Below are 144,179 nucleotides of genomic sequence, written 5' to 3' on the forward strand. Positions count from 1 at the left end.
ACCTGCAGTGGGAACAGTTTGGGATATGGGGGAATGTGTTCAGTTTTGAAGACACTGAACTGGAGGTCTCCATGGCTCTCTCCAGTGAAGAGGTCTATGGGCTGTTAGAGAAACACAGCTCAAGCTAAGGAGCTATATCACAGCTATGATAAGACACTCATCATATAGTCTACAGAAAAACTGCAAAATTTCAAGAATCCGAGAATGTCTACAAATTCTGCATAGTTAAAAGTATAGAGATCCTAGAGTAATGTATGCATATCTTTTTTTGTTTTGCCCTGAGCTATCATCTGTGCCAACCTTCCTCTATTTTGTATGTGGTCAGCACTGTAGCATGGCTGTCAATGAGTGGTGTAATTCCGCGCCTGGAACTGAACTCGGGCTGCTAAATCATAGTTCTCAGAACTTAACTACTAGGCCATTGGGCCGACCCCAATGCATACATTTTTGAGACAGATAGGACAAGAGGGTTAAGGGAGTTTTAGACAGATGCATCTAAAATGTGGTGTAAAGTCAGAATTGTGTTGACCAGTAAGCCAACGCAAAGCTGTGTTCCAGAACATCACAGGGGCCAGCCCGGTGCCACAGCAGTTAAGTTCATGTGCTCCACTTTGGTGCCCCAGGGTTTGCTGGTGTGGATCCTGGGCGAGGACCTACCCACCGCTTATTAAGCCACGCTGTGGCAGGTGTCCCACATATAAAATAGAGGAAGATGGGCACAGGTGTTAGCTCAGGACCAATCCTCCTGAGCAAAAAGAGGAAGATTAGTGCTGGTTGTTAGCTCAGGGCTAATCTTCCTCAAAAACAAAACAAAACAAAAAACCAGAAAGTCACAAATTGGGAGAGAAGAGAAGAATATGAGTCCTCCCTGTTAGCATTAGACAGGTCCTGGAGACTGAGAAGATGGCTAGCATGGTTGATGACGGGGCAAGCTGAAAGACGGGCTGGGGTTTTGCTGCTGTGCAGGAGAGAGTGTGGAATTTGAAAACTTGGGATCCAATGGTGATGGAGCCTTATAGCCCTAGGATGCTGAGGTGTAGAGATCTCAGATCGGGTGTAAAATGAGGTCTGTTAAAGGCCTCTGACAATGCCCCAGCTTCCATATTTTACATTCACTCACCATTTCCTTTGATGAACCATCCAAAATATTCCTCCATTGACTGTGGTTTCTTAGAAAAAGTTGAAGCCCCAAAGAAAAAATAACCAGACATGAGAACATCTCTGGGATTTCTGGTGAGATAAATCACCTGAAAGAGAAAAACGGAATAACAAAAAATTAATACAGCCATTTCCCATCCTTCTTGATCTTCACAAAAATGGAGAAATATCAATTCTTAGAAAATCCCTAAGTATCAATGCATTCCTTTAACAAGTTGGTTATTGCATTCATTAACCAACTGCATATTTTTAATTTCCTATGAATCAGTCACTGGAGTAATGCTAAGAATATAGCAGCGGAAGAGGAAAGCATTGTCGTTTCTCTGTTGGATATCATAGTCTACTCAGAATGGGAAGCAACTGAAGGTTTTAAAAGGTGAGTGCTATTATATTTCTGGAGTATGATTGTAAGATCACTCCTAGGGGACGGATTAATAAACTGAGCTACATTCATAGATACATAGGAGACGGATTAATAAACTGAGCTACATTCATAGATACACAGGAGATGGATGAATAAACTGAGCTACATTAGATACATAGGAGATGGATTAATAAACTGAGCTATATTCATAGATACACAGCAGGCCTTCTTAGGGTATAAGTCTATTTTTATGAAATACAAGAACTAGCAAAACTCATCTATAGAGTTAGAAGTCAGAGGAGCGGTCACTTCTGTGGGTGGGCATTGACTGGAAAGGCGCATGAGGGAATTTTCCGGGGGAGTGGAAATGTTCTAAATCTGGATCTGGAAGGTAGTTACCTGCTTAGCAGATATTTGGTCCCATGCAAAGTGTCCATAAGACATGGGGTCCACAACAAAGTGCTTGATATTTGGTCATATCTGATGCTGTTGAAAATGTCCATGGAGACATTGGGTCCCCACACCCAAAGGTCCTTGATATTTGGTCTATGCCCAAAAGAATTGGGCAGAGACCGAATATGCTCATGGATGTCTTGAACAGGAATAAATGGCAAGCACTTTGGGCATGGACTAAATGTCTTATGGACCAAATATTTTATGCACATTTTTGACAAGAACAAATGTCCTGCAAGGAGTTAACCCAGTTGTGTACACATGTAAAGATCAACAAGCTAACACTTACAATTAGTGCACGGACACGGACACACACACGCAAGAGCACATGACATTTGAACATCTGACTTACACTCTGGATTCTTCACCAACTTTCTTAGTGACAGTATTCTGGGCCCCAGCTCTCTCTAGGCCTCAGTTTCCCCATGCAGGGATTTAACAAACACCAATAAGACACAGATAAATGAGTGTATTATAAACAAGCTTGGGAAGTGATGGGTTAAAAAACAAACTTCACTGTGCTGCAATACATTGGGAAATTTGCAAGAAAGGAGACAATTATTCTAAGCTTTACAATCTAATTTAGGCATAAAACTTAAAAAAAAAATCACAAACCAATGAGCAGCTTCCAGGAACATCTGTTTCTAAAAACAGTCTGAGATATGCTAGATCCTGGATGTACATGGTCCCTCCTGGGTACCATCTGTCAGCGCCATGAGAGGTTCGTGTGGCTGCCGAGCTCAATAGTTAGTTGTATATGGGGAGACATAGTGGTTAGAAAAACCAGACACGGTGCCAGAACAATCTCCCTGGATTTAGGCATTGATTTATGAATGGGCTGCTTCCCACCTGGGCAACTCGATGTCTGGTGCTTCTACCCAAGTGGTGGAAGCCATTTACTTAATGAAGATTGGCTAATCATTTTTAGAGCCACAGAGTGGGGTTATCTTGTATACACCACAGTTATAAATTAAGGTTGGGTGTAAAACGTGGTTTTCTAAGATTCTGGCATTATCATTTCACTTTGCCTCTGGTTTAAATCTGGGTGGTATAACCTGCGGAGGGGTCTATACCCTTGTACTCAAGTATGGACCCTGGAACACCCACTGCAAGATCTCAGGCCCATCCCAGATCTACTGGATCAGGCTGCCTTTCAACCGAATCTCCAGGGGATTCCCAGGCACATTAGTGTTTGGAAAGCATTCATCAAACTTATCTTGACCATTGAACACTGACCTTGGCCTTGGAATTGAAGAGAGACTTGGGGATGAGCTGGATGGGGAGGTGGGAGCTGATGAGGCGGGGGCCTTCCTTATCCTTAAGTAAATTATACCCATGCTCAGTCTCTACCCAGGGTGAGCGTTCCAAAATGGGCACAGATTGGATCCACTTGGGATCCCCCTTGGAGTAAATCAGGCAGACAATTTCAATCAACCAGTTTGTTCCTGGATAAAGAAGGAAAAATGATGGTCACTCATTTTAATCTGACTTTTTAAAACTTGAGATAAAACATACACAACATAAAGTGCACCATCTTAACCATTTTCAAGTGCACAGTTCAGCAGTGTGAAGTAAATTCCCGTTGTGGTGCAACAATCTTGAAGAACTGAAACTCTGTCCCCACTCAGCAACAACTCTCCAGTTTCCCCTCCCTCTAGTCCTTGGCTACCACCATTCTACTTTCTAATTTGATAAGCTGATTTCTCTGGACACCTCACTGAAGTGAAACCATGCCATATTTGTCCTTCTGTGCCTTGCTTATTTCACTCATCACAATGTCCTCACAGTTCACCACATTGTAGCGTGTGTCAGGACTTCATTTTTAAGGCTGAAAAATATTCCATTATGTGTATATACTTCATGTTGTTTATCCATTCATCTGTCAATGGTGTTTCGGTTGCTTCTAAATTTTGGCTATTTGCTTAAATCCTTTTAACCTACTCCCACTGCCCTTGACTTTTCACCACCAGGACACTTCCAATGACTTCAGCCTCAGTGCTTGCCCCATTTTCAGTCCCTCACCCCATCTCCCCTCATATAAATATGATCCACATCCTTTCAGCCCCTTGAATTTTCCAGGCTCTTTTCCACTTCCTGACCATTGTCCATGCTGATATCTTTACCTGAAAATACCCCTTTTCACTAAATAGTTTCACATTCATTGTTTCATCTCAATTTAGACGCTTTTTCTTCTACTTTTTTTTGGCGGTGACAGTTGCTTTATTCGTCCGTCCCCAGTTTTATTGAGGTATAACTCGCAAAGAAAAACTGCATATACATTGTGAAATGATGACTACAATCAAGCTAATTAACGTATCTATTATCTCATAATTACATTTTTTTTTCCTATTTCTTCACTTGTCATCCTCCTCCACTCCTCCGTACAAACACCAGACTTTGCCTTAGGAGTCTCTCCGGTTGGTTCCCCTGATACCTGAGATTACCCTTCTGGACACTCATCTTACTGTGTAACTGCCTGGAGGAAGCCTTTTGTCTGAATGTAAATGGCGTCAGGGCCCAGCTCTATTCCCCCAGAGCATCACTCATTGTCTGACATACGAAAATCACTCCACTGGTCTACTGAGTGAATGAGGCACATGGCCAGACCCTGTCGCAGCATCTGACCCAGCTTCCTTACCTGATTTGGGGTAAGTCAGTAGTCAAGACATCTTCATCCTTAAACGCAAAACTCTCCCGTGCTTCTCTCAGGACTTCAGGTGTGTAACCCGTCGTAGGGAAAGGTATCCCTTCAAACCACATATACCCGTCTGACATTGTGATGAGCTCTTTGTTCCAGGGGCTTGAGTTTCAGCTGTAGCCGCTGTTGGAGGTTGTGGCAGCTTCTGGGAGATCAGCTTTTATACTAAAGCTGAAACAATTCTTAATCTCTCCCAGTTTATTGAGGAGGTGCCTGCTGATAAAGAAAAGTGGATCTTGATAGAGAGTCCCAAGGTCGATCGTATTGAGCAACCATGAAGTTATTCCCAGAACATTCTGGCGTAACCTGAGTTTGAATTCGTGAAAGGGCACCAGGAATTCAATAACAAGCCCAATCATGTAGAAATGTGGGCAAATTTTAAAGTATATTTTTCATAAGCTTTAATTTTTAGAACAGTTTTAGAATTTTAGAGAAATTGCAAAGACAGTAGAGAGAGTTCCCATAGTCCATGTTTATCAGGATTTCCTTCATTTTTCCCTAATGTCCTTTCTTTGTTCCAGGATCCCATCCAGAGGCCACGTCACACTGAGTCATCATGTCTCCTCAGGCTCCTCTTGGCTGTGACAGTTTCTCAGACTTTTGTTTTTGATGACAACAGTTTCGAGGAGCACTGGTCAGGTATTTCGGCGAAGTTTCTCTTTTGGGGTTTGATGGGGTTTTTTTCATGATTAGACTGGGCTTATGGGTTTTGAGGAGGAAGATCATAGAGATAAAACACCATTTTCAGCACAACATTTCAGGGGTACTTGCAGTCCACATGACTATCACTGTTGATGTTGACCTTGATCACGTGGCTGAGGCAACTTTTGTCAGATTTCTTTCCTGTATGTTTACTGTCCCCCCTTTCTATGTGGCATATTTACAACATGAATTCTTGGTCTTTTTATTTTGTTTTATTACTTTTATATATTTTTATTGCAGTAACATTGGTTTATAACATCATATAAATTTCAGGTGTACACCATCATATAATTTGATTTAGTGTAGATTAAACATTTCACCACCCAAAGACTCAGTACAATCCATCACCACACACATGTACCCTGTCACCCCTTTTGCCTTCCTCCCTCCCCACTTCCTCTGGTAACCACCAAACCAATGTTTGTTTCCATGTGTTTGTTGTTGTTGTTTTTATCTTCTACTTGTGAATGAGATCATACAGTATTTGACTTTCTCCCTCTGACCTAGTTCACTAGCATAACACCCTCGAGGTCTCATCCTGTTGTCGCAAATGGCTAGATTTCATTGTTTCTTATGGCTGAGTAATATTCCATCGTGTATCTATATCACATCTTCTTTATCCATTTGTCCCTGGCTGGGCACCTAGGTTGCTTCCAAGTCTTGGCTATTGTGAATAATGCTGTGATGAACCAGGGGTCAGGGGTGGGGCGAATGTATCTCTATCCATTTATGTTTTCAAGTTCTTTGGAAAAATACCCAGCAGTGGAATAGCTGGATCATATGATAGATCTACTCTTAATTTTTTAGAATCTCCACACTATTTTCCATAATGGCTGCACCACTTTGCACTCCCACCAGCAGTGTATGACGTGTTCCCTTCTTTCCACATCGTCTCCAACACTTATTGTTTCCTGTTTTAATTGTAGCCATTCGGACTGGAGTGAGATGATATATCACTCCCGTTGCTGAGATCATTGTAGTTTTGATTTGCATTTCCCTGATCGTTAATGATGTTGACACATCTTTTCATGTGCCTGTTGGCCATCTGCATATCTTCTTTGGAGAAATGTCTGTTCAGATCTTTTGCCCATTTTTTAATTGGGTTGTTCATTTTCTTGTTGTTTAGATGTATGAGTTCTTTGTATATTTTGGATATTAACCTCTTGTCAGATATATGGTTTGTAAATATCTTCTCTCAATTGTTAGGTTGTCTTTTCATATTGTTGATGGTTTCCTTTGCTGTCAGAAGAGTTTTAATTTGATGTAGTCCCATTTCTTTATTTTTTCTATTGTTTCCCTTGCCCTGTCATAGATGGTACTTGAAAATATGCTGCTAAGACCGATGTTGAAGAGTGTACTGCCTATATTTTCTTCTAGAAGTTTTATGGTTTCAGTTCTTACATGCAAATCTTACATTCAATCCATTTTGAGTTAATTTTTGTGTATGGTGTAAGACAATGGTCTACTTTCATTCTTTTGCATGTGGCTGTCTAGTTTTCCCAACACCATTTATTGAAGAGACTTTCCTTTCTCCGTTGTGTGTTCTTGGCTCTCTTTTCAAAGACTAGCTGTCTGTAGATATGTGGTTTATTTCTGGGCTCTCGATTCTGTTCCATCGATCTGTGTGTCTGTTTTTGTGTCAGTATCGTGCTGTTTTGGTTACTGCAACTGTGTAGTATATTTTGAAATCTGGGAGTGTGATACCTCCAGCTGTGTTGTTTTTTCTCAGGATTCCTTTGGCTATTCCGGGTCTTTTGTTGTTCCATATAAATTTTAGGATTCGTTGTTCTATTTCTTTGAAAAATGTTGTTGGAACTTTGATAAGGATTGCATTGAATCTGTAGATTGCTTTAGGAAGTATGGACATTTTGACTATGTTAATTCTTCCAATCCAAAAGCATCGAATATCTTTCCATTTCTTTGTGTATTCCTCAATTTCTTTCAGCAATGTTTTATAGTTTTCAGTGTACAGATCTTTCACCTCTTTGATTAAGTTTATTCCTAGATATTTTATTCTTTTGTTCCAATTGTAAACGGCATTGTATTCTTAATTTTTCTTTCTGGTAATTCATTGTTAGTGTATAGAAACACAACTGATTTTTGTATGTTGATTTTGTATCCTGCAACTTGCCTTATTCATTTATTATTTCTAAAACATTTTTTGGTGAATTCTTTAGGATTTTCTATTATATAAAATGATGTCATCGGCAAATAGTGACAGTTTCACTTCTTCCTTTACAATTTGGATCCCTCTTCTTTCTTTTTCTTGCCTGATTGCTCTGGCTAAGACTTTGAATACTATGTTAAATAAGAGTGGTGAAAGTGGGCATCCTTGTCTGGTTACTGTTCTTAGAGGGATAGCTTTCAGTTTTTCTCCATTGAGAATGATATTAGCTGTGGGTTTGTCATATACGACCTTTTTTATGTTGAGGTATTTTCCTTCTATACCCATTTTATTTAGAGTTTTTATCATAAATGGATGCTGTATCTTGTCAAATGCTTTCTCTGCATCAGTTGAAATGATCATGTGATTTTTATTCTTCATTTTGTTAATGTGGTGTATCACGTTGATTGATTTGCGGATGTTGAACCATCCCTGCATCCCTGGAATAAGTCCCACTTGTTCATGCTGTATGATCTTAATGTATTGTTGTATTCGATTTGCGAGTATTTTGTTCAGGATTTTTGCATTGATGTTCATCAGTGATATTGGCCTGTAATTTTCTTTTCTTTTTTTGTGATGTCCTTGTCTGGTTTTGGTATCAGGGTAATGTTGGCCTAATAGACTGAGTTAGGAAGCTGCCTCCTCCTCTTCAATTTTTTGGAAAAGTTTGAGAAGGATAGGTATTAACTCTTTGAATCTTTGTTAGAATTCACCAAGGAAGCCATCAGGTCCTGGACTTTTATTTTTTGGGAGGTTTTTGATTTCTGTTATCGATTTCCTTACTGATGATTGGCCTATTCCATTTCTCTATTTCTTCTTGACTTAGTTTTAGAAGGTTGTATGAGTCTAAGACTTTATCCATTTCTTCTAGATTATCCAATTTGTTGGCGTATAGCTTATCATAGTATTCTCTTATAATCTTTTGTACTTCTGAGATGTCCACTGGAATTTCTCCTCTTTCATTTCTGATTTTATTTACTTGAGCCTTTTCTCTTTTTTTCTTGGTGAGTGTAGCTAAAGGTTTGTCAATTTTGTTTATCTTTGCAAAGAACCAGCTCTTGCTTTCTTGTATTTTTTCTATTGTTGTTTTAGTCTCTATTTCATTGATTTCTGCTCTGATTTTCCTTCCTTCTACTGATTTTGGGCTTTGTTTGTTCTTCTCTTCAGTTCCTTTAGCTGCACTGTTAGATCTTTTGTTTGGGATTTTTCTTGTTTGTTGAGTTAGGCCTGAGTTAGTATAAACTTGCCGCAGAAACACTTTTGCTGAATCCCATAGATTTTGGCATGTCGTACTTTCATTTTCTTTTGTCTCCAGGTATCTTTTGCTTTCTCCTTGATTTGTTCATTGATCCAATTGTTGTTCAGTAGCATTCTGTTTAATCTTCACATATTTGTGGTTTTCTGATTTTCTTCCTGTAGTTGACTTCTAGTTTCACACCTTCATGGTCTGAAAAGATTCTTGTTATTATTTCAATCTTCCTAAAATTTATTGAGAGTTGTTTTGTGGCCTAATATGTGATCAGCCTTGGAGAATTTTCCGTGTGTATTTGAAAAGAATGTGTATTCTGTGGTTTTTGGATGGAATGTTGTATGTACATCTACTAAATCCATCTGGTCTATTGCATCATTTAAGGCCAATGTTTCCTTATTGATCTTCTGTTTGGATGATCTATCCATTGGTGTGAGTGGAGTGTTAAATCCCCTACTATTATTGTGTTACTTTCTATTTCTCCTTTTATGTCTGTTAATAATTGCTTCTATATTTAGAGGCTCCTATGTTGGGTACATAGATATTTACAAGTGTTATATCCTGTTGTTGGATTGTTCCCTTTCTCATTATGTAGTGTCCTTCTTTGTGTCTTGTTACAATTTTTGTTTTAAAGTCTATTTTGCCTGATGTAAATATTGCTACCCCAGCTTTCTATTCTTTGCCAATTGCTTGGAGTATCTTTTCCCATCCCTTTACTGTCAGTTTTTGAGTGTCCTTAGTTCTGAAGTGTGAAGTATATGCAGCATATATATGAGTCTTGTTTGTTTATCCAATCGGCCACTGTATGTCTTTTGATTGGAGCCTTTAGTCCAATGACATTTAAAGTAGCTATTGATAAGGATGTACTTATTGCCACTTTGTTATTTTTTTCTGGTTGTTTTAGTAGTTCTTCTCTGTTCCTTTCTTCTTCTCTTGCTGTCTTCCCTTGTGGTTTGATGGCTTCTTTTAGTATGATGTTTGGGTTCCTTTCTCTTAAGTACTTGTGTATTTATTGTAGGTTTCTGGTTTGTGATTACCGTGAGGTTCATATATAATAATCTAGGCATATAGCAATCTGTATTGAGTCGATGGTCCCTTTAGTTTGACCTCTGTCTAAATGCTCTACTCTTTGCTCCCCTCCTCCCACACTTTATGTTTTTGAGATCATATCAAACCTCTTATTTTGCATGTATGTATCCCTTATTGTCTTATCATTGAAATAGGTAATGTTAACACTTTTTCTTTTGACCTCCATCTTATCTTCATAAGTGGTTGATATGCTATCTTTACTGTATTTTTGCCTTTGCAAGTGATTTTCTTGCCTCTTTTTTGGATAATTTTCTTATTCCTATTTGTGGTCTTCTCTTTCCCACTTAATAATTCCCTTTAGCATTTCTTCTAAAACTGGTTTCTTGGTGATCAATTCCTTTCATTTTTGCTTGTCTGGGCTTTATCTCTCCTTCCATTCTAAGTGATAACCTTTCCAGGTAGAGCATTCTTAGCTGCAAGTTTTTTCCTTTTGGCACTTTAAATATTTCATGCCGTTGTCTCCAGCCTGTAAAGTTTCGCTCAGAAGTCAGCTGATAGCCTTATGGTGTTTCCTTTGTATGTCACATGTTGCCTTTCACTTGTAGCTTTTAGGATTCTCTTTTTATCTTTAATTTTAGACGTTTTAATTATAAGGTGTCATGGTGTGGGCCTCTTTGGGTTTGTCTTATTTGGTCTTCTCTGTGCTTCCTGTACTTGGATGTCTGTTTCCTTCTTTAGGTTAGGAAAGTTTTCAGTTATTATTTCTTCAAATAGGTTCTCTTCCCCTTTGTCTCTCTCTTCTCCTTCTGGGACACCTATATTACGAATGTTAGTGGACTTGATGTTGTCCCAGAGTTTCCTTAGACGATTCTCATTCTTTTTAGTTCTTTTTTTCCTTTATCTGTTCAGCTTGGGTGATTTTCTCTAGTCTTTTGTCCAGCTCACCGATCCATTCTTCTGTATCCGCTACTCTGCTGTTGAGTCCCTTGAGTGAATTTTTCCTTTTCAGTGTTGCATTCTTCATTTGTGATTGATTCTTTTGTATATTTTCCAATCTTTCATTGATGTTCTCAGTGTGTTCATCCAGTCTTATCCCAAGATCAGAGAGCATCATTATGACTTTTTGTTTGAATTCTTTATTAGGTAGATTTTAAATTTTTGTTTCATTTAGTTCTTGTTCTGCAGTTTTGTCCTGTTCCCTTGCTTGGAATGTCTTCCTTTATCTCCTTGTTTTGCCTATTTCTCTGTTCTTCTATCTATGTATTAGGTGGGTCAGCTACGTCTTCTGGTCTTGGAGAATTGGCCTTATATAAGAGATGTCTTTTGAGGCCCTGCAGTGTACTCCCTCTTGTCACCAGTTCCAAATGTTCTAGGAGAGACCCCTGTGTGGGCTACATGTGTCCTTCTGTTGTGTCAAGTTTGGTCTTGCTGCAGGTGCCCTGGGAGTGTGGGCTGTCCACCTGAGTGGCTGGTTGTGGAGTTCAGCTGTGCGTGGCTTCTGTGGACCCGTCAGTCACTTTACTGGGCCTGGGACGCCCCAGCAGGATTGGCTGCAAGGTCTAGTAGCACATTCCTGTTGCAGTTTCTCTGTTAAGCGAGTAGGCCCCCAGCATGACTGGTTGCTGGGTTCAGGGGCTTATAACTGCTGTAAACCCACAGCCTGCAAAGCTGTTTTCATGTCTCTCAGGATTGCAGCTGAGTGGGGCTGGCCCCAGGCATGGGAGCACCCAGTTGTCTCAGGCTTTGGAAGGTGGGGTGGGATGTAGCTAGTCTTCTGTCTCTGATAAGCCCCACAGCCCACAGGTCCATATACACCACCAACACAGCCCTGGCCCATGCACATGTCCCAATCCCCTGGAGCACACCCACTCACCCTGCTGCAGAGGCCCCCACCCACTCCACCAGTGCCGCACCCACTTCACCCACCTCTCATGCATGCCCTGCCCCACAAAGGCAGACCCACTGCCTCCCTGCAGAGGATCCAGGTACCCAGTCTGTGCAGGCTGACAAGCTGCCCGAGGGCTTGCTGTTGGGTGGGGCTAGAACCTAGGGCAGGTTGCCTACACTGGCTGAGCTGGATTAAATCAGTGCTCTACTGGGCAGGGTTGTCCCTGGGCTAACAGGCCAGGGAAGAACTCCAACGGTGTCTGCCAACATCTGCGTCAGTACAGCTGTATTAGGCCACAATAACGGCTGCCGCCAATGTCTCAGTCCCTGGTGAGGTCTCACCTCTCACCAAGATGCACCCATAGCCTATCAAGTGAGTCTCTTTTCACCAAAGGACTGTTCACCTTTCTTTCTGGTCATTTTAGGTTGCTTTCTGAAATGGGTGATTTTGTGTGTGACCCCTTTAGGAGCTGGGCTTTTTCTGCTAATGTGCAATAGCTTTTCTGGGTTTATTCCCTATTATATTTAATAGCCAGCAAAGCCGGATATTATGACACTCCTCTCAATTGTGCTGAGTCTAAAGGATGCCTATAGTGGTAACGTTGTCCTGCTCAGCTCCCCCGCTCCTCCAGGAATGTCTGCATACCTTAGTGTTGCTTCTTCCAGGCCATGAAGGGAAGCAGCTCATGAAGGTGGCTTTTTTCTCTCCAGTATAAATTTTCCCTCTTCCACCTCAGTCAGGACTGTCCCTTATTGCAGGTGTTCTTTTTATCCAGTTTTCAGTTCTCTCTCAGGGGTAATTGTTCCAAGACTAGTTGTAGCTTGGTTGTGTTCATGGGAGGAGGTGAGTTCAGAGTCCGCCTACACCGCCATCTTGACACCAACTCTTCACTCTTGGTCCTTTGTATTCCTGAGTGCACATTGTATAAGCTCCAATGGAAGGATATTCTACAAAATAATGGGCTGATACTCTTCAAATTGTGAAATTCTTATGAACAGAAAGAAAAGTTGAGGCTAAGTTCCAGATTAAAGGAACATGTGTACTAAATCCTGGAGTGGATCCTGAACCACAAAAACGCTGTCGTTATATTGTTAGGACCATTGGCCACATTTGAATATACAATTTGGCTTAGATAATAATATTAAATTCATGCTAAATTTCCTGATTTCTATAATTTTACTGTGGTTATATAGGAAATATCTTTCCTCTTGGGAAATATACACAGAATAATCTCTCTTAAACTTTTTTATTTTATTTTATTTTATATTTAAAGATTGGCACCTGGGCTAACAACTGTTGCCAATCTTCCTTTTTTTTTTTTTAGTGGATTGGCAACTGGGCTAACAACTGTTGCCAATCTTTTTTTCTTTTTTTTTTTCTGCTTTTTCTCCACAAACCCCCCTGTACAAAGTTGTATATCTTAGTTGCAGGTCCTTCTAGTTGTGGGATGTGGGACACCACCTCAACGTGGCCTGACGAGCAGTGCCATGTCCGCGCCCAGGATCCGAACCCTGGGCCGCCACAGCAGAGTGTGTGAACTTAACCACTTGGCCACGGAGCCGGCCCCCTCTCTTAAACTTTAAATTCCCACAGAGGTTGGGTTGAATTCATACTAAACGATAAGTGGACTACAGGATCCAGTTCTCACTTGCCATTTAATCATCAACGTTCTGAGAATTTATTAAGTCCTTTCAAGTTTTAGGGACTTGGCTAAGAGAATTCTCGTATCCCCCACTCAGAAAATCCAGAACACTCTTCGTTATTTCATTGGCCCCACCCTTCTATTTCCCAGTGAGACTCTAAGGGTCATGGCTTCACATGTTCACGCAACAAACAAAAGGGAGGTGCCTACCAAATATATAGACTCTTTACTGGAGGAGAACTTAGAGAAACATCTAGGATTGTGTCATGTCCCTGTGGGCTTCAGTCAGCTCACATTAAGACCATCTAATGAAGTACCTAAAACCCAGATTACAAAGCAGCAGTGTTGAGACTGCACCCCTCCTCCCTGTCCCCTGTGTGTCTTCCTCCCTGTTTCCTCCTGGGGAGGTGTGGTTGAAGAACCTTGGGAAAGGCTCTAGTCTGCAATGACTGCTCCGGTGGCCATGCTGGGGAGCACATGCTGTGCCCATGAGCTCTGGAGCCCTAGCCCCTGCCCCTGCCCCTGTGGGCCCTGCGCTCTCTGAGCAGCCCTACTCAGTCCCGTGTTGCCAAGCAAGGGCATGCTACCTGATGCACCCCAAACGCCAGCAATTATGGCACTGGGATTTAAGAAAAGAAAAGGCTTGATTGTGAGGTCAAGAGGCAAGGAGACAAGAGGCAAGGCCGTCAAATCCGTCTGCCTGATTCAGGCTTGGGGTCAAATTTGAGATGTTAGGGAGAAGAGGCTGGTGTGCAGAAATGCTGGTGGGGCAGGTTCTGATTGGGGGTCTTTGAACATTTATGGTCATGTGTGGAAAGGGCTTTACCTGGATCTTCCCATGCGATGGACCCTCATTTCTGATGAGAGTCTGGCTTTCCAGTGCTAGTCGTGTTCCTGTCCTTTGGTTCTGTAGGGGGAGACTCTTTGGTTCCAGGTGCTATTTCAGGTCACAATTTTCTCTCTGGGCATGCTCTGGCCACATGACTTGCAGCTTTTTGGCTCACTGCTCCTGGAAAACAGCATTCTGTTGATAAGATGGGGTCAGTTGAAACTGGTCCCATGGTTACACTAGTGCTGTAGGAATGTTCCCAGCAGCAGGACCCAGTGGCGTGCAGCCCTGGCCAGGCTTGGTGACCTTGTGCAGGGTGCCCAGGTCATGGTCTCAGCTGCTCTAGCCCTCGGCCCTGCTCAGCCTCCTGAGTGCTATCCCTCAGACTTGTCTTCAGACCGTGTTGTAATCCTTGATTTCATAATGCTCCTCTCACTCCAAGACCCCTTCAAGGACCGTTCCCATGCTCCATGAGTGGGTCCCAAGAGAGAGATGACTTTGACGATGAGAACAACTTGGACACTGAGCGGTTCCATAATTTATGGAGGATTCTGTCCCTGAAAAGTCCTGCAGAAGCCCCAGGGCTCGAAAGGGACTAGGTTGTCACCAGTCTGCACAGGCCCCCACGTGGGTGTGGGAAGCGGGGGCGGGTTGGTCTTCACAGCTGTCTACTCCTCTGCAGCATGGATACACCTCCATTTATCCAACTTGAAGAGGGGCGTTAGCTGTTCACTGTGCAGCCATCACGTGTCAGGGTGCTGTGAGTGTCCCCACCCCATTACTTAGGACATGTGGGCATTTCTGTGCGATGCGAGGTCTAGCAGTGGAATTGCTGCTCGTGGTGTGTGTTTTGCTTTGGTGGAAGCTGCCTGAGAGCTTTCTAAAGGGCCTGCCTCATTAGCAATTTAATTGGGATCTCATTAAATCCATAAGTGGTTTGGGATTAATTGATATCTTTACAACACTGAGCTTTCCAACGTAAGTCTACTACTTACTTATTCATTCATTTGTCTGTTTACAAGGCTCTCTAGGAAGTGTTACTATTGAACCACGGAAGTCTTCTGTACATCTTTCCGTAGGCTTCTGTCTAGTACCTCACCTTTATTATTGCTTGATATTTTAGATGGTATTGCTAATTTTGTTTTAAAATTTGTCTATGCTATATAAAGAATTCAGTTCATATATTAATTTTGTATCTAGGGACCTGGCTCCATTTTTTAAATTCTAGTAATTTATGTGGACATTGGGCTTGACGATTTGAACATTAGCAAAGTTCACGGTCATCTCGTAAGCACTGTTTCCTGCAGAGACAGCGAGTGTGTTCCCTCCTTTGGTATCCACAGAGCCCAACACTGTAGGGGACCCCTCCCCCCTTCTCACTGCCCCTCTGTCTCCAGTCTCCCACTTCCTCTGCTGCCCTCTGGTGGCCGTCCTGTCACCTTGGTGTCCCCACAGCAGGTTTCTGATCGCGTCCTGGTCCCATTTAGCAAATGCTCTGATCCTTTTAGCCAGGCCAGTCTCAGCAGACCAGAGAGAATTCGATCATATGTGGGAGGGGGTCACTCAAGTCACAGGCTGTGGGGGGGAATGCTGGGGGGAAGGAGGAGACGGACAGCCAGGATATAATGAAAGCCCCTCCTGCTTATCTGACAGACCCTGGTAAGGATGGACACACACCAAGCACTGGAACCCCACCCCACTCAGACCCTGACACTGTGGCGGGGGGGGGGGGGTGTGCAGGGAGGAGTCTAATATTCCATCTATCTCAGGAGAGGGAGCTGAGGTGGAGGAGTCCCTCTGGGCATCCTGCGGACATTCTGGAGCTACGATTCAGACTCAGACCCTGAGAAGGGGTCAAGAGGATGGTACCCCTGAGGACCTCCAGGTACCAAAGGGCCACCAGTGAACTGTAAATGGGTTAATTTGCTGACTGAATGGACACGGGGTTTGCATTTGCCTGACTGTCTGAATAGAAAGTGATGGATTAAGGAGCACAGGATTCCTCCCTCCTCATCTTCTCAATTCCATCTCACCTCTTACCCAGGCAGTGTCAGCACCCCCACCTCCTTCTGAATCGAGAATCTTTACCATCGCCTAGGAAGCTCTGCCTCACCTCTCCCCACAATCCCAGGCTGTGTCCTGATCATCCCCAGTGGAGGCATCTGGACTTCTGCTCAGCTCAGGAAGGAGGGAGGTGGCGACTTCCTGAGGGCAGGTCTTGGAACTTCCCCATGTCTGTGTCCCCCAGGATAGCACCAGAGCAAGACTCTCTCCTTATTTGTTTAGCTATGGCAAAGAAACGAACAAAACTGTTGCACCATCAATTGTATGACTATGGTTAACACCGGTGATCTGTTGGGACCCATGGCGATCCCTGTGATCCAGTGTGAGCCATCCTTGGTGGTTTCCATGGTGACCCTTGTGGGTCCATTGGTACCCATGGCATTGTGGTAAAGATAAGAATCTACTGTGTGTTTTACTCTGGAGATGGTGAAGCTTTTAGACTCAGTCACAGCACATTCAGGAAAAGGACTCAGGGTGTATGTGAAGGGAGTTCACTGTTTTACCTTCAACAAATGGGTGAAGCTCAAGCTTAATTCTGTCCTGGGTGCTCTGGGACGCAGATGGAGGTGGTGAGGGTGGAAGTGTCTTTGCCTTGTGAGGATTGGAGAGAGGGGAGAAGGAAGACCAACAGAAGTCTGGAGAGACCTGGACTGAGGGGCCATTTGCCAAAACAAACAGATGGGGTCCCTGAATCAATAGGTCAAGAAGAAACCCTTTTTGAGATTTCCAGAAAATAGCTTGGGATATATTCGGGCCCACAGATACAGCATCTTCCATTGTCCAGGATGAACAAGGCGTGGAAGAAAAGATACAAAGAATAGAACCATTGTCCAGGGGTCTGGAGAGAAGGGCAGAGAGTGGTCACAGTTTTTGGTTTTAGTTTCTATGGAGTTCTGTTTCTAGGATGAAAACATGGCATTGGAGAAAATAGAAGAGGTGACCCATGTTTCCAGCAGTGACAAACTGAGTCTCTGAGCAGGGAAATGGAGGCAGCACTATTTGAATCAGGCAGAATCATCACCTGAGACCCAGGTGTGCTGGCTCCTCAGCCTGGCTAGAGGGAAGGTGGGGTGTGTGACACCTCACCTGTCTTAACGGGGAGTCTGCTCACAGGACACCTCCATCCAACCAGATGAGTTCCCTGGCTCCCCAAACTCCCATTCCACTAGGGCCTAATCAGTTCCCTGCAGGATGCTCACCTCAGGGAGGCCTCTGGGTGTCCACACCCTGCGTCATCGCAGGTTCCTGGGTTCTGATTCAGCACATCTGAGTGGGGCCTGAGATTTCACATTTCTCAGTTCCAAAAGGATGCTGATGCTGCTGGTCTGCGAACCACACTTTGAAAACCACGGCTCTAGGTCACGGTTCTCAGACTTTGCCACCCATTACAGCCCCTGGGAGTTTTCACATTCCTATTCACCAGTCCATTTAAGCCGTGTCTGTGGGGGTGACACCCTGGCACCCGTATGTCTTAAAGCTCCCAGGAGATTCCAAAGGGCAAAGCTGGAGAACCGCTCTCACTCACATCTACGCTGAGGAGTAGAAGCATTCAGAGAGGTAATAGATGCTGTCATTATTAAGACCACAGCAGGCTTTTATTTCACTAAAAGAAAATTCAAAATTACTGTATCTGACTGTCCTTTTCACAGAAATCCATCTAAACAAGTTAAGTACCATAAAAACAAAGATTTTTAATGGTGGTTGTTTTTAGACTAAATGAATACAGTATCTGCCCGTAATTTTGCTAGTGAAAAAATGATTTTTGTGTGACTTTTTACCTGAAAGTCCTCTAAATAAAATGCATGCAAGGAAATAACCTTAAACTAGTGCAGTTTTCAATTGTTGTTACAGCAAACAGCGTGCCTAGAGAGACAGTTGGGTCTGATGGAAGATGTGGTTCATTCAAGGGCACCCGTGAGACTGGGAGAGACGGGGTGTCCACATACCTGTTGTGATGCATCTCAGCCACCAGGGGGCACCAACACAGCTCCGCTCAAGAGCTGGGGCCCCTGGGTGGGTGGGAGAGATGCTCCACCTTCAGAGGCAGAAAAGCAGGGACAAGACATGGAGGTAACAATGCAATTACTCGAGTCATACACGTGTACAAGGACAGGAAACAAAGATCAAATTCATATAAGATTTAGAAGTTTCTGAACATTATTGCCACGGGAACAACTCTCGAGGAAGATCTGCCATTTTGTCCTGAAATATTTTATCAAAAGCTTCAGCTTGGGCCACCGTGAAGTGATTTTTCCAGTCCCCGGAAGTGCCTACAAACATGAAATAGAGACTCAGATCAGATCTGGGACTAGGTCTCAGGTGCCCAACACATCTCCTCCTGGATCTATTCCCTCTGTCCATTTGACATGGAAATTGTAGCTAGTCGAGCATTATGAGCAATGGCTCATCAGCAGGCTTTTATACTCCCTGCCAATCATACCCATTTACACTTCCACCTGCCTCGGAAAGGTTTTCTCTGTCCTCCTCTCTCCCAACGCACCCTGTATACAATCACCAGCAATCCTGTGCCTCTGATACATCCAGAATCTGGCCAGTCCTCACCACCTCTCTTTCTACCGCCTTGGCCCAAGCCAAAATCTCATCTCATCTGGGTTATTGTATTAGCTTTATCACTAGTCTCTCTGTTTTTGATCTTTCTCCTCTATAAATTAATCTCAGCATGGCAGCCATCTTTGTTCCTTGAGAACCTAATCCAGGTCATGTCCCTTCCAGCTGAGATTCTCTGAGGACTTCCGGATTCACTCAGTGAAAGGGCTCATGGCTTCAGGTGGTTTGCTCCCGCCATTTCTCTGACTCCATCTCCTATGACCACCCACTTGCTCACTCTACCCCCTCACATTGAGTTTTCGGATTCTGTCTCAGACATTCCTCTTCCTGAGACTATTTGCATTTCCTGCTCCTTCTTCCTGGAAGGCTGTTCTCTCAGACACATTCATGGTCTTCTTGTTTCCTTCTTTGACATCTTTACTCCAATGCATCTTGTCAGTGAGGTTCTCTCCCACCACCCAGTTTAAATCTGTAAGCCCCATCCTTGCTGTATTTTACTTATAACACTTATCGTGTATGATTTCCTCTATGTATTTCCCTTGTGTGTGTGGCATGTATTTCCAATATATGCAAGCTTTAGAAAGTCACAGGCTTTTCTTTTTAAATTGCCAAAGACTTAGTGTTTCAAAGAGTCATAGACACATAGTATGTACTCAAATATTTGTTGAAAGGATGACTAGAAGAATGAGGCATGTGCTATTATTATCTCCATTTTACAAATGAGGAAAAAAAGACTCAGAGAGTTACCCAGTCAGAAAGTGCAGGATGTGGATTTGAAGCCAAAGATTTTATCAGTAGAAGCCATCCCATTAATGGTACAATCATATTATTTCTATGTCATAGAAATTAACACTTGTGTTATATTACGATATTAAACAAATAATACATTCATTAAATTATGATCTATGAGAATAATATATAATTATGTATAAATTAATCCCTAAAAATATAAATTATATACTGGTAACTTATAAGCATAGAAATGATATAGTAGAATGTCTAATGAATAGTTAGTACCCTATAGACATCCACTGTTACTGTCATGCTCATCATTATCTTCATATTTAGACCAATTTTTATGGTTATTGATTTCTTAGGCTCCTGAATCATCCGTAACACATCTGACTTTGAGAAGCCAGAAAGAGCTCTGGAGGCAGCAGAGTCCCTATAAATTCAATATGGCGGCCCCCTATTCAACATCAGTCCAGATGAGAGAACTGAATGATTCTATGAAGGGTCCTCAAGTTCTACATTCCACTCATTTTCAAAATGCTAGAAAACTTTTTGATGTCAATTTCTGTTTATGTCTCTCCTTAGTCCTCGTCTCTTAAGAATCCACCCAAACTCTTGTGTGTCAGTTTTGGGGGGCTACTGTAACCAGGTAACATAGATTGGGAGGCTGTGACACCAGAAATGTATTTTCTCACCATTCTGGGGACCAGAAGTAAGAGCAAGGTTATGACAGAGTTGGTTTCTTCTGAGGCTGTGAGGAAAGAACTGTTCCACGCCTCTCTCCTCGGCTTATAAATGGGGATCTTCTTTTATGTGTTCACATCGTCATTCCTCTGCATGTGTCCATGTCCAAATTTCCTCTTCTTTTAAAGATCCCGGTCCTGTTGGATTCTGGTCCACTCTAATGACGTCATTTTAACTTAACTATTTCGGTAAAGACCCTCGGTCCAAATATACTCGCCTTCTGAGTTACTAGACGTTAGTGCTTCACATATGGATTTTGGGGGGACACAATTTGGCCCATAACATCTTGGGTATGAAGACATCTTTAACTAAATTCTGTGAGGCTCCAAGGTATTAATAATGGCTGAACGAGGTCAAGTTTTGAGTAAAGTCCATTAGAGCTCCAGGTTATCCTTAGGATGCTCACTGTTCTAGCGCTGACAGCTCTACTTCAATGATTCTCATATTCGGACACATAATATGTTTAGATATGTCATAACAGGGAGGCCAAAGTGTCAGCAGCTTGTTGCTTATTACACTTTATACCACACTTCTTTAATTAATTATTATATTGTTTTTAAAATTAATTCTTCATTCTATTTATTCATCAAAAGTTATAGAACGTCTAATCCATGCCAGTCATCATCCTTTAGAAAAAAAATCATCAAGGATAATAATAACCACAGTCGATTAGGGAAAACTATTGCTTTTACCTGAAAATCTAGTGGGTCTCTGCTAACAGCGACTTCAACATCCAGGACTCTCCTAAGTGTTGTCCTTGAGGGACAATAAAAATCTTTTTCTTGTGTCCTGAGCAGGAAAGTGCCTCAAACATCATGAAAGGAGGTGGAACAGAATAGCCCTCCACCAAAAACAGCCAATATTTTATATGTTTTTTCATTATGTCATAATTTATATAAAAATTATTGAATTATAATTGATATTATTAATTTTAAGATTACTCTTTGACCTGTAGATGCCTTTCTGATGAAAGAAAGGACACAGATCAGATGTGGGACACAGAAGCAGGATATTATCCCTTTTCATCCCTTTCTTTCTTGCTTTCTTTTTCTTTCTTTCACCCACTCAACTATTCTTAGTCTACTCGGTCCTAGAATATTAAAGTCATAAACCATGGCGGTTATGCTTAGTCTCCAGCATCAGAGATCAGCTATCAAAGGGATTTGTGTCTTCCTAGCTGCATCATTTATTATACTTTTCTGAGGAAAATAATCCCTCATGAGATTGTCATGATGATTCAGTTATAAGCGACGTGTAGAGTCAGACCACCAGCTTAGCAATAATAATCACACTGTAGCTTTAACTGTTCTTATCATTACTGTATCGATCCCTCCCAAATCTCTATGCCATATAACAAATCCATGAGTAACTGGAAAATGTTGAAATCCAATATGATTGCCTTCAGAGGAGTCATCCTAGACTAGAAGAAATGGAAGGTGTAGTCATTGAATTATGCACCAAATTTGATTGCATCCGCTCTATTTTATCCCTGCCAAAAACCTGGGTTATTAATTTCCACTGCCTTTCTCTCTTAAATAACCATCTTTTGTCCTTTTAGCCATTTCTCACGAGCATTGTACATAAATATAAAATTTAAAATCCGCCAAACCCTGATGCATAAAAGGAAACCTAAGAATAGACAATCTCTCTATGCCAGGTATTCAATTTACTTCAAGTTTAGTAAAGTGTCAAAGACGGGGATTGCTAGAGGTATTTTTTAAATGACAGAAATGTATCTTCTCACAATCTGGAGCTTAGAACTCCAGGATCCAGGTGTCAGCAGCGTCGGTTTCTTCTGCAGGCTCCTCTCCTTGGCATGTAGATGGCTGTCTTCACAGGATCTTCTCTGTGTGTGAGCATGTTCCTGTGTCCCAATTTTCCCTTCTTACAAAGACACCAGTCTTATGGATTAGGAGGAACCTATAGACCTCGTTTTGACTTAATTACCTTGTTAAAGACCTTATTCCCAAATACAGTTACATTCTGAGGTACTAGGCGTTAGGAAATCAAGATTTGAATTTCGAGGAGGCATAATTCAGGCCATCATACTTCTTCTTTTGTCCCCCCCAACCCCAATTCATGTCCTTTTCACACGCAAAATGCATCCACCTGTCCGAACTGCCCGGAGTCTAAACTCATTCCAACGTCGACTTTAAGTCCAAAAGTCAGCAAAATATCATGTAAATCAGGCATGGGTCAGATTTGAGGTAGGATTCATCCTGAGGCAAGATTCTTCTCCAGCTGTGAACCTGGGAAGCAAACAGATTACCTGCTTCCAAAATACAGTGGTAGGAAAGGCATAGGATAAATATTCCAATTCCAATAGGGAGAACTCAGAAAGCAGAAAGAGATCACAGGTGCCAAGCAATTCCAAACCCTAGCAGGACAACTTCCAAGAGATTGTAAGATCAACAATGAGCCTCTTGGTCTTGATGGTCTGATCTCCTGGCCTACTGGGGTGGTGGGCCACCACCCCCCCTGCCCTGGGTGGCAACTGCCTCCTGATTGAGGTCTTTTGAATCATTTAATTTCTTCCATCCATGAATCACCATCCTGGATGTATCTGAACTGTGGAGTTCTGGGAAATTAAGCTCCTATTCCATTCAGTAGACACTCTTCATTCATCTTGTGCCCAAGGATACGGACACCATTAATCTTTCCTCACAGAGGGTCTGATATTGTCTGATAGCAAGACAGGCTCTCAGCTAAGTGAAAGGTCTCTCCTCTCCTTTTCTCGGTTAACTCATTCTTTCCATATTTCTTTATTCAGCATAGTTCTCTGTGCTAAATCACCAGTGCGGTAGCACCAACATGACCATCTCCAATCCTGCCCTCTCTTCCCAGGTCAATCCCAGCTGGCAAGTTGGCAGGAGTAGTGAATTAGCCTGGTCAGTGTTTGTGGAACGAATATTCCCCATGTCAAATTCTGAGGAGAGAGAATCTGAATGACCTCTCAAAAGTCAGATGACCACTGGAGCCTAGTCAACGTCCTCCAAGTGCCTGAAGCCCACATCAATGCTGTGAAAAGAGACTTTGTGATAAGGGCACATGAGGAGTTCTCTGACAACTAGACTTGAGGAATTCAAACACTGCCTAGTCCCACCTGTTAGTGCCCTGCTGTTATCACCAGTATGTCCTCCACGTATCCCGATATATTTTGAAGGCAGAGCATTTTCTTTTACCTTTTCTCAGTAGTATTCCATTCTCATCTAAAAACTGACCACGCAGGAGGGACAAATTGGACATCTTGTTTTCTTTCATGACCTGAAAGGAGCTATTCTTGAGGAGTGAGTTCAGTTCTTCTGGTTCTAATTTCCTGCCTAGGAATTGGCAGATCTTGTCTACAGTGCTTCTTGTGTCCTAGAAGAAGAAAAAACAAGAGAGAGGATATGAAACAGAAAGAACATAGGTAAGGAGGTGAGAATGAGGAAACAACAATGTGAGGAGAAGGAGGAGAGGAGGGAGGAAGAGAAGAACAACGTGAGAAGCAGGAAGCGATTGGTTGTGAGTAGGAGGAAGGAAGGGAAAACGTAAAGAGGAAGGAGCACCAAGGATACAAAGGTGCCAGATCCATATGGATTTCCCAGTAGAATTGAGTTCAGGATGCCCTAACACAAAATACAGGGCCAGGGTTTTCTAAAGAGACTTGTAGGAAGGCTTCTAGACAATTATGATGAGGATTAATTGAGGAGAGGTTCAGGGAGAACCTGACAAAGATCAAAGAGATTGACTTCAAATCCTGGCCGTGCCATTGATTCACGTTGTTTTACATAATTAAGATTTGAATAACACAGATTTTCACAATATCTTCTTCTACATCATCTCAGTAATTAGTACTTGACTCATGATCCTGGGAGATTACCAAAAACAATGAGCTAAACCAGAAAAACTTTGCTTTGTATCATAGACTTTCCTCATAGAGCTGTAATGCTTTAAAATGTTTCTTTATCCCATGAGCCCCCATAAGGATCTAAGCAGAAGACACACAACTGTAGAAATTACTCCAATACAAGTTGACTTTGTGGCTTGAAAGCATAATCACTGGAAGGTAATGTAGCTGAGGGAGTAAAACTTATTACAAAAGGCTTCTTTGTAAAAACTGAAATTCATGTGGGGGTCACAGAGAATTGGACAGAGAAAGAGGATGGGAAATGATTTGTTTCTCAAAGGGAAAAGCTTGCATTTACATTATTTCTTCTTTTCTCTGGGATACCATTAATAGGCCAAGTTCTCCTTCCAATGGTTTAATTCTCCTTCCTGGCTTAGAGCATCAACTGACCACTTCTCCTGCCCATCACTGTTCAGTCTAGACTTGGCCTGTGAGAGTAATTACACAGACTGATTTCCTGGCTTTATCTTTCTTCTATCAGTCAATCTGGGATTTCAGGCAGTTGGACACACCTCTGGAACCTGACTTTTTTCTTTTAGTCCCATCTTCTTCCTCACTCCCCTCCCACCCTAGGTTATCAGCAGCATCATGTGTCCTACTCCTAGAAATTTTAGAACCATTCCCAGTGTGAGCAAAAGCAATTGTACTTATGAAGAAACACCTTTAGATGTTGTAAGATGAAACAAAGATGAACACATGGAAAAAGGGCATGGAGCTTGGGCAGTGTCAACCAGATGTAGGGCAATGAAGACAGGGAGCTGTTCTCACTCCTGATGACCCTACACAAGTCTAAACTTTGACTGAGAAGGTGGAATAGAGATGCAGAGGAATGGAGGGAAGTCATAGGAGTGAAGATGATGGTGAGAGGTTGTGTGCTAACCACAAGGACCATAGTTACCCGTTTCAGCTCTTCATAACTCAGTATCAGGAAGTTCTCCTTCCCTCTCATGGACATCCAGCCATGAATGTGGTCAAACCAGGATCCATATATCACTGCATATTGGGGAGGTAGAAAGAACAGGTGTTTACAAACTCTATGAAAGGAAAAATCCACCTATGATGTTCACTCTTTTGTGCACAGTTAATAACACAATGTCTGGCACATTTAGGCCTGTCCTAACTGTTTGCTGAATGAATGAGAGTAAAGATGTAAAACTATTCTCCAACTTCATGCATTTACCCTGTAATGAGCCTTGTTCCTTTGGAGCAGGCTCTGTACCAGTTTTCAAGGGTCTCTAAGAAGATCCTATCTAGAGAGCCATGTGGCCTTAAGAATGGTATTCTTGCTGCCTCTAATCTGTTCCGTGTTTAGAATTTTTGCTTGATATGTCTTTCCCACAGCCCTTGAAGTTATTTTTCTGTCTTCTTCCCTTCCTCTTGCTATTGTAATTATTGTTCCATTGGATATCATCTGTCTTTCCTCTGATTTCAGACTTTCTTTCCCTTTTTCTAGTACAACTCTCCCAGAGACTAGGCAAAGATTTAGTTGTAATAATTCTTTGTGAGGCTAATTGTGACTCTTTAAACTGAGATTTCATCAATTCAGGAAATTCTCAGGCATGTTTCCTTGAAAACTGCCTTTTTTCTATATGTTACATTATATTCTAGTGAGACCAGTCTTCTCACTCTATCCTCCACATACTAACTATTTTATAATCTTCAATGTCTGTCTACCATGCCTGAGCCATTCTTAACTCCAAAGTCTGGTGGAAAATTAATTATCAACTGAGAATTCTACTTAGTTATAGCATCTTTCAAGAATGAATTTCAAGGAAAGACATTTTCAGGCAAAATAATGGGGTAACTTACCACTTTTGTAATGATAGATCTAGTCTAAGTTATACTTTATGAATAAAAATGTAAATCCAGGAGAAAGGAAAAAGCAATGAATCAAAGAAGAAATTAAAAAGGAAGTTAGAAAACCATGAAACAAAGAAAAATGGAAGCACAACATATCAAAACTTATGGGTTGCAGCAAAAGTAGTTTTAAGAGGGAATATTATAGATATACATGTGTACATTAAGGAAAAAAGATCTCAGATACAAAATTCAAATTCACATCTCAAGGAACAAGAATGAGAAGAACATACTAAGCTCAAATTTAGCAGAAGGAAGGAAATAGCAAAGATCACAAAGAGAAAAAAATGAAATGGACACAAGAAGCAACAGGAGAGATTAACAAAATTAAGAGGTAGTTTTTTAAAAAGATAAAATCGACCAAACTTTAGCTAGACTAAGAAAAAACAGAACAGTCTCCAATAAATAAAAGATTACAGGATAGTCAATGCAGCTGTTGCCACAGAAATACAAAGGATCATAAAAGACTACTATGAAAAATTATACAGTAACAATTTGGATAACCTACAAGAAATGGATAAATTCCTAGAAACGTACAACCAGAAAGACTGAATCATGAAGGAATAGGAAATCTGAATAGTCAATAACAGGTAATGAGATTGAATCAGAAATCAAAAATCTCCCAACAAAGAAAAGCCTAGGACCAGATGATTTCCTGGGTAAATTCTAGCAAATATTTTTAAAAGAATTAAAACCAATTCCTTTAAACTTTGATAACATTGAAGAGGGGAGAACACTCCAAAACTCATTTTATGAAGCCAGCATTACCCTACTACCAAACAGTTGTGTATCTATTCACTAACAAGGAAGCACTTGAAAGAGAAATTAAGAAAGCAATCCCATTTACAATCACATCAAAAGGAATAAAATACTTTGGAAAAACTTAACCAAGGAGGTGAAAGACTTACATACTGAAAACTATAAGACATTGATGAAAGAAATTGAGAAGACACAAATTAATGGAAAGATATCTTGTGTTTTTGGGTTGGAAGTGTTAATACTGTGAAAATGTTCATTGTATCCAAAGTAATCTACAGATTCAATTCAATTCTTATAAAAATTGTAATGGTATCTTTTTGGAAGTAGAAAATGTCCTAAATTTACATGAAATCACCAAAGACCCTGAATAGACCAAGCAACCTTGAGAAAGAAGAACGAAGCTGGCGGCATCACGCTCCCTGATTTCAAGCATTATTACAAAGCTATAGTAATCAAAACAGCATGGTACTGGCATCAAAAAGAGGCACATAGACCAGCAGAACAGAATAGAGAGTCCAGACGAAACCCACACATATATAATTGGCCTTGGAATTGAAGAGAGACTTGGGGATGAGCTGGATGGGGAGGTGGGTGCTGACGAGGCGGGGGCCTTCTTTATCCTTTAGTGAATTATACCCATCCTCAGTCTCTACCCAGGGGTGAGCGTTCCCAAATGGGCACAGATTGGATCCACTTGGGATCCCCCTTGGAGCAAATCAGGCAGACAATTTCAATCAATCAGTTTGTTCCCGGATAAGAGGGAAAAATGATGGTAACTCATTTTAATCTGACTTTTTAAAAACTTGAGATAAAACATACACAACATAAAGTGCACCATCTTAACCATTTTCAAGTGCGCAGTTCAGCAGTGTGAAGTAAATTCCCATTGTTGTGCAACCATCTTGAAGAACGAAACTCTGTCCCCACTCAGCAACAAATCTCCAGTTTCCCCTCGCTCCACTCCGTGGCAACCAACATTCCATTTTCTGATTTAATAAGCTGATTACTCTGGATACCTCATCAAAGTGAAATCATGCCATATTTGTCCTTCTGTGATGGGCTTATTTCACTCAGCGCAATGTCCTTACAGTTCACCCACGTTGTTTAGTGTGTTAGAACTTCAGTCTTTTCTAAGGTTGGAAAATATTCTATTATGTGTTTACACTACATTTTGTCTATCCATTCATCTGTCAATGGGCATTTGGGTTGCTTCTCCCTTTTGGCTATTTGCTTAAATCCTTTTAACCTTTTCCCACTGCCCTTGGCTTTTCACCACCAGGAGGCTTCCAATGTCTTCAGCCTCAGTGCTTGCCCACTTTGCACCCCTGCACTGGCCCCTCCTCTCATAGAAATATGATCCACATCCTTCCAATCCCTTGAATTTTCTAGATTCTCTTCCAGTTCCTGACCATTGTCCATGCTGATACCTTTACCTGAAACTATTCCTTTCCACTAAATAGTTTCACATTCATTGTTTCATCTCAATTGAAACGCTATTTCTTCTGCTTTGGGGTTTTTTTGTTTTTGTTTTTGTTTTTTGGCTCGGATAGCTGTGTTTGTTCATCCCTCCCCAGTTTTATTGAGGTATAACTGTCAAAAAAAATTTTATAGATTTAAGGTGCATCATGCGATAATTTGATGTATGTAGACATTGTGAAATGACAACAACAATAAAGCTAATTAACATATCCATCACCTCACAAAATTACCTTTTTTTTCTATTTCTTCTATGAGGACTTCAGTGGTCATATCTTCACTCCTGCATACAAAAACCCGACTTTGCCTTAGGACTCACTCCATTGGGTTTCCCTAATACCTTAGGTTAACCCTCTGGAGATCCTCATCTTACTGTGTAACTGCCTGGCTGAAGCATTTTCTCTGAACGTAAATGGCATCAGGGCCCAGCTCTATTCCCCCATGGCATTCCATGTTATCTGGCATATAGAAGGCGTTCCATTCATCTACTGAGTGAATGAGGGACATGGCCACAGCTTGTCTCAGCATCTGATCCAGCTTCCTTACCTGATTTGGGGTAAGTCAGTATCAAGACATTTTCATCCTTAAACGCAAAACTCTCCTGCGCTTCTCTCAGGACTTCAGGTGTGAAACCCATGGTAGGGGGAAAGGTACCCCTTCAAACCACATATACCTGTCTGACATTGTGGTGAGCTCTTTGTTCCAGGTGTTAGAGTTTCAGGTGTAGCCGCTGTTGGAGGTTGTGGCAGCTGCTGGGAGACCAGCTTTTATACTAAAGATAAAACAGTTATTAACCTCTCCCAGTTTATTGAGGAAGTGCCTGCTGACAAAGAAAATTAGATCTCGATAGACGGTCCCAAGGTTGATGATATTGAGGAACCGTGAAGTCATTCTGAGAACATTCTAGGGTAATCATAGCTTGAATTCATGAAAGGGAACCAGGAATTCAATAACAAGCCCAAGAATGTAGAAATGGGGGCAAGTTTTAAAAAACATTTTTCATAAGCATTATTTTTTAGAACAGTTTTAGATGTATGGAGAGATTGCAAAGACAGCAGAGAGAGTTCCCATAGTCCGGAATTTATTCTGATTTCCTTAGTTTTTCCCTAATGTCCTTTCTAAGTTCAGGATCCCATCCAGACACCACATCACACTGAGTCATCATGCCACCTTAGACTCCCCTTGGTTGTGACGTTTTCTCAGAATTTCCCATTTTTAATGACCTTGACAGTTTTGAGGAGCGCTGGTATGTGGGTATTTGGGTGAAATCTCTCTTTTGGGGTTTGCTGGATGCTTCTATCATCACTACACTAGGCTTATGGGTTTAGGGGAGAAAGATAACAGAGGTAAAACCTCATTAGCATCACAACACTTCGGGGGAACTTACTATCCATGTGGCAATGACTGTTGATGTTGACCTCGACCATCTGGCTAAGTCACATTTGTCAGGTTTCCTCCTACGTTTACTCTCCCCTGTTTCCATGTGGGGCATATTTAAAACATGAACTCTGGGCCTGAATGCATTCGTGCGTGCACATTGTATAAACTCCAATTGAAGGATATTCTACAAAATAGTGGGCTGGTGCTATTCCAATTGTGAAATCGTTATGAAAAGAAAGAAAAGCTGAGGCTGTGTTCCAGAGTAAAGGAGCGTGTGCACTAAACCTGGAGTGGATCCTTGGACCACAAAAATGCTACCATTATATCATTAGGACAACTGGCCACATTTGAATATACTATGTGGATTACATAATAATATGCATCAATTTTGAATTCCCCAACTTCTATAATTTTACTGTGGTTATATAGGAGATATTTTTGTTCTTAGGAAATATACACTGAATAATCTCTCTTAGACCTTAAACTCACAGAGATGTGGGATTGAATTCATACTAAACTAAACTGGAATACGGGATCCAGCTCTCCTTTGCCAATTAATCATTAACACACTGAGAGTTTATTAAGTACTTTCAGGTTCAGGGACTGGGCTGGGGGAATTCTTACATCCATCACATGGAAGATGCAGAACAGTAATTGTTCTTTCATTGGCCCCGCCCTTCTCTTTCCCAGTTAAGGACCCTAAGGGCCACAGCTTCACACGTTCATGCAACAAGCAAAGGGGAGGGTGCCCCCCAATGTATGGAATATCGACTTGAGGAGAACTTAGAGAAACATCTAGGTTTCTGTGTGTCCCTGTGGGCTTCAGTCAGCTCACATTAAAACCATCTAATAAAGTATCTAAAACTTATCTGGATATTGTTTTAAGCTTGGCAGTTTGAACATTAATAAACTTCATGGTCATCTTGTAAGCACTGTTTCCTGCAGAGGCAGCGAGTATATCCTTCTTTTGGTATCCAAAGGACAAGGGAACTTCCTGTGTCTCTCTGGGTCTGACTATATCCCATGCTGTTCCCTGGATATTTCAGAATGGGTTTCTTCTTCATCTGCTGATTCAGGGACCCCATCTGTTTGTTCTGGCAAATGGCCCCTCAGTCTCAGTCTCTCCAGATTTCAGTTTGTCTTCTTTTTCCCCCTCTCTCCAGTTCTCACAAGGCAAAGACACTTCTACCTATACCACCTCCATCTTCACCCCAGAGCACAGAGAACAGAATTAAGCTTGAAATTCACCCATTTGTTGAAGGTAAAACAGTGAACTCTCTTCATATATACCCTGAGTCTTTTTCTACATGAGTCTAAGAGATTCACCTTCTACAGAGTAAAACAGTAGATTCTTATCTTTACCTTGATGCCATGGATACCAACGGACCCACAAGGATCACCATGGAAACCACCAAAGATGGATCCTGATGGATCACAGCATCTCCACGGGCCAGTGCTGACAACAACTACACAATTGATGGTGCAACAGTTTTGTTAGTTTGTTATGCTACAGGCAAGAAAATAAAGAAGAATTCTTGCTCGGTTGCTACCCTAGGGAACACAGACATGGGGAAGTTCCAAGACGGGCCCTCAGGAAGTCGCCACCTCCCTCCTTCCTGAGCTGAGCAGAAGTCCAGATGCTGCCACTGGGGATACTTAGGGCACAGTCTGGGATTGTGGGCACAGATGGGGCAGAGGTTCCTAGGCGACGGTAAAGATTCTCAATCCAGAAGGAGGTGGGGGTGTTGGGACTGCCTAGGTAAAGAGGTGAAATAGAATTGAGAAGATGATGAGGGGAGAAATCTTGTGCTACTTAACCCATCCCTTTCTATTCAGACAGTCACAGCAAACACAAACCCTGTCTCCATTACTTATAAAATTAATCCATTTTTCACACACTGGCTGCCCATTGGTGCCTGGAGGTCCCCAGGGGCAAGATCCTTGCTGTCCACTGCCCAGGGTGTGAGTCTGAATCTTGTCTCCCTCCCTGACCCCAGGACACTCTCAGGGACTCCCCTCACCTCAGCTCCCTCTTTTGGGATAGATGGAAAATTAGACTTCTCTCTGCCCTCCCCACAATGTCAGGGTCAGACTGGGGTGGGGTTCCAGTGTGTTTGTGTGTGTCCATCCCTATGAGGGTCTGTCAGATAAGCAGGTGAGGTTTTCCCTATATCCCGGATGTCCGTCTCCCACCCCCCCCCCCAGAACTCTCCTCCAGAGTCTGTCACATGCGTGATCCCCTCCAAATCTGATCTAATTCTCTCTCTGCCCTGCTGAGGCTGGCCTGGCCTAAGAGGATTGGAGCATTTGCTAAATGGGACCAGGACATGTTCAGAGAACCCACTGTGGGGACACCCAGGGGACAGGACGGCCACAAGAGGGGAGCAGAGTAAGAGGGAGATGGAGACAGAGGAGCAGAGAGAAGGTGGGAGGGGTCCCCTACGGTGTTGGGGGGTGTGGATACCAAAGGAGGGAACACACTCGCTGGCTCTGCAGAAACAGTGCTTACAAGACGACCATGAACTTCATTAATGTTCAAATTGTCAAGCCCAAAATAACGTCCAGATAAATTAGAATTAAAAACAATTGAGTCAGGTTCCTGGATACAAACTAACATATCAACTGAACACTATGTAAGGACAAATAGATTTTAAAATAAAATTCAAAATATCATCTAAAATATTAGGCCATAATAAAAGCGAAGCACTAGAAATAAACCTACAGAAAGACGTCCAGAAGACTTCCGTGGTTCAGTCGTAACCCTTCCTAGAGAATCTTTGTGAACAATCAAATGAACGAGTAAATAAGCAGCAGGCTTAGACTGGAAAGTTCAGTGCGTTCTGATAATAATTCTAATGACATTGGGAGCAGCGCGACCCCTGCTGGCCGCACGGTGAACAGCAAACGCCCCCGCCGGTCGGATAAACGAGGTGCGTCCGCGGGGTCGGATAAACGAGGAGCGTCCGAGGGTCCGATAAACCAGGTGTGTCCGCGGGTCGGATAAACGAGGAGCGTCCGCGCGGCACAGGAGTCACCAGCTGCGAGGACGCCGCCGCCGCTCCCCGCGCCCGCGTGGACGCACGTGCAGGCCGACGACACCCTGGTCCCCTCCGGCCCCGCGGGGTCTGCGCGGCTTTTCAGGGACAGATCCTTGACAAATCCTGTAACCTCGCGGGGCCCTAGCCGTTCGCATCCGCAGAGTCCTCCCTCTTTTGGGACCCAGACGCGCAGGAGGGGGTGGTTCCTCGCAGGGGTCACGGGGTGAGAAGAGCGCGGTGAAATCAGGGATTGCAGCAGGGTCTGAAGAGAAGGCCAAGGTGTAGGGGTCGTGAGGCCAGGCCGGGGCCGGAGCAGCAGGGACCATGTCCTGAGTACCCAGCACAGAAGCCCACCAGGCCTGGCCGGGGCTGCAGATGCTGGGCTCTGCTGGCAGGAAGATCGGGGCTGGTCGGAGGGGGGCTGTAGAAACCTGGGCCCTCGGGGCGGGGGGCTCGCAGGGGCCGGGCCGGGGCTCCAGAGCCCGTGGGCACAGCATCGGCTCCCATGCCTCTCGGTCGGGCAGTCGCTGCAGCCTAGAGCCTTTCCCGAGGTTCTTCAACCACACGTCCCCAGGACGACAGAGGGAGGAGGACACAGAGGGGACCAGGAGGAGGGTACAGTCTCAACGTGTTGCTTTGCAATCTGGGTTTTAGATACTTCACTAGACGGTCTTAATGTGATTTGACTGAAGCCCAAGGGGCATGGCAGAAACCTAGATGTTTCTCTAAGTTCTCCTCGAATCAGGATTCCATACATTTGGGGGGCACCCTCCCTTTTGCTTGTTGCATGAACATGTGAAGCCGTGGCCCTTAGGGTCCTTCACTGGCAAAGAGAAGGGCGGGGCCAATGAAAGAACAATTGCTGTTCTGGATTCTCCATGTGGTGGATGTGAGAATTCCCCCAGCCCAGTCCCTGAAACCTGAAATTATTTAATAAATTCTCAGTGTGTTAAATGATTAAATGGCAAAGGAGAGCTGGATCCCGTATTCCAGTTTAGTTTAGTATGAATTCAATCCCACATCTCTGTGAGTTTAAAGCACCAGAGGGACTATTCAGTGCACATTTCCTAAACACAAAAGTATCTCCTATATAACCACAGTAAAATTATAGAAATCGGAGAATTTAGAATGATGCAGATTATTATCTAAGCCACATTGCATATTCAAATGTGGCCAGTTGTCCCAGTAATATACTGGGAGCATTTTTGTGGTTCAGGATCCACTCCAGGATTGAGTGCACACGCTCCTTTACTCTGGAACACAGCCTCAGCTTTTCTTTCTTTTAACGATTTCACAATTGGAACAGCACCAGCCCACTATTTTGTAGAATATCCTTCAATTGGAGTTTATACAATGTGCACACACGAATGCATCAGGCCCAGAGTTCATGTTTTAAATATGCCCACATGGGAACTGGGAAGAGTAAACGTAGGAGGGAAATCTGACAAATGCGACCTTAGCCAGGTGGTCGAGGTCAACATCAACAGTCATTGCCACATGGATAGTGAGTTCCCCTGAAGTGTTGTGATGCTAATGAGGTTTTACCTCTGTTATCTTTCTCCCCTAAACCCATAAGCCTAGGGGGTAGTCATGGCAAAAGCATCCAGCAAACCCCAAAAGAGAGACTTCACCAAAATACCTGACCAGCGCTCCTCAAAACTGTCAAGGTCATTAAAAATAAGGAAAGTCAAGAAAACATCACAACCAAAGGGGAGTCTAAGGTGGCATGATGACTCAGTGTGATGTGGTGTCTGGATGGGATCCTGAACTTAGAAAGGACATTAGGGAAAAACTAAGAATTAGAATACAGTAGGGACTATGGGAACTCTCTCTGCTGTCTTTGCAATCTCTCCATACATCTAAAACTGTTCTAAAAAATAAAGCTTATGAAAAATATGTTTAAAATTTGCCACAATCTACATTCTTGGGCTTGTTATTGAACTCCTGGTTCCCTATCATGAATTCAAACTATGATTACCCCAGAATGTTCTTGGAATGACTTCACGATTGCTCAACATCATCAGCTTTGGAACCGTCTATCGATCTGCTCTTCTCTTTATCAGCGGGAAGATCCTCAACAAACTGGGAGACATTAATAATTGTTCTATCTTTAGTATAAAAGCTGGTCTCCCAGCAGCTGCCACAACTCCAACAGCGGCTACACCTGAAACTCTAACACCTGGAACAAAGACCTCATCACAATGTCAGACGGGTATATGTGGTTTGAAGGGGTACCTTTCCCTACCATGGGTTTCACACCTGAACTCATGAGAGAAGCATGGGAGAGTTTTGTGTTTAAGGATGAAGATGTCTTGATACTGACTTACCCCAAATCAGGTAAGGAAGCTGGATCAGATGCTGAGACAAGCTGTGGCCATGTCCCTCATTCACTCAGCAAAAGAATGGAATGCTTTCTATATGCCAGACAATGTGCGATGCTGTGTGGGAGTAGAGCTGGGCCCTGATGCCATTTACATTCAGAGAAAAGGCTTCAGCCAGGCAGTTACACAGTAAGATAAGTGTCCAGGGGGTTAATCTAAGGTCTGGGGGAACCCACAGGAGTGAAGCTTAAGACAGAGCCAGGTTTTTTTATGGAGAGCGGAGAAGGATAACCACTGAAGTCCTCATAGAAGAAATAGAAAAAAAAAGGTAATTTTGTGAGGTGATGGATATGTTAATTAGGTTTATCGTTGTCGTCATTTCACAATGTATACATACATCAAATCATCACATTGTGCACCTTAAATCTATAATTTTTCTTTGCTAGTCATACCTCAATAAAACTGGGGAGGAATGAATAAAAAGCAACTATCTTAGCCAAAAAAAAAAGTAGAGGAAATTGCATCTAAGTTGAGATGAAACAATGAATGCTAATCTATTTAGTGAAAAAGAATAGTTTCAGGTAAAGGGATCAGCATGGACAATGGTCAAGAACTGGAAAAGACCTGGCAAATTCAAGGGAAGGAGAGGATGTGGGTTGTACTTCTATGAGGGGAGAGGCTAGAGGGACTGCAAACTGGGCCAAGACTGAGGCTGAAGACATTGGAAGTGTCCAGTGAAAAGCCAAGGGCGAGGGGAACCGGTTAAAAGGATTAAGCAAAGAGCCAAAAGGTAGAAGCAACCCAAATGCCCATTGACAGATGAATGGATAGACAAAATGTAGTGTATACACAGAATAGAATAGTTTTCAACCTTAGAAAGGACTGAAGTTCTAACACACAAAACAACGTGGGTGAACTGTGAGGACATTGCGTTGAGTGAAATAAGCCCATCACAGAAGGACAAATATGGCATGATTTCACTTTGATGAGGTATCCAGAGTAATGAACTTATTAAATCAGAAAATGGAATGTTGGTTGCCAGGGAGTGGAGGGAGGGGAAAATGGAGAATTGTTGTTGAGTGGGGACAGAGTTTCAGTTTTGCAAAATGGTTGCACAACAATGGGAATTTACTTCACACTGCTGAACTGCGCACTTGAAAATGGTTAAGATGGTACACTTTATGTTGTGTATGTTTTATCACAATTTTTTGAAAAGTCAGATTAAAATGAGTGACCATCATTTTTCCCTCTTTATCCAGGAACAAACTGGTTGATTGAAATTGTCTGCCTGATTTGCTCCAAGGGGGATCCCAAATGGATCCAATCTGTGCCCATTTGGGAACACTCACCCTGGGTACAGACCTGAGGATGGGTATAATTCACTAAAGGATAAGGAAGGCCCCCGCCTCATCACCTCCCACCTCCCCATCCAGCTCATCCCCAAGTCTCTCTTCAATTCCAAGGCCAAGGTCAGTGTTCAATGGTCAAGATAAGTTGATGAATGCTTTCCAAATTCTAATGTGCCTGGGAAACCCCTGGAGATCTGGTTGAAAGGCAGCCTCATTCAGTAGATCTGGGATGGGCCTGAGATCCTGCATTGGGTGTTCCAGGGTCCATACTCGAGTACAAGGGTGTAGACCCCTCCACAGATTATACCACCCAGATTTAAACCAGAGGCAAAGTGAAATGATAATGCCAGAATCTTAGAAAACCACGTTTTACACCCAACCAGAATTTATAACTGTGTTGTATACAAGATAACCCCACACTGTGACTCTAAAAATGATTAGCCAATCTTCATTAAATGCCTTCCACCACTTGGGTAGAAGCACCAGACATCGAGTTGCCCAGGTGGGAAGCAGCCCATTCATAAATCAATGCCTAAATCCAGGGAGATTGTTGTGGCATCGTGTCTGGTTTTTCTAACCATGATGTCTCCCTATATACACCCAGCTATTGAGCTCAGCAGCTACACGAACCTCTCATGGTGCCAACAGATGGTACCCAGGAGGGACCATGTACACCCAGGATCTAGCATATCTCAGACTGTTTTTAGAAACATACTTTCCTGGAAGCTGCTCATTGGTTTGAGATTTTTTAGAAAAAAAATATGCTTAAATTAGATTGTGAAGCTTAGGGGCTGGACCGGTGGCGCAGTGGTTAAGTGCCCACGTTTGCTTTGGCGGCCCGGGGTTCACCGGTTCAGATCCCAGGTGCAGACATTGCACCGCTGGGCAAGCCATGCTGTATTAGGTGTCCCACATATAAAGTAGAGGAAGATGGGCACGGATGTTAGCTTAGGGCCAGTCTTCCTCAGCAAAAAGAGGAGGATTGGCAGCAGATGTTAGATCAGGGCTAATCTTCCCCCCGCCCCCGGCCAAAAAAAATTGAAAAGAAAAACAAAAAAAATAAAAATAGATAGTGAAGCTTAGAATACTATTCTCCTTGGAAATATCACAATGTATTGCACCACATGAAGTTTTTTTTCTTAACCCATCGCTTCCCAAGCTTGTTTATAATACACTCATTTATCTGTGTCGTATTGGTGTTTGTTAAATCCCTGCATGGGGAAACTGAGGCCTAGAGAGAGCTGGGGCCCAGAATACTGTCACTAAGAAAGTTGGTGAAGAATCCAGAGTGTAAGTCAGATGTTCAAATGCCATGTGGTCTTCCATGTGTGTGTCCATGTCTGTGCACTAATTGTAAGTATTAGCTTGTTCATCTTTACATATGTACACAACTGGGTTAACTCCTTGCAGGACATTTGTTCCTGCCAAAAATGTCCATAAAATATTTGGTCCATAAGACATTTAGTCCATGCCCAAGGTCTGCACCATTTAGTCGTGTCCAGATCACTGCAATATTGGCCCATGCCCAATGCTTTTGGGCATAGACCAAATATCAAGGACCTTTGGGTGTGGGGACCCAATGTCTCCATGGACATTTTCAACAGGATCAGATATGACCAAATATCAAGCACTTTGTTGTGGACCCCATGTCTTATGGACACTTTGCATGGGACCAAATGCCTTCTAATTGGGCAACTACCTTCCAGATCCAGATTTAGAACATTTCCACTCCCCCAGGAAATTCCCTCCTCTGCCCTTGAATCAATGCCCGCCCGCAGAAGTCACCGCTCCCCTGACTTCTGACTCTATCGTTGAGTTTAGCCAGTTCCTGTACTTCATGAAAATAGACTTATACCCTGAGAAGGCCTGCTGTGTATCTATGAATATAGTAGTTTATTCATCGTCTCCTAGTAGTGATCTTTAAGCTGTGCTCCAGAAATATAAGAGCACTCACTCTTCAAACCTTCACTGGCTTCCCGTTCTGAGTGGACTACGATATTCAAGACAGAAACGACAATGCTTTCCTCTTCCACTGTGATATTCTTAATATTACTCTAGTGACTGGTTCGTAGGAACTTAAAAACACACATTTGGTTAATGAATGCAGTAACCAATTTCTTAAAAGATTGCATTGATACTTAGGCATTTTCTAAGAATTCTTTTTCCCCATTTTTATGAAGTTCAAGAAGGATGGGAAATGGCTGTATTTTTTTGTTGTTGTTGTTATTCCATTTTTCTCTTTCAGGTGATTTATCTCATCAGAAATCCCAGAGATGTTCTCATTCTGGTTATTTTTTCTGGCGTACTTCATATTTTGTGAAGAAAGCAGAGTCACTGAAAGAGTATTTTGAATGTTTCATCAAAGGAAATGGTGAGTGAATGTAAAATATGGAATATGGGAGGTTGTCAGAGGCCTTTATCAGACCCCATCTTACACCCGACCTGAGATCTCTACAGCTGGGCATCCTGGGGCTACAAGGCTGTGTCACCATTGGAACGTCAAATTTTCAAAGTCCACCTTCTCTCCTATAGAGCAGCAGAACCCCAGCCATCCTTGCAGCTTGCCCCGTCATAAACCATCCTAGGTATGTTGTGAGTCTCCACGCCTATCTAATACTAACAGAGAGCAGCTGTATTCTTCTCCTCTCTCCTAATTTGTGACTTTCTGAAATACAGCTTTTCACTGCCTTTCTGGGCAACACAATCTTCACTTTCTACCATTTTTTAGATGCATCTTTCTACAACTGCCTTAATCCTCTTGTCCAATCTATCTAAAATGTATGCATTTTGGCCGGCCCTGTGGCCTAGTGGTTAGGTTTGGCATGCTCTGCTTCAGGTTCCAGAAACAGACCTACACCCATCATTGGCAGCCATGCTGTGGCGGTGACCACATACAAAATAGAGGAAGATTGGCACAGATGTTACTTCAGGGCAAAAAAAAACAAAAACAAAAACAAAACCCAACAGTATACTTTATCCTAAAATCTCTATAGTGTTATTTATGCAGAATTTCTAGACTTTCTCAGATGCCTGAAATTTTGCAATTTTCTGCAAAACTATTTGATGAGTCCCTTATCTCAGCTATGATATGTCTCCTTAGTTTCAGCCGTGTTTCTCTGACAGCCCACAGACATCTTCACTGGAGAGAGGCATAGATACCTCTAGTTCAGTATGTTCAAAACTGAACACATTTCCCCATATCCCAAACTGTTCCCACTGCAGGTTGATCTTAGGAAATAAATAAAACCACCCCTCCCTCAGCATCAATAGGATTCTGTCCTCTTGCAAGTGTCTCCTGTTTTCCATCCCACTCCCCCATACCCCTCACCACTTTCCTTTATCTATTTCTTATCCAAGTCCCACGACCTTGATTATTACCTTCCTTCTCGTCTCTGCTGAAATGTCTCTGCATTTCTGGAAGTCTTCCTCTTCAATACTATATATAAGAGCATCCTACCCAGTATCTATTATCTTCTCTCTTTTTGTTCTTAGTACTCATCACCAATGAGTATCTAGTCTATTAATTTTTTTATTGCGTCCTTCTCCCAACTAAAATGTGAGCTCTTTGATTTGCTCCTTCTTGACCCAAGGTTCTAGAGTGGTGCTTGCCATACAGTAAGCTGATACGCCTGCATTAAATAATGAATATTTATTTGCCACCCTTCCCTTGGTGCTTGATTGAGCAAACCCACTGTTACTTCTCACCTAGATTCACATAACAGACTCCATACGGGTGTCCACACCTCATGTTCTTTGGCCCTTCTGGGCTATGTTGCAATCATCTGTTAGATATTGAACAGTTCACATTTCCTGGTTTGCCCTTGGTATAAAGGCCAATCTTCAAGCACACAGCGGTCGTCTTTCTTGTGGAGCTGATCCTGGCTGAACTCTTCCCTCCTGTCTCCTCATGTCCTTCAGGTTACTCTTTCAGAAAAAAAGGCAAAAATGAAATCCTAGGGTGGAAGCCCGGACATGAAGAGAGCAATTCCCTCACTGATATTGTATTTGATTTTGCCATTTGGTGCATAAAGTAGTCCGAATGGTGTTTTGACTGTCACCAGGAATCCAGGAAGGTCCAACCAATAGTGGTGGGTGATGAAGCCGTATCCTGTAAACCTCGCCACTGTCTCAAGATCAACTTTCTGTCATTTAAAACTCACACACGGGCCTCTTTCTTATCCAGTCAAGAAGCACTAACACCAGAATCTCTATTGATAGCAACTAATCTCAATATCCTGAGTTGCCTGCAGCCCTGTAGAAGGTTGATCCAAAACCATTCCCCTAAACCAATGAAGAAGCCCTGGGAATTTAAGTCGCAGGAAATATTGTCCTTAGACCGAGGCAAGAGGAGTCCCTGCTCTGGGCACTGGGATAGAGCAGAGCTCTGGATCATATATGAAACAAAGGCTTAGGGGATCTCTGCTCTGGACACACTTCCTCCCCAGCAAGGTAAAGTCTATAGGATTCCTGGAGTTTGTGACCCTGTCATCACCCATGCTCTGGGAACCTTGAACCCTAGAATGTCCTCTGCAAAATGCCTAAAGCATGCTTTCATGGCCTGTGTGGTCCTCTTCCCTACGTCCTACCTCCCAAGACAGACTATACCAGCACCATGAGTACTACTAGATTAGGCTCAGCCAAGGGGAGAAGCAAAATGAATGACCATAATTGCTCCTTGCAAGCATCGCTGAAGCCATTAGGTTTATGGTCATTACTTTCCCAACACTTTGAATGCCCAAAGTTGGAAATTAAATTAGGTGTTTCAGCTCCTATTCAAAATAATGCTTCTCTGGTGCTCATGTGCGTGGATTTTTCTTTCTGGTTTATATATCTGAGCATAGAACTGCTAAGGCATAGCAAATATGAATTTTCAATTTAAAAAAATAATATCAAACTATTTTCCAGAGTAGTTGTACCAATTTATATTCCCAGAAATAGCATATGAGAGTTCCTGTTACTCCGTATGCTCAGTGACATTCATTATTGTCAGTATTTTTTGTGATGGTCATTATAGGAATTTTACAGTGTAATTAGTGGAGATTGGCGTATTTTACTCTATCTCCTCACTTATAGACATTGTTTATCCCTCCTTTTATCTGAAGCTCTTTTAATGTCTATGTGATCTTTTATAATATTTTTCTGCAAAGACCTTGCAACTCTTTTTTAGATGTATTTCATTTCTTCTAGATTAATGACATCTTAAAATTACGTTTTCCAGTAGTTTGTGCCTGATTTGGGGATGGAACTGATTTTGAGTATTGATTGGGTATTCACCAATGTGAATGAACTCTCTTCTTAATCCTCATTGTTTCCCTGTAGGTTCTTCTTGATTTTCCATGAAGTATAGACATAACCTTTAAGTAATGACTGCAAAATCTCCATTCTAATACACACAAATGCTCCTGTCTTATTTTTTCCTGTGTTATCTCATTGGCCAGGGCTCTGGAACAGTGTTGGATAGAAGTGATGATAGTGTTAATACCTGCCTTGTTCTTAATTTTAAAGATAATTACTAAAAAAGGTTATATTTTAACTTTATTGATAAATATAATTTATATATTTAAAACTGGTTATTTGATATATCTATATATTGTTTAGTGATTACAAAGATCAAGATAATTAACACATCCATCACATCACGTAGTTAAATCTTTGCATTTTTGTGTAGTGAGACAGCTTAAATCTATTCTCAGCAACTTACAAGTACAAAATACTAAATATTACCTATAGTTACCATACTACACATGGGATTATCAGAAATTCTTCTCCTTATAACTGAAAATATAACTGACTAGAATAATATATATACATATAACATTAACCATTCATCCATCAAAGGACATTTAGGTTGTTTCCACATGTTAATTACTGGAAATGCAGAACAATGCTGACATGAACATGGGTCTTCGGCTATCGCTTCAAGATACTGATTTCAATCCTCCAGATGTATACCCAGGAGTGGGATTGCAGCATCAGTGGTAGTTCTATTTCCAAATTTTGGTGGACCCTCATCCTGTTTTCCTAATGGCTGTACCAAGTTACATTCCTACCACCAGTATATAAAGGAGTCCCATTTCTCCACATCCTCACCAATGTTTATTTATTGATTTTTTTTAGGATTAGGATAATAGCCATCCTAACAAGTGTGACGTGAAATCTCACTGTGGTTTAGATCTGCCTTTCCTTGATAGTTAGTGACATTGAGCACATTTTTATACACATACGGGCCATTTGTGTGTCTTCTTTGGAACAATATCTAATCAGATCCTTGCCCATTTTTTAATTGGTCTATTTGATTTTTGCTATTGCGTTGTATGAGTTCTCCATATTTGGAAGATTAACTTCTTATCAGACATATGATCTGCAACTATTTTTTCACATCCCGTAGGTTGCCTTTTCAAGTGGCTGATTGTTTCCAGTGCTGTCAGAAGCTTTTTAATTTTATGTCGTCGCTCTTGTTTATTTTAGCTTTTGTTGCCTGTGCTTTTGGTGTCTTAGCCAAGAAATCATTGCCAATCCAATGTCGAGGGTCTTTGCCCTGTGTTTTCTGCTAGGAGTTTTATGGTTTTAGGTCTTTTGTTTCAGTCTTTGATCCATTTCAAGTTAATTACTGTGAGTGGGATAAAATAAAGGTCTGTTTTCCTTCTTTTTCATGTGGATATTCAGTTTTCCCAACACCATTTATTGAAGAAACTATTCTTTCCTCATTGTGTGTTCTTAGTTCCCTCATCAAAAATTAGTTGACTATATATGTGTGGGTTTACATCTGGACTCTCTATTCTGTTCTGCTGGTCTATGTGCCTGTTTTGATGCCAGTACCATGCTGTTTTGATTACTATAGCTTTGTAATAATCCTTCAAATCAGGGAGTGTGATGCCTCCAGCTTCGTTCTCTTCAAGGTTGCTTGTCTATTTGGGGTCTTGTTGGTTTCATATAAATTTTATGAATTTGTTTCTACTTCTGAAAAGATACTGTTAGAATTAACATAAGAATTGCATTGAATCTGTAGATTACTTTGGATACAATAGACATTTCACAATATTACACTTCCAACTCAAGAACACAGGATATCTTTCCATTAATTCGTGTCTTCTCGATTTCCTTCTTCAATGTCTTATAGTTTTCAGTATGTAAGTTTTTCACCTCCTTGGTTAAGCTTATTCCAAAGTATTTTATTCCTTTTGATGCGATTGTAAATGGGATTGCTTTCTTAATTTCTCTTTCAAATGCTTCATTTCTAGTGAATAGAAACACAACTGTTTTCTGTAAGCTGATTTTCTTTCTTGGAACTCTACTAAGTTCTATTATTAGTTCTACCAGGTTTTGGGGAGAGTTTTTAGGATTTTTTTTTATATATACCAGATCATGTCATCTGAAAATAAAGTTAATTTTCCTTCTTCCTTTCTGATTCAGATATTTTTGTTGCCTAATTATTGTGGTTAGGACTTCTAAAGTCATATTGGATGGAAATGGTGAGGGGACATCCTTGTCTTTCTCCTGGTCTTAGAGGAAATTCTTTTAACTTTTCACATTGAGTATAGTATTCGCTGTGGACTTCTCCTGTTTGACCTTTATGATGATGAGGAACGTTCCTTTTGTACCTGATTTGTTGAGATCTTTTATTATGAAAATGTTGAATTTTGTCAAATGCTCTTTATGTATCTACTGAAGTTCTCATACAATTTTTATCCTTTGTTCTGTTAATGTGGTGTATCACATTAATGATTTGCATATATTGAAACAACCTTACATCCCATGATGTATGATCATTCTAATGTGCTGTTAAATTCGGCTTGCTAATATTTTAATGAGGATTTTTGCATCTATATTCATCAGGAATAATGATCTGCTCTTTTCTTTTCTTATAGTGTCCTTCTCTGGCTTTGGCAGCACGGTAATGCTGGCCTCATAAAATGAGTTTGGAAGTGTTCTCCCTCTTCAGTTTTATCGAAGTTAGAGGGAATTGGTTTTAATTCTTTTTAAAATATTTGCTGGAATTTACCAGGAAACCATGTGATATTGGGCTTTTCTTTGTTGGAAGATTTTTGATTTCTGGTTCAATCTCATGACTTGTTATTGGACTATTCAGATTTTCTGTTTCTTCATGATTCAGTCTTGGTAGGTTGTATGTTTCTAGGAATTTATCCATTTCTTCTAGGTTACCCAAATTGTTAGCATACAATCCTTCATAGCAGTCTTTTATGATCCTTTGTATTTCTGTGATAACAGTGGTAACGGTTCTCCTTTCATCTTTTATTTATTTGAGTCTGTTCTGTTTTTTTCCTATTCTACCTAAAGGTTTGTCAATTTTGTTTATCTTTTTAAAAGGCAAGGTCTTACTTTTGTTAATCTATTCTATTGTTTTCTTGTCTCTGTTTCATTTTTTTCCTGCTCTGATCTTTGTTATTTTCTCCCTTCTGCTAAATTTGAGCTTAGTTTCTTCTTCTCTTTCTAGTTCTTTGAGCTGTGAAGTTAAATTTTTTGTTTGAAATCTCTTGTTTTTTCCTTAACAATGGTGTTTATAGCTATAAAAGTCCCTCTTAGAACTGCTTTTGCTGCATCCCATAAGTTTTGATGTGTTGTGCTTCCATTTTCTTTGTTTCATGGCATTTTCTAACTTATTTTCTAATTTCCTCTTTGATTCGTTGGTTTTTCCTTTCTCCTGTGTTTACTTTTTTTATTCATAAAGTATAACTTCGACTAGATCTCTCATTACAAAAGTGGTAAATTACCTCATTATTTTGCCTGAAAACGTCTTTCTTTGAAATTCATTCTTGAAATATGCTATAACTAAGTAGAATTCTCAGTTGATAATTAATTTTCCACCAGTTTTTGGAGTTAAGAATGGCTCAGGCATGGTAGATAGACATTGCAAATTATAAAATAGTTAGTATATGGAGGATAGAGTGGGAAGACCTGTCTCACTAGAATATAATGTAACATATAGAAAAAAGCAGTTTTCAAGGAAACATTCCTGAGAATTTCCTGAATTGATGAAATATCAGTTTAAAGAGTCACAATTAGCCTCACAAAGGATTATTACAAATAAATCTTTGCCTAGTCTCTAGGAAAGTTGTACTAGAAAAAAGGAAAGAAAATCTGAAATCAGAGGAAAGACAGATGATATCCAAGGGAACAATAATTACGATAGCAACATGAAGGGAAGAAGACAGAAAAATAACTTCAAGGGCTGTGGAAAAGACATATCAAGCAAAAATTCTACACACGGAACAGATTAGAGGCAGCAAGAATACCATTCTTAAGGCCACATGGCTCTCTAGATAGGATCTTCTTAGAGACCCTTGAAAACTGGTACAGAGCCTGCTCCAAAGGAACAAGGCTCATTACAGGGTAAATGCATGAAGTTGGATAATAGTTTTCCATCTTTACTCTCATTCATTCAGCAAACAGTTAGGACAGGCCTAAATGTGCCAGATATTGTGCTATTAACTGTGCCCGAAAGAGTGAACATAATAGGTGGATTTTTGCTTTCATGGAGTTTGTAAACACCTCTTCTGTCTACCTCCCCAATATGTAGTGCCATTTGGATCCTGGTTTGACCACATTCATGGCTGGATGTCAATGAAAGGGAAGGAGAACTTCCTGATATTGAGTTATGAAGAGCTGAAACGGGTAACTATGGTCCTTGTGGTTAGCACATAACCTCTCACCATCATCTTCACTCCTATAACTTCCCTCCATTCCTCTGCATCTCTATTCCACCTTCTCAGTCAAAGTTTAGACTTGTGTAGGGTCATCAGGAATGAGAACAGCTCCCTGTCTTCATTGCCCTACATCTGGTTGACACTGCCCAAGCTCTATGCCCTTTCTCCATGTGTTCATCTTGTTTCTTCTTACAACATTTAAAGGTGTTTTTTAATAAGTACAATTGCTTTTGCTCACACTGGGAATGGTTCTAAAATTTCTAGGAGTAGGACACATGATGCTGCTGATAACCTAGGGTGGGAGGGGAGTGAGGAAGAAGATGGGACCAAAAGAAAAAAGTCAGGTTCCAGAGGTGTGTCCAACTGCCTGAAATCGCAGATTGACTGATAGAAGAAAGATAAAGTCAGGAAATCAGTCTTTGTAATTATTCTCACAGGCCAAGTCTAGACTGAACAGTGATGGGCAGGAGAAGTGGTCAGTTGATGCTCTAAGCCAGGAAGGAGAATTAAACCATTGGAAGAAGAACTTGGCTTATTAATGGTATCCCAGAGAAAAGAAGAAATAATGTAAATGCAGGCTTTTCCCTTTGAGAAACAAATCATTTCCCATCCTCTTCCTCTGTCCAATTCTCTGTGACCCCCACATGAATTTCAGTTTTTACAAAGAAGCCTTTTGTAATAAGTTTTACTCCCTCAGCTACATTACCTTCCAGTGATTATGCTTTCAAGCCAAAAATCAACTTGTATTGGAGTAATTTCTACAGCTGTGTGTCTTCTGCTTAGATCCTTATGGGGGCTCATGGGATAAAGAAACATTTTAAAGCATTACAGCTCTATGAGGAAAGTCTATGATACAAAGCAAAGTTTTTCTGGTTTAGGTCATTGTTTTTAATAATCTCCCAGGATCACGAGTCAAGTACTAATTACTGAGATGATGTAGAAGAAGATATTGTGAAAATCTGTGTGTTATTCAAATCTTAATTTTGGAAAACAACGTGAATCAATGGCACGGCCAGGATTTGAAGTCAATCTCTTGGATCTTTGTCAAGTTCTCCCTCAATCTCTCCTCAATTAATCCTCATCATAATTGTCTAGAAGCCTTCCTACAAGTCTCTTTAGAAAACCCAGGCCCTGTATTTTGTGTTAAGGGATCCTGAGCTCAATTCTACTGGGAGATCCATATGGATCTGGCACCTTTGTATCCTTGGTGCTCCTTCCTCTTTACGTTTGCCCTTCCTTCCTCCTAGTCACAACCAATCAAGCGCTTCCTGCTTCTCACGTTGTTCTTCTCTTCCTCCCTCCTCTCCTCCTTCTCCTCACATTGTTGTTTCCTCATTCTCACCTCCTTACCTATGTTCTTTCTGTTTCATATCCTCTCTCTTGTTTTTTCTTCTTCTAGGACACAAGAAGCACCGTAGACAAGATCTGCCAATTCCTAGGCAGGAAATTAGAACCAGAAGAAATGAACTCACTCCTCAAGAATAGCTCCTTTCAGGTCATGAAAGAAAACAAGATGTCCAATTTGTCCCTCCTTCGTGGTCAGTTTTTTGATGAGAAGAATGGAATACTACTGAGAAAAGGTAAAAGAAACTGCTCTGCCTTCAAAATATATCGGGATACGTGGAGGACATACTGGTGATAACAGCAGGGCACTAACGGGACTGGGGAGTGTTTGAATTTATCAAATCTAGTTGCTCATCATCCAGAGAGGTTCTCAGGTGCTATTATCAAGAAGTCTCTTTCCACGGTGTTGATATGGGCTTCAGGCACTTGGAGGATGTTGACTAGGCTGCAGTGGTCATCTGACTTATGAGAGGTCATTCAGATTCTCTCTCCTCAGAATTTGACATGGGGAATATTCATTCCACAAACACTGACCAGGCTAAGTCACTACTCCTGCCAACTTGCCAGCTGGGATTGACCTGAGAAGTGAGGACAGTTTTGGAGATGGTCATGTTGGTGTTACCGCACTGGTGATTTAGCATAGAGAACTATCCTGAATAAGCAAATGTGGAAAGAATGAGTTAATTGAGAAAAGGAGAGTGTTACCGAACCTGAAGTGAGTTCGCTCACCCGTTGCGCAGCAAGCCAATCTCTGACACAGGGGGTGGTGGAAGAAAGTAGGAACTTTATTTTTGCACAGCGCTGAGCAAGGAGAGAGGGCAGCTAACGCTGAAATCCCAAACTCCCCGAAAAGCTAAAAGGAAGGGTTTTTATTTGGGGCTTTAGGTAGGGGAGGGGGAGCATATGGCCTTGTTGGTTGGAGCTTTCCCACCAGCCTGTCTTTGGCCTTGAGACACTTGCAGAGAGGAGGGAGCTCATGACCTTGCTGGTCAGCAGCTTTCCCACCAGCCCGTATCTCTTTGCGGGAGGAGATAGTCCAGGTGCTTGTTCTTGATGGTGTCTGTCTCCATGGAGGATAGTGGATTCTGGAGCCAGGAAGCCAGAGAGTAAGCAGGGAGTGAGTGTTTTGGTTTTAACCCCATATATGCTTGGTTTAATGTGGGGAAACTGATATCAGGGTCGATATCAAGAGGAGAGATTTCTCACTTAGATGAGAGCCTGTCTTGCTATCAGACAATATCAGACCGTCTGTGAGGAAAGATTGATGGTGTCCTTATCCTTGGGCGCAAGATGAGTGAAGAGTGTCTACTGCATGGAATAGGAGCTTAATTTCCCAGAACTCCATAGTTCAAATACATCCAGGATGATGATTCATGGATGGAAGAAATTAAATGATTCAAAAGACCTCGATCAGAAGGCAGCTGCCACCCAGGGCGGGGGGGGGGGGGTGGTTGCGCTCACCACCCCAGTAGGCCAGAAGGTCAGACCATCAAGACCAAGAAGCTCATTCTTGATTCTTAAAATCTCTTGGAAGTTGTCCTGCTAGAGTTTGGATTTGCTTGGTACCTGTGATCTCTTTCTCCTCTCTGAGTTCCCCCTATTGGAATTGGAATATTTATCCTATGCCTTTCCTACCATTGTATTTTGGAAGCAGGTAATTTGTTTGTTTCCCAGCTTCACAACTGGAGATGAATCTTGCCTCAGGATGATCCCTACCTCGATTCTGACCCATGCATTATTTACATTATATTTTGCTGACTTTTGGACTTAAAGTTGACATTGGAATGAGTTTAGACTCCGGGCAGTTGGGACAGGTGGATGTATTTTTAATGTGAAAAAGACATGAATTGGGGGTGGGGGGGGTGAAAGAAGAAGTATTATAGCCTGAATTATGTCTCCTCAAAACTCACATGTTGATTTCCTAACGCCTAGTACCTCAGAATGTAACTGTATTTGGGAATAAGGTCTTTAAAGAGGTAATTAAGTCAAAATGAGGCTTATAGGTTCCTCCTAATCCATAAGACTGGTGTCTTTGTAAGAAGAGAAAATTGGGACACGGGAACATGCTCACACAAAGAGAAGATCATGTGAAGACAGCCATCTACATGCCAAGGAGAGGAGCCTGCAGAAGACACCAACGCTGCTGACACCTGGGTCCTGGACTTCTAAGCTCCAGATTGTGAGAAGATACATTTCTGTCATTTAAAAAATAATACGTCTAGCAATCCCCGTCTTTGATACTTTACTAAACTTGAAGTAAATTGGATTCCTAGCATAGAGAGATCGTCTATTCGTGGATTTCCTTTTATGCATCAGGGTTTGGCAGATTTTAAATTTTATATTTCTGTACAATTCTTGTGAGAAATGGCTAAAAGGACAAAAGATGGTTGCTTAAGAGAGAAAGTCAATGGGAATTAACAACTAGACTTTTGGTAGGGATAAAATAGAGCGGATGCAATCAAATTTGGGGCGTCTAATTCAATGAGTACACCTTTCATTTCTTTTTATCTAGGATGATTCCTCCAGAAGGCAATCATATAGGATTTTAACCTTTCCCAATTACTCATGGATTTCTTATATAAGAGTTGGGAGGGATCGATACAATAATGATAAGAACAGTTAAAGCTACAGTGTGAATATTATTGCTGAGCTGGTGGTCTGACTCCACGTGTAGCTTATAATTGAATCATCATGACAATCTCATGAGGGATTATTTCCCTCAGAAAAAGATGATAACTGATGCAGCTAGTAAGACACAAGTCCCTCTGATAGCCGATCTCTGACACTGGAGACTAAGCATAACCATCATGGTTTAGGTCTTCGATATTCTAGGACCGAGTAAACTAAGAATGATTGAGTGGGTGAAAGAAAGAAAAAGAAAGCAAGAAAGAAAGGGATGAAAAGGGATAATATCCTGCTTCTCTGTTCCACGTCTGATCTATGTCCTTTCTTTCATCTGAAAGGCATCTACAGGTCAAAGATTAATTTTAAAATTACTTATATCAATGATAGTTCAATAATTTGTTATGTAAATTATGATGTAATGAAAAGCCCTATCAAATGTTGGCTGTTTTTGGTCAAAGGCTGTTCTGTTCCACCTACTTTCATGACGTTTGTGGGCATTTCTATGCTCAGGACGCAAGAAAAAGACTTTTATTTTCCCTCGAGGGCTATACTTAGGAGAGTCCTGGATGTTGAAGTCTCCATTAGTGGTGACCCATCTGATTTTCAGATAAGGGTAATAGTTTTCCCTAATTGACCGCAATTGTTATTATCCTTGATGATTTTATTCTAAAGGATGATGCTTGGCATGGATTACATGTTCTATGACTTTTGTTGAATAAACAGACAGAAGAGTTAATTTAAAAATATGATGATTAATGAAATGTGGTATAAAGTGTAATAATCAATGAGCTTGTGGCACTTTGGCCTCCCTCTGTTGTCAACGTCGCCCAGTCTGTGTTGCTTGGTTGCAGCAGCTTCAGAAAGCTAACAGAGAATCGTTTGGGGAGATTTTTAAGAGGCAAGGACAAAGGAGAGATGTAAACAGAAATTAACATCCAAAAGATTTCTAGGATTTTGAAAACTAGTATGATTTAGAATTTGAAGCCCCTTCATAGAAACATTCAATTCTCTCATCTGGACTAATATTTGATAGGGGGCCGCCATATTGAATTTACATAGACTCTGTTGCCTCAAGAACTCTTTCTGGCTTTCTAAAGTCAGATGTGTTATGGTTGATACAGGAGCCAAAAAAGTCAATAATGATAAAACTGATTCTAACTGTGAAGATAATGATGAGCATGAGAGTAGCAGTGGATGTCTATAGAGTACCAATTATTTATTGGACATTCTTTGATATCACTTCTATGTGTATGAGTATATAATTTATATTTTTAGATATTATTTTATATATAATTATGTATTATTCTCTTAGATAATATTAATTAATGTATTAATTTGTTTAATATAGTAATGTAATACATAAAGTGTTAATTTATATGACACGGAAATAATAATATAATTGTATCATTAAGAGGATGGCTTCTAGTGATAAAATCTTTGGCTTTAAATTCACATCCTTCGCTTTCTGACTGTGTAACTCTCCAAGTCTTTTTTTCCGCATCTGTAAAATGAAAATAATAATAGTACCTTCCTCATCCTTTTACTCATCTTTTCAACAAATATTTGAGTACATACTATGTGTCTATGACTCTTTGAAACACTAAGTCTTTGGCAATTTAAAAAGAAAAGGCTGGGACTTTCTTAAACTTACACATATTGGAGATACATCAGACACACAAAGAGGACATACATATAGCAAATCATACATGATAAGTGTTATGAAGTAAAATACAGCAAGGATGCGGCTTACAGTTTTAAACTGGGCGGTGGGAGAGAACCTCACTGAGAAGATACACTGGAGCAAAGACATCAAAAAAGCAAACCAGGAAGACACGGATGTGTGTGAGAGAACAGCCTTCGAGGAAGAAGGGGCAGGGAATGCACACAGCCTGAGGAGGGGTAACGTCTGAAGCAGAATCAGAAGACTCACTGTGAGGGGGTAGAATGAGCAAGTGGGTGGTCACAGGAGACGGAGTCAGAGAAATGACAGGGGCCAAACCACCTGAAGCTGTAAGAACTTTCACTGAGTGAAACCAGAAGTCCTCGGAGAACTTCAGCTGGAAGGGACATGGTCTAGCTTCTCAAGGAATCAAGATGGCTGCCGTGCTGAGATTAACTTATAATGGAGAAGGATGGAGAACAGAGAGACTAGTCATACATCTAATACGATAATCCAGATGAGACAAGGTTTTGGCTTGGGCCAAGGTGGTAGAAATAGAGGTGGTGAGAATTGGCCGGATTCTGGATGTATCAGAGGATGTGGGCACAGGATTGCTGATGATTGTATACAGGATGTGCTGGGAGAGAGGAGGATAGAGAAAACCTTTCCGAGGCAGGTGGAAGTGTAAATGGGTATGATTGGCAGGGAGTATAAAGGTCCACCGATGAGCCATTAGTCATTCTGCTCTATTAGCTACAATTTCCGTGGCAAGTGGAGGAGATGTGTTGGGACCTGCGACTTACCCCCAGATCTGATCTGTGTCTCTATTTCATGTTTGTAGGCATTACTGGAGACTGGAAAAATCACATCACGGTGGCCCAAGCTGAAGCCTTTGATAGAATATTCCAGGAGAAGATGGCAGATCTTCCTCAAGAGTTGTTCCCATGGGAATAATGTTCAAAAACTTCTGGATCTTACATGAATCTTGATATTTGTTTCCTGTGTTTGTACATATGCACGACTGGAGGTAATTGCATAAAACCTGTATTTCATCCTGGAGCTTTGAATTATCTAGTCCTTGCATCTTTGAGTTCTTGATTATTAAAAACTACCAAGGTACCCTTAATTCACTTTGAGGCATCCAGCTCTTAAAAAAGATTTTTGTGTAACATTTCATACCTACAGAATGATAGAGAAATAATGTAAGTACTACCCAAAATTATGTCAAAAATTTTTAATAAAATTAAGCAGCAATTCAGGCTCCTTTTTCTCAATTACCTGTACCTCCACAATTTGTTAAGATTTTGACCTTAATTTATATGTTTCCCAAAGTAGTGTTATTCTCCCAATATGTGGTGTTTGACCATAAACAATATATAGTATTTATGGAGGCTTTCAAAACTTAGAGAAATGGCTTACTGTATAATGCATTCATCAGCTTACATTTCCACTCAGTATTTTCTGTTTGGCTTTCATCCATGTTGATTATATAATTAGTTCAGTATTTATTATTGAGACTTGTAACATAATTCTGTGACCAATTCTCCTGTGGATGAACTTGGATTTCTCCCCACCAGTTTCCCCCTATTTGAGTGACTGCCTTGCCCTAACATATGCTCTACCCTGGAAAATATTCCAGGTGCATTTGAGAAGAATTTGCATTCTGCTGCTTTTGGATGCAATATTCTGTGAATATCTGTTAAGTCCACCTGCTTTAATATGTAGTGTAATTCCAATGTTTCCTTGCTGATTTTCTGCCAGGTTGACCTATCCATTGTTGAAAGTGAAATATTGAAATTTCCTCTTCTTATTGTTTTATTATGTCTCCCTTTGGCTATGTTAACATCTGCTTGCTATATTTAGTTGCTCCTGTGTTGGGTGCATAAACATTTACAAATGTTAGATCTTGTTGGACTGATCCCATTATCATTATATAGGGACCTTCTTTGACTCTTACTACAGTCTGTCTTAAAGCTGTTTTGCTGATAAGTATAATTACTCCTGCTTTCTTTTGATTTCCATTTGAATAAAATAAAGTCTTAATAATTTAACAATATTTAAATCACATACAGCAGCTTTTCTGAACACAATAGTATGAAAGTAAAGTCATCTACAAGAAAAAAACTAGAAAGTTTACAAACATGTGGAGATTAAACATGGTACTGAATACCCTGTGGGTCAAAGAAGAAATCAAAAGGGAAACAAAAAATATCTATAGACAGTGATACATCACAGCGACAAAATGAAGGATAAAAATCGTATGCTCATCTCCATAGATGCAGAAAAAGCATTTGACAAAATTCAAAATCAATTCATGATAAAAACACTCAACAAACTGTGTACAGATGGTACGTAGCTCAACATAATAAAGGCCATTTATGACAATCCCACAGCTAACATCATATTCAATGGTGAAAAGCTCAAACATTTCCTCTAAGATCAGGAACAAGACAAAGATGCTCAAACTCACCACTTTTATTCAACATAGTGCTGGAAGTCCTAGCCGTGGAAATCCAAGACGAAAAAGAAATAAAAGGCAACCAATCTGGAAAGGAAGGAGTAAAACTGTCTTTATTTGCAGATGACATGATACTATATACAGAAAACCCTAAAACTCAACCAAAAAAACTGTTAGAACTAATCAACAAATTCAGGAAAGTTGCAGGATATAAAAACAACACACAAAAGTCAGTTGCATTTCTATACATTAACAATGAGCTGTCAGAAAGAGAAATTAAGAGAACAATCACTTTTATAATTTCTCTAAAAGAATAAAATACCTAGGAATAAATTTAACCAAGGTGGTGAAGGTTCTGTACACTGAAAGCTGTAGCACATCGATGAAATGAACTTGAAGACACAAATGAATGGAAACACAACCCATGCTCCCAGATTGGAAGAATTAACATTGTTAAAATGTCCATACTACCCAAAGCCACCTACAGATTCAATGCAATCCATACCAAAATTCCAATGGTATTTTTTACAGAAATAGGAAAAATTCTAAAATTCTTTGGTATCTCAAAAGACCCTAAGTAGCCAAAGCAATCTTGAGTTAGAAGAACAAACCTAGAAGTATCATACTTCCTGATTTCAAACTATATTATGAAGCTGTAGTAATCAAAATAGTACAATACTGGCATAGAACCACACACATTGTATCTATGGAACAGAATAGAGGGCCCAGAAATAAACTCAAGCATCATGACCAGTTAAATTATGACAAAGGAGTCAAGAATATACAAGGGGGAAAGGATAGTCTCTTTAATAAATTGTGTTGGGAAAACTGGACAGCCACATGCAAAAGGATGAAACTGGATGTCTATCTTACATCGTACACAAAAACCAACTCAAAATGGACTAAAGATTTGAACTTAAGACACGAAAACTTAAAACTCCTACAAGAAACTCAGAGGAAATGATCCTTGCCATCAGTCTTGCCTATGATTTTTTGGATTTGACATCAAAAGTAAAGGCAATAAAAGGAAAAATAAACGTGAGATTACATCAAACTAAAAAACTTCTGGACCACAAAGGATACCATCGACAAAATGAAAAAGCCACATATATAATGGGAGAAAATATTTGCAAATCACACATCTGATAAGAGATAAATATTCAAAATATATAAAGAACTCATACAATTCAGTAACAAAAAAACCAATCCAATTAAAAAATTGACAGAGGTTCTGAATAGACAGTATTCCCAAAAAGACATACAAATATCCAATAGGTACATGAAAAGGTGCCCAACATCATTAATCATCAGGGAAACACAAATCAAAACCACAATGAGCTATCACCTCAAACCCGTTAGGATGCCTTTTATCAAAAAAGTTTAAAATATAACAAATGTTTGTGGGGATGTGGAGAAATTGAAACCTTTGTCCACTACTGGTGGGAATGTAGGTTGGTGCCGCTACTATGGAAAACAGTTTGAAGGTTCCTCAAAAATAAAAAACAGAAGTCCTATATGATCCAGCAATTCCACTCCTGGATATTTATCCAAAAGACGTGAAATCATGAACTCAAAGAGTTATCTACATTCTCATGTTCAATGCAGCATTATTCTCAATAGGCAAGGCATGGAAAGAACCTAAATGCCCATCCACAAGTGAGTAGATAAAGAAAATGTGGTCTAAACAAACAATGCAATATTACTGAGCCTTAAAGAAGAAGGAAATCCTGCCATTTGCAACAACATGAATGAACCTGGAGGACGTTAAGCTAAGTGGTATATGCCAGACACAGGAGAACAAATAGTGCATGATCCTACTCATATGAGGTATCTCAAATAGCCAAACTCATAGAAAGAGAGCATAGAATGGTAGTTGCCAGAGATCAAGGGAGGAAAGGAAATGGGGTGTTTCTGTTCAATGGGTGTAAAGTTTCAGTTACACAAGATGAATGAGTTCTAGAGATTTGCTGTACAATATTGTGCCTAGAACAATGAACAAAACTGTATTGTGCATTTACTAATTTTTTAAGAGGGTAGATCTCATGTTAAATGTTCATACCACAATAAGACATTAATTAACTAATTAACAATAAGTAGGCATTCTCTTAAAAAACAGCAAGCAAAAGGAAAGAAATAATAAAGACTAGAGCAATAATCAATACAATTGAAAACAATCAATAGAGAAATCAATGAAACAAAAGCTGGTACTTTGTTTTTTTCTGCCCTTTTTTTTTAAATTGCAGTAACATTGGATTATAACATTATATAACTTTCAGGCGTACATCATAATATATTTGAAATTCTGTGTAGATTACATCATGTTCACCACCCAGCGACTAATCACAATCCGTCACCACACGTGTGCCTAATCACACTTTCACCCTCCCCCTCTCCCCCTTCCCCTATGGTAACCACCAATCCAATCTCTATTGCTATGTGTTTGTTTGTCGTTGTTTTTATCTTCTACTTATGAATGAGATCATATGGTATTTGACTTTCTCCCTCTGACTTATTTCACTTAGCATAATATCCTCAAGGCCCATCCATGTTGTCACAAATGGCTGAATTTCATCATTTCTTATGGCTGAGTAGTATTCCATTGTGTATCTATACCACATCTTCTTTATCCACTTGTCCCTTGATGGGCACCTAGGTTGCTTCCAAGTCTTGGCTATTGTGAATAAGGCTGCGATGAACATAGGGGTGCAGGTATCTTTATGTATTTGTGTTTTCAAGTTCTCTGGATAAATATCCAGCAGTGAAATAGGGGGATAATATGGTAGATCCATTCTTAATTTTCTGAGGAAACTCCATACTATTCTCTTTAGCGGCTGCGCCAGTTTGCACTCGCACCAGCAGTGTACGAGGGTTCCTTTCTCTCCACATCCTCTCCAACACTGGTTGTTTCCTGTCTCGTTAATTAAAGCCATTCTGACTGGAATGAGATGATTATCTCATTGTAGTTTTGATCTGCAGTTCCCTGATAATTAATGATGTTGAACATCTTGTCATGTGCCTGTTGGCCATCCGTATATCTTCTTTGGAGAAAACTCTGTTCAGATCCAAAAGCGGGTACTTTGAAAAAAATACACTTGAGAAAACTCTATCAAGAATTATTGAGACAGATACAGTTATCAACATCAGGAATGTAAGAGGAGAAATGACCAGAACCCACAGGGGTTTAGAAGATAATAAGGGAGTTCTAAGAACAACCATGTACATAAATTCAACAATTTATATTAAACTGACCAACTCCTTAAAAAACACAAATTGCCAAAAGTCACCCAAGATGAACAGATAACCCGACTAATCCAACAGCTGATAAAGATTCCCACAGCACTGGTGTAAACACAGCACCAATTGATCATGCAGTCAGGATACACTGACCACATCTTAGAAGAAGAATGTTAAAAGTTATTTTACAGGATGAGGGATCCAGAAAACTGCAAGTCATGTACCCACAGCATGTGCAGAGATTTCTTGACCTGAAATAATGACTGGAATCAAAAAGTCTGTCCACATAGAACCAAAGGACAGGACAGGACTAGAACCTGAAAGCCTCACTCTCCTCAGAAATGAGGGTCTGTTGTCTAGGAAGATACGGTGTTAAAATCATAGAAGTTTAGTTCCTCCAGTAGAAACCTGCCCTGCCAGAGTTTCCACGTACCAGCCTTCTCTTCCTAACTTCTTCAATTTCTCCCCAAATCTTGAATCAGGGGTACAGATTTGAAGGCCTTGCCTCCTGTCTCCTTGCCTGTCGAGCTTGCAATAAATTCTTTACTTTCTCAAAATCTGGTGCCATAATTATTGGCTTTTTATTTACATTGGGTGGCAAGCCCTTGTTCTGGTAAAAATTTCTGGTGACCCTGAAGAGATCAAGGTCTTGTGACCACCTGCTTGAGACTCTGCAGCTCTTGTTGGGTGTGGTCCCTCCTCATCAAGCCTAACTGGCCACCTAGACTGATTCATCTAGAGGCTTGGCTGTCAGGTTTCTGCCCCCCACAATGGCACTCCAGGCCCCTCAGTGATTTTTTTAAAAAACTTTTACAAAAAGAAACTTCTTTTGGATCAAGACATCTCTGGAGCCTGGGTGAGTAACTTTAAGAATGTAACTGTCCCTTACCTCATCTGTCTGGTTTGATCCCCTGGAGATATAACTTAGGGTTTATTCTGGGGAATCTTAGGGGGCTGAGACCTGAACCATGGGGCTGAACCATCCAAGATAATTTGACACAGGATAAATGTTCACTTGTGAGTTACTCCTGGTAATCTGGTGAGCAATCCAATTTACATTACATATAGAATTGTATTATAGGATAATGTTTGTCTAAATTGAATTGGCTGTCTGGGGACTGAGTTTCTCAGTGACCATAACGAACTCCCCTTAAGTAATTCACCTCATGCGAGTCCTCTGACTACAAAGAAAAGAGGTACTTGACTTTCTCTTCCCTCTGGTCCTTTGGGACATTCCCAGTGACTGGGGATTTTACAGAGGTCTCAGAGCATCTGCTCATGTTGTGCAATGGCCTCATACAGACCCCCTCTTGAGGAACATATCTTATAGGGTGTTCTTTGTTTGTGGCAAAGCAGTCAGCAGTGGCATCTTGTCCAGGGCTGACTCATCTGAACTTGGTGGGTGCCAAAACTTGTAAGGGAGAAAGTTGATATTTTGGTTATTCTTGAGGGAGCTGTTCCCACAAGCACACGCTATCAGACCCTAAACACTATCTCTTAGAAATATCTTGATGCTGTGGCCACCTTGGACCAAGCCCCCTAATGGGGATAACTGTGAACAGTTGGTAGATAACTGGGATAATTTAAAATTACAGTGGCCATTTTGGGCTCCTTTTGAGCATCCAAAACTTGTTTTAGAAGCCAAGGAACAGTGAACACTTTAATCTATAAAGAGTCGAGTGCACCAATTTCTGGCACAATTGCTCAAAACCTAAAGATTCCAGAAGCTGCAAATATTTACAAAGAACAGTAAAATGTTACCAAGCTTGTTTTGTGCCCTGAGGGCTTGGCGTGATAATTGTCAGTTTTGAGGCCTCAAAACATGGTCAGACATAAATGCTGTTGCACCCCATTTGTGGTCAGAGACGGTCGGACAGAAATGTGGGTTGGACTGTATTTGCAGTAAAGGGTCCCATCAAACTGCTGTCAGCCTCAGGGTAATGACATTTGCCATTAGAAGCAGTGTTCTGATTAGATAAGATCATTTAAGAAGCTCAATTAAAAGCAAAAACATCAAAATTCTAAAATAACTTTCTTGAAAGTTTTGTGGCAAAAAGCTGACTAAAAACAAAATGTACCTCTGAAAAAGCCTATTGTGTCTTTGCTTTATATACATCTCATGATATACCTTCAAAAGAGGGCACTAAATGAGCCCCTTCCAGAGTTGAGACTCTGAGAGTTTTTCTGGGAAACTATTATATCATACATCAGTAGAGTTGTTCGGTACCACTAGAGTTAGTTACTGTTCATCCTGGTGAAACCTGACACCATTTAGCAAAGTAGGATTAAAAATTTGACCATGTTGGAAGCTGATATTCAGAGGCTGGCAGGAATCTTTTAGACCTTCTTCTCTAAGTTAAAATAAAACTAAACACCCAGAGGGGAAGAAGCAAATTAGGGATGATGGAGTTGGACAAGTAGGTCAACTTACAATGTCATTTAAGTTACAACCCAATTTCAGAGGAATTAAAAACAATGGTCCTCAACTGGAAAACCTCTGCAAAACTGGAAATGCAGATCTGTAGGCAGTTCAGATTCCTCCCATTTCCTTTATCTCAAACAACTTGTGACCTCTCCAGGAACTGGTATCTAGCCCGTCACCAATTCCTAAGACTAAAGCAAGGAAAAAAATGCCTATAGAAGTACCCTTGCCCAAATCTAGCTTACGTGACTCCTCCACTAAGGTTAGTAGAAAAAGATTCAAAAAAATTTGATTTCAATAATTTTTTCATAACTAGTGAGCTTGGATTACTGTACCTAAATCACGGTAATAATTTTAAGACAATAGTTGTGGAGTGTCGGGGTACACGTATCTATAAATATGTTATATATGCATGATATTTTTACCTCCACATGGTATAATTTCCAAAAGAGCTCTATTCCATTGCCTTAACATGTGTTTATATAAATGTAATAGAAACCAACACAAACGTTTTTCAAGTTAACATGATATAATGTAATCCTTGACAAATGAAAGCTTATTGAAGTTTGTTGGTTTGATTTAAGTAGAAATGTGAGTTATCAACATTGGATATGACATAGACATATAGCCATTATCCTAACAGGGTTTATTGGTCTAATAATCTCATATTATCTCTGTCACAAAACTTATCAAAAATAATAGCTTAGAATGATAGCTAGTTCTATGTAATGTCTCATGAATATTTTTAGCCAATCTGACTAATTATTGGGAACAAGTAAACTAAGTAGATGTGGAAAGATAAAAGTTTGGGGTGAACCTTTAACAATAATATGTTTTATTATGTATGTACTTAAAGTAACTTCAAAACTTTTTGGTAACTTGAACATTAGAGTTTTATTAAATTAAACTAAATGACAAAATTTATTGAGTTTCTAGGTCATTTCCATGTATGATAAGATATTAGACATTATTTACTAAACATAGAATTATCTACCTTCAGCTTTGTATTATAGAAAAACTGGAAAAATACTGAGTTTATTGATAAATGTGTTTGCTGCCATGCTGAGAACTTTTCTATGACAAATCACGTGTTTCTAGACAGAATTTGCGGATCTACCAATTCACAGGATGCAAATATATGAACAATTAAGGAAAGTAAGATGTATATTTTCAGCAAAGGTTTAAGGAATGGAGATACATTTTTTGTTAAGAAACACTACTGGATGCTGCATGAGGAGTGAAGTCAGCATCATGGCGGAGTGAACTTGCCCAGGACTCCCTCCCCTCCAACATACAACGAAAAGGAGCAACCATATTCCAACAGAAAATACCCTAATAGCACAGGAATCCTTGGAGAGTGACATCAGCCACACGCTGGGGGGCGGAGAGGCTGGATCCCCCCTTGGAGGAGCTGGAACCAGGTAAGAGAGAACTTTGTTCTCTCCTTTCAAGACTGTGGTCGCTGCCATGGGAGGCTCCGTGAGGGAAGGAGTTTGGGAGGGGTCATGCCTCCGCAGGATCACCCAGCATTCCCTAGGGCCCTTGGAATCTTTTGTGCTTTCATACAAATTTGTGGATTGTTTTTCTACTTCCATGAAAGATATCATTGGAATTTTGTAAAGGATTACATTGAATCTGTAGACTGCTTTAGGTAGTTTGGTTCCAGAAATGTGTCCAATTGCCTGACACCCTGGACTGATGGATAGGAGAATGATGAAGTCGTGATATCAGTCTGTGTAATTCTTCTGACAAAGCCAACTACTAGACTGAACAATGTTCAGTGGGAAAAGCTGTCTGACCATGTTCAAAACCAATAAGGGTGATTAAACCATTGGAAGAAGAAGTTTACACACTAGTGGCATCCTGGAGAAAAGAGAAAACAATGTAAACACAGGCATTTGCTTCTGAGAATCTTTACTTCCCATCGTCTTCCTCTGGCTGCTTCTATCCGATCCTCTATGGCCCCCACATGAATTTCGTTTTCACCCAGAAGCATTTTGTAGCAAGTTTAGCTACCTCAGATACATACTCCCACATCTTCCAGTAATTATGCTTCAAGCCACAAAATGAAGTTTTATTGGGGTAATTTCTACAGTTGTATGTTTTCTCGTTAAAACATAATGAGAGCTCGTGGGATAAAAAGAAAAAAAGATTGCAAAGAATTATAGCTCTAAGAGGAAGGTCCATGATTCAAAGCAAAGTCTTTCTGGTTATAAAATCCATTTCCTCATAATATACACCCAGGGTCATGTGTCAAGTACACATTATGAAGGTAATATGATACTCTGTGTGTTATTCACATATTAATGCTTCCAACCTAAGAACACAGGATATCTTTCCATTTGTTTGTTTTTCTCAATCGCTTTCATCAATGTTTTATAGTTTTCGGTATACAGGTCTTTCATCTTGGTTAAATTTATTCCCAAGGGCTTAATTGTTTTTGATGTTGTTTAAACAAGATTGCTTCCTTAATTTCCCTTTCAAATAGTTCATGGTAGCACACAGAAACACAAATGATTTCTGTATGTTGATTTTGTATCATGGAACTTTACTAAATTCGATTGTTATTTCTACAAGCTTATTGGTAGAGTCTTCAGGGATGTTTTTATACAAGACATGTCATCTGCACACAAAGACAATTTTGCTTCTTCCTTTCTGATTTGGATTTTTCTTGCCTAATTGCTGTGGCTAGGACTTCTATGTTGAATAGAAATGGTGAGATTGGACAACTATATCTGTGTTCCCCCCGGGTACTGCCAGAGCAAGAATTTCTTTTTTTTCCCCTCCTTGTAGCAAAACAAACAAACAAAACTGTTGTACCATTAATCGTATAGCTGTGGTCAGCACTGGTGATCTGTTGGGACCTGTGGAGATCCCTATGATCCATAGAGATGCATCTTTGGTGGTTTCCATGGTGACCCTTGTAGGTCTATTGGTACCCATGGCATCATGGTAAAGATAAGAATCTACTGTGTGTTTTGCTCTGGAGACGGTGAAGCTTTTAGATGGAGCCACAGTGCATGCAGGAAAAGGACTCAGGATATATATGAAGAGAGTTCATTGTACCTTCAACAAATGGGTAAAGTTCAAGCTTAATTCTGTTCTGGGTGCTCTAGGGTGGAGATGGAGGCTGGGTGGGTAGAAGTGTCTTTGTCTTGTGAAGATTGGAAAAAGGAGAATTGTCAGTCAAATAGAAATCTAGAGAGACTGGGGCTGAGGGGCCATTTGCCAGAAGGGACAGATGGGGTCCCTGAATCAACAGATGAAGAAGAAACCCCTTTTGAGATATCCAGGGAACAGTATGGGATATATTCAGACCCAGAGACAAAGGATGTTCCCTTATCCAGGAGGAACAAAGTATGTAACAAAAGATAAAAAAAAAAATGTAACCATTGTCCAGAGATCTGGAGGAATAGGCAGCAGGTAATCACAACTTCAAGTTTTAGTTTCTATGGAGCTCCATTTCTAGGATGAAAACACGGGTCCTGGAGAAAATAAAAGAGGTAAGCTATTTTCTAGTAGCAACAAACTGAGTCTCTGAGTGGAGCAGAGGATAGAGCGCTGTGTGAGTCAGACAGAATCATCCCTGAGATCCAGGTGTGCTGGCTCCTCAGTCTGGCTCCGGTGTAGGTGGGGAATTCAGCACCTCACCTGTCGTCACCTGGAGTCTGCTCACAGATAGCCTCCATCCCACCAGACAAGTTACCTATCTCACCCAAATTCCAAGTCCACCAGGGCTTGTTGGGTCCCTACAGGATGCTCATGTCAGGGAGACCTCTGGGTTTTCCCAGATCCCTGGTTTCTGATTCAGCACATCGGGCTGGGGTCTGAGACTCTGCGTGTCTCAGTTCCCAAGTGATGCTGATGCTGCTGGCCCAGGAACCACGCTTTGAGAACCACATCTCTACATCATGGTTCTCAAACTTTGCCACCCACTGGCGTTCCTGGGAGTTTCCATATTCGTATCCCTCAAGCCGGTGAAGCTGTGTCTCTGCAGGTGGAACCTGGGCACCGGTATGTCTTACAGCTCTCAGGAGATTCCGAAGCTTGAGAATTGCCCTCAGTCAAATATCTGCTGAGGACTAGATGGACTCAGAGAGTTAACATATCACTGTCATTATGAAGAGCATACAAAGCCTTTATTTCACTAAAAGAAAATACAAATTTGCTGTATCTGATGGTCCCTTTTGCGTAAATTCATCTAAATAAATTAAGTGCCATAAAACGGAAGCTTTTGAATGGTCATCATTGTTTTTACACTGAATGAATACAGTACCTGCCAGAAATTTTGCTGTTAAAAAGAACATTTTGTTTGACTCTTTACCTGAAATTCCTCTAAATAAAATGCCTAACAGGAAATAACCCTAAACTAGGGCAGATTTTAAATTGTTGTTACAGTAAACAACGTGTCTAGAGACACAGTTGGGTCGAATCAAAGATATGGTCCATCCATGTACCCCCATGAGACTGTGAGAGAAAGGGTGTGCACATACCTGTTCTGGTGCCTCAGGGCCACCAGGTGGCACCCACACAGGACCTCTCCAAAGCTGGGGCCATTGGCTGGGTGGAAGAGAAGCTCCACATTCATTGAGAGGAAAGTAAGGAAACGACACAGAGACAACATTACACTTGTATAATTTAAGGCTAAAACCAGACAGCTGGAAAATGCTAACTTTGCCAGGATTTGGAGCCATGGCTGATGGGAATTTAAATTGGAACAACCCCTTTGGAAAACAGTTGGCAGAAGCTACTAAATCCTAAGAGACACACATCTTGCGATCCAACAATTCCAGTCCTGGGTGTTTACACGACAGAAATGTTCACCAAGAGACACACAGAAAGACACATTCACTGCATCCAGGATTATAAGCCCAAGCTAGAAACTTCCCAAACGCCCGTCAACAGCATCATGGAAAAAATAAGTTTTGGTGCATTTGCCCAATGAAATGCTGAACGTGAGTATGATTCTCGTGAGAATCATGATGAGTAAAGGACACCAGACACAAAAGTGTCGCTGTGACTTAATTTATAAAGAGGACACAACTTCATAAGAAACTGACTCACTGTTTTCCAGGGTGACTTACCATTTTGCATTTCTACCACTGTCATGGTCTGAACGTTTGTGTTTCTCCAAATTCTTATATTGAAACCTAATGCCCAAGGAGATGGTATTAGGAGATCGGGGCTTTTTTGAGAGGTGGTCAGTTCATGAGAGTGAAGCAAAGCCCTCATTAACGGGATTAGTGTCCTGATCAAAGAAATCTCAGAGAGCTAGCACCTCCCTTCCACCCTGTACAGATGTTAGCAGAAGTCTGCCACCCAGAAGACGGACTTCACCTGACCACGCTGACACCTGATCTCAGGCTTCCAGCCTCCAGAACTGTGAGAAACTTATAAACTTGTAAACTTCTGTGGTTTATAAGCCACTCCATCTATGGTGTTTTGTTATAGTATCCTGGACCGACTGAGACACCAGCAGTGCATAAGAGGTTCATCTGCTTCCAGCCCTGCCAGCACTAGGTCGTGTGAGTAATTTTCTTTTAGCCATTCTGATAAGTATGCACTGGCGTCATATTGTGGCTTTAATTTTTTTATTTTCCTAAGGGCTAATGATGCTAAACATCTTCTCATATGCTTATTTGCCATCTTTATATTCTCTTAGACAAAGTGTTCAGATTGAAAAAAAATGGTTCCTTAAACAATTTCCTTAAAAAAATTGGTTGCTTTCTTACTGCAGAGTTTTGAGAGTCCTGTATGTATTCTAATATATTCTGGAACAATTGCTTTGCCACATATATTATTTTCAAATATTTTCCCCATCTGTAGTTTGTCTTTTCATTCTCATAACAGGGTCTTCACAGAGCAAAACTTTAAACATGTTTTATTGTCTGTCTCCTCAGTTTTCTTTTATGGGTCATGCATTTGATGTCATGTTTAAGAACCCTGTAGTCTAACCCTGGGCCATGAAGGTTTTCTTTCATATATTTTTAAAAAGTATTATAGTTTTATGATTTATGTTTAATTTATGATCCATTTTGAACTAATTTGTGTATAAGATGTGAAATTTAGGTCCAAGTTCATTTGTAATATCACCATTTATGGAAAGGAATATCCTTTCTCCATTTGACTGGTTTTGCACCTTTGTACCAAACTCAATGGGTTCACCTCTTGGTGAGTGTGGAGCCAAAAAGCACAACCAAGGCAGAAGTAGGTGAAGAAGCAGATTGGTTGCTTGCACAAGCAAAGAAGAGCACCTGGGATATTTCCCAAAAGCAGCATCTCCCCAAGCTCAGTGCTGTAAGCATGTGAATTTTTTCAAGATAGCAACATCTGCAAAATGGGGACATCAGTTTCTGCAAAACAGAACATATAGTTTCTTTTTGTTCTGAAAAAGATTTGACAGATCATGTTAGTTATGGATAAAATCCTCAGGAACCCTTTCTTTGCCTGGTTCCCTGCTCATACCTTTATTCAGAATCAATAGATCACATCTGCGTGTGTCTATTTCTGTATTCTCTATTCAGTTTCATTATCTTTGTGTCACGTTGTATTGATTAGTGTAACTTGATAGTAAGTCTTAAAATTGGGGAGCATAACTCCTTCAATGTTGCTCTTCTTTCTCGAAATTATTTAAGCTATTTTAGTTCCTTTACCTTTCCATACGAATTTTACAGTCAGCTTGTCTGTATCTATAAAAAGCACTATAGGGATCTTCAAAAAGTCCTGTTGGGAATTTAATTGTGGTCGGGTTAAATCTTTAGCTGAGGAAGGAGCACAAAGGATGTAAAAGACGCAGGATCCACATGGATTTCCCAGTATAGTTGTGTTCAAGATGTCTTAACACTAAATACAGGGCCTGGATTTGCTAAAGACTCTTTTAGTCTTTTAGAATGGCTTCTAGACAATTATGATGAGGATTAATCAAGGAGAGTTTCAAGGAGAACTTGACAAAGATTGAAGTCATTGATTTCAAATCCTGGCTGTGCCATCAATTATACCATTTTCCATAACTAACATTTGAATAACACATAGAGTTTTGTAACATCTTCCTATATATCATCTTCCTATATTCAGTAAACGGTACTTGACAGATCATGCTGGGAGATTATCATAAGGAAATGGGTTTTAAAAACCAGAAAGACTTTGCTTTGAATCACTGACCATCCTCCTACAGCTGTAATGCTGAAAATGTTTCTTTATCTCATGAGCTCTCATTATGGTCTAACCAGAAAACACAATTGTAGAAATTACTTCAGTAAATGTTTGTTTTGTGGCTTGAAAGCATAGTTACAGGAAGGTACGGGAGCATGTTCTTGAGGTAGCCTAACATGTTCCAAGTGTCTTCTTGGTGAAAATGAAATTCATGTGGAGGTCATAGAGGACTGGACAAAAGTAGCCAGAGGAAGACAATGGGAAGTAGTATTTCTCGGAGGCAAAAGACCGTGTTTATGTTATTTTCTCTTTTATCCAGCGTATCACTAAGAGGGAATGCTCTTCTTCCAATGGTTTAATCACTCTTATTGGTTTTGAGCACCATCTGACATCTCTTCCTGCCCATCACTCTTCAGTCTAGCACTCAGCCTTTCAGAATAATTACACAGGCTGATTTCATGACTACACTTTTCATCTATCAGTCTTGGAGTTCAGAAAATTGCACACACTTTTGGGTCCTAAGCCATTTCTACCCAGTCCCATCTTCTTCCTCAGTCCCCTCCCACCACTAGGTTATCAGCAGCAGCATGTGTCCTACCCCTAGAAATCTTAAACCATTGCCAGTGTGAGCAATAAGACATTGTCTTCTGTCTCAATGCATGAAAAAAGACACTTAGATGTTGTAAGATGTAACATTAGATGTAGATGCAAGATGTAAGTCCAAACATAGTGGAAAATTAATTATAAACTGAGAATTCTACTTAATTAAACAATAATTCAAGAATGAGTATAAAATGAAGACATTTTCAGGCAAAATACTGAGAAAATTTACCACCTTTGTTATGAGAGAACTATTTCAAATTATACTTTATAAATAAATAAAATGAATCCACAGACAAGAACAGCCAATGAGTCAAAGAAGATATCAAAAGGTAAATTTAAAAATAATGAAATGAACAAATTCTGAAGCAGAGCATATCAAAACTTACGGGATGCAGCAAAATCAGTTCTAATAGGTAGTGTTCATATCTGTAAATGACTACATTAAGAAAAAGAAGGATCTCAAATAAAAAACTGGAAGTTACACCTCAAGGAACTAGAAGGAAAAGAACAAACAAAGCCCAAAGTTAGCAGAAGGAAGGAAGTAACAAAGATTAGAGAAGGAAAAAAAATGAAATGGAGAACAGGAAAAAATAGAAAAACAAAAATGAGATTTTTTTTGTTAAAAGAGATGAACAAAATTGACACACCTTTAGCTTTACTAAGAAAAAAACCAGAATGGATTCAAAAAGTAAAAGAAATGAAAGAGGAGCTGTTATAACAGAAAAGCTGTATTTCTCTGATGACAGAGAAATACAAAAGATCATAAAAGACTACTATGAACAATTATAAGTATAGATGCAAGAATTCCCAAGAAAATATTAGCATCTTGAATTCAAAAGAACATTAAAATGATCATACACCATGGGATGCAAGCATGGTTCAACACAAGCAAATCACTAAGGTGATGGACCGCGTTAACAGAACAAGTGATAAAAATCATATGATCATTTCAGTAGATGCAGGTAAAGCATTTAACAAAATTCAACATTCTCGTGATAAGAACTTTCAACAAATTAGATATAAAAGGAATGTTCGTCATCATAATAAAGGTCATATATGAGAAGCCTACAGCTAACGCTGTACTCAATGGTGAAAAGTTAAAAGCCTTTCCTTTAACATTAGGAAAAAGACAAGGTGTCCACTCTTGTCATTTTTTTCAACATAGTTCTAGAAGTCCAAGCCACAGTTATTAGCAAGAAAATAAAGGCATTCAAATCAGAAAAGAAGAAGTAAAATTATTTTTATGTGCAGAAGATATGATCTTATATAAAAAAAATACCTAAAGACTCTGCCAAAAACCTGGTAGAACTAATAATTGAATTTAATAAAGTTCTGGCATACAAAATCAACATACAGAAGACAGTTGTGTTTCTATACACTAACAATGACTATCTGAAAGAGAAATTAAGAAACAATCCTATTTACAATTGCATCCAAAATAATAAAATACTTAGAAATAAATTTAACCAAAGATATGAAGGACTCAAAACTATAAAACGTTGATGAAAGAGACTGGGAAAACACAAATAAATGGAAAGACATCCTGTGCTCTTGGGTTGGAAGTGTTAATATTGTGAAAATGTCTGTACTACCAAAAGCAATCTAAAGATTCAATGCAATCTTTATCAAAATTCCAAAGGCATCCTTTACAGAAGTAGAAAAAAAATCCTAAAATTTGTATGAAACCACAAAAGGTCCTGAATAGACAATCTTTTTTTTTTTAAGTTGGCACCTGAGCTAACATCTGTTTCCAATCTTTTTTTTCCTTCTTCTCCCCAAAGCTCCCCAGTACATAGTTCTATATTTTAGTTGTAGGTCCTTCTGGCTGTGCTATGTGGGACGCCGCCTCAGCATGGCTTGATGAGCGGTGCTAGGTCCACGCCCAGGATCTGAACCGCCAAAACCCTAGGCCACCGAAGTGGAGCATGCGAACTTAACCAATTGGCCACGGGGCTGGCCCCAACAAAGCAGTCTTGAGGAAAAAGAACAAAGCTTAAAGCATCACGCTCCCTGATTTGTGTTGTTACAAAGCTATGGTAATCAAAACAGTATGGGCATAAAAACAGTCACATAGACTAGTGGAACAGAATAGAGTCTAGACATAAACCTGCAAATATACAGTCAAGAAATTTTTGAGAAGGGCACTAAGAACACACAATGGGAAAAAGTCTCTTCAATAAATAGTGTTGGGTAAACTGGCTATCTAGATGAAAAAGAATGAAACTGGACCCGTATCTTACACCACTCACAAAAATTTACTCACAAAATAACAAAGACTTAAATGTAAGACCTGAAACCATAAAACTCCTAGAATAAAACATAGGGAAAATTTCCTTGATTGGATTAGTGATGATTTCTTGGATAAGACATAAAAGGTACAGGCAACAAAAGCTAAAACAAACCAGTGGGACTACATAAAACTAAAAAGCTTCTGCACAGCAATGGAAACAACCAACAATTTGAATTGGCAGCCTACAGAATGGGAAAAATATTTGAAAACCAAATATCTGATAAAGGATTCATATCCAAAATATAAAGAACTCAATAGCAAAATAGCAAGTAATCCAATTAAAAAATGGGCAAGGACCTGAATAGATATTTTCAAAGAAGGCACACAAATGACCAGTAGGTATATGAAAAGGTACTCAACATCAATAATCATCAAGAAAATGCAAATCAAAGCAACAATGAGCTATCACGTCACACTTGTTAGGATGGCTATTATCAAAAAGACAAGCAAAGGGGTTGACTTGCTGGCATAGTGGTTATGTTCGCATGCTCCATTTTGGTGGCCCAGGGTTCACTGGTTCAGATTCCAGATGCAGACTTGAATACTGCACATCGGGCCATGCTGTGGTGGCATCGCACATACAAAGTAGAGGAAGACTAGCATAGATGTTGGCTCAGCTGCAATCTTCCTCAAGTGAAAAGAGGAAGATTGGCAACAGATGTTAGCTCAGGGCCAATCTTCATCACCAAAAAGAAAAAAAAAAAAAGACAAGTGATAACAAACATTGGTGGGAATGTGGGGAAAAGGGAATCCTTTCTACGCTGATGGTGGGGATGTAAATTGGTGCAGACATTATGAAAAACTGTGTGGAAGTTCTTCAAATATCTCAAAATAGAAATACTATATGATCCAGCAGTCCCACACCTGGGTATATGCCTGAAAGAATTGAAATCAGTACCTTCAGGAGCTATCTGCACACCCATGTTCATTTCAGCATTATTTACAATAGCCAAGACGTGGAAACAAGCTAAATGTCCTTCAGTGGATGAATTGATAAAGAAAATAGGGTCTCTCTCACTCTCTTTCTCTCTCTATATATGGAATATATATATATATATCATATACATACGGAATACTACTCAGCTATAAAAAGGAAGGAAATCTTGCTGATTGCGACAACATGGATGGAACTAGGGGGGATGGTGCTAAGTGAAATAAATCAGACAAATACAAATACTGTATGGTATCACTTAAATACTGAATACAAATAAAGCAGATTTCATAGAAACAGAGAATAGAATGATGGTTGTCAGGGAATGTAAGGAGAAGGAAATGGGGAGACGTAGGCGCAAGGGTAAAAATTTTCAGTCGTAAGACGAAGTAGTTCTGAGGATCCCATATGCAGCATGGTAACAATAGTTAATAATTCAGTATTATGTACTTGAAAGTTGATGAGAATAGATCTCAAACAGTCTCACACACACACACACACACACACACACACACACACACAAAGACCCAACTGTGTGAGGTGATGGATATATTAGTTATCTTGATCTCTGTAATCATTACAAAATGTATAGGTATATCAAATAATCATGTTTAAATATATACAGTTATACTTGTCAATTATTTCTCAATAAGGATAAAACAAAACATTTTCCAATAATTGCCTTTAAAATTAAGAACAAGGCAAGATTTACACCCATCATCACTTCTATTCAACATTGACCCAGAACCCTGGTCAGTGAGATGAGAAAAGAAAAAATAAAGACAACATACTTTTATGCTACATAGAAAACCAAAGAGAACATAAAAGGTAATGAGAATTAGAAGGAAGTTCATTCACATTGGTGAATACCTGATCAATATTCAAAGTCAGTTACATCCCCAAATCAGGCACAAACAACTGGAAAATGTAATTTTAAGATGTGGTTAATCTAGAAGAAATGACCTACATCTAAAAAAGATTTGCAAGCTTTTCATAGAAAAAATGATAAAAGATCATGTAAGGTATATTAAAAGCTTTAGATAAAAGGAGGGATAAACAATGTCTGTAAATGAAGAGATAAACTAACTAAAATATGCCAATTCTCCATTAATTATTCTGTAAAATTACTGTAATGACAATTATAAAAATACTGACAATAACAAGTCACTGAGGATATGGAGTAACAGAGAACATAAATTGATAGATCCACTCTGGAAAATAGTTTGATATTATCTTTTAAAATCGAAAATTCATATTCACTACACTTTAGCAGTTCTATACTCAGGTACATAAACCAGAAAGAAAGTCACGCACACGTGCACCAGAGAAGCATTATTCTGAATAGCCTTAAATTTGAAATGCCTCATTCAAATTTGTAACTTTGGACATACAGAGTTTTGGGAGAAGCATCGGATGAAAAAACTAATTGCTTCAGTGATGCGTGCAAATAACAATCAGGGTTTATTCCTTTTGATTCTCCCCTTGGCCAAACCTAACCTATGGTTGGCCTGAGTAGACGGGACTCACAGTAGAGGACCACACAGGCCATGAAGGCATGCTGGGTGTATTTTGCATAGGATATTCTAGGGGTCAAGACTCCCAGAGCATTGGTGATGTAAGGGTTGCAAGCTCCAGGAGTCCTGTAGATTCCTTACCTTGTTAAGGAGGAAATGTGTCCAGAGTTCCCTAAGGCTTTTTTTTTTTTTTTTTTTTTAAATCATATATGATCCAGAGCTCCGCTTTAAGATTTAGGGTCCAGAGAATGGATTCTTGTTTCCTGAGTCTAAGGACACTATTTCCTGGGACTTAAATTCCGAAGGTTTTTTCATCAGTATGGGGGAGTTTGGATAGAACTTCTACAGGGCTGCAGATAGCTCAGGATATTGATATTAGTTGATAGTGATAAAGATTTTGGTGTCGGTGGTTCTTGACTGTATAAGAAAGAGGTCTATGTGTGAGTTTTAAGGCACAGATAAGCAAGATATTGGAATAGTGTTGAGGTTTACAGGATACGTCTTCATCACCCACCTCTGTTGATGGGACTTTCCTGGATTCCTGATGACAACTGAAGCACAATTTAGACTATTTTAGACACCAACTGGCAAGATCAAGTATAACATCGATGAGGGAGGTGTTCTCTTCATGTGTGGGCTTCTACCGTAGGGTTTCACTCTTGTCTTTTTCTGAAAGAATAACCTAAAGGAAAGCAAGAGAGAAGATTGATGAGTTCAGCCAGGATTAACTCAATAAGAAATACAACTGCCAGGCTTTGAAGATTGGACTTTATGCTGAGGGCAAACAATTCAGGAAATGTGAATTGTTCAATATCTAACAGATGATTGCAACATAGCCCAGAAGGGCCAAAGAGCATGAGGTGAGGACACCAATAACGAGTCTGTTACGTGAATTTATGTTTAGATGTGGCTCTGGTTAATAAAGAACCAATGGAAAGGTTGGCAAATAAATACTCATTATTTAACAAAGGTTTATTAGCTACTGTGAGGCAATCACTACTCTAGGACCTGGGGTCAAGAATGAACAACTCAAAGAGTTTACATTTTAGTGGGAAGATACACATGCAATAAACACATAAATAAAATACACACTCATTGGTGATGAGTATAAAGGAAAAAAAAGATGAGACTACAGAGATGGTGAAAGAGCTAATCTATATCATACTGGAAAGGAAGACTTCCCTGAATACAGAGACATTTTAGCAGACACCAGAAGGAAAGTGTTAATCAAGGTCACGCAACTTGGATAATAAATAGATAAAAGAAAGTGGTGAGGGACATGGGGGAGTGGCTTGGGAAATAGACGACACGTGTGAGATTTCAGAGTCATGCTAACTTTGGGAGAAGGGTGGTTTTATTTATTGAATAAGATCAACCTGTAGTGGGAGCAGTCTGAGATATGGGGCAAAATGTCTTCAAATTTGAACATATTGAATTAGAGGTGAATCTCCAGTGAAGAGGTCCATGGACTGTTAGAGGATCAAGTCTGAATCTAGCAATACATACCATAGCCGAGTTTTCAAAAAAGAAAAATCAAACAGTTTTGAGAAAAATCACAAAATTTCAAGTATCTGAGACAGACAAGAAATTTTGCATAATTAAAAGCACAGAGAATGTAGGATAATGTCTGCATTTTTGAGACAGATAGGACAAGAGGATTAAGGGAGTTTTATAAAGACACATCTAAAACATGGTGGAAAGTCAGGATTTTGTTGTCTGGGAAGCCAATGAAAAGCTGACTTTGAGAAACCCACAAATGAGATTAGAGAAGATTCCAGTGCTCTCTGTTAGAATTAGAAAGGCCCTGGAGACTCAGAACGTAGCTAGGATGGTTTATGATGGGGCAAAATGACAGGCTGGCTGGGGTTCTTTTTCTATAGGAGAGAATGTGGACTTTGAAAAATTTTGTTCCAACGGTGATGGGGCCCTATACTCCCAGGATGGTGTAATATAGAGATCTCAGCTTGGGTGTAAGACGAGGTCTGACAAAGGCCTCTGACAATCCCCCAGCTTCCATGTTTTAAGTTCACTCACCGTTTCCTTGGGTGAACCATTCAAAATATTATTCCAGTGACTCTGGCTTCTTAATAAAATTGAATATGTTCCAGAAAAAAAATAACCAGAAACGAGAACATCTCTGGGATTTCTGATGAGATAAATCACCTTAAAGAGAAAAATGCTATAGTGAAAAATTGATACAGTCATCTCCTATCCTTCCTGATTTTCAGAAAAATGGAGACAATCCAGTTCCTAGGAAATGCCAATAAACATCAATGGATTCTTTCAAAAAATTAGTTAATGTGTTCATTAACCAAATACATATTTTTAGGTTCCTATGAACCATTCACTGGAGTAATGCTAAGAATATAATAATAGAAGAGGAAAGCATTGTCCTTTCTCTCTTAGATATCATAGTCTACTCAAAATAGGAAGCAACCAAAGGTTTTAAAAGGTGAGTGCTTCTGGGGCCAGCCTGGTGGCTCAGCTGTTAGGTTCACACGTTCCACTTCAGCTGCCCGGGGTTTGCTGGTTTGGATCCCAGGTGCCGACATGGCAAGCCATGCTGTGGTAGGCGTCCCACATATAAAGTAGAGGAAGATGGGCACGGATGTTAGCTCAGGGCCAGTCTTCCTCAGCAAAAAGAGGAGGATTGGCAGCAGATGTTAGCTCAGGGCTAATCTTCGTCAAAGAAAAAAAATCATCCCAGCCTGGAGATTTCTTTTTCAGAAGGTATTGAACTATGAGTCCAATGTCTTTGTTAATTACAGGACCATTTAGGTTATCTGTTTCATCTTGGGTGACTTTTGGTAGTTTGTGTTTTTTGAGGAATTGGTCCATTTAATATAAATTGTTGAGTTTATGTACATACTTGTTCATAGCACTCCATTATTATCTTTTAAATATCTGTGGGGTCTTGTCATATCTCCTCTTACATTCCTAATTGATAACTGTCTTCTCTCTTTCTCTCAATAAGTCTTGATAGAGTTTTATCAAGTTGATTAGTTTTCAAAGTACTAGCTTTTGTTTCATTGGTTTCTCTATAGTTTTCAATTTTATTGATTTTTTGCTCTTATCTTTATTATTTCTTTCCTTCTTGCATTGTGTTCATTTTGCCCCTCTTTTTTTTTTTTTTTTTTTTTAAGATTTTATTTTTTCCCCTTTTTCTCCCCAAAGCCCCCCGGTACATAGTTGTATATTCTTTGTTGTGGGTCCTTCTAGTTGTGGCATGTGGGACGCTGCCTCAGCGTGGTCTGATGAGCTGTGCCATGTCCGCGCCCAGGATTCGAACCAACGAAACACTGGGCCGCCTGCAGCGGAGCGCGCGAACTTAACCACTCGGCCACGGGGCCAGCCCCTTTGCCCCTCTTTTTTTAACCTTTTTGAGGTAGAAGTTTTAATCACTGATTTTACGTTTTTCTTTTTCATTCTTTTTTAAAAGGGGAAAATATCTACTTATTCTTAACTAGTTAATTAATTAATTTTCTACTGTGGTATGAACACTTAATGTGAGATCTACCGGCTACAAAATTTTAAATGCACAATATAGAATTGTTAACTATAATAGGCACAATATTGTACAGCAAATCTCTAGAACTTAGTCATCTTGTATAACTAAAACTTTATAGCCATTAAATGGCAACTCGTCATGTCTCTCTCCCCCTGATACCTGGCAACTACCATTCTACTCTCTCTTTCTATGCTTATGACTACTTTAGATACCTCATATAAGTGGAATCATGCAGTATTTGTCCTTCTCTGGCCTATTTCACTTAGCATATAGTCCTGTAGGTTCCTTCACGTGGTTGCAAATGGCAGACTTTCCTTCTTCTGTAAGGCTCAGTAATATTCCATTCTATGCATAGACCACAATTTCTCTATCCACTCATTTCTCAATGGACATTTAGGTTGTCTCCATGTCTTGGCTATTGAGAATAATGCCACATTGAATGTGGGAGTGCGGACATCTCTTTGAGATTATGATTTGACTCTTTTGGATATATATCTAGGAATGGGATTGCTGGGTCATATAGTATCATATAACAGTATATCTATCTATCTATCTATATCTATATCTATCTATCTATCTATCTAAACTATATATCATATAGTATTTTTAATTTGGGGGTAACCTCCAAACTGTTTTCTGTAATTGCTGCACCAATTTACATTCCCACCAACAGTGTACAAAGGTCCTAATTTTTCCACATCCTCACAAACATTTGTTGTATTTTAAGGGTTTTTTTGGTAATAAGTACCCTAACAGGTTTGAGGTGATAGTTTCTTGTGGTTCTGATTTGCATTTCCCTGATGATTAGTAATGTTGAGTAACTTTGGATGTACCTGTTGGATATTTCTATATCTTCTTTGCAAAAATGTCTATCCAGATCCTCTACCCATTTTTTAATCAGATTGTTTGTCTTTTTTGTTCTTGAGTTGTATGAGTTCTTTATGTATTTTGAATATTAACCCCTTATCACGTATATGATTTTTGAATATTTTCTCCCATTCTATTGGTTGCCTTTTCATTTTTTGATGGTCTCGTTTGCTGTGCATAAGATTTTAGTTTGAAATAATCTCACTTGTATATTGTTGCTTTCATTGCCTTTGCTTTTGGTGTCAAATCCAGGCAATCCTTCCCAAAACCAATATCAAAGATCTTTTCCTCTATGTTCTCTTCTAGGATTTTTATGGTTTCAGGTCTTAGAGTCAAGTTTTTAGTCCGTTTTGAATTAAATTTTGTGTGTGGTGTAAGATAGGGGTCCAGTTTCATTCTGTTGCACGTGGCTGTCTAGTTTTCCCAACATCATTTGTTGAAGAGACTGTTCTTCCTTATTGTATAGTCTCAGCTACTTTGTCATAAATTAATTAACCATGTATGTGTGGGTTTATTTCTGGAGTCTCTATTTTGTTCCATTGATCTATGTGTCTTTTTTTTTATGCCAGTACCATACTGTTGTGATTACTTTGGCTTTGTAATATAGTTTGAAATCACATAGTGTGATAACCTTAGCTTTGTTCTTCTTTCTCAAGATTGCTTTGGCTATTCAGGGTCTTTTGACATTCCATACCAATTTTAGAATTGTTTTTCCTATTTCTGTGAAAAATGCTGTTCAAATTTTGATAGGGATTGCATTGAATCTGTGGATGGCTTTGGTTAGTGTGGACATTTTAACAGTATTAATTCTTCCAATCCATGAGCATGGAATAACTTTCCATTTATTTCTGTCTTCTTCAAGTCCTTTCATCAAGGTTTTATAGCTTGCAGCGTACAGATCTTTCACCTTCTTTCTTCCTAGGTATTTACTCTTTTGTGCAAATGTAAATGGGATTGTTTTCTGAATTTCTCTGACAGTTCGTTGTTAGTGTATAGAAATGCCACTGATTTTGTATATTGATCTTGTATCCTGCAACTTTACTGAATTTGTTGATTTGTTCTAAAGTTTTTTGTGGACTCTTTAGGGTTTTCTACATATAATATCATGTCATCTGCTAATAGAGACAGTTTTACTTCTTCCTTTCCAGTTTGGATGCCTTTTATTTCTTTTTCTTGTGTGATTGCTGCCACTAGGACTTTTACTACGATGTTGAATAAAAGTGGTGAGAGTGGGAATCCTTGCCTTGTTCCTGATCTTAGAGGAAATGATTTCAGCTTTTCACTGTTGAATAATGTGATGTTGGCTGTGAGCTTGTCATATATGGCTTTTATGGTATTGAACTATGTTCAATCTATATCTAGTTTGCAGAGAATTTTTATCACGAATCAATGTTGAATTTTGTGAAATGCCTTCTCTGCATCTATTGACGATCATGTGATTTTTATCCTTCATTTTGTTAATGTGATGTATCACATTGATTAATTTGTGGATGTTGAACCATCCTTGTATTCCTGGAATAAGTCACACTTGATCATGGTGTATGATCTTTGTAATGCACTGTTGAACTTGGTTTGTTAATATTTTTTTGAGGATTTTTGCATCTATGTTCATCAGGGATATTGGCCTATCATTTTCTTTTCTTGAAGAGTCTTTGTCTGATTTTGGTATCAGCATAATGCTGGCTTCATCAAATGAGCTTGGGAGTGTTGGCTACTCTTCAATTTTTTTAGAAGGGTTTGGGTAGGATTCATATTATTTTTTGAAAGTTTGGTAGATCTTACCAGTGAAGCTGTCTGTTTCTGGACTTTTGTTTGTTGGGGGATTTTGATTACTGATTTAATATCCTTACTAGTAGTTAGTCTGTTCAAATTATCTATTTCTTCATCATTCATTCTTGGTTAGGTTCTATGTTTCTAGGAATTTCCCATTTCTTCTAGGTTGTCCTGGTGGTATTTCACGCTCATAGTAGTCTCTTTGATCCTTTGTGTTTCTTTGGTATCAGTTGTAATGTATCTTCTTTCATTTGTAATTTTATTGATTTGATTCCTCTGTTTTTTTTCTTGGTGAGTCTAACTAAAGTTTTGTCTATTGTGTTTATATTTCAAAAAACTAGCTTTAAGTTTCATTGATCTTTTGTATCGTCTTTTCAGTCTCTATTTCATTTATCCGCTCTGATCTTTGTTATTTCTTTCCTTCTATTAACTTCTGGCTCAGTTTGTTCTTCTCTTTCTAGTTCCTTGAGTTGTAGATCCAGGTTAGTTGAGATCTTTCCTGTATCCCCATGTGGGCATTTATAGCTATAAACTTCTTCTTAGAACTGCTTTTGCTTCATCCCTTTAAGTTTTGATATGTTGGATTTCCATTTTAACTTGTCTCTAGATATTATTTTATTTATCTTTCAATTTCTTCTTTGACCCACTGGTTGTTGAGTAGCATGTTGTTTAATCTCCACATGTTTGTAAATTTTCTAGTTTTCCTCACTTAATTGATTTCTAGTTTCATGTCACTGTGATTGGAAAAGATACTTGATGTGATTTAAATCTCCTTAAATTTATTAAGACCTGCTTCAAAATAAATGGAAATCAAAGCAGGAGGAGCTTTAATTATATCAAACGAAATAGACTTTAAGACACATTGTCGTGAGAGACAAAAGAAGGACATTATATAATGATTGAGTCAATCCAATATAACATTTGTAAATATTTATGCATCCAACATAGGATCACATAAATATATAAAGCAAATATTAACAGACGTGAAGGGAGAAATAGACAGCAATACAATAATAATAGGGGACCTCAATAGCCTACTTTCAATAACTGATTGATCAAACAGACAGAAAAATAACAAGCAAATGTTGACCTTACACTACATATTAGACCAGATGGACTTAACAGATATTTACAGAATATTCCATCCCCCTACAGAATATTCCATCCAAAAGCAGCAGAATACACATTTTTCTCAAGTGTGCATAGAAATTCTCCAGGAAAGATCGTATGTTGGGCCAACTCAGCGATTTAAATAGGGAAAAACTGGTCGGGAAGAAACTCACAATCACTCACAGGAGAACTGATAACTAAGTTATAACTCTCAATACTAAATACTGGACTAGCTATATAATCAAGATGGATGAAACCCAAATACAAAATGCTGAGTGGAAATGTAAGTCAATGAATGCATTATGCAGTGTGTCATTTATCTAAGTTTTAAATGCCTCCAAAAATACCATATATCATTTATAGTAAAACACCATATAGTAAGAGAAAAATATTATGTTGGGAATTATATACCTGAAGGTCAGAGTAATAATAAATTGTGAGATATAGACAACGGAAAGAAAATGAGGCTTAACTGCTTGTTAATTTTATTTCTCATTTTTATTAAAAAATTCTGACAATTTCGGGTAAAAATTATATTATTTCTGTATCATTATGTGTGAAACATTACAAACATTTTCAAAACGCTGCAGTGCACCAAAGTGAATTAGGGGTCCCATGGTAATTTTTCACAATCAAGTCCTCAAAGATACAAAGATTGGATAATTCGAGGCTCCTGGGTGAAATACAGGTTTTACACAATTACCTCCAGTCATGCACAGGTACAAGGACAGGAAAACAAATATCAAGATTCATATAAGATCCAGAAGGTTTTGAACATTATTCCCATGGGAACAGTTCTCGAGGAAGATCTGCCATCTTCTCCTGGAATATCTTATCAAAGGCTTCAGCCTGGGCCACTGTGAAGTGGTTTTTCCAGTCTCCAGTAATGCCTGACAAACATGAAATAGAGACTCAGATCAGATCTAGGGGTAGGACTCAAGACACCAACATATTTCCTCCTGGATCTATCCCTTCTGTCTACTTGACATGGAAATTGTAGCTAATAGAACAGAATGACCAATGGCTCATTGGTGGGCCTTTATATTGCCTGGAGATCATACCCATTTACACTTCCAACTGCTTGGAAACAATTTCCTATATTCTCCTCTCTCCCAACAGATTCTGTATACAATTCACCAGCAAAACTGTAGTCATATCCTCTGATACCTCCAGAATCTGGCCACTTCTCACCACCTCTATTTCTACCACCTTGGCCCAAGCCAACAGCATCTTTCACCTGGATTATTGTAGTAGACTTCTGACCAGTCTCTCTGTTTTTTATCCTTCTCCATTATAAGTTATTCTCAGTGTGGCAGCCAGCTTGACTCCTTGAGAAGTTAAGCCAGATCATGTCCCTTGTAGCTCAGATTCTCCAAGGACTTCTGGTTTTACTCAGTGAAAGGGCTTATGGCTTCAGGTGGTTTGGTCCCTGTCGTGTGACTCCACTCCTATGGCCATCCACTTGCTCGCTCTACCCCCTCACACCGAGTCTCCTTAGTCTGCCTCATACATTCCCCTCATCAGTCTATGTGCATTCCCTGCTCCTTCTTCCTGGAAGGCTGTCCTCTCAGATACATCCACGTTTTCCTGGTTTCCTTCTTTGACGTCTTAGCTCCACTGCATCTTCTCAGTGAGATTGTCTCCCACTACCCTGTTTAAAACTGTAAGTCTCACCCTTGCTGTATTTTACTTCATACACTTATCACATATGGTATGCTGTGTGTATTTCTTTTGTATGTGTGTATCATACGTATCTCCAATATATATAACTTCTACAAAGTCACATGCTTTTCTTTTTAAATAGCCAATGATTTAGTGTTTCAAAGAGTCATAGACACTACATACTCAAATATTTGTTGAAAGGATGACTAAAAGAATGAAGAATATACTATTATCATCTCCATTTTACAGATGAGAAAAAACAGGATTTGGAGAGGATAGATAGTCAGAAAGTGATGGATGTGGATTTTAAGCCAAAGATTTTATCACTAGAAGCCATACCCTTAATGATACAATTATATAATTATTTCTTTATCATATAAATTAATACTTATGTATTATATTAATATAACTAAATTAATGCATTAGTAAAATGAATATATAGCAGAATAATTATAATTTTATACACATTAATATATAGAAATATATATTATATAGAGAGAGTATATAGGAATTTATATATAAGAGGATATATAAATTATACTCTTAAATTACATGCATAGAAGTAATATAACAGGCTGTCTTACAAAATAACTGGTGCCCTAAAAACATCCACTCTTACTAGCATGCTCCTCATTTTCTTCATTATTAGAACAATTTTCCTCGTTGTTGATTTGATAGACTCCTGTAACACACATGATATTTGGGAAGCCAGAAAGAGCTGTTGAAGCATGAGAGTCTCTGTAAATTCAATATGGCGGCCTCCTATTAGACACCAGTCCACGTGAGAGAATCCAACGTTTCTATGCAGGGGCCTCAAGATCTAAATCCTACCCATTTTCAAAATACTACCAATCCTTCTGCTGTAATTTTCTATTTATGTCTCTGCCTAGTTTTTGTCGCTTAAAAGTCTCCCCAAAGTCTTGTGTGTTAGTTTTCTGGGGCTGCTGTAACCAGGTACCACACACTGGACAGCTTGACAACAGAAATGCATTTTGTCATGGTTCTGGAGGCCAAAAGTCACAGATCAAGGTGTTGACAGAGTTGCTTCCTTCTGAGGCTGCGAAGGAGAGAGCTGTTCCAGGCTTCCCTCCTTGGCTTATAAATGGGTGTCCTCCTATGTCCTCACATCATCTTTGCTCTGTACATGTCCAAATTTCCTCTTCCTTTAAGAACATCATTATTATTGGATTATGGCCCACTCTAATGACCTCATTTTAACCTAATTACCTCTGTAAAGACCCGTTCTCCAAATACAGCTACGTTCCAAGGTACTGGATATTAGGGCTTCAATATGTGGATTTTTATGGGCCCATACCATCTTGGTTATGAAGACACCTTTAAAACATTCTGTCAAGCACTAAATTCTGTCAATACTAATAATAATGGCTGAATGATGCAAAGTTTTAAATAAAGTTGATTAGAACTTCAGGTCATACTTAGATATTTACTGATATTTACTGATCTAGTGTTAACAGCTATACTACAACAATTTTGATAGTCTGGTGTGTAATATATTTAGATATAGCATAATCGGGTGGGCAAACACTTTGTTGATTTTTATACTTTATCAGCTTCATATGTAGTTTAAATAAAATATATTTGTATTATATTGTAATATAGTCATTTATAGTTTGTCATAAAAATTAAATGATCAAACAGCTTGTTGATTGTTATGGTTTAAACCAAATTTCTTTCTTCTTTTCTTTTTTGAGGAAGATTAGCCCTGAGCTAACATCTGCTGCCAATCCTCCTCTTTTCTGCTGAGGAAGACTGGCCCTGAGCTAACATCTGTGCCCATCTTCCTCTACTTTCTATGTGGGATGCCTGCCACAGCATGGCTTGCCAATCAGTGCCACGTCCCAACCCGGGATCTAAACTGGTGAACCCCGGGCCACCGAAGCAGAACGTGTGCACTTAACCGCTGTGCCACCGGGCTGGCCCCAAATTTCTTTAAAAAATTAATATATTATGTTTTTATTCATTCTTCCTTCTGTTTAATCAACAAAAGTTGCAGAGTGTCTACTCCACACCAGAAGCTATTTTCTGAAATAAAAATCATCAAGGACAATAACAACAACAATCAGTTAAAGAAAACTATTGCTTTGATCTGAAAATCAGATAGGTCATCAGTAATGGAGACTTCAACAGCCAAGGTTCTCCTAAATGCAGTCGGTATATGTAGACCCCGAGGGACAATCAAAAGTATTTTTCTTGTGTCCTGAGTGGAAAAGAGCCCCAATTATCCTGAAAGTAACTGAACAGAACAGTCCTTGACCTACATTTGATACAGCTTTTCAGTGAATCATGATCTATATAGCTATCTAATTGTAATTGATATAATTAATTTTAAAATTAATCTTGGACCTGTATGTGCCTCCCAGATGAAAGAAAGGACACAAGTCAGACCTGAGATAGAGACACAGGAGATTAATCCTTTTCATTATTCCTTTCTTTCTCTCTTGCTTTCTTTGTCACCCACCTATCTATTCTTAGTCTACTCTGTGCTAGAATAGTGAAGTTGTAAAGCATGGTGGTTGTAAGTTTAGTCTCTAGCATCAGAGATCCGGTTTTCAAAGGGACTTGTGTCTTACTGGCTGCATCAGTTATCACAATTTTCTGAGGAAAATAATACCCTATGGGATTATTGTGATGATTCAGTTACGAATTACATGTGTAGTCAGATCACCAGGTTAGCAATAATAATCACACGACGATTGTCAATTGTTATCATCCTTACTATATCTACCCTCAACCTCCCATGAAAAATTGGAAAAGGTTGAAATCCAATGTGGTTGCCTCCTGAAGGAGTCATCCTAGACAAGAAGAAACAGTGGGTGTATTCATTGAATTATGCACCAAATTCGATTGCATCCATTCTATTTTGTCCTTGCCAAAAATTCTGGGTCATTCACCTCCGTTGCCTTTCTCTTTTAAGCAATTATCCTTTGTCCTTTTAGCCGTTTCACACAAGCATTGTACATAAATATAACATTTTAAACCCTGCCAAACCCTGATGCATAAAATGAAATCTAAGAATGGACAATCTCTCTATGCTAGGTATTCCCTCTACTTCTGTTTTAGTAAAGTGTCAAAAGCTAGGATTGCTGGAGGTCATTTTTTTATAACAACAGAAATTTGCTTTCCCATGGTCTGTAGGCTTGAAGTCCAGGATCCAGGTGTCAGAGCAGCATTGGTTTCTTCTTGAGGTGTGTAGATAGCTGACTTCACATGATCTTCTCTTGATTTGTGCATATTTCTGTTTCCAAATTTCCTCTTCTTTTAAGTACACCCATCATATGGATTAGGATTCACCCTAATTTTGATTAATTAACTTTTTAAGACCTTATCTCCAAATACAGTTACATTCTGAGGTACTGGGGGTGAGGAATTCAACATATGAATTTTGGAGAGATGCAATTCAGCTTATACTCCTCCTTCTGGCCTCCCCACCCACAATTCATGTCCTTCTTGCATGCAAAATACGTTTGCCACATCCCAGCTGCCCAGATGTCTAAACCCCTTCCACCATCAACTCTGAGTCCAAAATTTCATTTAAATATCATGTAAATCACGCATAAATGAGCCTTGAGGTAGGATTAACCCTAAGGTGAGATTCCTCTCCAGCTGTGACCTGTGAAAACAAACAAGTTATCTGCTTCCAAAATACAATGGTAGGAAAGGTTTATGCCTTTCCCATTCCAAAAGGGAATGGCAACTTAGAAAGAAGAAAGAGATCCTGGGTCCCAAGCAAATCTAAAACCTAGCAGGACAACTTCAGTGAGATTTATAGGATCGGGAATGAGAATCTTGGTCTGATCCTCTGACCTCCTGGCCTACTGGGGTGGTGGCTCTCTCTTCCTCTGTCCTGGGAGGCAGCTGCCAATTGTTTGAGGTCTTTTCAACTATTTAATTTCTTCCTTTTATGGATCACCATCCTGAATATATTTGAACTATGGAACTGTGAGCAAATTAGCTGATCTTGAGCCCAAGGATATAGACATGATTAATTATTCATCATAGATTCATTACAATGTCTCATAGAAAGACAGGCTCTCAGCTAAGTGAAAAGTCTCTCCTCTCCTTTCCTCAGTTGAGTCAATTTTTATACATTTCTTTGTTCAGGGTAGTTCTCTTTGCGAAATCACCAGTGTGAGAGCACCAACATTACTATCCCCAGGCTTTCCTCATTTTCTGGATCAACCCCAGCTGGAAAGTTGATAGGAGTCGTGAACTAACCTGGCCAGTGTTTGTAGAATGGATATGCACCATGTCAAATTCTGAGGAGAGAGAACCTGAATGACCTCACATAAGTCAGATGACCACTGCAGACCTAATCAACTTCCTCCAAGCGCCTGCAGCCCACATCAGCACTATGAAAAGGGACTCCTTGATAAGGCCACCTGAGAAGTTCTCTGGGTGACGAGCAACTAGAGTTGAAAAATTCAAACACTCACTACTCCCAAGTGTTAGTGCCCTACTGTGAGCGCCAGAATTCCCTCCACATATTCTGATCTGTTTTGAAGACAGGGCATTTTCTTTTACCTTTTCTCATAAGTGATGCATTCTTCTCAACTAAAGAATAATCATGGAGGAGGGTAAAGTTAGACATCTTGTTTTCTTTCATGGCATGGAAGGAGCTATTCTTGAGGAGTGAGTTAAGTTCTTCGGGTTCTAATTTCTTGCCCAGGAATTGGCAGATTTTCTCTACAGTGTTTCTTGTGTCCTAGAAGAAGAAAAAATAAGAGAGAAAATATGAAACAGAAAGAAATAGAAAAGTAGGTGAGAAAGAAGAAACAACACTGTGAGGAGAAGAAGGAGAGGGAAGAGGAAGAGAGAACGATGTGAGAAGCTAGAAACAATTGGTTAGATGTGCCTAGGAGGAAGAAAAGGAAAAGGTAAAAAAGAAGGAGCACGCAGGATAGAAAGGCGCAGGATCCACATGGATTTCCCAGTATAGTTGAGTTCAGGACTCCCTAACACTAAATACAGGGCTGGGTTTTCTAAAGACACTTTTAGACAGGCTTCTAGACGGTTCTGATCAGGATTAAGCAAGGAGAGTTTCATGAATAACTTGACAAAGATTGAAGGGATTGATTTCAAATCCTGGATGTGCCCTCCATTAACACTCCTTTCCATAATTAGCATTTGAATAACACACAGTTTCATAATATCTTCTTATATATTGTCTCAATAACTAGTACTTGGCACAAAATTGATTTTATAATCAGAAAGACTGCTTTGAAACATACACCTTTCTCTTAGAGCTATAATGTTTTAAAATTTTTCTTTATCCCATGAGCCCTCATTATGGCTAGAAAACACTCAACTATAGAAATTACTACAATAAATGTTCATATTGCAGCTTGAAAGCATAATTACTAGAAGGTGTAGGAGCATGTACCTGAGGTAGGTACACTTGCTACAAAAGGCTTCTTGGTAAAAAAAAAAATGAAATTGACATGGAGGCCATAGAGAATTAGAGGAAGATGATGGGAAGTAATGCTTCTTAGAAGCAAAAGCTTGTGTTTGTGTTATTTGCTCTTTTCTCCAGGATACCACTAATAAGGAAAGTTCTTCTTCCAATGGTTTAATCACTCATACTGGTTTGAGCATCGTCTTACGGCTTTTCCTGCCCATCACTTTTCAGTCTGGTACTTGGCCTGTCAGAAAAACTACACAGACTGATTTCATGATTTTATCTTTCTTCTATCAGTCAATCTGGGATGTCAGGCAGTTGGACACATTTATGGAAGCAGACATGTTTCTACCCACTCCCATCTTCTTCCTCAGTCCCCTCTCCCCACTAGATTATCAGCAGTGTCATGTGTCCTACCCCTAGAAATTTTAGAACCATTGCGAGGGTGAGCATAAGTCATTCTACTGTGTCTCACTTCACGAAAAACGACCTTTACATGTTGTAGGATGAAACAAAGAAGAGAACATGAAGAAAGAGAGCATGGAGCTTGGGCAGTGTCAACCAGAAGTAGGGAAATGAAGACAGGGAGCTTTTCTCACTCCTAATGACCCTTCACAAGGCTCAACTTTGACTGAGAAGGTGGAATAGAGACACAGAGGAAGGGAGGGAAGTTAGAGGAGTGGAGATGGTGGTGAGAGGTGTGTGCTAACCATAAGGACCACAGTTACCCGTTTCAGCTCTTCATAACTCAGTATCAGGAAGTTCTCCTTCCCTCTCATGGACATCCAGCCACGAGTGTGGTCAAACCAGGATCCATATGGCACTGCATATTGGGGAGGCAGAAAGAGGGGGTATTTACAAACTTGATGAAAGCAAGGGTACATCTATTATGTTCACTCTTTTGGGCACAGTTAACAGCACAATATCTGGCACATTTAGGTCCATCCTACCTATTTGCTGAATGAATGAGAGTAAAGATGGAAAACTATTATCCAACATTATGCATTTACCCTGTAAGGAGCCTTGTTCATTTGGAGCAGGCTCTGTGCCAGTTTTCAAGGGTCTCTAAGGTGATCGTGTCCAGAGAGCCAGGTGGCTTGAAGAATAGTATTCTTGCTGCCAAAAATCAGTTGAGTGTTTAGGATTTTTAGTTGGTAGGTCTTTCCCATGGACCTTGAAGATATTTTTCCTTCTTCTTCCCTTCCTTGTTGCTATTGTAATTATTGTTCCTTTGGAAATTATCTGTCTTTGCTCTGGTTTAAGGTTTTCTTTCCTTCTTTCTACCACAGCTTTCCTAGAGACTAGGTGAAGATTTATTTGTAATAATTCTTTGTGAGGCTAGGGGTGGTTCTTCAAATTGAGATTTCATCAATGCAGGAAATTCTCAGGTATGTTTCCTTGAAAACCGCCTTTCTCTATATTTAATGTTACCTCCTAGGAAGGTAAGTCTTCTCACTCCATCCTCCATATCTTAACTATATTATACTTTTGAATGGCTGTCTACTATACCCAAGTCTTTCTTAACTCCAAATATAGTGGAAAATTAGTTATCAACTAAGAATTCTACTTAAACTATCATTGAAACGTGAGCACAAAATAAAGACAATTTCAGGTCAAACAATGAGAGAACTTACCACTTTTGTTACGACAGAGCTAATCTAAGTCATTCTTTATGAATATCTAAAGTGAATCCAGGAGAAAGGAAAAACCAATGCGTCAAAGAAGGATTCCAAAGAGAAACACAAAAATATCATGAAACAAACAAAAATAGTATCACAACATATCAAAACTTATGGGGTGCAGTAAAAGCAGTTTTATTAGGTATGTTCATAGCTATAAATGACTACATTTTGAAAAAGAAGGATCTCAAATAAACAAGCAAACTTTACATCTAAGGAACTAGAAAGAGAAGAAGAAATTAAGCCCAAAGTTAGCAGAAGGAAGGAAATAACAAAGATCAGAGCAGGGAAGAGAATGAAACAGAGACCAGAAAACAATAGAATAGATTGACAAAAATAAGAGCTTCCTTTTAAAAAGATAAATAAAATTGACACATCTTTAGCTAGAGTAAGAAAATAACAGAGCAGACTGAAATAAATAAAAGATGAAAGAGGAGAGATTATAACTTATGCCACAGAAATACAAAGGATCATAAGAAACTACTATTAACAGTTATATGCTAACAAATTGGATAACCTAGAAGAAATGGGTAAATTCCTAGAAACATGCAACCTACAAGATTAAATTATGAAGAAATAGAAAGCGAATAGTCTAATAACAAGTAATGAGATAGAATGAATGGTCCAAAATCTCCAAACCAAGAAAAGCCCAGGGCCAGATGGTTTCCTGGTAAATTCTAGCAAGTATTTAAGGAAGAATTAATACCAATTCCCTCAAACTTCAAAAAAATTGAAGAGGAGGGAATACTCCCAAACTCATTTTATGAGGCCAGCATTACTCTGATACCAAAGCCAGATAAGGACACTACAAGAAAAGTACAGACCAATATTTCTGATGAATATAGATGCAACAATCCTCAACAAAATATTAGTAATCTGAATTCAAGAGCACACTAAAATGATCACACACCATGGCATGCAAGGATGGTTCAACATATGCAAATCATTAATGTGATACACCACACTGCAGAATGAAGGATAAAAATCATATGATCATTTCAGAAGATGCAGAAAAAGCATTTGACAAAATTCATAAAAACACAACAAATTATGTATATAGGGAATGTTTTTCATCATAATAAAAGTCATACATGACAAGCCCACAGTTAACCCTGTACTCAATGGTGAAAAGGTAAAAGCCTTTCCTCTAAGATAAGGAAAAAGACAGGGATGACCACTCTTACTATTTCTATTCGACATAGTCCTAGAAGTCTAGCCACAGCAATTAGGCAAGAAAAATATATAAATCAGAAAGAAAGAAGTAAAATTATCTTCATTTTCAGATGACATGATCTTATATGTAAAAAAACCCCTAAAAACTATATCAAAAACCTGGTAGAACTAACAAGTGAATTTAATGAAGTCCCAGGATAGAAAATCAACATGCAAAAAACAGTTATATTTCTATACACTAACAATGAACTATTTAAAAGAGAAATTAAGAAAGCAATCTCATCTAAAAGATCATCAAAAACCATAAAATACTTAGGAATAAATTTAAACAAGGAGGAGAAAGACCTGCATACTGAAAACTAGAAGTCATTGATGAAAGAGATTGAGAAGACACAAATAAAAGGGAAGATATTATGTGTTCTTAGGTTGGAAGTATTAATATTGTAAAAATGTCCATACTATCCAAAGAAATCTACAGATTCAATGTAATCCTTATCAAAATTCCAATGGCATCCTTCACAGAAGTAGGAAAAAAATCCTAAAATTTGTACGAAACTGCAAAAGACCCAGAATAGACAAAGCAATCTTGAGAAAGAACAAAGCTGAGGCTTCACATTCCCTGATTTCAAGCTTTATTACAGAGCTACAGTAATCAAAACAGTATGGTACTGGCATAAAAAGAGCAGGCACATAGACCAGTGGAAGACAATAGAGAGTCCAGATATAAATCCACACATATGCAGTCAACTAATTTTTGATGAGGGCACTGAGAACACACAATGGGGAAAGAATAGCCTCTTCAATAAATGGTGTTGGGAAAACTGGACATCCAGATGGAGAAGAGTTAAACTGGACCCGTATCTTACATCACCCATCAAAATCAACTTGAAATGGACCAGAGTCTTAAATGCAAGTCCTGAAACCATAAATATCCTAGAAGCAAACATAGGCAAAATTTCCTTGATTTGATTGGAAATGATCTCTTGGATAAGACACCAAAAACACAGGCAACAACAGCTAAAATAAATATGTGGGACTGGATAAAATTAAAAAGCTTCTGCACAGCAATGGAAACAATCAATAATTCTAAAAAGCTACCTACAAAATGGGAAAATATATTTGCCAACTCTATATATGATAAGGGGTTAATATCCCAAATATAAAGAACTCATACAAATCAATAGCAAAAAAAGCAAATAATCCAATTAAAAAATGGGCAAAGGACCTGAATAGATATTTTTCCAAAGAAAGGCACACAAATGGCCAGGAGGTATATGAAGAGGTGCTCAACAGGGCTAATCATCAAGGAAACACAAATCAAAGTCACGATGAGATATCACATCACACATGTTAGGATGGCTATTATAAAAAAGACGAGAGTTAACAAACGTTGGTGAGGATGTGGAGAGAAGGAAAACCTTTATACAGTGGTGGCGGCAACGTAATCTGACACAGCCACTATGGAAAACAGAATGGTGGTTCCTGAAAAATTTAAAAATAGAACTACCATATAATCCAGCAATCCTTATCCTGGATGTATATCTTAAGGAATCACAGTCAGAATGTTGACGAGATCTCTGCACACTCATGTTCCCTGAAGGATTATTTCAGCATTTTTTACAATAGCTAACACATAGAAACTACCTAAATATCCTTCGATGGATGAATGGATGACGAAAATGTGATGTGTATATATCTATATCTATATATAGATATATATATGTTTTTAATATTTTATGTTTTATTTTACATTTTATATTTACATTTTGTATTTATATGTATCATATGTAATGGAATATTATTTTCTATGTATTTATATTTTATATTTATATATATATTCCATATATATTATTCAGCTATAAAAAAGAAAGGATTCTTGCTATTTGCAACAACATGGATGAACCTGGTGGGCATTATGCTAAGTAAGCAAAGACAAATACTGTATGGCATCACTTAAAGAGGAATACAAAAAAAATTAAGATTTCATAGAAACAGAAAATAGAATGGTGGTTGCCCGGGGATGTGCAGAGAAACAGTGGGGAGATATAAGTTCAAGGGCACAAATTTTTCAGTTACAAGAAGAAGTTTTGAGGATCCCACATACAGCATGGTAACTGTGGTTAATAATTTGGTATTATGTACTTGAAAATTGCTGAGAGTAGATCTTGAGAAGTCTCACCACACACACACAACACACACAAAGACCTAACTATGCGAGGCAGAGGATGTGTTAATTATCTTGCTATTGGTAACCATTATACAATGTATAGGTATGTCAAATAACCAAGTTTAAATATATACAATTAATTTGTCGATTATTTCTCAATAAGGTTAAAACATAACATTTTTGAATAATTACCTTTAAAATTAAGAACAAGCAAGTATTGCCACTATCATCTCTTCTATTCAACATCGTCCCAGAGCCCTGGCCAATGAGATAAGAGAAGAAAAAATAAAGACAACATGCGTGTATTAGAAATGAAGATAATATCATTATTTAAAGGTTATATTTATACTTCATTGAAAATCAAAGAGAACCTACAGGGAAACAATGAGAATTAAGAGGAGAGTTCATTCAGATTGGTGAATATTCAATCAATATTCAAAATCAGTTACATCCCCAAATCAGGCACAAACTACTGGAAAATGTAATTTTAGGATGTTACTCTAGAAGGAATGACATACATCTGAAAAAGAGTTGCAAGCCTTTCATAGAAAAAGTCATAAAATATCATGTAAGACATTAAAAATGCTTTAGATAAAAGGAGGGATAAACAAGGTCTATAAAAGAGGAGATAAACTAAGAAAAATATGTCAACTCTCCACTATTCTGCAAAATTACTCTAAAGACAATCATAAAAATACTGACAGTAACGAGTGTTACTGAGGAAATGGAGTATCATGAACTCTCATATGCTATTTGTGGGAATATAAATTGATGCAACCACCCTGGAAAATAGTTCGGTATTAACTTTTAAAGTTTAAGGTTCATATTTTCTATGCCTTAGAAGTTCTACTCTCAGGTGTATAAACCAGAAAGAAGGTCACACACATGTGCACCAGAGAGCCGTTATATTGAATAGCCTAAAACTTGAAACACCTCATTTAATTTGTAACTTTGGATATACACAGTTTTGAGAGAAGCATTTGACCAAAACCCTAATGGCTTCAGTGATGCTTACAAACAACAATTATTGCTGATTCATTTTGATTCTCCTCTTGGCTACACCTAACCCAGCATTGCTCATGGTGCAGATATGGTCTGCCTTGGGAGGTGGGACCCAGAGTAGATGACTACACAGGCCATGAAAACATGTGTGGGTCTTTTGCATAAGAAATTCTAGGGTTCAAGGTTCCCAGAGGATGGGTGATGAAAGGGTTGCAAGCTCCAGGAATCCTACAGATTCTACCTCGCTGGGAAGGAAATGTGTCCAGAGCAGGGGACCCCCCAAGGCTTTGTTATCATGTATGATCCAGAGCTCTGCTCTAAGACCCAGGGTCCAGAGCAGGGGTCTCCTGTTGCCTGTAACTGAAGACAATATTCCCTAGGACTTAAATTCCCAGGGTTTCTTCATTGGTATGGGGGAAAGAGTTTGGATTGACCTTCTACAGGGCTGCGGACAACTCAGGATTTTGATATTAGTTGATAACAATAAAGATTTTGGTGTTGGTGGTCTTTAACTAGATAAGAAAGAGGCCTGTGTGTGAGTTTTGAGGGACAGATAAGCAAGATATTGGGACAGTGGTGAGGTTTACAGGATACGTCTTCATCACCCACCACTATTGATTGCACTTTCCTGGATTCCTAGTGACAAGTGAAGTACAATGCACAGTATTTTGTGCACCAGTTGGCAAGATCTAATAAAGCATTGATGAGGGGGTGTGTTCTTCATGTCTGGGCTTCCACAATAGGCTTTCACTGTTGCCTTTTCTTTCTGAAAGAGTAAACTGAAGGAAAGCAGGACAGAGGACTGAAGAGTTCAGCCAGAATCAGCTCAGTAAGAAACGTGACTGCCGCGCTTTGTAGATTGAACTTTATGGTGAGGGCAAACAATTCAGGCAACCCTTTAATATGTAACAGACTACTGCAACATAGCCTAGAAGGGACAGAGAGCATGAGGTGAAGACATCAGTAATGAGTCTGTTGTGTGAATCTAGATGAGAACTAACACTGTCTTTGGGAAATAAAGCACCAATGGAAGGAGTGACGAACAAATATTCATTATTTAACAAAGGTGTATTAGTGGCTACTATGTGGTAAGCACCACTCTGGGACCTGGGTCAAGAATGAACCACTCAAAGAGCTCACATTTTAGTTGGGAGACACATGCAATAAAAAAGATAAATAGAATACATACTCATTGATGATGAGTAGTAGGGTTAAAAAAAGATAAGACTATAAAGATGCAGAAGGATAGTATTCTATATGGTACAGAAAAAGAAGACTTCCCTAAGTACAGAGACATTTTAGCTGTGAGCAGAGTGAAGATATTAATCTAGGTCATGGGAATTGAATGATAAATAGATAAAGAGAAGGGCTGAGGGGCATGGGAGTGGGATGGGAAACAGATGACACTTGTCAGAATCATGCTAACCCTGGGTGAGGGGTGGTCCTATTTATTGAATAAGATCAACCCGCAGTGGGAACAGTTTGGGATATGCGGGAAATGTGTTCAACCTTAAACATATTGAAGTAGAGGTGTCTATGACTCTTTCCAGTGTAGACGTCCACGGGCTGTTAGAGAATCCGATCTGAAGCTAGGGAGACAAATCATAGCTGAGATATGGGACTGATCACAAAGTTTTGAGAAAAATTGCAAAATTTCAATATCTGAGAAAGCCTGGAAATTCTGTGTAATTAAAAGTATGGTGATCTGAGCCAGCCCTGATGGCTTGGTGGTTGAACTTTGGCGCACCCTGCTTTGGGGTCCCGGGTTCAGATCCCAGGTGTGGAACCATACTGCTTATCTGTCAGTAGCCATGTTGTGGTGTTAGCTGACAAAGAAGAACCAGAAGAACTTAAAAGTGTACGCAACTATGTACTGGCACCTTGGGAGGAGGGAAAGAAGGAAGATTGGCAATAGATGTTAGCTTAGGGCGAATCTTCCCCTACAAAAAAAAAAAAAAAGTATAGAGATCCTAAGGTAACGCATGCATTTCTGAGACAGATAGCACATGAGGATTAAGGGAGTTTCATAAGGATACATCTAAAAAGGAGTGGAAAGTCAGGGTCGTGTTGTCCTGGAAGCCAAGGAAAAGCTGACTTTCAGAAAGCCACAAATTAGAAGAGAAGAGAAGAACGCCAGTGCTCTGTGTTAGTTTAGACTGGCACTGGAGACTCAGAACGTAGCTAGGATGCTTTACAATGCAGGAAGCTGAAAGGCTGGCTGTGGTTCCACTGCTCTGCGGGAGAGAAGGTAGATTTGAAAATTTGTGTTTCCATAGTGATGAAGCCTTATACCCCTGGGATGGTGAGATGTAGAGATCTCAGGTTGGGTGTAAGATGAGGTCTGATAAAGGCCTCTGACAATCCTCCCACTTCCGTATTCTACATTCACTCACCATTTCCTTGGGTGAACCATTCAAAATATTGTTCCAGTGATTCCGGTTTTTTAGTAAAATTTGAATTACTATAGAAAAAGTAACCAGACACAAGACTATCTCTGGGATTTCTGATGAGATAGAGCACCTTAAAGAGAAAAATTTGATAACAAAACTCAATCAGTCATTTCTCATCCTTCTTGATCATATAAACATAGAAAAAGCCAATTCCTAGAAAATGCCAATAAATATCAATGGATTCTTTTAATATATTAGTTATCGCATTCATTAACCTAATATATATATATATATTTTTAAAGATTTTATTTTTTCCTTTTTCTCCCCAAAGCCCCCCAGTACATAGTTGTATATTCTTCGTTGTGGGTCCTTCTAGTTGTAGCATGTGGGACGCTGCCTCAGCGTGGTTTGATGAGCAGTGCCATGTCCGTGCCCAGGATTCGAACCAACGAAACACTGGGCCGCCTGCAGCGGAGCGCACAGACTTAACCACTCGGCCACGGGGCCAGCCCCAAACCTAATATATATTTTTAAGTTCCTATGAACCAGTCACTGGGGTAATGCTAAGGATATAACAATGGAAGAGCAAAGAATTGTCCCTTCTCTCTGGGATATCATAGTCCACTCACAATGGGAAGCAACTGAAGGTTTTAAAAGGTGAGTGGTATTATATTTGTGTAGTAAAGTATAAAGATTACTACCAGGAGAATGGATTAATAAACAGAGCTATATTCATAGATACACAGCAGACAATCATATGGTATAGGTCTATTTATATGAAGTTCAAGAACTAACTAAACTAATCTATACAGTGAGAATCCAGAGAAATGATCACCTGCATGAGTGGGTGTTGACTGGGGAGGCACATGAAGGAATTTTCTAGAGAAGTGGAAATGTTCTAAATCTGGAAGGTAGTTATCCAATTAGCAGACATTTGGTCCTGTGCAAAGCGTCCATAAAGACATTTGGTCCATAAGACATGAATTCATGCCAAAAGGTCCTTGATATTTGGTCATATTTGATCTTGTCCAAAATGTCGATAGAGACATTGGGTTCACACATCAAAAAGTCCTTGATATGTGGTCCTGTCCAAAAGCATTTGGCATAGAATATGCTCACGGATGTTTTGGAGGGGACAAAATGTCAAGGACCTTTGAGCATGGGCCAAATACCTTATGGACCAAATGTCCCTTGGATGTTTTGAAGAGGACCAGATATCAATAACCCTTCGTTGTGGACCAGACGTTTGTGCACATTTTGCACAGGACCAAATGTCCTGCAAGGAGTCAACCCAGCTGTCTACACATGTAATGATTCAACAAGCTGATACTAAAGATAAGTGCACACATAAAGACACGTACACGCAAGAACGCTTGGCATTTGAACATCTGATTTATGGTCTTTATTCTGCACCAACTTTCTTTGTGACATTATTCTAGGCCCCGACTCTCTCTAGGCCTCAGGTTCCCTATGCAGGCATTTAACAAACACCAATAAGACACATGGAATGAGTTTATTATAAATAAACCTGGGAGGTGATGGGTTAAAGAAAAACAAAACTTAACTGTGTTGCAGCCCATTGTGAAATTTCCAAGAGAGGAGAATATTATTCTAAGGTTCACCATCCAGCTGAAGTATAAAACATTTTTTAAACATCACAAACCAAAAAGTACCTTCCAGCAAAGCATGTTTCTAAAAACACTCTGAGATATGGTAAATCCTGTGTATCCTTGTCCCTCCTGGGGATGATCTGTCAACCCCATGAGAGATTCCTGCGGCTGCTGAGCTCAATAGACAGTTATATATAGGAAGACATAGTGGTTAGAAAAACCAGCCACGACGCCAGAGCAATCTCCCTGGATTTAGGCGTTGATTTATGAATGGGCTGCTTCCCACATGGGCAACTCTAAATCTGGTGCTTCTACCTAGCATCTGGAGGCATTCACTTAATTAAGATTGGCTGATTATTTTTTAGAGCAACAGACAGAATTTATCTAGTATATAACACAGTTATAAATTCTGACTGGGTTTAAAACATTGTTCTCTAAGGTTCTGGTGTTATCGTTTCACTTTGCCTCTGGTTTACACCTGCGTGGTGTAAGCTGTAGAGGGATCTACACCCTCGTACTCAAGTATGGACACTGTCATCACCAAATGCAGAATCTGAGGCCCATCCTAGACCTACTGGATGAGGCTGCATGTCAACCAGATCTCCAGGGGATTCCCAGGCACATTAGACTTTGGAAAGAGTTCATCAAACTTATCTTGACCATTGAGCACTGACCTTGGCCTTGGAATTGAAGAGAGACTTGGGGATGAGCTGGATGGGGAGGTGGGAGGTGATGAGGCGGGGGCCTTCCTTATCCTTTAGTGAATTATACCCATGCTCAGCTTCTACCCAGGGTGAGCGGTCCCAAATGGGCACAGATTGGATCCACTTGGGATCCCCCTTGGAGTAAATCAGGCAGACAATTTCAATCAACCAGTTTGTTCCTGAATAAAGAAAGAAAATTACGGTCACTCATTTTAACACGACTTTTTTAAAAAAAAAATGTGATGAAACATGCATAGCATAAATATACCATCTTAAGCATTTTCAAGTGCACAGTTCAGCAGTGTTAAGTGTATTCGCATTGTTGTACAACCATCTTGCAGACTAATAGTCTGTACCCCTTAAACAACAACTCTCATTTTCCCCTCCCTCCCATACCTGACAACCCTGGGCAACCACCATTCTACTTCCTGTTTTAATGAGTTTGATTACTCTGGGTACCTCATCTAAGGGGAATCAGGCCATATTTGTCCTTTTGTGACTGACTTATTTAGCTCAGCACAGTGTCCTCACAGTTCACCCACAGTGTGTTGTGTGTTAGAACTTCACTCCTTTTTAAGGCTGAATAATACTCCATTATGTGTATGTACTACATTTTGTCTATTCTATCATCTGTCAATGGGCATTTGGGTTGCTTCCACCCTTCGGCTATTTGTTTAAATCCTTTTAACATGTTCCCACCGCCCTTGGCTTTCTCCCACCTTGCCACTTCCCATGTCTTCAGACTCAGTCCTTGCCCAATTTGCAGTCCCTCCAGGCCCCTCCCCTAATAGAAATATGATCCACATCCTTTCAGTCCCTTGAATTTTCTCTTTTCCAATTCCTGACCGTTGTCCATGCTGAGACTTTTACCTGAAAATATCCCTCTTCAGTAAATCGTTTCACATTCATTTTTTCATCTCAATTAGATACTATTTCTTCTACTTTACTTTTTGGGCTGTGGCAGTTGTGTTTATTCATCCCTCCCTAGTTTAACTGAGGTATAACAGACAAAGAAAAATTGTATCAATTTAAGGTGTACGATGCAATGAAGTGATATATGTATACACTGTGAAATGATGACCATTATCAAGCTGATTAACATATCCCTAATTTCACATAATTAACTTTTTTTCTATTTCTTCTATAAAGACCTCACTGGCCATCCTCCTCCACGCCTCCATACAAACATCTGACTCTGCCTAAGGATTTATCCCCGTAGGTTCTCCATATTAACTCAGATTACACCCTCTGGACACTCATCTTACTGTGCAACTGCCTAAGGCCTTTTCTCTGAGTATAACTGGTATCACAGCTCTATTCCCGCACAGCACTACGCATTGTCTGGCATATAGAAAACACTCCATTCGTTTACAGAGTAACTGAGGACATGGCCACAGCCAGTCTCAGCATCTGATCCAGCTTCCTTACCTGATTTTGGGAAAGTCAGTATTAAGACATCTTCATCCTTAAACACAAAACTGTCCCGCGCTTCGCTCATGAGTTCAGGTTTGTAACCCACGGTAGGGAAAGGTATCCCTTCGAACCACACAAACCTGTCTGACATCATGATGAGCTCTCTGTTCCTGGTGTTAGAGTTTCCGCTGTAGCCACTGCTGGAGGTTGTGGCAGCCGCTGGGAGACCAGCTATAATACTAAAGATAAAACAATTATTAATCTATCTTGGTTCATTGAGGAGTTTGCCTTCTGATAAAGACAAGTGGATCTTGATAGAGGGTTCCAAGGTTGATGATATTGGGCAACCGTGAATCATTCAGAGAACATTTTGGGATCATCTGAGTTGAACTCATGAGAGGGAATCAGGAATTCAATAACAAGCCCAAGGATGTGGAAATGTGGGCAAATTTTAAAAATTATTTTTAATCAGCTTTATTTTTGGACAGTTTTAGATATACAAAAATTGTGAAGATTGTGTAGAGAGTTCCCAGAGCCCATTCTTTCTTCACATTTCCTTAGTTTTTCCCTAACATCCTTTCTCTGTTCTGGGATCCCATCCAGGACACCACATCACGTTGAGTTGTCATGTCTCCTTAGGGTCCTCTTGGCTGTGACATTTTCTCAGACTTTCTTTGTTTTTGATGATCGTGACAGTTTTGAGGGGCACCGGTCAGGTGTTTTGGAGAAGTCGCTCTATTGGGGTTTGCCACTTGTTTTTCTCATGGTTAGACAGAGCTTATGGTTTTGGGGTGGGAGATCATGGAGGTAACATACCATTCTCATCACACGTTTCGAGAGTACTTCCTATCCACTTGACTATCATTGTTGATGTTGATCTTGATCACCTGGATGAGGTAACATTTGTCAGGTCTCTCTGCTGTTAACTTACTCTCCCCCCTTTCTATGTGGAACATATCTAAAACATGAACTTTAGGCCTGAAAGCGTTCATGAGCACACATTGTATAAAATCCAGTTGAGGGATATTCTACAAAATAATTGGCTGGTACTATTCAAATTGTCAAATTGTCATGGAAACAAAGAAAACTGAGGCTATGTTCCAGGTTGAAGGAACGTGTGAACTAAATCTCAGAGTGGATCCTTGACCACAAAAAATGCTGTCATTGTTGGGACAATTGGCTACATTTAATTTGTAATGTGGATTAGATAATAATATTGCATCAATGCTAAATTCCCTGATTTCTATAATTTTACTGCGTTTATACAGTAAATGTCCTTGTTATTAGAAAATATACATAGAATTTTTGAGGGATGAAGGGGAATGATATTTGCAACTTACTCTCAAACGATTGAGAAAGTTAATATTATATACGAGAGAGAAGGAAAGAAAATGATCTAGTAAATGTTACAAAATTTTACCTTTGGTGAATCTGTGTCGATTGCATATAAGAATTCTTTGTGCACTTTTGCCAGATTTCTCTGTTTGATGATAATTCAAAATAAATGTAAAACTAAATAAATAGATACAGTGATAGTAATAAGCTGATAGGAAATTGAGAAACCAGGAACTGCTATCTCTCTTTTTGAGCCAAAGGTCAAGAACTTGCTTTAGACTCACAGACACGTGGGGCTGAATTTATATTAAATTATAACTAGACTACAGGATCCATTTCTCAGTTGCCATTTAATCATTAACATACCGAGAATTTATTAAATGCTCAGGTTTCAGGGACTGGGCTAAGAGAATTCGCATATCCACCACACGGAAGATGCAGAACAGCAATTGTTATTTCATTGGCCCCGCCCTTCTATTTCCCAGTGAAGGACCCTAAGGCCACAGCTTCACGTGTTCATGCAACAAGCAAAAGGGAGAGTGCCCACAAAATGTATGGAATATCGACTCTACGAGAACTTAAAGAGACATCTAGTTTTCTGCCATTTCCCATGGGCATCATAAGCTAAAATTAAGACCATCTAATGAATGATATAAAACCCAAATTTGAGGGCAACAAAGTTTAAATGAGAATATTTGATAATCAAGAGAAGAATCATCATCTCTTTCCTATTCATTCTTGGGCTGGATCAATAGATTGAATTGAGCACTTGTGTGTCAAATAATGTGCTGATAACCCACAGTTTTAAATCTGACTCAGTTGTTGACCTTCTTGTGCTTTTGAGGGAGAAAGACAAGAAACCAGACCGTGTTTAACAATGCGATAAGTGCTATGAAGATGAAAAGAGAAGGGACCTATGAAAATACGTGGGAGGGGCACCCCACTAAAGTTTAGGGGGCAGGTGAACTTATGAAAGGAGGTGATATTTAACCTGTTATCTCAAAATTCAGTAGAACTTAACCAGGCAAAGAGATGGAAGTGGATATGTGTTTTAGCAGAGAGAATAAAGATCAAATAGTTACATATTTTACCAAGTAGTTACTTATTTCATTATTTTTTTTCATTTTTTCTAATTTCATTCCTGTATTCCTGCCAAATACCTGTAGATACTGATAGTAATCATAATGATACTGTGAAAGGCCAATAATTATTGAGAGCTAGCACATGTCAATAATATTCTGATCACTTTACACATTCATAAGTCATACTTTAATCAAACTTTAATCATAAAACTGATTATATGAAGAAGTTACAAATTATTCTCCTACTCCACACTCCATGGAACACTAAGAAATTGGTTAAAATTGTTAACTTTATTGGAATGATACAGCTATTAAGTGGTTGGGTAAGACATCCAGCCCCTTAGACTCCAGACTCTACGTTATGAACTGGACTACAGTTATTCCCAGGTCACACCTGAGTTTACACTCTGTCCTGTACTATGGTTATCACTGGGTGACATCCAAAGATGTGGAGATCTGTGATTTATTGATAAGGAATTCAAAATAGCTGCTTTAAGGAAACTCAGTGAACTACAAGAAAACAGAAAGAAAATTCAACAAAATCAGGAAAAACAATGCATGAACAAAATGAGAAGTTTAACAAAGATAGAAATCATAAAAAAGAACCAAACAGAAATCCTACAGCTGAAGAATACAGTGACTGAAATGAAAAAATTCAATAGAGAATATCAATATCATAATGGATCCAGCAGAAGAAACAATCCATGAGTTAGAAGACAGGAACTTTGAAATTAACCAGTAAGAGGCGGAAAAAAGCAAAAAGAATGAAAAGGAGTAAAGAAAGCCTACAGGATCTATCAGTCATCACAAAAATAAACAATCTACACATTATTGGAGTCCCAGAAGGAGAAAAGAGAGAGAAGGGGGCAGAAAACTTATTTAAGGAAATAATGGCTGAGAACTTCCCAAATCTGGGAGAGATTTGAATACGTAAGTTCATGAGGCTCATAGGCCCCCCAAAATCCCAACTTAAAGAGATCGTTTCCAAGACACGTTATGATAAAACTATCAAAAATCACAAAGAGAGAATCTTAAAAGCAGCAAGAGAAGAGAAGCTGGTAAGTTACAAGGGAACCCCAGTGAGGCTACCAGTGGATTTCTCAGCAGAAACGTTACAGTCCAAGAGAGAAGGGTTTGATCTATTCAAAGTGCAGAAAGAAAAAAACTGCCCACCGAAAATACTCTATCCTGCAAAATTATCCTTCAGAAGTGAAGGAGAGTTAAAGACTTTCCTCGACAAACCAAAGCTGAGGGAGTTTCTCACCCCTAAGCCTACCTACAAGAAAGGCTGAAAGGAGTTCTTCCAGCTGAAACAAAAGGATGCTAATTAGTAACATGAAAATATACAACACATTGGTAAAGGTAAGCATACAGCCAGATTCAAAACATTCTACAACTGTGCTATGGTGGTGTGTTATTACTTAACTCTAGTATAAACGTTAAAGGACAAAAGTATTAAAAATAGCTCCAGCTACAATCATTTGTTAATGGATACACAAAATAAAAAGAGGTAAATTGTGACCCCTGGCTTAAAAAACAATCCCACGGTTCTCGGGGTACACTGGGCTCAGCTGAGTGGTTCTCACTTGGACTCTGTCACAAGGCTGCAGACAGATGACACTTGAGGGTGATGCTGTCTTAAGGCTTCTCACTCTCTCGTGCCTAGCATCTGAGTTCAGATGTCTGGAATAGCTTGTGGCTGGTTGGGTGCCTCTCTCTCAAAGATGCCTCTCCGTATGGCTAGCTTGGGCTTCCTCACAGCATGGCAGTCTCTTGGGCAATCAGACCTCTTAGATAGTGACTGACCTTACCCAGGGAGAATGTTCCAAGAGACTCAGGTGAAACTTTCAATGCTTCTTATGATCTGACCTCAGAAATCCCAAGTGTCTCTTCTGTCTTATTCTATTGGTTAAAACCCAGTCACAGGCCCAGCATGGACTCAAGGGGAAGGGACTATACGAGGGAAAAAATATCGGGATGTTTGATTCTCAGGGTACCATCTTTGGCAACAAGCTATCACTTTGCTTTTTCAGATAACTTGCTGACTTCCAGATGTTGATATTTTCATGGCCCAATGAAGATCATATGAACTCCAATAACATGGCCAGGACAGAAATATGTACCTTTACGTGATCATGATTCACATCAGAAGGTTTTATATCCCATCTTAGGCAAACAGTTTACTCCAGAAACCTGAATAGGATGTTATTGATAAAAATTCTCTTGGCTGTAAAGAGAGTGGTTATTTGATATTTTTCTGGGTGTTAATATTGAATTCCACATGAAGAGTTTATAGATATGTAGAGAAATATATATTTATTCTGGATAATATGTGTGCATTAGGGGAGGGTGTGCGAAGTCTCAGCCAGGTCTACTGGATTTGGATAACTTGTGGGTCAGCCTCAGGTCCTGGAGCAAAGATTTTCACCCCACACCTCCGTCTGCACTCTATCCCAGGTCAGGAATTCCTGACGTTTGGGGTCCAAGCTCTACAAATGGGTATGTTTGTTTTGCAGCAGGCAGTTGCACACTTGGGATTCTGTCAGATATGCTTATTTTTACTTTCCACAAACTGATAAGGACCTGCTCTCATGGCCTTCCGTTATCTAGTTCTCTTCCTGTATGCCTTTGTCCTTTCTTCCCCCATACCTGGGCAGGGCATATGGACCTGCCTCTAGAACCCAACCCTAGACATTGCTCTTTCTCTCTCTCTCTCTTCCTCTCTCTCTCTTTCTGCTCCAGATGCTTGATGATCTGGATTTTCAGGAGGAGAGAACAGAAGTTTCACATACATGTCAGGTCTAAGACTTGAGGTCTGGCATCGTTTGCCAGTGGAGTCCTACAGTTTTGGGATATTAAGTAATGGTCTTGGCATCAATGCAAGTGATGCATTTTTCATTTACTTCCTGATCCTTGCGCATGTAACTCCTTTGTACAAGAAAACAGATTCGCTGGCAGCAGTTAGAGACTGAATCCCTAACGCTTAATTCATCACCTGACATTTAGTAACCACGCAATAATGAAGAGTTGTTTTTATTGAGGACTCCTGTTTTAGTCCCCCACCCGCAGGAAGCACAACCCCTCCAACTGCCTGGGTGGCTCCTAGCCCTTCATCAGGCTCCAGGGAGGGGACCATCTGCCCTGTTTCAATCTGGGGTTCCTAATTTATGGGATTTCCTTCAAGAAATCACTAAAGTATAGACTAGGCGATGCAAACAGAATAACTCTGGTTTGTTTACCTGACTCTGACCAGTCAGCAGGTGAAGCCAAAGTTCAGGGATGCCCAGAACTCACTCCCCTCAATGTCTATTCAGTCTTCCATGTTTATACTTAACTACTAACTGAAGTCCTTTAATTTCTGCCAGTTGACTCTGACAATGTCTGTGATGGTTAGTCTTATGTGTTAACATGGCTTGGCTATAGTATCCAGTTATTTAATCAAATGCTAGTCTTCAAATGCTGTGAGTGCATTTTGTAGGTGTGGTTAACATCTATAATCAGTTGACTTTCAGTAAAGGAGATGACCCTCAATAAGCTAGGTGGGCCTGATCTAATCAATTGAAGGCCTTAAGAGCAAAAACAAGTTCTCCAGAGAAACCTCAAGACTCAAGACTGTAGCATCAAATCCTGCCTGCGTTTCCAACCTTCCGCTCTGCCCTACAGCTTTTGGACTCGATAGCCCCCACAATTTTGTGAACCGATTCCTAAAAATCAATCAGTCTCTTATTGGTTCTGTTTCTCCAGAGAACCCTGATTGATACATTGTCCTCTCATCTTATGCCACAGATTACACCCCTAATCCTTTCATTTGTTTGACAGTCAATGAATTATTTGAATACTTACTATGTGCTGGGTCCTATTTGGTCCAATAATTTCACCTCACCATTTAAGCTCAGGCTCAAGACATGCCTCAGTGTCCAGGACTCCATGGTGGATATCTAGGGTTCCAGGATATTTAAGGTGCCAAGAAGGGAAGACAAGCTCCAGAAACAGTAAGTTCTCCATACAGAATTCTGAACTTCTCTCCAGTGCTCTACCACATATATGAACACTTTTCGAGATAACATATGAGCACTTTTTGAGGTTAAGTGTTCAACCAACAGGGCCTCTGAATAATATCACGATCTCTAACCTTAATCTCTTAGTGCTTTCTTTATTTAACATTGCTAACAGGAATCATCTCCTCGATCAAAGCCATAAGGCTGTCTCTGATCTTTATCTCATGCCTAACCCAGTGATTCTTAAACTTTAGCATGCCTCAAGAGGGAAACCTTTGCGCATGGTTGGAGGGAATGTAAGTTTGTACAGACATTGTGGAAAACAATATTGATGTTCTTCCAAAAATTAAAAATTGAACCACCATATGATCCAACAATCTTGCCTTTGGGTATTTATCCAAAGGAAGTGAAATCAGGATCTTGAAGGGATATTCACATCCTCATGTTCATTGCTGAATTGTTAACAATAGTCAAGACATGGAAACAACCATGGAGGGCTTGTGGAAACACAGATTCCTGGGCTCCATCTGCAGAGTTTCTGACTCAGTAGGTCCAAAGGGGGCCCCAGAGTTTGCATCTCCAATGAGTACTCCAGTGATGCTGATGCTGCTGGTCCCTTCGAGAACCACTGGCCTTTGCTATTCACTGTGGCCAACCCAAGAGGTGGCCTGTGGAAGGTAAAAAAAAAAAAAATTATGGAGTTTGAGTAAGAGAAAAGCAGGTTGGAGTCCCAGTTGTAGAATGCCGGGTATACCAGGCAGAAGGTGATTTGAGGTCATTTGCTCTATTCTGCAGAGAGGCTAGTGCAAAAGACCTCAGAAGTTGCAATGTCAGAGGAAAATGTGTTCACTAAAGTAGAACAATGTGAAATTTCATTGGACCACGTTCAAGAAATGAATTCAAGGATGAGCCAAAATCAAATGTGCAAAGTCAGATATGAGTGAGAAAACAAATGACATGGTTTGCTGTTTTGTAAATGTTTTGATATATTAAGGAAGTATCATTATCTGTATGTTAGAGTTAGATAAATGGGAGTTCAGAGTGGTTAATATTTTACCAAGTCACGTAGCTGCGAAAGTGGTGGATCTGGGATTGGAACCCAGGTGGCTTCTTGCCAGAGTCTGTGCTTGCAGTGAGTTGAATAGTGTCCTCCCCAAAAGATGCATCCATGTCTTAACATCTTGAATCCATGAATGTGACCTTATTCAGAAAAAGGGTCTTTGCAGGTGTAATAAAGTTGAGATGAGATGAGATCATCCTGGCTTACCCCCTTAGGCCCTTAATCCAATGACAACTGTCTTTATATGAGACAGGAGAAGAGAAGACACAGACAGAGGAGAAGGCCGTGTGAAGATGGAGGCAGAGATTGATGTGATGCAGCCACAAGCCAAGGATTGCCTGAAGCCACCAAAAGCTGGAAGAGGCAAGGAGGCATCCTCCTCTAGAGTCTTTGGAGGGAGCATGTTCCTGCCAACATCTTGATTTCACACTTCTGGCTCCATAACTGAGAAAGAATACATTTCTGTTGTTTAAAGCCACCGAGTTCATGGTAATTTGTTATAGCAGCCTTGGAAACCAACACAGTGCTCTTTGATTCCATGCTATACCAGTCCTACCAGAACTACAAGTCTTCCGTATCAGCTGATGCTCATCAATTCCATTAGGCAAAAACCAAAGCTGTCTGACACCACTCAGAATCTCACATGGTTTGGGTGGAGGTCTAGGATTCTAGGCTGTTTAAGGTGCCAAGAAGGGAGAACAGACTCCAGAAACAGTAAGTTCTGAACACCGAATTCATAACTTCTCTCCTGTTCTGTGTGATCCACATATACAAAAACTAACACACAAAACTGTTGCATCTGAAAGAAATCCAGAGATATTTATATAGCTTTTCACACCAACAGCCTTGCCCCAGCCCCAGAATCTGCAGTTATTCCTACTGAGAAGTTGAGGTGAGTGCAAACGTTTGAGCAGGGAGTGGGTGGAGTGGAGACAGGGCCTGAGGCCATCCTTTGCCCTCAGGGCACCAGTGATGGGCAATTTAATTCTACTTGCAGATAGAGTCCCATCTCTGCTTTGAACAGAATGTTCAGGCATCTAAGAGATAGAACAAAGTATAAAACTCCACTCCCTACCTCATTAACCTTTATGATATTCGTGCAGCTCTCCTCAATACACAGAGTACTATAGATTCTTGAGACCCCAAAGGATATTTTGTTGTGGTTTTATCAAATTTACACAGGACCCATCTGCAGCACTGGGTAGCAGCTATGTGAATCTTTCAGTGACTAAGGACCTCTGCTTTCTCACAAGGATTTTCCCACAATCCTCTGCTGCCTGCCACAACCATATCCTGTGCCTGCATCCCATCCCTGAACCCTTTCAGTGTGCCTTCTGATGGAGTCTCTAATGTGGTTAGTGGGATCTGCACCCCCTTGATACCTCCTCTTCCAAACCCTGGAGACTGTTCTCCCAGCTGCTTTCTTTCCCCGAGTCTTGCAGCTCATGATTCAGGACTCAGGATGGGGTGAGAAAATAATAGACTTCTTTGGGAGCATCCTGCCCAGCTGGGGAAACTAGGTACTCCCTCATGTGCTCTCACTTTCCCCCTGGGAATCATCCCAAGAAGGTCTCTCTTTGGCACTGAGCTGTGCCACCTTGGAGGAGGGGTGATGTGGGGAAAGTCACACTTAGCCTCTCCAATGCGTGCAAATTCATATTTATTTTTGCTCCAACAGTGTGCTGGAATTTCCTTGCTGGACTCCTGGACTTTCTTGCATGTGGGTGGCTGCCTAAGTCACTGTTCTCCAGGAGCCCCTGAGGCCAAGGGGGGGCCCAGAACCAGTTCACCAGACACTAGGGTCCACAGCCAGGACCAAGATCTGTATGTCTATTGCCCTATGCATGTGTGGAAATTAATAAAAGAAATCTTAACTAAACTGGAATGGGGAAGGCCTGTAGGGGGAGCTCTCATACCCTATCACACATCGTCAGTTACACCAAACAGGAAGACAGATGCCTGCATCTTACAGAGGGAGTAAAACTGCTTTACTACTGAAGGAAGATTTCTCTCCTCACCTGGCAACAGCTCAGCCAATGAGAAACACTGCAGCTCAGCCAATGAGAAACACCACAGCTCAGTCAATGAGAAACACTGCAGCTCAGCCAATGAGAAATGCCGCAGCTCAGCCAATGAGAAATGCCACAGCTCAGCCAGTGAGAAACACTGCAGCTCAGCCAATGAGAAATGCCGCAGCTCAGCCAATGAGAAATGCCACAGCTCAGCCAATGAGAAACACCACAGCTCAGCCAATGAGAAACACCACAGCTCAGCCAATGAGAAATGCCACAGCTCAGCCAGTGAGAAACACTGCAGGTCAGCCAATGAGAAATGCCGCAGCTCAGCCAATGAGAAACGCCGCAGGTCAGCCAATGAGAAATGCCGCAGCTCAGCCAGTGAGAAACACTGCAGGTCAGCCAATGAGAAATGCCGCAGCTCAGCCAGTGAGAAACGCTGCAGGTCAGCCAATGAGAAATGCTGCAGCTCAGCCAATGAGAAGCCATTGCCTCCCTGAAATGTTACTTTCCCCTAAAGGACTTGCATTTAGAGCAGCCCCTCTCTCCTCCCCCTTCTTCTCTATAAAGGCAGCTCCCCTCCTTTGTTCTCTGGATTTGCCTATAGTTTGCCATAGCATGCACATCTCAAATTGCAATTCTCTTGGCCATTCCTGAATAAACTCAGCTTGAGGATGAGATGTTAGGTGAACTTGCTTTCAAGTTGACACATGGGTGGGCAAGACTCCTGCAAGGTCGCTTGGTATATGGTGCTTGGGACAGAACCAAAGTCAAAGGGGGCTGTAGCTGAGTCCTCAGGGGTATGGACCTGTTTCCATGTCTACAGTAGGGACCACAGCTGGCAGGTCAGCCTCCTGGATGTGAACCTGCCTTTTCAAAATTATCTCTTTGTCCTTGGACTGCACTGGGGTTTCACAATCTCCTACCCACATCCCACAGCTCCCACAAAAGCACTTGTCCATGGGTTTATGCCAAATCATTGTTGTTGGGGAGGATCCAAGCAAGGGAGGTCTTATTCCACCATCTTGTTGAGACCCCAGTCCATGATTCTAATTCACCTTTAACTCTAATTTAGTTCTTAAAGTGTTCACACTTTTCTTTGAAAATTTATCTCTAGTTATTGTGTGTGGCCTCAGCCAAATTCCAACTTTTTTGTTCTATCTTCCTTATATCAAGACAAAGTTGACAGTATGCCCATTTTACAGTTGACAAAACCAAGACTCACCCGCGGTTAAGCAAATTGCCAAAACCCACTAAACTTGTAAATTCAGGAACTGGGAATGCTGTCCTCTCTTAGACAGTACGGAAAGGAAATGCTGCATTAGATAAGAGTTAAGACACTAGAAGCTTTATACATAGATTTATACACCTAGATCTACTAATTATTGGCTATGTGATCATCAGCAAGTGTTAGAACCTCTTTGTGCCTAGTTTTTCTTTTTTGGAAAGTGAGAATGATATTAGTACTTATTGCACAAAGTTTTCAAGAGGATTAAATGAGGTAATCTATTTAGAATGCTTTGAACATCAGTTGCCATGTAGAAATATAAAAGTGTTAGTTACTGTTATTCAAGACTAAGCGTTTTATTGGATATGATTTCCCAGGTCCCTGTAGAGACCCTTTCATGAGGTCGATGAGGTCAACGCTATTTTCATAATAATGCTAAGCATTATTTGCTCTTTTCACTTTTTTTCCTTCGTAAGTGTACAGCAGAGTTTTCCAGAGACATGTGTGTGATGACATCATTGCTCTGATTACTGACAAGGTATGTGCCTGTGTATAAGAATGTGTTTTAGGGGCTGGCCCCATGGCTGAGTGGTTATGTTCACGTGCTCTGCTTTGGCAGCCCAGGGTTTCGCTGGTTCAGGTCCTGGGCAGGGACCTAGCACTGCTCATCAAGCTATGCTAAGGCAGCATCCCACATAGCAGAGCCAGAAGGACCTACAACTAGAATGTACAACTATGTATGGGGGGACTTTGGGGAGAAGAAGAAGGAAAAAAAAATATTGGCAACAAATGTTAGCTCAGATGCCAATCCGAAAAAAAAAACCAAAAAAAGAGTGTGTTCTAAATTTTTCTCAGTTTAAATTTATAATATGCTAAATATAAAGAGACATAATGGACATTAAAAAAAAGGTCTTTGGGGACATCAGTAATTTTTAAGAATATAAAGGCATCCTGAGGTCAAATGTTGAGAACTGTCGCACTAGATCAATGCTAGTTTGGTTCTCTCATGTGAAGTCTTCTGACTGGAGCCCATAAACTCCTGCAGTCTCTCACTTCCCCCCATTCATGAGCATTTACCTCTTGATGTGAAGTGTCATTTGTGTGGAAGATCCTGAGAAGGGAATGGGACTTATAGAATTAATGGATACAACTTACAGAATTAACTTCAGCAAAAAAGGGAGACTTTACTGGCTCAGATGATCAAACCAAGGGAAAGGCAGAGGCAAAATTCCAGACAACTAGAGGAAAGACTGTCCCCTTCATTCTCTTCTACTGCATGCTGGCTTTTGCCTCAAGGTAGGGAACAAAGCTTCAGCATCTTCATTTGACCTCCCAACAGTTTAGCTTATACAGAGAAAAGTCTTCCCTCACCTCTAGCACTGGTTAGAAGAATCGTGACTCTGATTGGGTCACGAGTCCGTGCCCAGGGGTACAGGTTAATATGCTAAATCCTTGGTCGTCTTCCTGGTTCCATGCTCTGAGGGTTTGACGGGTCACTACTAAAGTTGGACATATTTATACCTTCTGATTCAGCAATTCTTACCTGAGTATATACATTTACAAAAGACATGCAATAGAATGATTGTAGCCGTGCTGCCCATAATGTTCCCACATGAAGACCACACTAATGATTATCAAGAGTAACATGGATGAACGACTTGTGGTGCATTCACACGGTAGAAAATTATACATCACTGAGAAAGAAGGGTCTACATCTATACACAACAATATGGAGGAATCTCACACACATAATCCTGAGTGACAGAAGCCAGACACAAGGGCATAATTCAACTTAAATGAAATACCAAAAAGAGACAAAACTAATCTATGCTGTCAGAAATCATGCTGGTGGTTAACCTTCGGGGGTGGTACTTGGAAGGAGGTATGAAGCAGCGCTGGAAAATATCAGTTTCTTAATATGGTCGTCAGTCACTTGAGTGTTTAGTTTGTGAAAATTCACTTAGCTCTACACACACAACATATGCATTTTATAAAATATACATATTAAGGGATAAACAAAATGTGGTATATCCATACAAAGGAATATTACTCAGCCATAAAAAGAAATAAAGCACTGACACACGCTACAATGTGGATGAACCTCAAAAGCGTTATGCTCAATGAAATAAGCCAGACGCAAAAGGTTACATATTGTATGATCCCACTTACATGAAATATCTAGAATAGGCCAATCCATAGAGAAGAAAAGAAGATTAGTGGTACCCAGGGGCTGGGAAGATGAGGAATTAAAGAATGACTGATTAACGGGTACAGGGTTTCCTTTTGGGGTGATGAAAATGTTTTAGAACTAAACAGATATGGTGGTTATACAACATTGTGACTCTACTAAATGCCACTGAATTGTTTCCTTTAAAATAGATAATTGCATGTCACGTTTTTTACCTCAAAAAAATTAAAAGTGTATATTAGACTTTAGTTTAAAAATTTAAAGATTGTATAAGGGGAAACTCTAGTTTCTCTGAGAATTTAGTTAACTTGCCAAAGATTACACTGTTAGCAATCCATCAGGATTGTGATATGAATGCAAGCGCTTCCCCACAAATGTCCTACTGATTCACCACCCCACCATCATGGGGGCGATAACCACCCGTCACCACTGAACTTTGGTTGTGCTTTTTTTTCAAGAAAAGGAGTCACCCACATGGAAGAAAGATAAAATCTTTATTGATAAGAAGGATTAGGGCAAGGATATATTTTGAGAGGCAGCTGATGAATCCTATAACTCCTGTCTCTTCAAGACCACGAAGACTTATCTAAAAACTGAAAGAAAAACAGAGGTTGAGATCAGTATAGCAGTCTGTCGTCCTCCAAGACAGGATAATCCTTTCTCCTCTCTGATGGCAGTTCTGGTCTCCCCCTAAGAACTAAACAGCATGAGTAAGTGGAACAGGAAAAGGATAAAGGAGCATTAGAGATCCATCACTGGCCTAAGGAGGATGCAAGTGTGGCTCGCTCGCTCTAAAATTCAATATACCATTATTGATTTTATTATTGATTATTTTAATGTATTGATTATTTTAATATAAGTTATGTAGTCCATTATTTGAACAAATTTATTAAATTGATAATTTTCAGTGCGAAGGAAGTTGTTAAAAATGGGCGTTCTCATAACGTTGACTGAGGATAATTTGGAATCACTTAAAATTTAACACACACGCACTTAACATGTACCTACCCTTTGGCTCAGTGATTTCTCTCAGGTACTATAATAAAAATAAAAAACCTCACACATTCTGGGCTGGCCCCATGGCCTAGTGGTTAAGTTCACGCACTCTGCTTCGGAGGCCCGCGTTCCATCCCTGGGCATGGACCTACATCACTTGTCAGCAGCCACGCTGTGGCAGTGTCCCACATACAAAACAGAGGAAGATGGGTACAGATGTTAGCTCAGGGCAAATTTTCCTCAAGCAAAAAGTGGAAGATTGACAACAGATGTTAGCTCAGGGTTAATCTTGCTCAGCAAAAAATTATTAAAAACCTCGCTCAAAAATCAGTGTTGAAGGTATCCATTTGGTCATGGTAGTATCAAAATATTAAAAACAATCAAATTGTACTTTAATAGGGGAATGGTATATCCATATTTTGAAATTTGGTAAAAGGATGAAGAAACGTGGGGTAGATTTGTGCATTCACATGGAAAATGTACACATAATATATACATTGAAATGAAGATCAAGTTATAGGGCAAAGGGGATAGGAGAATTCATTTATGTCTAAAAAAACTTTAAAAGTTATATTTGTGTAAATGTATAGATTAAACTTGGAAGTCTACACACTGAAGTGTTCGTTGTGTTTTCTGCTGTGAAAGAGAGAAGAAAGGGGAGAGGAAATAGTAACATTTTACTCTCTCTGTTAATGTGTTGCTTCAATGTTTAAATGAGCTTTTATTCATGTATTACTTGTGTACATCAAAATAAATATTTAAACAATAAAAGTAATGCTTGCATACAGTTGCAAATATCAGACAGTGTGTAAAGACATACTAAGAATGTGGAACTTGCCAACACTCCAGTGCACATGTGACCATTATTAACATTCCCCCATAATAACCTAGTGCCTCGTTTCTATATTTATAACAAAATATTTGCCAGTGTTTTAAAAGTTTTGTTCTTAAAGTCGCCTACCTTCTAACATAACATTATATCTTAAGCACTTTTCATGTCACTAAATATCAGCCTACACATATTTTTGTGTGTGTGTGTGAGGAAGATTGGCCCTGAGCTAACATCCATGCCAACCTTCCTCTATTTTATGTGGGGTGCAGTCACAGCATGGCTTGATGAGTGGTGCTAGGTCCACGTCTGAAATCCGAACCTGCAAACTGCGGCTGCCAAAGCAGAGTGCAAGAACTTAACCTCTATGCAACCAGGCCAGCCCCCTACACGTCTGTTTTTAATACTCTGTTGTACTGTGCCTATCCTCATTAAATTATAGCCGATGGCTATATTAACTGCTTTTGGTCACCATGATGACCATCTGTTTATATACATATTTGTGCAGCTGTCCAATGTTTTCTTTAGGATATATCTATAGAATGGAAACTGCTAGGTCAAAGGGCAGGGCTATTGACGTACAAGGAGAGTTCAAGGTTATCCAAATCCTGGGTCATCTGTGGCAGGTACAAAGGCTCTGTGTGTCTCAGGGCAGGCTCCATTCTATATCCCAAGCATCCTTTCCCATTTTTCACCTACTTCTAATTAATGTTATCTTTTATTTTGTGTGTCTATGCACTGCACCTTAAATGCAGACACATAGTATTCCACTTACTCTATATTAAGCATTGTTGTGAGTGTTTTATAAAATCTAATGTATCTGATCTTCATAATCACCCTACGAGGTAAGACCAATTAATACACCCTTCTTCTCAACCACGATAAATGGTTGTGAATGGTTGTCTATAAAATGCCCATTTTATAGATAAGAAAGCAGGCTCGGGGAGGTGAAGTAAATGATGAATTGGTAATTGACACTTCAGCCCCAGAGGTTGTATTTTCAATCTACTGCCAGGATGGCCTCTCAATACAGAAAGGTAGCAGGGGTGTAGGAAGACAGGGTGGAGGAAAGAGTTATTTTGACACATAAAACTGAACATCTCTTGTGAAGCAGAGTGATAAATCCCCTGAAAGTCTTCTCTTGACGTAGGTTTTCAATATTATGGACCATGTCATTAGTGGAACTAAACGTGTATTCCTGTTTACTTGGCTGTTAGGAAGCTCAGCTCCAATTGAACAGTCTCAGCATACAGCCCATACAGTGCTAACTTTACTGCTTGCTCTATTAATCCTTGATTTTTAATCTATTGATTTTATTATTGTAAAGCTAGTTATTTTAATTAGCTGTCTTAAACTATCTGGACAAAAGCAGTAAAAAAGAAAAGAAAGAGGGGGAGAGAGAGATGCAACATCTCTTTCTGAGAACTCAGACTGTGACAGGACTGGAAGAGGTCTAGGAAAGCAGGCATAAGATGGGAATTTGGAGCTGGATCCCTCCCTACCTGTGATGGCAAGGAGGACCCATCACTGGTGGTACGTAAAGAACACGTAGCCCCTGGTGCAAGGTGGTGGTCCACTTGCTAAAATTCTCGCTGGAGTTGAATCGGGATGGTAGCCCAGTGGAAGGGCATACACTAGCTGGTTTAGTATTTCAGCAACTTGAGAGGTCTCAGGACTGTGCGAACAATGGAGCTGGATGACTATAGCTAAGCGTCACTGATATCCTATTATAAGGTAAGAAATAGCTGCAGGTGAATAACAGGTATCTGAAATCCAAGTGTGGAAACCATCAAGCCATCATGCTCTTGATCAAGCATCAAGAATCAATCTGCAGACCAACCTAGGAATTAATAACTATTGGCTGAGCTCCAGAGAAGGTCAAGGATCAAAAAGGTCAGTTAGGGGGAAAAAATTGGACCCCTTGCATGTATAAAACAACACAATTGCTATGTCTGGGTCCCAAATAGGGCTGTGACTCTTCCAGGAGCCCAAGAAGAAAGGTCAACCCAATCACTTACTAGGGTTACAATGTGGACAGGGAAAAAGCAGTTATTCAGCCTAGATTCAAATGAAATGCTCCACCTGGGTCTTTATCTGTGTGTCTCTGGTGTTGCGGACAATAACTCCAAAAGCATTTCCAAATTAATGGTTGTATGAGTTTTGACAAATGCATAGAGCCGTGGGGTGGAAATGAATTTACCGAATTTAGCGACTACCAAGTCTGGGCTAGGTTTGGGGCTTCATCACTTACTAGCTGATTGGCGAAAACAACCAGGATCTCAATGTCCGTTTCCACATCTATAAAATGGCAATTTTGATGGGAAGGGAGAGAATGAGTGGAAAGCTCATCACAGAGCCTTAGAGTTGGGACTCATTTAATGGAACTGGTTAGTAAGTGGTCTCTGCAGGAAGCTTCGTTAAGATGATGGAATTTGACACTGGGTTTGGGTATAGCCTATCCTCCTAAAGTCTTATTTTCCTCCTTTCTCTATGGGCATATGACACCTAGAATCACTTCCTAAGGTCATCGCGAACTTTATATGTGACACGATTGTGCATTTAAAAAAATCCTTACTATAATTTGAACATAGAGGTGAATGAACTCTCCAATGTCTGTTGACCATGGTTTTCTCCTTCCCACATCTTCTTTTCAATGGAAACTAATCTCATTGCTTCCTCTAAATAGGGTCAAGGACAAACCATCTATCCAAGCCAGGGGCCAACAAACTAGAGCCCAGAAGCCAAATCCAACTTGCCATCTGTTTTTTTGCATTGCCTGTGAACTAGTGGCTTTTCCATTTTTAAATGGCTGGAAAAAACCAAAAACCCAAAGGTGATTAATATTTTGTGACACCTGAAAATTATGTTACATTCAAATTTCAGGATCTACAAATAAAGTTTTCTTGGCACAAAGCCACGTTCATTTTTTTTTTAATTGTCCATGGCTGTTTTTGTGCTACAAAGTAGAGTTGAGTATGCGAGAGACCATATGGCTTGCAAAGCCTAAAATATCCACTATCAGGCCCTTTACAGGAAACGTTTGCTGACCCCCGATCTAAGCCATCACTACATAATCTGGATCCCAAACTTTTCTTTCCATTAATCCTGAGGGTTCCTCACTTTGAGAGATCTATAAGACCCCCACTCCATCCTTCCCCAGTCAACTTACTTCTGAGGAGAGCATTGCTTCCATTTTCTATCTCTGTTGTAATTTTTTGTCAACGAACACCAACTCCTATTAAAAATATAGCCTTCCTTGGTGCAATGGTGAAAGATCTTTTGCTTGAAGAAGAAAGGGAAGGAACATTTGGGGGGATCTGCAGAGAAAAGGAGGCGCAGAAGGAGAAATATGAACATAGAAAGTTTTATGATTAACCATTGCTATACTAACAGCAAATGCTTTTTCTACCACAACAAACCGTGTTCAAAGTGGTAGTTAAAACATGTAGAAAAGTCAGGATTTTGACTCAGGTTTATCCAACCCCCCCAAATCATGTAACCAACTGCTATCAATTGCTTCTTGGATCGTAGGTACCCAAGACAGTCCATCACATGAATCCTCACCTTGCCCAGTGCAGTACCGCCACCGGCCTTGGAATTCCGTGTCAAGAGAACACCAGTCATAATCACTGTGGATGGAGATGCAGTTGTAGTGGGTCACGTCACCATACACAAACGGAAAGACACAGTCACGGTCAACAAATTCTGGGAAAGAGAAAATATGCTGAATGTGGGGCGAGGTTACAAAGGGAATTGACTTTCTCATGTCCATTGCAATGATGGACACCTGCTTGCTGATCCTACTGCTCCCCTCCCACCACCCCCCCCCCGCCCCCGACATCCACATGTGGTTGGTCTGGCCAACCACCTTCCCTGCGTGTGGCACAAAATACAAGCGAATATCAAAAAAAGCCATGTTTCAACCCAGAGCTGGAAACAGACTGGAATTGCTGGCTTCCTTTTCACATAAGTCCTCTAGCGACTGTACACCCGATCTCCTAAGATGAGTCTTAATTCTGGAGTCTTTCTTATAGTCTCTTTTCTCCATCTCTCCTAGAAAAATAAATTTCTTCGCCTGTCAAAGTGAGTCCCTAAGTGTCTCTTAAAGTTGTGCTGTTCCCTACACCCTCTTTGTCACCACCTAGCTTTGTGCTTTTCCTTGACCAACGCAATAATTTTTTCTGGATGCTTCCAACCTATTTGTCCCATCTGTTCTTTACACCACAGGGAGAACGTTCTCTTTTTTTTTTTTTTTTTTTAAAGATTTTATTTTTTCCTTTTTCTCCCCAAAGCTCCCCGGTACATAGTTGTGTATTCTTCGTTGTGGGTTCTTCTAGTTGTGGCATGTGGGACGCTGCCTCAGCGTGGTGTGATGAGCAGTGCCATGTCCGCGCCCAGGATTCGATCTAACGAAACACTGGGCCGCCTGCAGCGGAGCGCGCGAACTTAACCACTCGGCCACGGGGCCAGCCCCGAGAACGTTCATTCTTAAGTACTAACCTGACCCTGCCACTAACCTCTTAATATCCCACTGCTCTTAGGATAAGAAATAGCATTGAAATGGCTTATGATACTCTACCTGATTGGCTCCCAAATACACCTCCAGCCTCACCTCAGACCACTCGTCCTTGTGCTCTCTCTGCTCAAGCATTGTAAGGTGTCCTGAGGGTGCCAGCATCTTCCTCACCTTAGGATTTACAGACAAGAGCTTCTCCACTTGGCGGGATTGCCACACCCCTTGGCCTGTTTACCCTCTTCTTAAGTTCAGCCTAATGTGAATCTCCATGGAGATCACATCCAGACTATAACAGATCCGCTTGTACTGAACTCTCTTACAAATTCCCTTTCCTTATATTTATTTAATGTGCAATGGCTTGTTCAGAGCCTTTCTCATTTGTCAGACATGATCGCATGTATCCTGTTTATTGCTAGACTCTTGGCGGTACATAAAAGAAACAATAAATATTGTTTGGCCCTTCATAAAAAGTCATTTTGATGTAAGATTCGTTTATTTTTATTGTTTAGCCATTGTTCATTATTTATTATTCACATTTATTATTTAATAATAATGTTATTTTATAACGATTGTTAGCACTTTTATTATTTAACTATATTGTTATAATATTTTATCATTTAATATTTAAAATTATTTAACAATTTTTATTACTTAGCATTATTTATTATCATGTTCATTATTAATTGGTTATTATGTAGCTTATTCTGTGCTAGACATATTAAGTACAATTTACAAACACTAGCACGTAATGATATCCTTACATCAGTCCAATGAACTGGGTATGGTCATTAGGCCTCCTTCCAAGGTCAGCTTTGGTCCTCAGCACACAATCTCGATATACAGAGAAACCGTGCTATCCACTGCTCTGCAAATAGCTTTCTTCTGACCCTAAAGCCAAGAGGGAATGATGGGCCACATTTCACTACCATGTGCTCCAGGCTATGTTCGTTCAACCACAAACAAGTAATTGGTGATTGAAATAAGTAAAAAAACAATAAACGTTTTGGTAACCAAAGTTTCTCTTTCACTGGCTTGACTACCCCACAAAGTCTTCCCACATCTTTATTTCTCTCTTGACACTCCCAATTTCATGAGAGCTAGAGGTTAAAACTGAGTACCAGCTGTCTACATGTGGATATGGTTCAACTCTTCCAAGAGTTGAGACACCAAGGCAAAGTTATGAGCCCTTATGAGTCCCATGATTATCTTTTTAACTTCTTAAAAAAAAACAGGTGCAAAAGATCACATGTATGATTCCATTTATGTGAAATGTCCAGAAAGACCAATCTATAGAGGCAGAAAGTAAACTAGTGGTTGCCTGTGCCTGGGGATGGGAATGGGGGAGTGACAACAAATGGGTACAAGGAATCTTCTTGGGGTGATGGAAAATGTTCTAGAATTGGATTGTGGTGATGTCTACACCACTCCGTCAATTTACTAAAAATCACTGAATGGTGTATTTATTTTTATTTTTTTATTTATTTTTCCTTCTCCCTAAAGTCCCCCAGTACATAGTTGTATATTTTAGTTGTGGGTCCCTCCAGTTGTGGCATGTGGGATGCCGCCCCAGCATCGCCTGATGAGCAGTGCTAGGTCCATGCCCAGGATCCGAACCGGCGAAACCCCGACCCGCCAACGCAGAACACTCGAACTTAACCACTTGGCCACAGGGCCAGCCCCTGAATGCTATATTTAAAATGGGTGAATTTTATGGTGTTTAGATGTGTACTTCTACATATAAGGCTGTTAAAAGTAACTAATGAACAGACAATAAAACCCACAAATGCTAGTGTTAGTTCCAACGGAGAAGAGAATACTTTTCTGGAGGGACCGGAAAGAACGCTTGGAAAGCTGACTGAACTGGATGTTGAAATATATGATTTGGCTGCCATGACCTAGGAGGGCCTTTCATGCTAGCAGAATAGCAAAAGGAAGAATAAAATGTGAGGAAAGTGCAAAGAATTCAGGAATATAATATTGTCTCATGGGGGCTAAAATTTGAGATGCTAACAAATGAAGAGAAGTCTCCCCACCTGGAACTGGAGGGTGTAAATGGGCAATCAATTCTGAAAGAGAAAAAAAAATGAGTAAAATTTAGACCACCTCTTAAAACACTCCATTCCTAGACTAATGGCTGTTAAAAGTACCTTGAAGTTCATGTAGCCAACTGCTCTCGTTACAGAAAACCCTGTGCTGTCCCATGTTGGATGACTTATGATTATTTCCAATTGGGAGAGTCTCACATGTACCCAAGAAAGCCCAATAATTCACGTATGAGTTCCTATTGTGCCAAACGTCTCTCTTTGAGTAGGTCCATTCCATCCAATGTCACTCAACTTCCCCGTTGGTTGAAGTTCCGCAAGTCTGAAGATTAGAGGGAACATTCTAGCTTCTTACCCATATGTCAACGTTTTGGGAAAACAACCTTCTGTTCAGCGCTAGAGGCTGAATATTCCCAGTACCCTTGGTGATTTTACTTTGTTTTGCTTCTTAGAAAATGTGGCTCTTTTATCATCCCTGAGCCTATTTCAAGGAGTAAGGGTCTTGGTAACACTACCACCATCAAAGCCAGTTAGACCTGGTTAAAGACTAGAAAGGAAATGCAAAGACCTGTCAACCCATCGCATTAGCTAACGTTTCATTGGCCATTCCTATGTTCCAGTCATTGTCCTCAGCTGATCTTTGTAACAGCCACGTAAAGGAGAGGTCATTATGTAGAGCTCTCTTCTCCTCCCCATTCCCCAAAGGCTTACAGATGAGCAAACAGGCAACAGAGAGTGACTGGAAGTTATGTCACTACTGGGTGGGAACTAGGCTCAAACTCAAGAAGGCTGACTTCAGAGACAGTTTTACGAATGCAACGTAGATATTAACTTGGAACTGTCACCACCTTGTGCAAGTGACATAACCCAGTTGCCTCCTTTTCTTTATCTTTAATATAACAATGCTAATTCATAAGTTCACATGAGACTCTAACTCAGGGACTACTGTGTGGTGAGCACGCATTCGTGTTAGCTGATAGCAGCCCTGCTCCTGAGAAAGTAGCTAACAAAACATCAATGTTTTTGAAGTCATGGTTACATAAATGATTATTTTATATATTTTATATATAACTTCTTATACAGGTGCCTGCTTCTGTACTTAGCGCCTTGTGCTAATTATCTCACAGAAATTGATGCCTGCAATACCCCTTTAAGGTTGGTGTTGTTATATATTATATTTATAGGTGACATATTGTAAATGATGATCTCCATTTTCCAGATACAGAAACAGACGCTTTGAAAATAGACACACAGATCAATGGAATAGAATTGAAAGCTCAGAAATAAAACCACACATCTACAAACAGCTAATCTTCAACAAAGGGATGAAGAGCATACAATGGAGAAAGGAAAGTCTCTTCAATAAATGGTGTCAGGAATACTGGACAGCCACATGCAAAAGAATGAAAGTAGACCATTATCTTACACCATACACAAAAATTAACTCAAAATGGGTGAAATACTTGAAGTAAGATGTGAAACCATAAAACTCCAAGAAGAAAATATAGGCAGTACACTCTTTGACGTCTGTATTAACAGCCTCTTTCTGCATACCAGATCTACTTGGACAAGCGAAACAAAAGAAAAAATAAACAAATGGGACTTCATCAGACTAAAGAGCTGCTACAAGGCAAAGGGAACCAGGAACAAAAAGAAAAAGAACCTGCCAGCTGGGAGAAAATATTTGCAAATCATTTTTCCAACAAGGGGTTCATCTCCCAAATATATAAAGAACTCATACAACTCAACAACAAAAACACAAACAATCTGATCAAAAAATGGGCAGAGAATATGAACAGACATTTTTCCAAAGAAGATATGCACATGGCCAACAGGCACATGAAAAGATGTTCAACATCACTAATCATCAGGGAAATGCAAATCAAAACTACAATGAGGTATCACCTTACACCCGTTAGAATGGCTGAAATCACCAAGACAAAAAATAACAAATGTTGGAGAGGATGTGGAGGAAAGGGAGCCCTCACACAGTGCTGGTGGAAATGCAAACTGGTGCAGCCACTCTGGAAAACAGTATGATTTCTCAAAAAATTAAAAATAGAAATGCCATATGACACAGCAATCCCACTACTGGGTATTTACCCAAAGAACTTGAAATCAACAATTCAAACAGGCTTATGCTCCCCTATGCTCATTGTAGACTAATTCACAATAGCCAAGACATGGAAGCAACCCAAGTGCCCATCAACTGATGAATAGATAAAGATGTGGTATATATACATACAATGGAATACTAGTGGCTGCTGCTTCTTTACCAACCACATCTTTCTCCTCCTTCCAGTCTGCCTTCTTATAGAGAAGATTTATTGAGATGCCCAGCATAGAATTGCTCCTGCTTTCTGACAGCATTCGACTGAGTGAACTCCAGCTGCCTTAACCTAGCCCCCCAAAATCTCCCAACCAGAGCCCAAACCCTAGAATAAGTTCTGACACCTTCTTGTTTAGAACCCCAAGGTGCCCCATGGTACCGCAGTGGTGGTCTTCCTGGCTGCCATGAGTGATAAACCCAACTAGTTCAACTCCCGTGAGCTCCTGGTGGGCCTGGATTGAATGGAGGGTACTCACAGATCCAAGAGCTTTGCCTACCTTTTCTACTTTAATTTTTACAACAACTAGGAGAGAGAAAGATCAACTGCTCTCTATTGAATTTAATTGTTTTCTGGGAGGCAATGCACATGGTTCAAACTTCAAAAAAGGTATAAATGAGAAATGATAAATGCCCTCCCAGCCATCCATGACCCCAGCCACCCCGTCACCCTCCCCACAGGTAACCGATGTTGCCTCCTCAATTCTTGTGAAAGCCACAGACATATTATATTAATATTTGAGTGTTTGTATTAAAAATACTTTGGTCCTTTTTTACACAATGGATAGCCTAGCCTACCTACCATTTATTTTGAACCTTGCTCCCTTAACAAAAGATCTTGGAGAACTTTCCAAAACAACACATAATAAGCTTCCTCTTTCTCTTCTTTCTTTGCGTTTTTTTAATTATGGTAAGAACATGTTACATGAGATCTAGCTGCTTAACAAATTTTTAAGTGCGCAATCCAGTACTGCTAACTACAGGCACTATGCCGTCCAGCAGATCTCTAGAACATACTCATGTTGTGTAACTGAAACTTTACGCCCACTGAACACCAGCTCCCCATTTCCCCTTCCCCCAGCCCTTGGCATCCACCATTCTACACTCTGTTTCTATGAGTTTGACTATTTTAGATACTTCATATAAGTAAAATCATGCAGCATTTGTCCTTCTGTGACTGCCTTATTTCACTTGGCATACTGTCCCTCAGGTTCATCCATGTTGTTGCACGCAGCAGGATTTCCAAGCGTCCTCTTTCTTCAAGATTATTATTACCATTCTATAGCTGAGAAGGCTGAGGCTTAAAGAGAGGCAAAGTTGCTTGCCCGTAATCACCCAACCAGTGATAGGAAGAACTAGGATTTGAGCCCAGGGCTCTCCAAATCCTCTCTTCTGCTCCAACCATTATGCTGTGTTTACAAGATATTATGAACAATGCATAGCATCTGTTTCCTGCTCATCTCACCCAAAACCACCGCCTCCTAGGTCTCCCCTTCTTCCTCTGTCACCTCCTCCTCCCCTCTCTCACACATCTTGCCGTCTCACCTGCTTTCAGTCCATACACACAGAGTACCAGGGACACCCAGCTTGCCAGATTTTTCATTGCCTCCAATTACCTGCAGATGGCCTGCAGCGTAGCAAACATTGCCTCTGATTTTATACTCTCCAATTTCTGCCCCTCCTCCTCAAACTGCTCTTGTAGCACACAGACTTACTCCTTAGCATTTTCCCCCATGCTCTATATCTCAGGGTGCGTAGAAAAATTAGGAAGATCCATCTCAGAATGCTCTATAGTGGCATTCTGAAAGCGTGTTCCCCGGACAAGCTCCATCTCCCTCCCCTGCAAACTTGTTAGAAATTCAAATCCTCAGGCCCCACACCAGACCTGCCGAAACTCTGGGGATGGACCAGCCACCTGTGTTGTAACAGGATCTCCGGAGGAGTCCAGTGTTGGCTAAAGTTTGAGAAGCACTGATCCAGAGCTTGCTTAATACTTTCATTTCCATTTTATATCATTTACTCACTGGAATATTTTTTTAAGTGAAAGTACAGTGAGAAAAGCAAAGCCAGTTTTAGTCTCCTGGATAAGTAAATCTCAGAAAGGTCAAGCATTGTGCCTCTGGTTAGCTAGCACTTGGAAAGCACAGATCTAACCCCAGCTCCTGTGCATGGCCCCAGTCCACTTTAGAATTCCTTCCGGGTCCACCATGTCTGGAGGGATCTGGGGATAGCAGAAGAAGCAAGAGCACTTTATGAGAGAGAACGGATTGAAAGAGTGAGCCCACTCATCAAGAGGCAGTGTCCCGATGGACCCCCAGGGTGAGCCAAGATAAAGAACAGACCATCGTAGCACCCAAGCATCATGAAAGTGTCAGGAAGGGAGGAAGTTAACACTCGTCCTTCAGCATCTGCCTGTGCTGGGATATTCTCAGAAAGCATCTCAATTATGCCCATATGCAAAGAAATGGGGACCAGGGACCGGTTAGAAATACATTTGCCTTTTCCATATAAAGATGAGAAAAATGGAATGCAAGAGAAGTGCAGAAACTCTGATAAAGGCAGAGAGCCTGGAGAAGCTGAGTTTCTCCTGTCTGACACATCAGCTTTTGCTTTTGGTTATGCACCATTTTCCTGAATTGATGAATCTTAACAACCTTCTGCCTCTCTGCAGATAGTGAGGTCACCTGTCAATCACGAGTAGGCAATAGGGGCTAGCGTTGGTGGTCTGCCCGCACGAGCTGGGAGAGACTTTATGATGTGGGAATCATAACCCTGGCTTGACATCTGGGGAAACTGAGGCTCAAAGAAGCAAAATCGTTTGTGAAGGTTATGTGGCTTGTGCAGAAGTGGAAGGGCGTAGATTCAATCCAGGCTCTCCGACGTCAAGACTTCTTGCTCTTCCTCACCCCGTTGTTAGCGAGGTCTTAGAGGTGAAGAGGCTTCACGGGAACCCTGGTCTCTTCAGAGCACAGGTTCACTCTTACTTTCTCCTGGTTCCAAAGACAGAACTTGCTTCATTTCTGACACTTGCTAGCTGAGTAACTCTGGAAAGTTATTTTTGCTTTCCGAGCCTACACACCAGCTCTCTAAAATGTTTGGGCTGCATGCACCCACTTTAAGAGCCCAGTGAACATTCTTTTTCTTTCTTTTTTTTTTTTTTAGTTAATTCCAGTTATTTTCCATGACATCATAGTCCCTAAATCTATAATTATCACTATCCAAGATCCACACAAACAAAATCAATGAGAACGTGAGACTAGTTTTCCACATCTCTTATTTAATAAGCTCATATCTGTGGGTGGTTTTTTGAGCTTTTGTTACTTAATAGGGAAGACAGTTGGCGCATCTTTGACTTTGGTTTGTTTCACTTATTTTTTTTTTCGTGAACTAAAAAAGTGCCCTTAATTCTCACTGTAACTTCTCCCGAGGACAATGGGAAGTTATGTTCCTAAACACTCATGAGGTTTCAGATGTGTTGATAAGTATGTGCCGAGTGGGTGAGGCACCATCTAGAGATTCACCCCACAACACACCCTAAAGACATGGTCAGGACGCTCTGAGAAGGACACAGAACACCCTACCCTCTGGAAGGGATGAAGTAGACATCAGAGAGAAACCATTATTCCTTTCTTGCTCAAGTGAATAGTCACTATGCCCCAGGGCACTCAACCAACTGTGATAAAATACTTTTCAGAAATTAAGTTGGTATCTACTCAACAGCACAGGGACGGTTAAGGTGAGGATGAAAGAAAAAACCTACCAAGCTTATCATCCTACAGCGCGGTAGAGCTAGACTTGGGTTCCACGTCTAGTTCCCTGAGATGACCACTAATCTCAGGGAAATGATTCTAGCAGAGAGGGGGTTATGTGGGGTTCAGTTTTATCCTCAGAAAAAATGAAGAGATATGGAATACTGGGTTTGGATTTAGAATGTCTACTTGCAGTGCCAGCTCTGGAACCGGGGGAAACTGTACGACTACTGACATCAGACTAACTTTCAAGTTCTGGATTTCTCACTTATTTGCTGGTGACGTTAACCAAATAGCTTAACCACTATCTTGCACAGAGGTTGTTTAATATCTATGTTTCACAGAAGCACAGCACAAGATGAATAACAGGTGTTCAACCTTCGCTAGTATTTAAGTGTTGGGTAATTGTAGATAAAATCCATAAATCTTCCTAAAACCCTGTGCATTTGTCTGCTAGGGCTGCCATAAAAAAATGCCACGGACTGAGCTGCTTAAACAAGAAACGTGTATTTTCTCGCAGTTCTGCAGCCTAGAAGTCCATGATCAAGGGCCGGCAAATCTAATTTCTGGTGAAGGCTCTCTTCCTGGCTTGCCGACAGCTGTCTTCTGGCTGTGTCCTCACACAGTCTTTCCTCTGTGCTCACGTGGAGAGGAGAGAGAGAGAGAGGAAGAGAGAGATCTCTGGTGTCTCTTTGGGGGTTATGGTATCAACATATGAATTTGGGGGGGCAATACAATTCAATCCATAACACCCTGATTTATCTCTACAAAATGAGATTGTTGGTCTCAGCCTCGTTTGCACCATGGGAAAATCTGAGATCATGGACATGAATTGAGAGCCAACATAAAAAGCAAAGATGTCTCGATTCTTGGAAGAGTTGAACCAAATCCACACGTAGACAACTGGTACTTAATTTTAATCCATAGCTCTCACAGAGTTGAGAGTTTCAAGAGAGAACTAAGATGTGGGAATTCACTGGCACACAGAGAGGTATTGAAGACAAAGAGGATGAGCATTTTGTTAAGGGTCAGAAATGCCTGGGTTTAGGGGCCAGCCCTGTGGCCGAGTGGTTAAGTTCGCTTGCTCCATTTCAGCAGCTCAGGGTTTCACTGGATCGGATCCTGGGCGCGGACATGGCACTGCTCATCAGGCCATGCTTGAGGTGGCGTCCCACATAGCACAACCAGAAGGACCTACATCTAGAATATACAACTATGTACTGGGGGGCTTTGGGGATAAGAAGAAGAAGAAAAAGAAGAAAAAAAGAAGATTGGCAACAGATGTTAGCTCAGGGGCCAATCTTTAGGAAAAAAAGAAAAAAGAAATCCCTAGGTTTAAATTTAATGTCCACCTCTTTCCCACTGTGAAACTCTGGGCAACTGGCTTAAACTATTTCAATCTTGTTTTTCTCATCCACAAAAGTGGGCTCACCAAAATACTCTTTATTTTCCCCACTAAACCTGCTCATCCTGCTGTCCCATCTCTAAATGACACAACCATGTGCCTGGATGCATGAGTCACGCTGTGGTCACCTTCATTCCCAGCTCCCACCCTATATCCAGTCTACCAGCAAATCCTATGGACTTTACCATTGAATGATATCCTGAATCCAGTCACTTCCCACTTCTGCCAAAGCCCTCTCTCTGATCTGGTTGCAATCATTTTTTCTCCCAGCATACCGCAACAGCTACCTAACCGGTCTTCCTTCTCTTTACCTCTATCTTCTCTTCATCCCCTCCATACAGTAGCCAGACCAAGATCATGTTGCTGCTATGATGGGAATTCCCAATACCTCTCCGTGACACTTAGAAAAAACACTCAAAACCCTACTTGATCAGTCCTCTGATGTTCTCCGATGTTCTCCTCTGATGTCCTACTTGATCAGACCTCTGATGTCACTCAAACCAGGTGACCTCCATGCCATTCCTTGAACGTACCAAACACAACGCTATTCCAGGGCATTTACATTTGTGTGTCTGCCTGCCAGAAACTCTATTCCTCGAAGACGTCAGGCAGGATTCCCTCCCTCTCTGTCTTCAGATCTGTGTGATTCAATGTCTCGTCTACTCAGAAAGCACTCTCAGTCACTCTCTGTAAAGTGGTGACTCTATAACTCTCTCTCCAGTGATCATCTCTACCTGACATAATTCTCCACATTTATATCCATGTCTATATCTGTATCCATATCTATGGATGTGTGTGTTTCCTTGGTTATTATCTTTCTCCCCCACTAGATGGTAGACTCTGGAGGCAAGGACTTCCTCCTGTTCAATATGTCATCTCCAGGAAGTTCATCAATGCCTGACAAATAGTACATGCTCAATGGCCACTTTTTGAATAAAAAGACTATGCCTCTCTCACAGGCTTGGTGTGAGGGTTTTATGAGATAATATGGTAAACAATTAGGCCAGAACATGGCACAAGCTAAGCCGTCATAAAGGGTGGCGATTGTCATCATCAGTCAGTCTAGCGACTATGACTTGCTTTGTAGTCATGGATGAGAAATTTCTGGTGTTCATGCCTGGCAGAGAGTAGATGGGAACGATTTTCAAAGTCTCTTCTATGGCCAGCTGAAGTAACTAAATGTTTTCTTGAGAAACTAGTATTTCTGGCTTTGAAGAGCTGAGGGCCAGTTTTGGCCGCGTTGACAGCAATACCTAAAACGTCCCATTAACCAGTCTGGTACATTGCTAAGGGCAAGGAATGCCTTGTGTGTGGGCCAAATGGCATATTTGTGAGCATGCCTAAATGTTCTCATGTTCACTACATGCATGAAAAAATTATATAAATATGTACATGCATTTTTTGGGTGGGTAGAGGCTGTTTAGTTTGTTGGAAAATACTGTGAATCCGCAAGTCTGATAAATCTGAGTTTGATGCTCCCTTCCACCTCTGAGCAAAATCATCATAAGTAATTATTAACTTTAAGAATGATGTTCCTGGGGCTGGCCCCGTGGCTGAGTGGTTAAGTTCGTGCGCTCCGCTGCAGGCGGCCCAGTGTTTCGTTGGTTCGAATCCTGGGCGTGGACATGGCACTGCTCATCAGACCACGCCGAGGCAGCATCCCACATGCCACAACTAGAAGGACCCACAATGAAGAACATACAACTATGTACCGGGGGGCTTTGGGGAGAAAAAGGAAAAATAAAATAAAATCTTTAAAAAAAAAAAAAAAAGAATGATGTTCCTGAGCCATCCCTGGTGGCCTAGTGGTTAAAGTACGGTGCACTCCACTTCAGCAGCCGGGGTTCTGTTCCCAGACGCAGAACCACACCACTCGTCTGTCGGTAGCCATGCTGTGGTGGCGTCCCACACAGAAGCTCTAGAAGGACCTACAACTAAGATGTACAACTATGCACTGGGGCTTTGGGGAGGGGGAAAAAAACAGAGGGAGATTGGCAGCAGATGTTAGCTCAGGGCAAATCTTTCCTGGCAAAAAGAGAAAACAATAGGGAAAGTGTTAAGGGTGATCTTCTTTTGGAAAAAAAAAAAAAAAAGAATGATAGTCCTGTTGTCAAACTGTCCCAATTGAACTCGTGGCTCTTCTACTTTATGACTAGGTGGCCTAGACTGCCTTTTGCCTCACTTTCCTGATATACAAGATGGGGATAACACTAGCATCTACTTTACAAGATTGCTGTAAGACAGGGGTTGGTATGTGCAAAGCAATTAGAAGAATTCCTAGCACAGAGTAAGTGCTATATAAGTGTTTCCTTTAATCATTGCTGCTATTACTGCCACTGCTACTACAACTAATAATAATAAAATTATTATTTTAAAATTATCCTTGTATTATATAACCCAAACGAAACCTCGATGAGGTAAGCAATGGCATGACCCCAATTTGCAAATGGAGGAACCAAGCCTTAAAAAACGTCAAGCAACTTGTCTAAAGGGTGATAGCTGGTAATATGTAGGGGGGAGGGGAGAATTCAAACCCCATGTTAATCAGTCCTAAAGTGCTCCAAGCCTCTATGCTACATGACCTTTTGGACAGGGCCTCCTAGGTTCACAAAATCATGCCATCCTCCACGCATGTGGGTTATGAGCAGTCCAGCGAGACAGAACTTTATTGTGTACAAGAAGCTTGAACCGAGATGGGTTCAAGCCTGTCCCCTAGTGGATTCCTCAAGAAGAACACGTGAGGGTTCCCTTTCCTCCATATCCTGGCCAACACATTATCTCCTTTGGCTTTTGGATGATAGCTATCCTAACAGGTGTGAGGCGACATCTCGTTGTGATTTGGGTTTGAATTTTCCACGATGATGAACGATGTCGAACACTTTTTCATATACCCCTTGGCCATCTGTATGTCTTCTTTGGAAGAATGTCTCTTCAGATCCTTTACCCATTGGGACGGCCATTGTGGAAAACAGTATGAAGGTTCCTCAAAAAATTAAAAATAGTCAATCTAGCCACTATGACTTGCTTTGTAGTCATGGATGAGTCATTTCTGATGTTCATGCCTGGCAGAGAGTAGATGGGAACGATTGGGAGGATGGATCCAGCAATCCTACTTCTGGGCATACATCCAAAGGAAATAAAGTCACTATGCTGAAGCGATATCTGCACCCCGATGTTCATTGCGGCATTATTCACGATAGCCAAAATATGGAAACAACTTAAGTGTCCATTGATGGATGAATGGATAAAGAAAATGTTATACATATGTAACGGAATATTATTTAGCCTTCACAAAGAAGGAAATCCTGTCATTTGTGACAACATGGGTGAAACTGGAGGCCATAATGCTAAGTGAAATGAGTCACACACAGAAAAACAAATAATGGGTGATCTCATCGCTATGTGGAATCTGAAAAGGTTGAACGTGTAGAAACAGAAGGTAAGAGAGTTGTTACCAGGGGACCTGGGGTGGGGAAGATGGGGAGGTGTTGGTCAAAGGGCACGCACTTTCAGTTATAAGATGAATAAGTTCTGGGGACCTAATGTCCAGCATGGCGGCTATTGTTCATGATAGTGGATTGTGTGCTTGAAATTTGCTAAGAGAGCAAGTCTTGAGGATTCTCACCACACAAAAAGGATAGTAACTATGTGAGCTGATGGAATAATAGCTGAAGGTTCCCATGGAGTTTGCAGGAGTAGGAGCTAAGCTTCTTACTACGCTTCATGCCTCAAAGACTCCTCTGCTGCTACAATGAGAAACTCAAAATAAGACCCTGTGGATAGTCCCTTCTCAGTTCTCAAAGCCCAGCCTTGTCCAAGACATCTTCTACTTCAGAATTTCCCATAGGTCTTTGCTTTCAAAGCAAGGTGTCCTCGTTCATTTGCAAGGTGTGGTTTTCTCCCTCCTTTTGTGACGAGACCTGTTTCCTCTGGACCTGTCTTCCTTCTGTGTGTTTCTCCAAGAGAATCGGGCCTGTTTAATCCGAGTTCTGCTCTCAGCAGTTCCCTCTTGACGGAGACTTCTGAGATTTTTCTAGCCCTTTGTCCTAGTGGGAGGCAGAATTCGAAGATAGTTCCCCTAATTCCCACCCCCTCTTATTAGTCATCTCCTCCCTTTGAGTGTAGATGGGGCCTATGGATGTGATGGGAGATTCACTCTTGTGATTATGTTATGTTATTCGGCACAACAGACTTTAAGAAAGGGAAATTATCCTAGATGGTTCTGACCTTATCAGGTGAACCCTGAACAGGGCCTGAGCTATTCCTATAAAGCAATATTCAAAGCATGAGAGGGATTCAACATGAGGGAGATTGTCCATGGCTGGCTTTGAGGGTGGAGGGGGCCAGGTGGGCAAGAACCTGAGACCAGTCAGTAGGTGCTGAGGGCAACATCCAGCAAGAAAACAGTAGGCCCAGTCCTACAAACAAAAGTAACTGAACTCTGCCCATATCTGAATAAGCCCGGAAGCAGCTTCTTTCTTAGCTGAGGCTTCAGATGAGAACACAGCTGGCTGACACCTTGATTTCAAGATATATGAAGCGAACACTGATAGAACTGCAAGGACAAATAGATAAATATGTGATTATCATTGGAGGTCTCAATCCTTCTTTCTCAATGGTTAGAGCAAGTAGCAGAAAGTCGGCTAGGATATAGAGGCCTCCATAAATACTGTCAACTAATTTGAGTTTATTGGCATTGATTTGTGCTGGTCTCAGCCGATCGATAGTAATACCATCAGCTAGAAATGCTTGGACGCACCCTCCGGCCAGGGGAAGTTCCCACAGACCCCTCCCCTTTCCACATCAATGCTGTGACTGGACCAGCCCTTGTGGTTCTTGTTACGATTACAAGATGCTCCATCAGCAGTAACCACCAGAAAACTTTGAAGAAAAACAGCTTAACACTTAGGATACCCGGAGTACACAGGGCACACTGTCACCGACTAATTACCCCAAGGAACCAAGGGAGGTTTCAGAAGCATTTAATTGTTTCTCCAAATTGCTTTTTTTTGTTGTTATGTAAAGAGATGCAATCACCAACCACCCTGAACCAGACCCAGCCCCATGGCAGGAGGCTCAGCAGGAGGACCACCCGTGCAAATGAGCCAAGAGTTGCCAAGGGAGCCCCTGCAAGCGAATACCCACCTCTCTCTTTTGAATATTCATTCCCCATGCGAAATAAAACACCCCTGCTTTCCTGTGCTGGGGGAAGCCGCGACGTTGGAAATGATTCCACGTGGTCTCCTATTTGCTGCAAATATACCCTACTTTCTGTGACCACTACTTCTGGTGGAGAGTGATTTTAACTCGCTAGGAGGCAAACCCACCTTGGTTCAGTAACAAGGCCAGGAGGCACACAGTGAGGTCGCAGGTAGAAAGAGAGAGAGTGTGAGCACAGGCCTGAGGTTCTGCTTTTTCTTTTTTTCTTTCTTTCTTTCTTTTTTTTGCTGAGGAAGATTCTCACTGACATAACATCTGTGGCCAATCTTCCTCTTTTTTTGCTTGAGGAAGATTAGCCCTGAGTTAACATCTGTGCCAATTTTCCTCTACGTGGGTTGCTGCCACAGCGTGGCTGACAAGTGGTGTATATCTGTGCCCAGGATCTGAACCCACAAGCCCTGGGCCACCAAAGCAGAGCACGCTGAACCCAACCACTGTGCCACAGGGCCAGCCCCCTAGGTTCCACTTTTTAAAAAAAATCATTTTGGGGGGGCATATTGGCTTAAAACTTTGTGTAAATTTCAGGTGTACATCACTATGTTTCAGTTTCCGTATATTGTGTTCACTGCCAACAGTCCAGTTATTATCAGCCACCATACACAGGTGCCCGTTTATCCTTTTTCCCCTCCCCCTACTCCCTTCTCCTCTGGTAACCACCAACTTATTTTCCTTATCTGTGTGTTTGTTTATCTTCCAGATATGAGTGAAATCATATGGTATTTGTCTCTCTCTTACTGGGGTCAAGAGTGGGGGGGTCTAGGGTTTTGTGGGCATAGTCTTTATTGGCAAATTTAGAATATAAAGGTGGGAATTAAAAGCTTGGGAACAGAGAAAAAGAAACAAGTGGCCCAAATATCCAGTTATCTAAGTCAACCAAGATCTTTAAAACAAAGGAGCTTCATGGTGGGGTGGGGGATGGGCAGCCTAACTTTTTATCTGGTCCTGTGACTGGCAATGTGTTTATTCCGAGAGACAATCTTTGATGGAGCAGACGCCTCTTTGAAGTGTATGCCTCCGTGATCAAAGCTTATGTCAGGCACTTGCATTACAAAAAGAAAGGCTGACTGTCAGGATGCTACAGCCATCTTTAGAACTTTCCACAACATCAGCAGAATAGACATTCTTCTCAAGGACACATAAAACATTTACCACAATAAACCATTGTTTAGGCTATAAAGCAAGTCTCACTAGATTTAAAAGAATTCAATTCATACCAAGTAGATTCCCTGATGACAGAGGAATTAAATTAAAAGTAAAAAACCAGAAAGATACCTGGAGGAATCCCCAAATATTTGGAAACTAAATATCACACTCTAAACAATTCACTGGTTATAGAAGAGATTAAAATGGAAATTAGAAAGTATTTTGAACTGGATGAAAATGAAAACACAATATAGAAAAAAATTGTGAGATACAGCCAAGGCAATACTTAGAGGGAAAATGATAGCACTGAATTCCTCAATGAGAAAAGAAGAAAGGTCTCAAATCAATGACCTCAGCTTCCACTGTAAGAAACTAGGCAAAGAAAGGCCAAGAAAGCCTAAATAATCAAAATAAAGGAAACAATAAAGATCACAATGAAAATTATTGAAATAGAAATCAAAACTCAAAAACAAACAAATGAGAAAAAAATCCAGAAAATAAAAAAAAAGCCCAAATGCTACTTATTTGAGAAGATCAATAAAATTGAGAAACTTCTATCCAGACTGATTAGGAAAATAAGAGAAAAGACACAAATTACTAATATCAGGAATGAGAGAGCTAAAAATCACTACAAGACAGTGTATTATTGATGATATAATAAACAAATAGGTCAGTGGAACAGAATAGAGAGCCCAGAAATGGACTCATATAAATACAGTCTTTGATAAAGGAGCAAAAAATGGAGAAAAGATAGTCTTTCCAAGAAGTGGTGCTAGAAGAATTGGACATTCACATGCAAAAAAAAAAAAAAAAAAAAAAAAGCGAAAAGAAAGGAATCTAAACACAGACCTTACACCTTTCACAAAAAATAACTCAAAATAGATCATTGACCTAAGTGTAAAATGCAAAACTATAAAATTCCCAAAGATAACGTAGAAAGTCTAGGTGTTCTTGAGTTTGGCAATGACTTTTTAGCTAAAAACCAAAAGCATGATCCATGAAAGAAAAAAATAATAAATTCAACTTTATAAAAATTAAAAACTTCCGCTGTGTGAGAAACACTATTCAGAGAATGAAAAGACAAGCCACAGACAGGGAGAAAATCTTGGGAAAACTTGTATCTGCTAACAGTCTGGTATCCAAAATATACGAAGAACTCTTAAAACTCATCAATAAGAAAACAAAGGACCTAGTTAAAAAAATGGGTAAGAGATCTGAACAGACATCTTACCAAAGAAGATATACAGATGGCAAATAAGCATATGAAAAAATGGTCAACATGATATGTCACTAGGGAATTGCAAATTAAAATAATGAGATACTGCTATACACCTGTTAGAATGGCAAAAATCCAAAGCACTGACAACACCAAATGCTGGCGAGGGTGTACAGCAGCAGGAACTCTCATTTTTTGTGATGGGTACGCAAAATGGCACCCCTATTTTGAAAGCGTGGAAGCTTAGTTACTTACAGAAGTAAACATACTCTCACCATATGATCTAGTGTGACCCAAACGAGTTGAAAACTGTGTCCACACAAAAAGCTGCACACAGATGATTATAGCAGCTTCATTCACAATTGCCAAAACTTGGGCGCAACCAAGATATCCTTCAGTAGGTCAACAGATAAATAAATCGGTACATCCAGGCAATGAGCATCATTCAGAGATTAGAGGAAATGAGCTATCGGGTCACAAAAACACATGGAGGAAACTTAAAGGCTTATTGCTAAGTGAAAGAAGCCAGGCTGAAAAGGCTACATTCTGTATGATTCAAACCATATGACATTCTGATAGATCAGCGAAGAGATGCCAGGAGGGGAACTTAGAAATGCATGAGGGGCTGGCCCTGTGGCCGAGTGGTTAAGTTCATGCACTCCGCTTTGGTGGCCCAGGGTTTCGCTGGTTCGGATCCTGGGTGTGGACCTGGCACCACTCATCAAGCCATACTGAGGTGGCGTCCCACATAGCACAGCCAGAAGGACCTAGAACTAGAGTATACAACTGTGTAAGGGGGCCTTTGGGGAAAAGAAGGAAAAAAAAAAGAAATGCATGGACTTGATGTGGCTGACTTGGAAAGGATCACTTCTGTAGAAAAGGGTGCAACAGAGAGGAAAGATGTCCTTTGGAGGCCAGTTGGTGGTGAGAAAAAGAAGGAGGGGGACATTTTAGGATACCACAAAATAAAATAGAACCAAAAAAATTGAAGAAAACACAAACCTCCCCGCCACTGCGCGCACTTCCTCCCAAGGAAAAGCCATCCATGAAAGAAACTGCCCTTCGCTACGTAGATGAGAGAGGGGGCGCTCCTGAGCTATGACTCTTACAAGCCACTCAACGCATCAGCTCTGTGAAATGTGTAGAAGGCAGCAGTCTACACAAACTCACACACACACACACACCCCAGAAGAAAATGAAAGAAGAGGAATGAAATAATCTCAAATAAGTATTTGAAGATAGGAAAAACATCTTGAATCATAGATTCGAAAGTATTAAAATGGATTTTAAAGACAAAAAAAAAAAAACAGGAAAAAAGATGGAACAATAATGAGCTCAGGCAGGAAATGGATAAAAATTTAAAAGTCTTATCTAAAGTGAAGATTAAATTAAAAAGTGGCCAAGGGAGAACAGATTTAAATGCAAACTCAAGAAGGGGTGTTTAAGAAAGACACTAAAACACGGCCGGCCCAGTGGTGCAGCGGTTAAGTTCGCACGTTCCACTTCTCAGCGGCCCGGGGTTCACCGGTTCGGGTCCCGGGTGCGGACATGGCACCGCTTGGCACACCATGCTGTGGTAGGCATCCCACATATAAAGTAGAGGAAGATGGGCAGGGCCAGTCTTCCTCAGCAAAAAGAGGAGGACTGGCAGTAGTTAGCTCAGGGCTAATCTTCCTCAGGAAAAAAAAAAGACATTAAAACAGCCAGGAGAATGAAACTAAGATAAAGATATAAAAAGAATATTAGAGACCATGATGGAAATAAAAGACAGATGTAGAACGTATATATAATTCATGTAGGTGAAAAAGAATGACAAAACAAAGGAAGAAAAATCATATTTGAAACTATAATCACAAAAACGATGCAAAAAAAAAAAAAAAAAAAGAGAACACCTTGATCTACATATTTAAAGGACCTACCAGTTACCTGGGAAAATTTACCGGGAAATAGTAACTTCTAGATAGAGTAGTATAATTACTAGATGTTAAAGGTAAGACAATGTTTTCAGAGACACAAAGGAAAAAAAGATCAAATCATTTGAAAGGGCAGGATAAGCAGGCTCTCCTCTAACTTCTGGAAAACAGCAGCAGAGCAAGCCACCAATAATGCAGCATTTTCAAGAAACTCAAGTAAACTGTAAACAAAAAATTCTGTATCCGCCCAAGAAGTTCTTCACGTATCGAGTATAAAAATCAATGATATTTAAAAAGTAAAACCTCAGGCAATACTGTGAGAAAGAGTCCTTCTTGAAAAGTATAGTAGAGAGTAAACTTCATCCAATGTGGAGAAGTTTTGGGAAATTTTGATGCTTTTTCTGTTCAGGTTAGGAGCATGGCAAGAATGCTTACTATACCTCCACTGTATTTAACACTCTATCAGAGGTATGAAACTAATGCAATTAGACAATGCAACTTAATTAGGGGCACAGAAGTTGGGAAAGAAGGAAAATTATCTTTATTTGCAATAAGCAATGTGCAAAGGAGTATATACAGTATGCCAACTTTTTATTTAAAAACGAGGAAGATAAGACAACATCTGTGAATCTGTTGACTTTTTGTGAAAAGAAAAAGAAAGGAAGGGAGGGCGGGAGGAAGGAAGAAAACTGAAATCGACGAGAGTGAAGTGAAATTGATTACCTACAGGAGGGGGTGGGAACAAGATGAAAGAAGGAAGAGGAAGAAGATCCTTCTCTGAGTCCAAGTTCTTTGCCTAATTTCGTCTTCTGGAAGCGTGTTAAAATTTTAAAGAATTAAAATGACGTGAAAATTTTACAAAAACACCAATGATGGGAAAAAAACCTCCCCAAATGAAACAAATGAAACAAAACAGAAATAAATGAACTTGACGGAACTGAATTGCAAATGAATTATATCGCCGCAATAAAAGGGGAAACAAAGAAATAACAGGAAGTTTGTAAGTGTAGTATTTGGCCATATGCACTGCCTAGAGACAAACAGAACTTTAAAGAGACTTTGAACTCCAGTTAGTAACTTTGTTTCTGCAGTGGCCTAGAGTATTGATTCTGAAACCACTTCTCTCCACCCTAGAATGGAGCACATGAATAAACACGTTGAGGATGAGGGACCCAGGATTCTCACTGCTGGAGAGGGAAGTAGCATAACATAGAAAGAGGGGAAATGATACTAAATTCTGCGGTATTGGTTTGGACTCATTGATATTGGTAAGAACTCTTGTTTTTAACAGAGAAATAGATATATGTGTATCAATAGATGTATATAAATACGTATGTATAAATGTATACACACATAGGAATAAATATACGTGTTTCCTATCCCTGTTCTCATTGTTCTCCTAGAAACAATGACACCCCAATAGTGGGTTCTAAATATCATTCTGTGTGAAAAAGAAGTGGAGATCTCCAGATGAAAGGGTGATTCCAGGATAAGGACGAGGAAAACCCGAGATGAGCCTGGAACGTTTTATTGTGGCAGAAAGTAAGGAAGTTCCTAAAAATGATGGGTACATGGTTAGAGAAGATTTTCTCTTAGGTAATGGTGGTGGGTGTGCACTTGTGTATATCCTTGTGTTTTTCTGTGGACTCTGAATAACCCCTCACACATTTTTACAAGACTGTGTGTGTGACAGATTCATGCATATGTGCTTTGCCTTTTGAATAACTTTCCGCTTGAATATAATTTTCTAGTGCTTACTGAAAAAAATGCAAGTCCCTTCTAGGATCCCAATGCCCTTAGAGCTACAAAGGACAAAAAAAATTCATTAGGTTGGAAAAAAATTCCTTTATTCTGTGAGAAATGCCCACTTGTGCGAATTGCCTTTTTCCACAATCTTATTCAAAAACTCATATAGCATAGAATCAAAAAGGAGTAAATTTCAATAAGCATCGAATTGCTTTGCTCTCTGCCAAATGTTCCAAATAAACGGACATGCAATATAAAATCACAAAATATTGTCAGAATAAATTTTATTCTCACAAATTTACAGTGAAAATTTAACAATAATAAACTTGGTTAATAATATAGACTGGTTTTGTGTCTTACATATGCGATAAATTCATGAACAAAATTTGATACCTCAATTGAACATTTGTTCTAGAATCTCAGAATCATTATTCATTCTGAACGGTGAAAGTTTAGCCTAAAATTTAACAGGAAAATATTTGACTTAGAGTCAGTCCCCGACCACCACAGCTAACATCATACACAACTGGGAAAGACTGGAAACTCTTCCTGTAAGATCAGAAACAAGACAAAGATGCCCACTTTTGCCACCTCAATTTAACCTGGTACTGGAAGTCCAAGCCAGAACAATTAGGTGAGAAAAATAAGTAAAAGTCACCCAAATTGGAAAGGAAGAAGTAAAATGATCTCTGTTCACAGACAACATGATCTTATATGTAGAAAACCCTAAAGATTACACACACACAGACACACACACACACACACAGAATGGTTAGAACTAATAAATGAATTCAGCAAAGTTGCAGGATACAAAATCAAGACACAAAATTCGGTTGCGTTTCTATATACTAACAATGGACAATCTGAAAAGGAAATTAGGAAAATGATCCCATTTACGATAGCATCAAAAAATAAAATACTTAGGAATAAACTTAAGCAAGGCAGTGAAGGACTTGTGAAAGGACCGAAAACTACAAAATGAGGCTGGAATAAATAAAAGAAGACACCAATAAATGGAATGAGATGTGCATGTTGATGGATTGAAAGACTCAATATGGTATTGCTAAGCTGTCAATAAAACCCCAAACGGTCTACAGATTCAATGCAATCCCCACCAAAATTCCAATGATATTTTTTTCAGAAATAGAAAAAAAATCCTAAAGTTCGTATTGAATCTCAATTGAATAGCCAAAACAATCTGGAAAAAGAACAAAGTTGGATGTCTCATATTTTCTGATTTCAGAACTTATTACAAAGCTACAGTAATCAAAACTGTGATGCCGGCATAAAAAGAGACATATAGACCAATGGAATGGAACAAATTGAAATTTTCTAAAGGGTAATTTGTTCAATTTCCAATTTTTATGTGGTTCAACATTCACAAGGGAATTCGTGTTCTCGGAATTGCTGATAGCTTCAGAGAATGCAACAATATCCTGCGCAAAATTTTGCAGGAATGTGTTAAACATGGGCACCGACAGAACTGGGAATGTCTTTATGGTGCCACACAGGAAATACGAAGTGTCTCGTGGAGGAAGTTAATTCTGTAGAAGGATCCTACTGCAAGATGCTCTTCCAGTCCAAGGAAGCGGAATATGTTCCAGGGGCCACGATGGAGAGCTGTTTACAGAAGTCCTTTCTTCCCTTTATCATAGTAATACAGTTGAAGCTGGTTACATGGCTGGCTTGCTACGTTATATTTACCAGCCTCTCCCCAAGTTAGATGGGGACATGTAACAAGGTTCTCTAAGTAGCTGATTACCTAGGACCAAAGTCTCCAGTTATAAGATGAATTTAGAAAAGCAGCTACAAAGGAATTCACCATTTGATTGACGTGAGAATAAATCATGGACACTTCCTTAAGCCCTAGCAGTCTTTTTGCTGTTGCATTTAGAGAAATGAATAGGGTTGTAACAACAACCTTTCAAGTCTTTTTTGGTGCCATTCATCTCTGCAGTTCCCAAGGGATATAGTGTTTCTTTGTATTACCTTTCTAGTAGGAGACCAGCTACTTTGACATCCAATGTGATTTTCCCCCCAATGTAATGGCTAATATTTCATGGGTCAGGGAACCAATGTGAGTAGGTTTTTTTCTGAAAATATTTATTCAAACTCTATTTCTCCTGGGACCAGGGGAAATAATTTTGGGAAGTATTTGGTATCACCCTGAACCAAGAGCGAAGCGAACTTAAGTCAGGATTCTATCTTGTGTTTCTAGAATCTTCCACTCTAATTACTGGATTTCGGTGGTATTCTGAGTCCCTGAAAATTAATCTCTGCTCAAAACCAATATCTGGTAGCCCCTGGAAATGTGTGTATTTCCCTTTCTCCTGTACACTGAATACTTTTGCCCCTTTGGGGAAGTCTACCAAGAAGGCTATAGTGTATACCCACTGTGTGATCAGCGTGTGGCTTCCTGGTTATCCAGCCTCCTGATCATTCAAGGGGCATTAAGTCTGTGAACAGACTCATGCCTAGAAATTAGGTAAAAGGCTACCTATGACTTTAGGCTGGTAGCTCAAGTCTGGCCCTTTGGATCTGCCACGTAATGAACAGCGAGCCATCAGTTGATTTTATTTCTGAAAAACCTCTAATCAGTTTATCACCACCAGATGTCTCTCCGTGTCAGTCATTCTCTAGGATCTGATTAGTGAGTAATCCCCATTGCCTGGTATAATAACCACACTCACTTTGCGCCTGAAGGATTAATTGCCACCACCTGGACTCAGTCACAGGGCGTTCTTCTAGCTCCATTGAGACAAGTAAGCCCATTTCAAAGGCGATTCTTTCTACTAGCATTCCCAGACTAGAAAGACAAGTCAGAAATATTCTTTTCAGATTTCTTATTCCTCATGAAAGATGATGATGAGCCTTCTGGGTCCACAAAGACAATATTTCCAAACTGGGGGTTTTTTTGACCATGATTTGCAATAAGAATACATTTAAAAATATGATTTGGCACGCATATATGTATATCTTTCCGTAGGCATGTATATCTCTCTATAAACTTGGCTCAAAGTTTTAGAAATATCACATCAGATACACACGCTCTGTGATTTTTCTATCCAATTCTGCAGCATTTTATTTTTTTGCTTAAACAATACTGGTTGTGCCCCACTAAATCGACAGTGACCCACAGTTTGAAAAACACCACTGCTCAAAGTGTTTTCTGACTTGGTATGGATGGGTTTGAGGGTGCCAGTTTTTATTTTTATTTTGTTTTTCAAAAATGCCATTTTATGGCAGAGGAAGAGAGAATTCCTTCTGCCTGACTTGCCTTCAAGCTTGGACACTGTTTTTTTCCTACCTAAGCTGAGTCTCAAGCCTGCCGGCTTCTAGACTCGAACCACACCATCGACTCTCTTGGTTGTTCAGCGTGCTGACTATCCATCTTGGGACTTATCAGCCTCTTTAATCACACGAGCCAATTCCTTATAATAAATCTCTCTATAAATTTATATGTAAAGAGATTTCCATTTGCTTTTTACCTGGAGAACTCTGACTAGTACACTATGGATAAGCCACCACCCCTTTGACCACGCCTCAATTATAGATCATTTATATTGTTTCCAATTTGCCTATTTTAAATAATGCTAAATCCATGTTGCTGGAATGGGCTTATTTCTGTAGGAGAGATTCCCAAGAGCATAATAGCTGGGACAAAGTAGAAGCATTTGATTTAAAAAAAAAATTTTTTTTTGAGGAAGATTAGCTCTGAGCTCACATCTGCTGCCAATCCTCCTCTTTTTGCTGAGGAAGACTGGCCCTGAGCTAACATCTGTGCCCATCTTCCTCTACTTCATATGTGGGACGCCTACCACAGCATGGCTTGATAAACAGTGCATAGGTCCACACCCAGGATTGGAACCAGAGAACTCCAGAACCGTGGGCCTCCAAAGTGGACAGCACGAACTTAACCACCACACCACCAGGCCAGCCCCAAGAAACATCTTAAATTTTACCTTTTGATCAATAATGCAAATTTCCCTTCCAAAAAGGCCTCTGTAGCTTTTATTCTCACCAACAACATATCTCAGTGGCTGTCTATATCCACATGCACACTGGATATTAAAAATATTTTTAATTTGATAATCTGAAGAGTAAAAGGCTGCTGTGTCACTATTACTGCAAATTGCATTTACTTGCTTAATTTGCACTTACTGAATTACTAATGATTTTGAGTTTTTTTCTGTGTCTTCATTGGGCATTTGTATTTATTGTTCTGTGAAATACTTTACTCATTTTTCTATCAGGCAATTTGCCCTTATCCTGCCGACTGGTAGTTGTTCTTTACATATTATTGATATTAAATCTTGTATTTGTTATATAGGTTGCAAAAAGAAGCCATTTTATTGAAATACATTTGGCATGTAACATTGTGTAAATTTAAGGTACACGACACGTTAATTTGATACATTTATACATTGTAATATAATTGCCATTGCAGCAATAATTAGCACCTCTATCACATTACATAATCATCTCTTTGTAGTGGTTGGAATAATTAAGTTCCAGTCTCTTAGCAAGTTTGACGGTTATAACACAATATTGTCTCTATTCGCTATACTGTGCATTAGACCTCTAGGGTTTATTTACTACTTGTTGCAAGTTTGTACCTTAAACACCATCTGTCCTATTCACCCCGGCCCCCATCTCCTGGTAACCACCATTTTTACTCTCTGTTTTTATGAGTTTGGCATTTTCAGATTCCACATATAAGTGAGATTGTATAGTACTTTTCTTGCTCTGTCTAACTTATCTCACTTAGCATAATGTGCTCAAGGTCCATCTATGTTGTCACAAATGGCAAGATATCCTTCTTTCTCGTGGCTGAACACTATTCCATTATAGATATAGATACAAACCACATCTTCTTTATCCGTTCATCCATTGATAGGCACTTAGGTTGTTTCCATGTCTTGGCTACTGTGACTAATGATCAATAAACATGGGAGTGCAGACACCTCTTTGATATCCTGATTTCATTTCCTTTGGGTATATACCCAGAAGTAGAGTTGCTGGATCATACGGTAGATGTATTTTTAATTTTTTGAGGAACCTCCATATTGTTTTCCATTTGGTTGAACCAATTTATACTCTACCAATAGTGTACAACTGTTGAGGGTGGAGGTGTGTGGTGCCATATTGAAAATCCTACTGGAAATACTTGAATAGGTACAGGACTGTTCTACCAGAAGAAAGGATGCTAGCAAAAATAGGTTTTCCCCATCGAAAGTCTTCAGCAGTGCTCATGGGGCAGAGACTTCCCCACAAAGAGCTGATATTCTCGATATCAGTCATTCCAGGAATAGGCAGTCCTCAGAAAGGAAACTGAACCATGGAAGTGGGGGTTATCAATACTGTGGAGAGGGAAGTCCCTTTCTATCTAGGTCCTACTATAACAATAGTGACAAAAATAGCTAGTATTTGTTGATTGCTTTCTAGTGTTGGGCACTGTGCTAAACAATCTCATAGACAGACAATCTCATTCACAGATTCCATATTTGTCAATGTGCCTACTCACTAAAACATATTTGGAACCACAAAGTCAACACTCACTGTGTGTTCGCCCTCATTCATAGACACGCGCAGAGCGATGAAAAATTGGAGTTGCTCAGTGCACATCTTCCCAGTTAGATGGAACAAGGCGTTGCTCTGCCTTCTGG

General features: G+C 40.1%; 3 protein-coding genes and 2 pseudogenes across 9 annotated transcripts; 1 reads left to right on the forward strand and 4 right to left on the reverse strand.

Annotated features, from left to right (window-relative positions):
* Window positions 1-4,886, reverse strand: part of LOC103545059 (sulfotransferase 2A1-like) — a 26,790-nt pseudogene extending 21,904 nt beyond the window's left edge.
* Window positions 4,887-17,911: 13,025 nt separating this feature from the next.
* LOC139085509 (sulfotransferase 2A1-like) lies at window positions 17,912-74,328 on the reverse strand. Its single transcript, XM_070633099.1, has 4 exons — window positions 74,286-74,328; window positions 25,072-25,166; window positions 23,467-23,644; window positions 17,912-18,510 (listed from the first exon to the last, which is right to left on the reverse strand). Exons 2-4 carry the CDS (start codon window positions 25,126-25,128, stop codon window positions 18,398-18,400), a joined length of 348 nt encoding a protein of 115 aa, XP_070489200.1. The 5' UTR covers window positions 25,129-25,166; window positions 74,286-74,328; the 3' UTR covers window positions 17,912-18,397.
* LOC103555781 (sulfotransferase 2A1-like) lies at window positions 34,811-53,703 on the forward strand (annotated as a pseudogene).
* A 5,643-nt stretch (window positions 74,329-79,971) lies between the features above and the next one.
* On the reverse strand, window positions 79,972-100,311 carry LOC103555784 (sulfotransferase 2A1). Of its 2 annotated transcripts, XM_070633098.1 has the most exons (8): window positions 100,146-100,311; window positions 99,542-99,612; window positions 98,741-98,964; window positions 97,283-97,491; window positions 95,002-95,128; window positions 87,316-87,410; window positions 85,714-85,894; window positions 79,972-80,399 (listed from the first exon to the last, which is right to left on the reverse strand). In XM_070633098.1, the coding sequence occupies exons 3-8, from the start codon at window positions 98,877-98,879 to the stop codon at window positions 80,287-80,289; spliced, it is 864 nt and encodes a 287-aa protein (XP_070489199.1). In that variant the 5' UTR covers window positions 98,880-98,964; window positions 99,542-99,612; window positions 100,146-100,311; the 3' UTR covers window positions 79,972-80,286. The 2 variants fall into 2 exon arrangements, with proteins under 2 accessions (XP_070489199.1, XP_008525776.2); XM_008527554.2 differs by lacking the exons at window positions 99,542-99,612; window positions 100,146-100,311 and having other exon boundaries at window positions 98,741-99,063.
* Window positions 100,312-112,106: 11,795 nt separating this feature from the next.
* LOC139085510 (binder of sperm protein homolog 2-like) lies at window positions 112,107-124,142 on the reverse strand. 6 transcript variants are annotated; one of them, XM_070633103.1, is made up of 5 exons: window positions 124,007-124,142; window positions 120,006-120,038; window positions 117,021-117,085; window positions 116,626-116,773; window positions 112,107-112,224 (listed from the first exon to the last, which is right to left on the reverse strand). In XM_070633103.1, the coding sequence occupies exons 1-4, from the start codon at window positions 124,125-124,127 to the stop codon at window positions 116,675-116,677; spliced, it is 318 nt and encodes a 105-aa protein (XP_070489204.1). In that variant the 5' UTR covers window positions 124,128-124,142; the 3' UTR covers window positions 112,107-112,224; window positions 116,626-116,674. The 6 variants fall into 6 exon arrangements, with proteins under 6 accessions (XP_070489204.1, XP_070489201.1, XP_070489206.1 ...); XM_070633100.1 differs by having other exon boundaries at window positions 117,021-117,161; XM_070633105.1 differs by lacking the exon at window positions 124,007-124,142 and adding an exon at window positions 123,837-123,965.
* Between the last annotated feature and the right edge of the window lie 20,037 nt (window positions 124,143-144,179).

This window comes from Equus przewalskii, chromosome 9 (assembly GCF_037783145.1).
Source record: "Equus przewalskii isolate Varuska chromosome 9, EquPr2, whole genome shotgun sequence".
Lineage (NCBI taxonomy): Eukaryota > Metazoa > Chordata > Mammalia > Perissodactyla > Equidae > Equus > Equus przewalskii.

What these genes read in the sequence shown, in the direction of transcription:
- LOC139085509 (XM_070633099.1), bottom strand. Translation starts at nt 25,128, where the DNA reads ATGTCCATGAGAGGGAAGGAGAACTTCCTGATACTGAGTTATGAAGAG. An exon ending in GTTATGAAGAGCTGAAACGG is followed by an intron (nt 23,645 to 25,071) that starts GTAACTATGGTC and finishes TTCTTCTTCTAG; the next exon opens with GACACAAGAAGCACTGTAGA. An exon ending in TGGAATACTACTGAGAAAAG is followed by an intron (nt 18,511 to 23,466) that starts GTAAAAGAAAAT and finishes TCATGTTTGTAG; the next exon opens with GCACTTCCGGGGACTGGAAA.
- LOC103555784 (XM_070633098.1), bottom strand. Translation starts at nt 98,879, where the DNA reads ATGATGTCAGACAGGTTTGTGTGGTTCGAAGGGATACCTTTCCCTACC. An exon ending in ACTGACTTTCCCAAAATCAG is followed by an intron (nt 97,492 to 98,740) that starts GTAAGGAAGCTG and finishes TTCTTTATTCAG; the next exon opens with GAACAAACTGGTTGATTGAA. An exon ending in TCTTCAATTCCAAGGCCAAG is followed by an intron (nt 95,129 to 97,282) that starts GTCAGTGCTCAA and finishes TTTCTCTTTAAG; the next exon opens with GTGCTCTATCTCATCAGAAA.
- LOC139085510 (XM_070633100.1), bottom strand. Translation starts at nt 124,127, where the DNA reads ATGGAAATGAAAGTATTAAGCAAGCTCTGGATCAGTGCTTCTCAAACT. An exon ending in TTTACACCCTCCAGTTCCAG is followed by an intron (nt 117,162 to 120,005) that starts GTGGGGAGACTT and finishes TCTCTTTCCCAG; the next exon opens with AATTTGTTGACCGTGACTGT. An exon ending in GCGGTACTGCACTGGGCAAG is followed by an intron (nt 116,774 to 117,020) that starts GTGAGGATTCAT and finishes TTTTCTCTGCAG; the next exon opens with ATCCCCCCAAATGTTCCTTC.